This window comes from Mercurialis annua, linkage group LG3 (genome assembly GCF_937616625.2).
Source record: "Mercurialis annua linkage group LG3, ddMerAnnu1.2, whole genome shotgun sequence".
Classification (NCBI taxonomy): Eukaryota; Viridiplantae; Streptophyta; class Magnoliopsida; order Malpighiales; family Euphorbiaceae; genus Mercurialis; species Mercurialis annua.
In genome coordinates, this window is record NC_065572.1 from 62,863,424 (window position 1) to 63,005,932 (window position 142,509).

The window sequence follows — 142,509 nt, forward strand, 5'->3', positions numbered from 1 at the left end:
TCCCAAATCCCAATTTCTCGAATTGGGTTCGAATAACTGATTAACAGTTACGTTATTCAACCCGGTGCCACTTCATTTACGAACCCGCTACTCCCATCAACAAGCCAGGGATCACTCCAAACTCGTGTTTTCAAACCAGAGCCAATCCCCCTCCTCACTCCACTCCGCATCATATCCTTAGTTGCAAAAATACTCCTCCACGTATAACTCGGATTGTTTCCAATACTAGCATCCAAGAAATTTCCCGAGGGAAAATACTTCGCCGAAAGCACTTTAAAGCACAACGACTCTTGATTATTTAATAACCTCCAAGATTGACGAGCAAGCATAGCAATATTGAATTCATGTAGATTTTTGAAACCCATACCACCGAAACTCTTTGACGTACATAGATTATTCCAGTTAGTCCACGAAATACCTTTCCTGCTTGATGTATCTCGCCCCCACCAATAAGAGTTCTTCATTCGTTGAAGCTCTGCGCAAAGATCCACATGAATTAAAAAGACAGACATAATATGATTGGGCATAGCCTGAGCAACCGATTTAAGTAGAACCTCTTTGCCGCCAGAGGAAATAGTCTTGCTACGCCAACCTTGTATTCATAAAAAGAAATTAAATTATTTAGAAAAGATAAAAAGTGGCTTGTAATTTAGAACACTAAAAATAATAAAATGACTTATCAATTTAGAACGAAAGAAATATAATATAACTAAATAAAGATAAATTCAAGTATCATAATTTTTTTTCTAATTTTATATAATTTTTAAAAGTATAATTTTTTAATTTTTTAATTTGAACGACCAATTAATTAAAAATTTAATCAATCAGTGTTGATATTGTACATTTCTTTCTGATATTCAAACATATCCATATCATTCATATGTAGGATTTTCTTTTGATATATAATTCGAATTAAAAAGGAGTTAATTATAATTATTCATAAATTTATTTTTATATTACTATTTTCATAAATTTATAAATTGGTACTATTTTTCTACATATATTATATTTTTCAACTAAAACTATCTTTTATAAGGGAATTTCAGTTATATAAATATAAAAATTAAGAAAATAGTAATTTTGTAAATTTTAAAAAAAAAACAGAAATTCGGATTTAAATTTGGAGGTAATAGCAATTAATTCTTAATATTAAATTTTTGATTAAAAACATGAACTCATGGTGTTGGAATTGTAAGTGTTCAAGTTTATGCTTGCTTGATCCTGCCTCTCTTTACAAAATTGTTTTTTTTTTAAATCTAAATCAAATATTTGATTTATTTTTCCGGTGAAGAAGCTGAAATTTTATATTTTAAACCTAAAATCGTAATTTCTTCAGTCATTTTTATAGGTTGTTTTCAATGTATTATAATATTACTTTAATGTAATTTAATTCTTGGTAAAAAGAAAAAACAGAGATGAAATTATAAATTAAAATAAAACAAAGTTTTTGGAAATTAGGAATGGGGGTAACCATCCCAAGTCTTTTCTCCGTCATTGGATCAACAAAATAAAACACACAAGCAAACAAATCGTAAATAGACCCAACAAAACAAGCAATGGCTATATATTTACATCACCAAGACTTCGAACATTTAGCCAATGAATCTATATTTGTAAAAATAAAACAGAAGGTAAAAATAATCTTTTCTAGTCATATAGATCTTTGTTGTTATTTTTTCACCATTTGGATCTTTAAAAATTTTAAACATTGCAAATAAACTCTCTCATGTTTGAAAAAAAAATGACAGAAATAACTAAAAACGTGAGGGAATGAATAACAAATAAATAAATTGAAGGGCTTATATGCTCTTTTAAAAAAACTTAAAGGTGAGCTTATGTGAATAACAAATAAATTAATTAAAAGAGCTTATATGCTCTTTTTAATAGAATTAAAGGGTCTTATTGGACCTTTTAAAAATATTGGCAGTACAACAATAATAACAAGATGACAATAATATATAATAAAAAAATTAAAGAACCATTGACAAATTAAATTTTTGTCAAAAATTAATTAATAAAATCACAGCAAAAGCTGTATAATAGCCGAAGCAATGGTAGAAGATTGCTTCACCGCATTATTCAACTGAGTCATCGGCGATTTTCCATGAAAACTATTCTCACAGTCAGTGGCTTCATTAGCAGCATCATTAGCACCAGCCTGACCAAATTTTGGCTGGCCTTTCGTCAAAGCTTCAATGGCTGACGGTATACCACCGTTTAAAACTGCGTTATACGCACCAGCACACGAACTGAAACTTTTCTTCAGCTCCGGCGAACTCTTACCAATTTGCTGATGAATGAAATTTACTGACGCAGTTGCTTTAGCTTTTATTACATTCACCATAATTAGGGCTAACTTTGTTGTGTCTGCATTTAAGCTGCTCGGGTCTGATTTAAGAAAGCTGATGCAGAGACTAGGGTTTGGTGTTTGACTGCATGTTTTTGAGATGAGATTTGCATCAGATAATACAGAATTGCATTGGATTAGGATGACAATTAGGGTTACAAAGAGAACAAAAATGGAGGATTTTGTCATTGTTTTTGTTTTTTTAATTGTTTATGATTTTGTGGAAAGTTTAGGTCTTTTATAGGTAAATTTTTGTCTAATGATTTTAATTTAGTTTACTATATTTGTAATTATTGGATTAACGTTTGACTCTCATTGATCACCGTAATTAACTCGTTGCTAAATTAGGAATATGATAGAAATAGTTGGAGATTTTTCTTAAGAAACATAAAAAGATAAAACTTACATGAGTTGCGTTTTGTTAAATAACTTAATTTAGCCTTTTAAAGGTAAAATATAGTAACTAGAAATCTGAATACAATGAGTGGATAATGACCGGATAATTTAAAATGTAATGGAAATAATAGGTAGTTATTTAAAATAAATTTGATTAATATAGAAATCGCAACGGAGATGATGAAGCTAATCGTATTTGGCAATATTTTAAAACCCGAATCGGTAAGGGAATCGGAGTGACTAGCGACTTACGAACCACCGGTTCAACCTTTTAAATAAGAAGTAATTTTTTATATATATTTATATGTACATAACATGGAATTAAGAAGGTATTGTATTTTAGACTTTCAGATGGATATGGTGGGTTTATATTATGCATAAGCCCTTTTCATTTTATCAAATACAATGATAATGTTTTAGGTTTTATTGTCAATTGATAATTAATATTTTTTGTTCTTCTTATATTTTGAAAGTTAAACCTTCAAAAAATACCAAATTTTTGTAATTTTTGTCAGTTATAAACAAATCTTTTAAAATTTAAAAATATAATCTGTTTTAGCAAATTATATTTCTTTTATAACCAAATTCAAAGCAAACCGATTTTGTTGCCAACATAACAATCATGTATGTAAAATTTAATAAAAATAAAATATTAAATATTTGCGTGTTGTATCATAATAAAAGGTTTAATCATAATAAAAAAATTCAAACCGATTAAAAAATAGTTATAAAAGAAACATAATATATAAAAACGGACTATATTTGCAAATTTTAAAAAGTATAACCATAACTAATAAAAATAGTAAGGTTTGGTAACTTTTGAGTGTTTGGCCTATTTTGAAGGGTTTACTAAACATAATTTTTTTCATCATTATCATTTTGATCCCAATTTGGAGCTGCTTCAAAGCTGAAGTGTGAAACTTTACTGAACTTGGAATTGTCGGCCATCTAAAGCTTTCTTCTTTTAAATCCGATCAGGCTGTTGAAATGAGTCGAACCAAACGGTTTTTTGGCTCAACCAGTTCTACAGTTTTCTAATTTGGGTTAAATGCAAATTCATACACCAATTTTGACCTAATTTGCAATTACAACATAAACTTTGGAACTTGGCAATGTCAGTAACGAACTATACACTTTTGGCGAATCGATACACCAAACTCAAAAAACACTAACATGGACATTGTAATATACCGCCATGTGTCATTGCATAATTGGTCGGTGTACCAATTTGCCAAAAAATAAAAGTTGGTTACCGATATTGCCAAGTTTAAAAGTTTATGTTGTAATTGCAAATTAGGTCAAAGTTGGTGTATGAATTTGCATTTAACCCTTCTAATTTTTAACGGTTTTTTTCGGTTCAAATAGGTTGAACCGAATTTTCAAGTTTTAAGAGATATTCAAACCAGACTGACCTCTGGTTTCCGGTTGAACCGGCCGGGCGAATCCAAATTTTAAAATATTGGTATTTGGATGAAAAGATAAAAAGGGAAGTTATACAGAGACTAATTCCATAATTTTTGTAAGCAATAATTCTAAAAAATAAAAAGAAATATTAAAATTTTGGGGTCTCTAAATACAATAATATATCAAAAGATTCTAAGTATACATATTTATACTCTAAATAAAAGTACCTATAGGGAGGAAAATAACTACATTTATAATAATATTAGTTAGACTAAATAATATAATATTTAACTTTCTATTAACGTTCTAATATTGATTTCATAAAAAAAAAGTTCTACTATTGAAATAATTTATCTAAAATTAATATTAATTAAGATAATCGATTTGGAGTAACTTTTTTATATCTATTATTGCTTTATGTGATTTACATGTATCTCGTAATATGACATGCCAATTATAATAATTAACATAAATTATTATTGAAAAAGTAACTGTAGTTTTCTTTATTAAATAATTTAAGTAATAGTTCCAATGCAATTTTAATTAATATATAATTAATAAATGATAAATATAGAAAATAAATAAATAGTAAATTATATAATTATATAATTGTCCTTACTAAAAATAGATAAAACTTATTTTGTTTCTATTGTTTACTTGGCTAAACTTGCATTAGCTTAATTTTGGCAAAAAAATAGTTCATTTGGTTATTGATAGATCCAGTAACCTATTTATTTGATATTTACTTTTACAAAAGAATATTTACATAGCTTATTTATATATACATATATTTAAATTTCATCCAATAATAAATATTATTTATTTATTTAATCGAGTATTGAATTCATTAATTATTAAAATAATTAGTATAATTTAATTTAATATTTCAAATAAAGTATAAATGTGATCAAAAAGATAGAAATATTTAGAGAAAAAAAGTATAAATTGACGATAAAAATACATATAATCTAATAACAGTATAAAAATCTTAATCCTTTTTTTCTTAATTGATAATTGTCTGAATTTTTAATGAAAAACACACATGAATTAAGATCAAATAGCATAAGCACTGGACAGCTGTTAGATTGTGAGTTCAATTTTTTCCACAAACGCTTTTCTCTCTCCAATTTCAATATAAAAAAATCTTTGGTGACTATGTCTCCTCATCTTAGTGATAAAGCACAATTTAGGTTATTTCCTTTACGGAGTGATTCTAATTAGTAGTGTTTAACAATTGAACCGGACCGGTCGGTCAAATCAGTTACACCAGAAACCGGCTAATAGTCTGATTCAAAACTGTAAAATAGCCAAAATCTGCAATTGAACCAGGTTGGACCGAATTGAACCGATAAAAATCTGGAGGTTAAACTAGACAATAAGATTTAGTGACGAAAAAATTTGTCCATAATACCAAATATTCGTCGCCGATTCTAAATTTTTTTTAATTTTTTTTTAAATTTATTAAACTGGTTGAATCAGTTCAATAGGTTTAAACCGAAAACCGGTGGCCTCACCGGTTTGCCCACTCGTTCGATTTTTAAAATACTGATTTTAATATTCCTGCATTTTTGGGTAAGATGCCTTACGAAAAGTTTAGAATTTTAAGCTATTTTACAAAAAAAAATATCAAACTTTAATTTATTTATTTAAAATCAAGAAATTTCAGTGTTTTTAGTACAAAAAAATATAATTTTAATTAATTTATGTGGATATCTATTTTAAGATCTAGTAATACAAGGGATGCATTTGGCTCTCAAAAAATTAAGGCAGCCATCCCAATTATATTTCTTAGGAAAAGCTCTTACTTCACTTCTTGTAGGTGGAAAATCTTCATCATTCAAACTCAAATCTTCATCATCTTCATCACTCTTCCATTTCAGTTTAAAATTTGCTGCCCTACCATGCCTCAATGACCAAACCTCTTCTTTGCTAGGAACTATGAACTCCTCAGGAAACACGACTGGAATAAATAATCTTGTGCAGCAGTACAGAATCACAAACTCACACCGTTCTATATTTATTCTCCTCTGAAAGAAAATAATATTCAAATTAATAAATGTTATTATTGATTAGTTACTTAATTCATTACACTAACACATAAGTCACTTTCAGCAACACTATCGATGTTGTTGCAATAATACATAAGGCAGCAGATATAAAAAAAACCGTTGCATTAGTTTAAGAAAATGTAACAATTTGACTGAATCTGGTAACAATATTTTTAAACTAATATATTTTATTATCTCATAAAAAATTATGTTTTAACGATATTATAAGTCCTAGTAAACAATGAACTACACAATATTACAATAAACTTTTAGAATCATGTTGTCCATGCATTAGCAAAATGAGGTGTTTTTATCGGTAGTGAACGAATAATTGACAGTGAATTTTCTTTTCCGGTCAACAAACTTGTTGATTTTTCAGTTTAATTAATAAAGTTCATACTTTCCTCTAAAAAAACTTTTAAAATCAGTGAATAACTTGCAGGTTATTAATTCTTATTTGAACTATGAAAGTGAATGGGTCAAAAGTTTAGTAAATGGGCTAAAAATTTCTCTTTATTATGTTTATCAATTTCATTTTCATTTTTTAAGTTTGTTTTCAATTTCTGTTCGTTTATGGTCGCATTTTTTAAAAAAAATATATTTCAATTTTCACTTTCAATTACGCGATTTATCCAAATTGGAGTGGAAAAAATTTAAATATGTTGTTTATATTACTACATATTATTTCAATTTTGCATTTTATTCATAATAAATTTTAAAAATGAAGTAATATGAGAGGTATATTTGAACTTTTTCAACGCTCCAATTTGGACAATTGGCTATAATTGAAAGTAAAAATTGAGAAATGCATTAAAATTGATGATTTTGAAAGATGTGGCCATAAACGAAAAAATCAAAAAGATAGAATACGTTTAAGTGATTACGCCAATTTTATTTGGCAATCTTTTGATTAAAATATTGAAACAGTTTTAAGTAGAAAAACCTGAAATTGAAATAAATTTAATTAAGGTTTTATATGCTCTTACCATTTGGAAATATTTGACTGTAAACATTTCCATGCATTCATTATACTTTTCAATAGAGACCGCTTTGATGTTCAAAACAATAGCTGATGCTGCTATAATTGAAGGCTTGAAAATTGTAGATGTTTGCACTGCAATAATCAATTATAATCATCAATTCGAGAAATCGATATTTGTTCTCAACTTATAATAATAGGAAAAAAAATTAGATAAACCTAGTTTGTCATACTTATAATGTGACATAGCGCTAAGTTGCATAGACTTATTTAAGTTTTTGACATGTTTTAAAATCTTTGAAATTTTACATTTATAATCAATTATTATAAAAACAAATATTATTTTTCCGTTTTCTAGCGTTTTGTCATTTTAACGTCTTTTTCGATGCAATATTGATATGACTTAATTGGGTTAAAAGTGTCCGATCACTTGAGGCCACATCAATCGATAATTGATTTGTTTTTAGGCAAAATGATTTTTATATATCCACATCTTTAATCAAAATAGTAAATTTATTTTTAAAATAAATTGTGATAATATGATTTGTCAATTTTGTAATTTGTGATAAATATATTCAACTCTAATGTTAAACCTATTTATAGATATAAGACCGTCATTTTAACTCACAAAATGCTTTCTATACTGAAATTAAAAGATCAATTGTGTAAATTAATCATTCATAAAATTTAAAACTAATCATCAATTATGAAATTATATCCCCAAAATAGGTTTGAAATGAGAATTGGATATATATGTCTCAAAATATAAAATTGATGATCAGATTGTCACAAAAATTGTTGGGTCAATGTCAACTATATATACGTTTTTTCAATTTAATCATGATTTATAAAACGTCTCCATATATACACCAACTTTTATTTTGTGTCACATTGATACAGTGGCTCATAATCCGATATGATTTGCTGAGATGGAAGTCAATTTTTAGTTGTCGCCTCAGCAAATTACACTGGATTATGAACCGGTGTCTATTGACACAAAAGAGAGTGTATATATTTAAGATGTTTTATAAATCATGATTAAATTGAAATAACGTGTGTAGTTGATGAATTTATATGATATTATTCGATATATTTATCATTTTGATCAAAGATGTTGAATATATCAAAAAATTACTCGAATTTTAATGTAATTAGTAATTACATCATGCACTATTAAACAAACAATTATAACTATAATTAATGAATTGAGTTCGTCTAAGAACTTCTTACGATATTAGTATATTATAAATTTGTTACCTCCTTGTGATTGAATTATGAGTCGGATGACATTTATTTTGAAGCTCGTTTCCGGTATTTTTGCTAGCCACAAGAAGATTGATACGTAAGATAGCGGATTGTCGTAATCCTTAGGCTTACCAATTCTTTTAAGAATCAGTCTCTTAACCTTGTAAATGTCTCTTTTACAGATCTTCTTATCTATATTTTGATCCTGTAATTTAACAAATAAAATAAAATTTATTGATTAAGAGATGTCAAATTAGACTACTGGTACCCACCATGAGTTGACTCAATTGGTCACAAGTGTGGACAATAAGCATGAGACTTAAAAAAACAAAGGTTCGAATCTCATATCCCACAATTGGGGCTTATTGGAAGAATTTATGAATGAGTCGTTAAAAGGCCCATATTAAGTGGGAGGTCCGGGCGGTGGGATGCCGAGGCTAGCCTCCCCGAAAGTTTACTCAGGTGGTCGGGCTCCGCCCTAAAGGATGGTCGGGCTCCGCCGGAGGTTCCCTCGTCACCAAAACAAATAAATTAAACTACTGGGATTGTAAAGTAACAAAATTGAAAATTAAGGTACCATACTCATTTTCTTGCGGCAAGAATTATATTTCTCCGCCTTGAACGCAATAGACATGCAACTAATTGCTAGGGCACGAACACGATAAGAAACATCTTTCTTTTCCGAAATCTAAACAAAATAATTCCAAGTTAGTACAATAAGCACCAACACTTTTAGGGTTAAAATTTTGAATGATACTAAATTTTTTATCATATTTTTAATTTGACACTAGAACTATAATATACATTAACAATAATCGTTCCAGATCAAAATATATTGATCTCAATATTGCTGACAAAAGACGTCGTAGAAGTATATTTCAAAAATATAATCATTTAGTCGTCATATCCTATCGGAAGGTGACGAACTGACAATGTACCATTGCTACGTATAAAATTTAAATTCTTTAATGCAATTAAAATGTTAATAATAACATAGTGGTGTGTATGACAAAAATTTGGCATCATCCGGTGACAATTATAGCAAGTAATGGTAAGATGAGTTTCTCATACCCGCAATCTATTTCCTCTTGATATGAATCGATCAAACACATTCATGGCCAAATATCGAACATATGCATCAAATTTATCATTCTTTGAATTCTGCATCATTTGTAGAGGTTTCCGTCACATAAAATAGTATTAATAACTAAAGAATTTAAAAGAGAACTTACTTGAGCGATCAATGCTGCAGTATTTTTTCTTAATTTCGGACAAATATCATCATAAATATATGAGTGATCAGCGCGAGATTCATTCTCTAACCAATTCTTCAGCTGTGTCCTAATAATCAAGAGATAAATAGAGTAATTTGTAAGGCTATGGTGTTCGATATTATGTTCAGAAACATTAAATTGTTTTTTTTTATAAACGGGTGCTAGCCAACGCTTATATCATTTGAGTTATAAAGCTCATTGATATAAACACTAAAATTAACAATAGAAAAGTAGAATTTACGGAAGCTCTTTATCGCATCGGAGAAGAATTTCGGCATCGTTTGTTATCATAAAATCCCACTCTTTGCAAATGCTTCTGCAGCGCATCAAAGAGTCGAGAGGTAATCGCAAAAATATTTCCACGACCAATTCATGAGGAAGTGACATATTTCGCTTTCGACCAAGAAGCTTTTGCATTTTGGCTTTGATCAAACAAACCCTAATTAATTGCTTTAACTATCTTACGAAGTCGCAGGATAATCAAATTGATAACATGTTTTAATTACTTGAAGAGACAGTATTCTAACCCAAAACAAATATCTTCTAGTTGATATTGACTTAACCACTTCTTTTTTTCTCAAGAAAATCAATTCATATTTAGTTGGCTTAATTGTCAAATTAATTCAAAACTTTCACAGGCCTTTCAATTTTAGCATCAATTTTATAATTTACCATAAATAATTATGAACTTTTGCATATCTTTCAATTTTAGCACAAACTTTTGAATTTAACAAAATATACACTAAACATCAATTGTATTTTTAAATATGACACTCTCCTAAAATTTAAGCAAAAAATTCATAATATAGCATCAAATATTTTGTTATAAAAAAAGACGGATAGGTCAATAAATAAATAATAACTCACTTATTCAATTAAAATTTATACTTCTCTTATTTTTTTAACTTTGTTGCATCATATCAGTTTTACATAATCTATTCTTAATATCTAATACGACCTTTGAACCATTGATACTATAGAAAAGATTTTAAAATTAAAATTACCCAGTTTATTAAAATGCTGTTGATATTGTGTTGATTTTAAAACCGATGAAAAACGTCAAAAAGTCAAAAAAAGTCAAAATCTAAAATAAATAAAAAAGTCAAAAAAATTAAAAAATAAATATATATATCAAATATCAAGTGCAAGATTATAATGGTGAAAAAATTTAAAAATAAAAAAAAATATTAAACAATTAAAGTCAGTATAGAAAGTAAAGTTTTAAAAATATTAGCCTAAAAAGGAAAAGAACAAAGGGTCAACGCGCTCCCTAAACTTGTAACACGGGGTCATTAAACCCAATTTATACTTTTTTGAACAACTAACCTCAAATCTCTTCATTTTAGGTTAAATTACCTCATAATTGTTTTTTTTAACGCGTAAAATACAAATCGGAGGTAAGGAATGGGAAAAAAAATTAGAAAATTCTCTAATTGTTACTATAAAATTATCCTAATCTTCATCTTCATCACTCTTCCATTTCACTTTAAAATTTGCTTCCCTACCATGCCTCATTAATGACCATACCTCTTCTTTGCTAGGAACTATCAACTCCTCAGGGATCACAATAGGAACAAATAATTTTGTGCATCAAAAACTCACACCATTCTATTTGTCTGAAACAAAATAATATTCCAACTAATCAATTTCAATATAATAAGTAGGGGTGAGCTCGGTTCGGTTCGGTTCGGTTTGGTGTACAAAAACCTGAAACCTAACCAAATCACTCCTAATAAATTAAAAACCAAACCGCACTACTTCGGTTCACGGTTATTTCAGTTCGATTAACCAAAATGTCGGTTTTTTACGGTTCGGTTAACCGAAATGTCGGTTTTTTACGGTTCGGTTCGGTCGGTTAATCGATTAAAGAAAAACATAAAATTCAATTTTTATCTAAATCAAAAAAATTAAACCAAAAAAATCTAAAGAACAAACATTAACATATTGATACAGATACGCATTCAACTAATTTATTTACATTAAATGAATTAATTTTTACATATTATTTAATATTTTCTTCAATACATCAACGAAACAAAATTGTTTCCCACTTTTCTCCAGAAATGCATTTTGTATTCTCCATCTGAAATTGTAGACCTAAAGAAAACCATAAATCAGAATTTAATTAAAATTAATAGATAAGACAAAAAATAACAAATATTCACTGATAAAACCCAAGAAATTAACCTAAAATTAATTTAAAATATTAGATCTGAAAATTAGCTTAATACGACGAGAAACTAATCCGAGATTTTTATAAATTCCAATTCAACCATAATCAAGAAAAGAAGAAAATTAGATCTATGAAAAAAATTGATAAAACTGATAAGAAGTATTTTACCTTATAAAGTTCACATTTATCTTGAGCAAATCACTAGAAATTTAATCTGATACGACGAGAAATTCTTAGGTAGACTCGGTCTACCACGTCATCTATAGTTTACGGATGACGTGGTAGATCGAGTCTACATAAGAATTTCTCCTGATACGACTGAAAACGAGTAAAGAATCAGAAGATAGAGGCTAGATTTACGGGTTTGTGAATGAAAGAGAATAAATAATGGAGAAAAAAAGAAAGGAAAAAAGAGAGGGGAAATTAAGGGTTTCAGTGTGGGTAAAGGGTGGCTGCGAAGTGAGGAAAATGAGAGAGTGAAAATTAGGGTTTTGGGCTTAAAATAGGATATATATAGCATTCTGTGTAAAAGACTAAAACGACCTTTGTTATTAATTCGGTTTTTTCGGTTCGGTTCGGTGACCGAACGCTGAAATCAAACCGAAACCGAAAACCGCAATATTTATAAATCCTAAACCAAATCAAACCGTTTAAACCACTTATTTTTCGGTTCAGTTTTTTCGGTTCGATTTGACTCAGTTTTTCGGTTTGGTTCGGTTTTTGCTCACCCCTAATAATAAGGACTAACTTCAGCTTTTTCTTTTATGTTTAGTTTCAAAAGGATCACATTAAACAGCTAAATTAATGGGTCGAATCATAAATTTTATTATTTTATCAACTGGAGTTTAAAAAATGAATTTTTAAAATTTTATTTGGTTATTTTTTGATGAAAAAAATTAAAACAATTTAAAGTAGGAAAACATGAAATTGAAATAAATTTAATTAGGCTTTATATGCTCTTACCATCTGGAAATATTTGACTGTAAATTTTTCCATGCATTCATTATACCTTTCAATAGAGACCGCTTTGATGTTCAAAATAATAGCTGATGCTGCTATAACTGAAGGCTTGTAAATCCCAGTTGCCCACACTGCAATAATCAATTTACATGATCATCAACTCAGGAAATTGAAATTAGTTCTCAACTTATTATAAATATTTTTTTTTTGAAATCTATAATAAATAAATTTAGATAAACCTAGTTTGTAATAGTTATAAGTCGTAAATGCACCAAAAATCATCAACTTTCGTGTGTTTTTAGCATTTGACACGAACTTTTAATTTTGGCATAAAAATACATGAAGTATCAAATTTTTGCACATAAGACCAAGTTTGCATTTTTTTCTAAAAAAATGATGCCGTTTTAGGGCAAAAAATGGGGTCATTTTATGCCCAAAATGGTGTCCGTATTATTATTGCAAAAATCAGATAGTTCGTGTATTTTTATGCCAAAATTAAAAATTCGCGTTAAATATCAAAAACACGAGATAGTTCGTAATTTTTGGAGCATTTAAGCCTAGTTATAATGTGACATATAACGCTGACTTGAATACACTTAATGAATTTTAAGTTTTGACGTTTTGTAAATGTTTTTTTAATTTCATCTACTATGCATGTTTTTTTTAAATGTAATCATGATTTATAAAACTTCTCGAATATATACACCAATTTTTATTTTGTGTCAATACGGTACACCGATTCACAATCTGATATAATTTGTTGACGTGGAAGTCATTTTTTAATTGTTACTTCAGAAAAATTAAACCGGATTTTGAAACGGTGTATACTGACACAAAAGAAAGTTAGTGTGTCTATATGAAATGTTTTACAAACCATGATTAAATTGAGATAACGTGTATAATTGGTAAATTTATATGATGTTATTCCAAAAAAATTAAGATATATTTATCATTTCTTGAAAATAAATTACGTAGAATTAAGTGGCTTCGATTGATGGAATTTTAATGTAGTTAGTAATTACATCATGCAATATTAAAGAAAGAATTCTAATTATAATTAATGAATTGAGTTCATCTATGAACTTTTTTCTTACAATATAAGTATAATATAAATTTGTTACGTCCTTGTGATTGAATTATGAGTCGGATGACATTTATTCTGAAGCTCGTTTCTGGTATTTTTACATAGCCACAAGAAGATCGATACATAAGATAGCGGATTGTCGTAATCCTTAGACTTACCAATTCTTTTAAGAATTCGTCTCTTAACCTTGTAAAGGTCTCTTTTACGGATTCTGGTCTATATTTTGATCCTGTAATTTAACAAATAAAAAAAGTTGTTGATTAAGAGATATCAAATTAAATTATTGGGACTGTAATGTAACAAAATTGGAAGTTGAGGTACCGTAGTTATTAGTTTGCTGAAAGAATTACATTTCAATTTCATCATCGCCTTGAACGCAATAGACATGCAACTGATTGCTAGGACACGAATATGATAAGCAATATCTTTCTTTCCCGAAGTCTAAAGAAAATAATTTCAGGTTAGTACAATAAGCACTCACAATTTTGAATGATGCTAAATTTTTATCATATTTTTAATTTGACAGTACTACAACTAATTGTTTCAGATAAAATATATTGATCATCTGGCAATTGCTGAAAATATATTGTAAAAATATATCATCATATAATAACTGACATAAAAAAACATCCTAGAAGTATATATATTTTAAAAATACAATCATTTAATCGCCATATTCTATCGGACGGTAATGATCAGTGACGAAGCTAGGGTAGGACCTGGCCCTACCTCAATTTTTTTTGTTTTTAAAATTACCTTTGCAATTATTAAATTAATTTATTTATTTTATAAAAAAGGCCTTACCATAATTTTCTTAAAAAAAATAACTATATTTTCAGCGTATAATTTTTGTAGTTAAATACTTTAATTTTTTTAAAATTGATTTGTGTCCTATCTCGGATTAGGGTCTGTACCATTGATGCATATAAAATTTAATTATTTAATGCAATTAAAATTTTAATAACAAATTATGGGAAGAGGAGTTTAAGAATACTGGTATTTTATTTCTTGTGGAGATGAATCGATCAGCCAAATTCATTGCCAAATATCGAACATATGCATCAAATTGATCATTCTTTGAATTCTGCATCATTTGTAGAGGTTTCAGTCACGTAAATTAAACAAAGATATTAAAAAGACGGACTTACTTGAGCGATGGATACTGCAATATTTTTTCTTAATTTCGCACGAGATTTTAAATCTGTTACAACGGAGGATTCCTTCTCTGACCAATTCTTCACCTGTATCCTAATGAACAAGAGATAAATAGATTAATTTGTAAGGCTATGGTGTTCAATATTATGTTCATAAACAATAAAATTAATAGTAGATCAAATTTACGGAAGCCCTTTATCGCATTGGAGAAGAATTTCGGACTCGTTTGTTATCATAAAGTCCCACGCTTTGCAAACGCTTCTGCATCGCATCAAAGAGTCGAGAGGTAATCTCACAAATATATCCACGACCAATTCAGGAATTGACATTTTGGCTTTCATCATACAAACCCTAATTAATTGCTTTAACTGTCTTAAGAAGACGCACAATAATCAACATGTTTTAATTGCGTGGTATTCTAACTTAAACCAAATATCTTCTACTTAATATTGAGTTAACCACTTCTTCTATTTTTTCTCAAGAAAATCAATTCATTTTTAGGTGGCTTAATTGTCAAATTAATCCTAAACTTTTTCAATTTTGCATCAATTTTGAAATTTATCAAAATAACTATGAACTTTTGCATATCTTTCTTTTTTTTTTTGAGATTCAAAGTTGTACTTTATTAATTAAGAACCATGATTAACAAGTTCGCTAACCGGAAAAGGAATATTTCCGTCAAAAGTACAATCTTTACCAAAAAACACGCCCCACTTCGCTAGAGAATGAGCCACTTGATTTCCCGCTCTAGGAGTATGCTTGAAATTAATATCCCGACCATTACAATCGGCGAGGCAGTCTTCGATTATAAGCTGGACGTTATCCATAACGTCATTATCAACCCCTTTCAAGAGCCGACCGATAACAGTAGCCGCATCAGACTCGATAATGTGTTTGGAGAAGCCAAGGGGAGCAGCAAGCCAAATGCCAAATCTGATAGCATAAGATTCAGCAATTTCTGCACTCAGAACACCATGCAGAATAGAGACTCCACAACGCAGAACGGCTCCGGTTGAGTCACGACAAACCGCCGACGCCACCGAAAGTTGACGAGACACTGAAACAGCTGCATCTGAGTTTGTTTTAAGGACCTGGTCTGGGGGAGGAACCCAAGTTGCTGTCGATTGATTCCCTCTAACATCACCATGCTGCATCAGGGAAGCATCTGCCACACTCATATTCTGGATGCCTTTAAACAGTTGAGTTGGATGAAGTCTTTTGTTCCCAAAAACCAAGCTGTTTCTATCATTCCAAATGGTCCAAAGACACAACACAAACATCTGCATTTCATCCGTCTTCAGCGAGTTAAACATCAGCCGAATCCATTCCTCAGCTGTTTGACAATCAAACCTGTCCACACGCAAGCTTAAGGGGGAGATGAGCCAGAGACCTCTAACCTCTTGTCAGTCTTTTAGACAGTGAAGGATAGATTCCTCACCACCATTGCACCGCGGGCAATCACTTGAGATCGGAACACGTCTTCTCACAAGATTCACATTACACGGGATAACATTATGACAGATTTTCCACATGAAATGTTTAACCTTTGGGGGAACGTTACAATGCCAAATCTTGGACCAAACACCATTCTCACCCTCATTACTAGACGTGCTAGCTTGGGGTTGACGAGCTAACTCCATAGCTTTATAGTACCCTGAACGAACAGTATACAGGCCATGCTTGCTTAACGGCCAAAAAAGCTTGTCTGGTGGTAACCGGTTGCTCACAGGGATTTGGAGAATGTTCATAGCATCATGAGGAGAGAAATGTAGCTTTACCTTCTCTGTGTTCCAACAAGCAGGACTCCTAGTAATAAAAGAATCAACAGTACACTCTTCCGAAACATCACGAACTGCCACTGGTTTCATGTTGTGGGAAGAAGTGATCCAATTGTCTTTTTTAACATTCACCGAAGCTCCATTCCCAATCCTCCAAGCGAGACCCGACAGTAAAACACCTCGACCCTCCATCAAACTCCTCCACACATAACTAGAATTGCGCTTTAAAGTAGCAGTAATAAGATCACCCGAGCGATAATATTTTGCCTTGAACACTTTACTACAAAGCGAGTTCGGACACTGAATAAGGCGCCATGATTGTTTAGCTAGCATAGCTAAATTAAAGGCACGAAGGTTTCGAAATCCCAAACCGCCATTCTTTTTAGATTTGCAAATATTATCCCAGCTTACCCACACAATTTTACGTTTATCATCAACCCCATTCCACCAATAATGCGCTATAGACCTCTGCATCTCAGAACAAAACGACAACGGGATAGCAAAACAACTCATGATATACGAGGGAATCGATTGGGCGATAGATTTGATTAAAACTTCCTTACCCGCCTTCGAAAGAAATCTTTCTTTCCACCCCGAGATGCGTTTATGCAGCCTATCTCTGAGAAAAGAGAAAATAGGTTTCTTTGACTTCCCAACCATCGTCGGCATCCCCAAGTATTTCCTGAAATGGTCCACACATCGAACCCCGGAGCTAGTATGGATTGCTTCCCTATTTCTGACTGAAACCCCAGTGCTAAACATCAATTCAGACTTGTCAAAATTCACCATCTGACCCGAAGCAGCCTCATAAACTCCAATGATCTCCATGAGCGAATTACATTCTTGGGGTGTCGCTTTAGCAAACAGTATACTGTCGTCTGCAAAGAATAAGTGGTTGATTCGAGGCCCACCTCTACACACAGAGCTACCCGATAATCTACCTTCCCGAGTCCCTTTTCGGAGCAGCGCCGAAAAACCTTCCATGCAAATTAGAAATAAATAAGGAGATATGGGATCTCCTTGACGGAGACCTCGCTGCGGAGTCAGGAGACCACACGGCTCGCCATTGATTAAGAAGGAGAAGGTAACCGACTTCAGGCAAACCATGATGAGGGCGATAAAGTGTTCTGGAAACCCCATCTTCCTCATTGAACATTCTATGAAGCTCCACTCAACTCGGTCATACGCTTTACTCATGTCGAGCTTAAGCGCAAAGGTGCCTGGTTTACCCACTAATCTTTTCCTCATGGAGTGAAACATTTCGAAAGCCACTAACGCGTTATCCGTAATAAGTCTCCCAGGCACAAACGCACTCTGAGATTCATGGATTACTGAATTTAGAACCCGCTTCAATCGGTTTGCGAGGACTTTAGAAATCAATTTGTAAATCACGTTGCACAGACTGATTGGTCTCAAATCTTTCATTGATTCTGGGGCTGCCACCTTGGGGATAAGTGTAACAAAGGTGTGGTTCATCCTCTCAGGCATAACTCCATCTTCAAAAAACTTCAGAACACATCGAGTCACTTCCTCCCCAACAGTCTTCCAAAAAGACTTGTAAAAAACTGCAGGTAAGCCATCCGGGCCTGGCGCCTTAGAGGGACCCATTTGTTTGAGCGCAAACTGAACTTCCTCTTTCGAAAAAGGGGACTGTAGCTCATGAATCTGATCAGCCGAAAGTACAGCATCCATCGCATTTGTAACATCATCCTGCTGCGTTGGGTTAGAAGTAGTGAACAGATCATGAAAATAGTTGAGAACAACCTCCTTTACAGCAGAGCCACTTTGCCACGCACCCACTTCATCTCGCAGCCTGTGAATGTGATTATTTTTCCTTCGGTTAGAAGCTTTTTGATGGAAAAATTTTGTATTGCGATCTCCTGCCTGAAGCCAATCTGCTCTTGACCTTTGTTTCCATAATGTCTCTTCTTTGAGAAGAAGTTCGTCAATCTCAAGCTGAAGATCAGCTATAGCCACAAAATTAGCCTCTCCTGAACTGTTTTGAAGCGTTTTGAGCAGCTCCATTTTCTTCTTCAGATTACGTTTCACGCTGCCAATATGAGAAAAAGCCCAGTCCTTTAAATCCGTACTCATCCCTTCTAACCTGTCCATAACCCCAAGCTCGCAACTCCAATTTCTGCCCCACGCTGACTTAACTGCTTCTGGGAATTCATCGTGCCTCATCCACATCTGCTCAAAGCGAAACGGCTTTGCAACTCTAACTTCCTCACTGACTTTAGTCGAAAGAACAATAGGACAATGGTCGGATTTGTATCTAGCGAGGTGGGAGACCTGCCAAGTACATATTTTATCCTGCCACTGCGCATTTGCCATAAACCTATCCAACCGGGCTTGAATGTTACCATCAGTCCTCATATTCGACCAAGTAAACGCTGCACCTGAAAAACCCAGATCCGCCAACTCACAATCATCCACAGTACTTCGAAACATCTCAAGTTCTCTTTGGTCTCTCATCGGGCCTCCTTGTTTCTCCGAATTGAACAAGAACATATTAAAGTCGCCAAAGAGAATAGTTGGTCCAAACAGCTCTGAACTCAGCCGTCTCATCAACTCGCAGGTGCGATGCTTGTTCCCTGTTTCAGGCCATCCATACAGTCCCACTCCATGGAATTCTAAATCAAACGCTGAATCAAAAGCAGTAAAAACAATATGGTTATGAGAGGAGCTGCCAATTTGGACTTTGAGATTCTTTTTCCAAAAAATAGCCAAGCCCCCACGACGACCCTCAGCATCCACCACAAAGGAATCAAAAAAATTAAATAATCTACGAATAGCTAAAAATTCACTATTAACTAATTTAGTCTCCATAACAAAGAAAATATCTGGGGAATTATTCGAAACAACGAATTGAAGTGCTCTAACCGTCCAAGGATTCCCCAATCCTTGGAGGTTCCAACTTAGTATTTTCATGACGTCCGGCGAGACTGTCCCGCAGTCTCCGCCGATATCTCGATGTTTTCAAATTGATCGGATAGCCCATCTCTAGATTTCTTTGAGAAAAGGATATCAAATTCAGAATTGTTTGGATTCACAATCCTAGGTCTTTTAGTAGCACTCGTTTTTTGCTTCCCATTTTCAGAACTAGTTCCCCCACTACGCTGCACTTTGCTTCGGGTCCAGGTAGATTTCTTACCCTTCATTGTTCCCTTATCTGCTTGTTCGCTATCACTTTCATGAGCCTCAGGTAAGCATCCAATCTGGGATGCATCCTGAACAATGCCTACCGTGACATCAACAAAACCATCTAGAGCTGGACTCACACCTTCGACCACATTTAATAGGCCTAGAGATTCATCATTCGCCCTTTCTCGCTCCTCCGACATATCCAGAACACGTCTAGCTGGAGTAAAATGTTCAGTCCCTTCTGGGGACAAATTGATTCCATCCCTAGCATTCACCTTATAGTTGCTTCTCTGACCCATCATAACTCGTTTACGCGGTGTAGCTCTGAGTATAGGTCCATAAGGCCAGTCTGATACTTCAATCTCATCTGGTTTGTCTTCACAATCTATCACCATATGATCGAGCATCCCGCACCAATAGCAAAAATTCTGGATCCGTTCATACTTGAAAGATATCCAACACTGCTCACCAACCGAATTGACAATCTTTGACCCTCTGATAAGAGGTTTAGAAACGTCAATATCAACACGAACCCTTCCATACCGACCCCAATTGTTGCCCGCATAATCATCCCATTCCCGTACTTTCCCAACCTTTGCTCCTATCTTAGAGACGGCAGCTCTACCCCTACAGTTCATCGGTAGATCGTAGATACGGACCCAAACAGGACAGGTATTCAATACCAAATTGTTTGGCTGCATATTACCAGACATGGGCTCGAATAGAATCATTTGTTTATCAAAGTGCCATGGGGATTCACGAAGAATCCTACTCCTGTCATTCTTAGAATAAAACTCGCAAACGAACAAGTTATCCCCAATATCCGTCATGATGAAACCCTTCGCTAAACGCCATGCGCTCGTTAATGCGTTTTTCATGTGGGTAAGATTATAGGGTTTCCTCGTTAGGAGTTTCCCTACTAGGCTCAGACCTGCTTTATCATCAACTTCATCATCAACAACATCCTCAAGAGTAAGCGCCGACTGCTCATGATCAGTTAGGCTTAACCGAGCGTATATGTCAGTTAATTCACCCTCCATAATCCACAAAATAAAACCAACACTCCCAGTAGCACAGTAAACAGACAGGACAGGAAAAAATAGAAACAAACGTAAATAAATCGGATGAAACCGAAGTAATCTTCAGCAAGGAAGAGGTATAAAACCCTAACCCTAGAGAAACTAGGATAGAGGACAAAGACTCCACGAAGACGGGAGAGTTGAATAGATTTCTAAGATGGATAGGTCAATCAATATTTAATAACTCACTCATTTTACATTTAATTAAAATTTATACTATTTTTTTTGTTTTTTTTAAGTAATTTGTACCATCATATCAGTTTTTCATAATCTATTAATTTCTAATACGACATTTGAATCGTTGATAATGTCTATTAATTTCTAATACGACATTTGAATCGTTAATAGATTATGAAAAACTGATATGATGGTACAAATTACATTTAATTAAATAGGTATATTTTTTTTTTATAAATAGGTATAATCATATTTTTTTTAATTGTTCTAAGAATGACTCATATACATATAACTGATCGAAGAACTAAAATTCTCTTAAGTTTTAATAAACATGAGAGGTCATATCACATAATCTACATCTTTTATATAAAAAAATAAAAAGAGTACATCAAAAGTGCATATATTAAATTAAATTAATTTGTACTGTTCATTTTTAATGAAGGGTTTTGATTAAGTGAACATGACCTTTTATGTTCATAAAAATTTAAAAAGATCCTCATCCAATTATTAATTATCCGACATAGAAAGAGTTGGTTTTTTATTATTTTATTGTTATTAAACTATTGATTTATAGAATAATAAATTTAAAAGAGTCATACTATATTAAAAAAAGGTAAAAAAGTGTAAATATATTCTTAAATTTTTAATAAAAAATCTAACTCATTACCATTTGACCTGGTCAAAATCATCCCTTTTTCTATTGAAAATGTTGGAATATGCGGAAATTAATTAGGATCGTTCTTGACATACCTTTTGTCGATTTCACAAATTTGATTGAACTTTATGCACTAAGTCTCAAGTATTTTCACAATAGAAAATACATATGTTTCACCGCTTAATGTACCTATTAATTGTGTATATTTTGGTAGAGAATTGATTTATGATTCATTATTTAATTAGGTATTTTCAATACATGTATATATAAGCAACTAAAAGGTTCTATGAACAAGTGTAACTTTTCATGAAGTTACCACTTTTCATAGAGTTGCAACCTCTTATGTAAGGTATTGCACCCTTCTCTTGCATATCTATATAGTCAATTGGATTTGGGTCAATCCGTCATGAGCGACCCGATCCAAATACCAACAGAAAAAGTAAACAAGAGTTAGTATGCATAAATTATGTACACCAATTTTATAGATAAGGGTCAAGTTGCACCAAATTTAGAATTAAAAATACGAGAATGCTTTTATGAAGGAGAGATGTGCTTTTATTTGGTATTATCAAATTCAACGGCGAAATCTATAAAAACATGTATAAATTGGCATCCAATAACCGCCGCCAGATATGGTTATTATCTTATTTTTCCTGTATTATTGCTTGATTTGGGTTCGAAAAATTGATTTACAGGAGTTTAAAGTGTTGTACAATATTTTTTTATTGGTCAGTTACAGTTTCAAAAAAAATGGTACATTTGTTCTTCTTTGGTTTTTTTAGTTAATCTAAGGGTTAATTCCAATAGAATACCAAACGTTTGAGAATTTTGTTAGTTATAACCAAACCTTTCAAAATTGTCTAGTTTAGCCAATTTTGGGATATTTAGAACCTTTTTTAACCATTTGCGAAAAAAAATCAAAATTTTTATCATCCGTGAATGGACTAAACTAGCCGATTTTGATTGATATGGAATATTTGAAACATTTTTTAGCATAATCAATCAAAATCAGATAGTTTAGCCCATTAACGAATGACAATTTTTTTGACTTTTTTCGCGAATGGCTAGAAAAAGTTCTAAATATCCCAAAAATGGCTAAACTAGACAATTTTGAAAGATTTGGTTATAACTGACAAAACTCGCAAACGTTTGGTATTTTATTGAAATTAACCCTTAATCTAACTGCCTAAAGTGGTGTATGCTTTGACAATGACGGCGATTTGCTTCTGATGCGCCACCGATCTTCGGCAAGTATGTTTTTTTTATATTTTTTGTTAAAAGTGATGACGAGATTGACGCAGATGGAAAGTTCATCATCCAAGTTTGACATATTAACCTCTATAGTTTTCTCTATAGTTTTGCCATAACTCTTTTAGGGAGTGGCTCCCCTCTTCTAATTACTCCATTTTTCTCTATTTCACCGGTGGATGATTGACACCACATTAAAATTTATCCAACGGTTCAGATCTTATTTTATGACTAAAAATAAAAAACAAAATTAATAATTAGTAAAAAGTTAAAAAACAATATCCAAAATAAATCTCCATATATTAATTCAGCACTATATATGGAAATTAAAATTCAAATTAACCCTTTTTCATTAAATTGATCTTTTTAAAAGAATTTATTGAATTTTTTTCCAAATAAAAAAAATCAATATAATACTTAAGGGTACAATTGAAACGAAAAAATTTAAAATAGAATAAAATTGACCAGTTTTCAACGTCTGGGTGGGAATTGAAAAGGGGTTAAAATTTATAAATTAGCTTTTTGTTACATAAATTAATGGTTTACAAAAATTAAAATCAGTATACAAACATTATAACTATAAAATTAATGTTGATATGATAAACTCTAGACGAAATTTTCTAAAACACCACTTTTTGAACATAATTATCTCAGCGCGTATTATATTTAACTAATTTGCATGTCATATCTTTTTTTACCTGAGGTACTTGTTTTAGAGTTTTAATTTGTCTTTTTTATTTTGTTTTTACGTTATATGTCTTTTTTATAGATTTTTTTTATTTTTTTTATTTTCTAATGTTGTTTTTATAGTGTTTTATGGTGTTTTGCCTATGGTGTTCTTATAGTGTTTTTCTATAATATATTTATGGTGTATTTGTATGGTTGTTTTAGTGTAAATACACTGTAAAAACACCATAAAAATATAAATCAATTCATTGTGTATGAAATCAGTAGCAAAAACACCAAAAACACCATTAAAATATAAATTAGTTTGTTGTGTACGAAATCAGTAGCAAAAACACCACAAAATGCTATAAAATATAAATCAATTCGATGTGCACGAAATCAATAGCATCAAAAACAAGATAATGAATAAGAGAATATAAATAATAGAACAATTCTATTAACAGGAGATCAATAGATCTATAATAATATGTATAAAAAAAATCTAAAAAACTATAAAAATCCTGAAAAAATCTAAAAAGAATCTAAAAACGACGTTGAGAAATCTATCGGAAGAAATACGACGACGAAAAAATCAGCGGAAAAAAACGACGACGAGAAATTCATCGAAAAAAAGCGACGACGAGAAACTCAGTGGAAGACACGTGACAGCAAGACGGATGAAACACGACGACCAAAAAAAAGAGAAAAGAAGAAAATTTGAGAAGAAAGAAGTAAAGAGGAAGAGAGAAATTATGAGAGGAGAGAGAATAGTGTGACAGATATGATGATAAAATTACCTCAAATGAATTGAAGTCCTAATATATAGTAGGCATTTTTGAAATTAAGTTTCTAATTTAGTTAAAGAGAGAAATTATGAAAACATGTCTCAAAAACGTGAAGAAAGGGTGAGAAAAAAAAGTAAAGTATGAATTTTTAAAGTAAAATAAAGTAAATGAAGGAATTATAAAAAAATAAAAAAATAAAATAAGGGTTTATAGAAAAATTAGTTCAAAATAATCCAACTCTCCAATTCAGTGGGTTGGCATATGAGGGTTGAGGAGGGTTGAGAAACATTTTTCACCCTCCAACACCCTTAAAAAAAATTCAAACATGGACTGGAATTTTTCTACCCTTATCAACATTTACTAACTCCCGCTCAACCTTAACCCAAACACAGTGTAAGAGTATTTTAATAATTTTATAGTTAACTAACACTACTGTTTACACCAGCCCAAAAATAAACTTTAAGACAATGGGCTGCCAGTTAGAATGGAGCATAGCGGGCTGAATTGGGATTCGGCCCATAATAGCCATTTTTATTATTGTTTTTTTTATTAGCCGAGTCAAAGACTTTTAGTCTTATCAGGTTAGAATTTAGTTAAGTCATTAAGTTTTAGTTGTTTTCTTTTTCCTATTATTAGGGGATTTGTCCCTATAAATAGTTATTTTTTCAGATTAATAAAGGTCTACACAATTCATCAAAAAACACAAATCAAAGCTCAGGCTTTTCTATCTTAATCTCCGGATTAAACCCTTAACTTAGGAGTAGTTGGAAATCAATCCCGCTTAGGTTTCTGAACCTCCGGAGCGATACTAGTAATTTTAGTTTAATTGGTTACTATTATTCTTTTGTGTGACTTGATTGAAATTCGAGTTTCCGATTAAAGCATCAAACCGAAACAGTTCCCATTATCAAATTCAAAGATTTGAGTTTGGAAGTTTTTCCAGCGAACATCTTTTGGCGACTCCACTGGGGACACGTTTATGGTTAGCACAAAAATCGGAACACTGAAAGACGATCAGAGATACACTAGATCGGTTACCCGAGAGTTACAAGAGAGAAAACGGTTGATCGGCAATTACGATTCAGATATTGAAGAAATAATGGCCAAAGATAAAACGACCGCGATCACTCAAAAGACTACGATCTCGCCAGAGACCGTATCTGAAAATTCGGCCAAAGATCCTTCTTCGAGACAAGAAGATGATTCGGCCGATTATTCACGAGACCTACCACCAAGTCGTCCGTCTCTCACACATGCCGATTTTACCTCTATGCGAAATGAAATTGCTGGAGAAAATTGGCTCATGTTCGACGGAGTTATGAATCAAATGGCGTCGGTGATCAAGACAATGATGACCGATCATGCAGTCTTGCAGCGAGAGATCAGAGCAGATGTCAAATCCATGTCAAACGCAATAGAAAGTATGGCCAAAATCATGACTGGACAACACATTGCGGAGACGACCAACCGAAGGGTCGATCTCATTCAACCGCCGATCCGAGCCAATTCACAAAATCCACAGGCTGATCCAACCCAGTCGTCGGCTAGATCGGGAATGCATTATGGATCGGTGAAGATCTTGTCACGAGACGATATTGAAACAAGTCTCGCAAGTGAACACGTTTCACAGAGACCTGGTAAAGAAGCGGCAAGCGAGCCTCTGATAAATTTGCAGAACCCCGTGAAGGAAAATTCTTCCTACATATCAGCAAAGGGGGAGGATGGAGTATATGATCGAGCCCAACTTTTAGATGAACTGGAAAGATTGGGCGTTGATTGCAGGCCGATACCTCGACCATCATATGTTAAGCCATACCCTGATTGGATCGACAAATTATATCCCTTCCCAAGAGGATATATGGTCCCAGAATTTAGTCTTTTTTCTGGAGAGGAAAAAGGGCAATCGACAGTCGAACACATTGCCAGGTTTTCCGCGCAATGTGGAGAAGCGGGAGCACATGATTTTTGGAAGTTGAGACTATTCGCTAGCTCACTGACAAAAATGGCGTTCACTTGGTATTCACATCTAACGCCAGGTTCGATCGGCACATGGAAAGATCTCGAGGAGAAATTCCATGAAGAGTTTTATCGAGCCCCACCCGATGTCACGTTGGCCGATCTAGCTCGCATTTCTCAACTGCCAAACGAATCCATGGAAAAATACATATCAAGGTTCCGCAATTTGAGAACCCGCTGCCAAACCAGCATTGCCGAGTCGGATTGCGTTCCCATGGTGATCAAAGGAATGGACTTCGCAATGAGGGAACATGTCGAGGGACATCGTTTCAGAGATTTGTTTGAGCTCACTAATCGAGTGACCAGCTATGAAAGACTCTTGGTGGAGAAAGAACAGAGGAGAGGTTCGTCAAAAGGAACTTATTATAGAGATCAACTCGATGTGGCCGTCGTCACAGACGATAGCGATTGCGAGTCTGATGAAGATGTTTGCATGGCTGAATTCCTAGCGAAAAAACCACAAGAGTGCTCGGCTTTGAGAAAGCCAGGATTTCAGAAGAAGAATAAAAGCGCCGCCATTCAAAAAGATTATTCCTTCGATCTAACAAAGGCGGATGAAATATTTGATGCTTTGCTCAAAGACGATCAGATAATTCTGGGAGAAGGTCACGTAATTCCTCCAGCAGACCAAAGGGTTGGAAAAGAGTATTGCAAATATCACAACTCTTGGAGACATAGCACAAATAACTGTGTTATCTTCCGAAATGTGATTCAAAAAGCAATAACCGAAGGCAAACTTTTATTTCCAACCAAAAAGGAGGCCGAAGCGAAATGTATTACCATTAATACGATTCGGCCAAATTTCGAGCGAGCATTGGGGAGCGGACGTGTGTTGGAAAAATGGGACCCGAAGAAACCAAAGTTTCGGGTAGAAGAGAAACAGGTGTGGAAACCGCGCCTCAAGAATGAGATGTCCAATAAGAGCGTGTTTGAGCGAATATCTGAAGTCCAATGCCCTTCATGCAAGACCTGTTTCAAAGCGGAACACAATGTGTGTCGAGCCAATCCTAAGACATTTAAACCAAAGGCTCCAACGAGAGAATGGAAGAAGCATGAACCCAAAAGGGAAGAAGGAGTCACGGTGTTCAGAAGAATGTTTCGGCCAACAGAGGAACAACCTCATTTGAGCAAGACTCAAAAACGGCGTATGCAAAGGATGAGGCAAGATTCCCGAAAGTTAGCCGGTTCAAAAGTGAAGCAAGGATCGCCGACAGCTGGAGACTTCTTACCGGTTAAAAGGCGACTGACGTTCCCAAACGAATCAGCTGGTCGCATGAGCGATCACGACACGCTTAATCGCGAAGATAGTACCATAGATCATTGCGAGCCAGCTATTAATGTTCCTATGTCTCCAGTGAAAAAGATCAGAAAGATCTGGGTAGAGAAAAAGACTACACAAATCAATCAACAAAAACACAATCTCAAAGCCCTGTGCTTTTCTATCCACAACCCCTGCGGTTGGTTAATTTAGGAGTAGATGGACATCAATCCCGCTTAGGTTTCTTAACCTCCGGATCGATACTGTTAGATTTAGTTTAGCTGGTTACTTTTGTTTCGTTCGCGGAACACGTTCGCCTCGCGGAACACGTTCGTTTGCGAGACACGTTCGTTTGCGAGACACGTTCGTTTGCGAGACACGTTCGTTTGCGAGACACGTTCGTTTGCGAGACACGTTCGTTTGCGAGACACGTTCGTTTGCGAGACACGTTTGTTTGCGAGACACGTTCGTTTGCGAGACATATTTGTTTGCGAGACAAGTTTGCAAACACCGGAGGAGATCAGCTCATCGAGCCATTTGGCCGATCGGCGGATCATGACAAGTTTGCAAGACCTATTTTGCGAGACTTGACCGACTTGACCGATTAAAGCATCAAACCGAAACAGATCCCAATCCTAAATTCAAAGATTTGAGTGGCGGATTATTTCCACGCGAACATCTTTTGGCGACTCCACTGGGGACATGTTTATGGTTAGCACAAAAATCGGTACTAAAGAGCTAAAAGATATACACGCTCAATGAGTCGATCAAGCTTATTCGAAGGAAGCGAGACGTCATGAGATTTAGACTCTGATTTGGAAGCAATCATGACCAAGAGAGACAAGAACCAACTGTCGCACGAGGGAACTACTATACCTCCCACAGAAGGGAAATCGGTCGATCTCAGAGTCAAAAATTTCAACCAATTCGAAGATGACGATTCGAGTGACGATAATCGTTTCCTATCCCCAAATCCTTCAACATTATCAATGGCCGATTCCATAACCATGAGGAATAAAAGCACGCATGAAAATCGGCCAAGATATTATGAAGGAGACAAATTAGCGAGAGCCATGAAGACCGTACTTGACGAAAAAAATGACTGTTCAAAGAGAGATCAGGTCGGACATAGGAAGAAGCCTATTAAGCATAAACGATATTATGTCAAAAGTCATGGCTCGACAAAACATCGCCGAGACTACCATCAAGATGGTTGATCTTGGCTACACACCAGCACGGATCGGCTCGCAAAGAGGGACTGCCGATCAGACGCAACCGATCAATCGATCTGGTATGAAGTACGGTGATGCAGATCACAGAAATAATGTGAGACACATGGAGTACTGTGTGGCCAATCACAATAATGCTTCAAGCCATATACATAATGGTGCAGTTGATCACAATAATGCTTCAAAACACATGAAGTATGGTGTGTCCGATCATTTGGTGGATCAAATCCAGACGCCGAAAGAGATCAGCTCATCGAGCCATTTGGCCGATCTGATCAAAACACTGGAGATCACCTCGTTGAGGTATTTGGCCGATCTGATCCAAATGTCGGAGGAGATCACCTCGCCGAATCATTCGGTCGATCTGATAAAAAAGCCGGAGGAAATCATCTCTCTGAATCATTTGGTCGATGTGATCAAAACACTGGAGATCACCTCGTCGAGGTATTTGGCCGATCTAATCCAAAACGAAGAAGGAGATCAGCATTCGAGTTCATTGGCGGGACGACTGCTTGAAGATCGGTCTGATATAATGGTGATCATCTTTACAAAGGAGATCAGATTATCAAGTATATTTTGTCGCGCCTTTATGTGAGATCAGATTGTCAAAAAGGCGATAAGGCATATGACTCATTTTTAAGAACGAATCAAGACGCTGGGGGGCAAGGCCGACTTGGTGTATATGGATGTCAAGGAACAAGTAATTTGATATCGCCGATCGAAAAGATGAAGAATGGAGTAAGCTCATTCGGCGTTCTGCTAGTGAGACATGATCATTTTAGTTCGCTAGTGAGACCTGATCACTTTGTTCCGCTAGTAAGGTATTTGATTATTTCGGAAACATAGTGTTCAAGATTATGGTTTTTCACAAAATCATAATATGACGATATTCTTGTCGATCATATACTTTTTGCCGAGTCCAATCCGAAGTAGTCGAGTCCAATCCGAAGTAGGCTGCACATCGTCACGCGATTCAAACACAGACTTGGAATAGATCATGACAAAAGGCGACAAGTCAGGGTTACAACCGCAAAAGGGGACCGACGTACCCTCCGTTGTAACAACGACCGTCGAGTTTCAGCTGCAAAAGGGGATCAACGCACCCCCGCTGGGACGACGACCGCATAGTCAAGCATCCGAACCAAGTGCATGGAAGGAGAAAAATGATTATGTCTGCAACCTACCTCCCACTCGCCTCACACTATCACGTGTTGATTTCCTAACTGTACATGATTTGGCCTAAGAAAACTCCGGTTGAAGATCAGCCTAAGAAAGCTCTGGTTCTCAGAAAAAACACACCTGCCATGGTCGCACACAAGGTTACACCTACTGTGATCTTCAAAAATGGTACGACGACCATGATCGCCAACAATGGTTTACCCATCACGGATGTCAAGAACGGTAAATACAGGAGAACAGTGTTTGAGAGAATTTATGAAGTACGTTGCCCAATGTGCAAAACATGCTTCAAGACGGAGCAATATGTGTGCCGTCAACATTCGAAAACTTTCAAGCCAAAATCTGATCCGCCAGTGACAGTCACACTCGGGGGCAAGAGCCGATCATCTATAATGCAAAAATCTGATGATTAGTAAATACAAGTCGATCAGGGAGAAAGTTTGCAAACTTTCCGAAAATGGTGCGATACGATCAACGAAATGCATTTACGAGCAAGACCCTACATGAGTGTTTCGTGCAAAGATCGACATATTTACTTAAGAGTGTTGTCAGCATAATCTTGTTGATCGATCAGCGGCCGATCATTGGTTGTTCACACTTGTGATAAAACGCAATGATCGGCCAAACAAGAGTGTGTTGTGCAACGATCGACATCTTTACTTAAGATTGTTGTGAGCATAATCTTGTTGATCGATCGGCGGCCGATCATTGGTTGTTCACACTTGTGATAAAACGCAACGATCGGCCAAACAAGAGTGTGTTGTGCAACGATCGACATCTTTACTTAAGATTGTTGTGAGCATAATCTTGTTGAACGATCAGCCAAACAAGAGTGTTTTGTGCAAAGATCGACATCTTTAATTAAAATTGTTGTGAGCATAATCTTGTTGATCGATCGGCGGCCGATCATTGGTTGTTCACACTTGTGATAAAACGCAATGATCGGCCAAATAAGAGTGTTTTGTGCAAAGATCGACATCTTTAATTAAGATTATTGTGAGCATAATCTTGTTGATCGATCGGCGGCCGATCATTGGTTGTTCACACTTGTGATAAAACGCAATGATCGGCCAAACAAGAGTGTTTCGTGCAAAGATCGACATCTTTACTTAAGATTGCTGTGAGCATAATCTTGTTACTAGCTGTTTTGAACAAGAAAATTAAACAAACTTCGGCAAAACATGTCGATCAAAAAAGCAGAAATAGATGTTTATGCCGATCCACAAGCCATAAAATAAGCCCAAACATGCCGATCTCGTCGAGAAATAAAAATGTCTCACTAAAAATTACGTCTCTTCATCTTACTTGACATTCAGCTAAAAAGACGTGGGGGGCATTGTTTACACCAGCCCAAAAATAAACTTTAAGACAATGGGCTGCCAGTTAGAATGGAGCATAGCGGGCTGAATTGGGATTGGGCCCATAATAGCCATTTTTATTATTGTTTTTTTTATTAGCCGAGTCAAAGACTTTTAGTCTTATCAGGTTAGAATTTAGTTAAGTCATTAAGTCTTAGTTGTTTTCTTTTTCCTATTATTAGGGGATTTGTCCCTATAAATAGTTATTTTTTCAGATTAATAAAGGTCTACACAATTCATCAAAAAACACAAATCAAAGCTCAGGCTTTTCTATCTTAATCTCCGGATTAAACCCTTAACTTAGGAGTAGTTGGAAATCAATCCCGCTTAGGTTTCTGAACCTCCGGAGCGATACTAGTAATTTTAGTTTAATTGGTTACTATTATTCTTTTGTGTGACTTGATTGAAATTCGAGTTTCCGATTAAAGCATCAAACCGAAACAGTTCCCATTATCAAATTCAAAGATTTGAGTTTGGAAGTTTTTCCAGCGAACAACTACTTTTTTCATGGACAAAAAAATAGCTATTTTTTCTATTTTTACGGAACGGAGAGAAGTTATAACTTAAAAAAAGAGCTTTTTTAAATGAAGTTTAAAATGGAATTTTTTCTGTAAATGAAGTTAAGAATAAGGTTTTTTCTGCTTAGTCACCCAAAAATATCCCACCTTTTCGATTTTTTTCGTTTATGGCCTCACCTTTCAAAGTCTTCAATTTTTATATCATTTTTTAATTTTCACTTTCGATTGTAGATTTTCAAATTAGAGAGGGAAAAAATTCAAAAATGTCGTTTATATTATATTGTTCATATTTACATATTTATCGTAATAAATTTTAAAATGAAGTAATATAAGAGGTGTTTATGTCGCTTCAATTTAAATAAATGGATACAGTTGCAAGTGAAAATTGAAAAATCGGCTAAAATTGAAGATTTTTAAAGATAAGACCATAAACGAAAAAAATAAAAAATGTGGAGTATTTTTGGGTGATTTGGAATTTTTAACAAAGGTTTATTTTGCCCCTGAACTTGACACAAAAAATCAATTAAAGTCAAATTTACGGTTTTAAAAAAATACCTTAGACTTGACAACTTGACTCGTTTTACCCTTTTATATTCAAATTTTCCAATAAAATAGTGTCACATCAAGTCCAATTTGTAGATGATGCACCAATCATTTTTTGACAACTCATTTAAGGGGGTGAAATGAGTCACAATGTTAAAATTAATGGCTTTTTAAAAAAAAACTTAAATTTGACCTCAATTGATCTTTTATGTCAAGTTTAACGGGCGAACTAAATCTTTATTGTTATTTTTTTTGAAATAAGTCAAATATGTCCTCCATACTTGGCATGAGGATCAAGTTGGCCCTCTATGTTCGGTAAGGTGCTAAAGCATACTTAACGTTTTTAAAAAAGTCTAAGTAAACCCCTCTTTCTAACATCATTTGAAAAATCTTCAATACTTACTTAGGTGGAATATGACGTGATTTATTGAACATGAGATGGTTCAAATGTGCCATCAATGTTTGGCGTGTGTTTCAAGTATCCCTTTAATGTATAAAATGTTCAAATATGCTTTCAATGTTTGGCCTATGCTTCAAGTATGTCATTCATGTGTATAAATTATAAAATGTTCAAAGGTGTCCTTCATGAATTAAAATGCTCAAATATACCTTTTATGTATGAAAAAGTTCAAATACGCCTTTCATGTATGAATAGGTTCAAATACGTCTTTCAGATATGAATAGATTCAAATATCAAAATTAAGGGTGAACAAAGTTATCGACCGATCAAATTAACCGACAAAAGTTATGATTTTTGATTGGTTCGATTATATGTTTGGGTTTAATTGGTTCAATATTGATAAAAAAAATGTCAATTTTTAGTTTTTGGTTCGGTTTGAGATTTAAAATTAACCGAATAAGGCAAACTTTTAGTTTTTTTAAATTCTTGTATTTCTGTGTTATAAACGAACCATCTAAATTATTGTCCTATTTAGTCGGTTCGATCTTGAATTATTATTTTATTCTGTTGGTTCGGTTTCGATTTAAATTTCTTATTCGTCCGATTTTGAGCTGCCTTGAAAATTTTGTCTTCTATCATTATTATCACTTGATATAGTTATGTAATACTTTTAAGATCTTTTTGATTTAAATTTTTAAGTTTGAAAATTGATTCAAACTCGACTTAATATCATTTTAGATGCTCGAACTCAAACTCGATAAATAAATTGAAACTCAAACTCAACTCGACTTGATTATATGTATACATATTTAATAATTAAATTTTGTGTATAAATAAGGATATTATTGCATTATAGAGAATAAAGAAATTGTTAAACCTTAATTAGGCTCGTGTGCGTATTGAGCAGAGTATGTTGATGTTTAAATTCAATTTCATAATTAACTCGAGTAGTTTGAACTCGAATTTTATAAATCGAGTTGATTTTGATTACTTGTCAAACCAATTCTAAATAGCTCGCGAATTGATTGACTCGATGAAATTTCACATCAAGGGCATATCTATTTATAAGTTAAGGGTATGTTTGGACTTTTCATATATGAAAGATATTTTTGTATTTTTATACGTAAGGGTATATTTGGACCTTTTTATATATGAAGGATATATTTGTATTTTTTTATACATGAAGGATACATATGAATCTTTTCATATACGAAGGGCATATTTGAACCTTTCATATATAAAGAACAATATTTGAACCATTTCATAAATAAAGGGCATATTTGAACCACGGGGCAAACATTGAGGGCACATTTGAACCATCTCATGTTCAATAAGCCTCGTTAGATTCCAAGTAAGTAAAGATTAACGATTTTTTAAACGGTGTTAGCAAGGGTTTATTTGAGCTGTTTTTTAAACATTAAACGTGTTTTAGCATCTTTCCAAACATAAAGAGCCAACTTGAACCTTTAGCCAAACAGAGAGGGCATATTTAATCTTTTTCCCTTTTTTAATGAAGTTAAAAATGGAGTATTTTAGTCAAATTTTCATAAAATTAAGCCTGAACTGAGTTAGTTAATTCCAACACACAGAGACGGCTTGAGAAACTGTCTGAAATCTGAAGAGCCAAAAATGCAAAAAGCACCTCCCCAACTTCTATCAGAATATTGGCTAGAAATGTGCTGAAATTTGCATACACTCTTTAAACTCTTTAACAATTCAAAATATACCTTAGCTAATTCTTCCCCATAAATAAACCTCAAAATCCACAAATTTTTTATCCAAACCACCATATTCAGACTACATTAATGGCTTCTAGTTTTTGTCCCTCGTTGGTTCAACCAAACCCACATCCTCAATTCACTTTCTCAAAACGTAAAATCAAGATTCTTGGTAAAAACCATTTACCGATTATTATTACAGCTTCTGATACTGATAATTCAACAAAGTTGGTCACTTTTTTAGGCAAAGGTGGCTCCGGCAAGACCACCTCTGCTATTTTTGCTGCTCAGGTTGTTTTTTTGTTTATTGTAGTTTTGAATCTTGAATTTGTTATTACTTATTAAGAAATGCTCTAACTTTGTTTTTGCTCGATTTTAGTTGAATTGATTTTTGAACGGCTAGATTCTATATTTAAAGCTAGTTAGGTAGCACAAACACTTCATTCGATTATAAGTGCCAGAAACTTGGGGTTTCAGACATGAAATTTCATTTTTAAACCTTAAAATAGCAGCCGTTATGCCGTATCTGTATCCGTGTCGGACATAAACTTCATGGCCATACCGATGACTCCAAGAGCGCTTATCCATAAACCGTGCATTGCTGTAGATAGTCAGACCTTATAATATGTAAATTTGAGATGCATTTTATTTAAGATTCTCTAATGGAGTCTAACTGAGCTTTTTATTTCAGCATTATGCATTGGCTGGATTTAACACATGCTTGGTAATACAAACTCAAGATCGTTCCGCTGATTATCTTCTCAATCGTAAGATCGGAAATTCTCCTGTTGTGTGCAATGACAACCTTTCAGCTGTTAGGTTGGAAACCACTAAAGTGTGTTCTCCTTCTGCTTTTCATTTGTGTTTTTTGTATAGACAGAACTTCAGTAGTTCTCTTCTAAAGACTCTTCATGTTGTGTTAATTACTCTTACCTTATCATTTGCAGATGCTTCTTGAGCCTCTTAATAAGCTAAAGCATGCAGATGCTCGTCTTAAGATGACCCAAGGCGTTCTCGAAGGGGTAGGTACGTAATAGCTCTCTTGATGTTATTTGTCCTGCTTTCTATCTTGTGTTAAATTGCCTTCTATATTGGGTTTTTTGAAAAATTGCCTTGTGTTAAATAGGTGGTTGGAGAAGAGCTCGGTATACTTCCTGCAATGGATTCCATTTTTTCAGCATTTGTTCTTGAAAGGCTCATCGGGTTCTTAAAAAATGCAACCAAAGGGAAAAATAAAGAGGATGAAAAATTTGACATAATAATTTATGATGGATTCAGCGCTGATGAAACCCTGCGAATGATAGGTGCAGCCAGTAAAGCAAGGTTGGCGAAGCCTCTCTCTCCAACTTCGTTTGTCTCTTTCTTTCTTTCTTTCATGTAATGTCGGTGTTCAGCAACATAATTGTGCACAGATTGTACTTGAAATACCTGAGGCACTTGGCTGAGAAGACTGATCTCGGGAGACTGGCTGGTCCTTCACTCCTGAGGCTGGTTGATGAAGCAATAGGTATAAGTGACAAGAGGTCGCCGTTGAATGAGAAAATGAGTGCAGAGATATGGGACACTCTGGAGAAGATGTTGGAGGTAAATTTCTTTCCCATTTCTTACTTCTCAGTTTCTATCCAAATCTGATGAAATTTTGTGTTCGTTATACTGCAGCGAGGATCGGCTGCATTCTCTGATCCATGTAAATTTGGCTGCTTTCTTGTAATGGACCCAAATAGTCCAACTTCAGTTAACTCTGCATTGCGTTATTGGGGCTGTACAATCCAAGCTGGTGCACAAGTTTCTGGTGTAATTGGAATCGATTCTCCAAATTTAAATGCCGAATCAAAGGAAGAAATTAAGGATAAATTTTCACCATTGCCTTTTGCTTTCATTCCACAATTATCAACGAGTTATCCACTGGAATGGAACTCAATCATGCAAAACAGTGCTGGTCATTTTGCAAAGGCCATTTTCTCTTTGCCTACGAGTCAAAGTGACAGCAGGATGTTACCTGTGAAATTCGATGCATCTAAAAAATCAGTGACTCTTTTTATGCCAGGATTTGAGAAGACTGAGATCAAGCTATACCAAGTATGTCTAGTTGCTTCAGTTTTTCTTTTTCCATTTTTATTCCTTGAAACACTTCAGAATGTTTTTGCAATAGCAGTTCAGACAAGTTTTAGTAGTCGAGTCTTGTGTGAGTTTGTATCTATAGGAAATGCATCCAATAGTCTGCCTTAGAGTTGCACTTCCACTTCATTCAATCAATGTTTCTCATTTTGGAAATGTGTCGGGAACTTGGCGTTTCTAACACGAAACTTCATTTTTAACATAAAACCCTTATAATAACATTGTTTTATTGTGTATTTATCCAAGTGTCCCATATCCGTGTCCGTAGTATCTAGGCTGCTGGTAAAACAACAAAGAGCTAGATGGGGAACCGGGGGTATTCCCTCTGCGACCCCTTCAATGGCATGTCAGTATGGATTCGAGTATATGCGATCCAAATATAAGCGATATCATTTGAATTTGCTACATGTAGCTTTTTAACCAATACATGGGTATGAGCAACTCTGATATATAGCTGATATGCAAAGTCTCTGTTTTAATATGAAATTTCATTTAAGTTTAGTTTCTGTACAGTCATCACTTCTCATTTTCAGTTCTTTGTATTTTCTAGTTCTCTCTATGTAAATTTGAGCAAATTTTCTAATTGTGATACTTTCTATTAAATGCAGTATAGAGGAGGATCTGAGTTGTTGGTGGAAGCAGGAGACCAGCGACGCGTAATTTGCTTGCCACCAAAAATTCAAGGTAAGGTGGGAAGTGCAAAATTCATCGATAGAAGCGTTGTAATCACAATGCGATAGAACAACTTTGATATGATATAACTTGTAGTTCTATCCGTGAAATGTGAAAATTCATTGATCAGTGATAATTGTATCTGGAATGATGGCTCATTAGTTAGCCCTTGAAATAATAAGGCTCTATGTTCTTTGAATCATGACATAACCATAGCTTTGGTTTAATGGAAAAATAGATCATAAATTTTAGCATGTTTTGCAATTTAACATGAACTTTCAACTTTAATAATTTAAAACATAAAGTACCTGTTTTTTTTTTTTTTGCAGTTTAGAGCACTGAGGAATCTTTAGATAAAAAAAATATTAATATGATGGACACTGGAATATTAATACATTTGTGAAAAGATTGATAGTTCGTATTGCCAAACTCGAAAGTTCAAGCTAATATTGTAAAAATGCAGTAAAGTTCATGATGTATGTTGCAATTACCCCTGTAGTTTTGTGCAGTAGGAAAAAGTTATCAATAGGTTTTAATTTTAACTCTGTTAAAGACAACTTTATTTTCTTTTAGGCTCAATTTGAACTGATTGTAGTATATCAGATCTTCTATACACTGTTCTATGCAATGATGAAATATACAGTAGAAAATACAAAAGAAAACTATTATTATCCTTCTGGTTTATCGTCCTCTACCGTTTCCGTTTTTGCATTTACACGGTTCCTTAGTTCTTCAAAAGTCTTCATGCTCTCTGCGTCAAAACCTCCGGCAAACTGGAAATAGGTTCAGGCCAATAGCAATATTTGCAGATTTATCAGAAATTAAATATTTGTATTATATGCAATTAAAACTAATGCCATAAAGAGTCTCGTACATCTACTGTGCCTAAGAACGGACCGTGTTCAAATATAGAAATGATTCGGTAAATATACCTGATGAACTCGGAAGGCAAAACGCACGCCTTGTAGAAGTAAAAACTCTCTATTTGGTTCCTTCTCAGGTCCACTCATTGCATCAAGTTCTGACGCTACGCGGTTCATGTACTTCTTTGCTAATTGCACAGATGAGAGCTTGATCTGCAATAAAACATAGGTTAAATGAACAAATTATAGCACTGAACTTCATAAAGGTAAGTGTTTTCACGTATACTTCATCATAACTGAATAGCATATGCTAATAACAAACTAAATACTATATAACCAAGATAGAATGAATAAAACAGACAGCTAAACATTGACAGAAAGAATTTGTAACAGAAATCCAGTTTGAAAGTATACCTTGCCAACAATTCCTGAATCTGATAACCAATTAACTGGAATTCCAAACTCCTTATATCGAGAAATCGCCATGTCCCTTGTACGTAAAAGTGCATATACACTATTTTCCACCCTGCCAAAAGGTCAAAAAATACAATGAGACTGCCAAATTGAATAGACCAAAAAAAATTATGATAGATGTTTCGAACAACCATACATAAATTATGCTACCGAGTTTTCAGTCTCTCCAGATTGACATATTGTCTTGTATGAAGGATACATATAAAGAAAGAGACTTACTTTTCAAGCAATTTGTACATTTTCTTCAAAGCAGCATCACATGAGAGGTTGGGATCATCAACAAAAGAGGAGACCTGCTTCTCTAATTTCATCAGGTCCTGATATTCAAAAGCAGCCTCTCTCAATGCATCAGCTTTACTTTCAGGCCAATCAAAGTGCTTGAGAACTGCCCGTTCATCAACCTATTAATCAAGAACAGATGAGCAAAAAGTTAACATTTCATTATTGCCGACCTATGTTGTAGGGAAACGGAAATGCTCAAATGGAAAATGATAAAGAGATATTTTTTTACAAAAATAGATCATAAATTTGTAGTTTTGAAGTTTCAAAAGGGCTTTCAAAAATGGATACGAAATGCTGAAACATAACACTCGACAAGTTCCCCTGCAACATAGCTGCTGACAAATGATTTATGCATTCTAGACAGTGGGAGGTCAATGACATACCAAGAATGATAGCTCTTCATCTAGCCAATTTACAAAGGCTACCAAATCATCAATGCTGGCAAAGGAAGCAGATCGAACTTCCATTGCCAATGACTGGACAAAGTCTCCTTGAGTTTCTACATCAGCTTTCACCTGCATGCAGAACACATGATATCATATCTTTAATTTTTTTTACATGAGTAGCTAGCTAGACCTATATTTGAGAAGTATGTGGAAAAGATAATGAAAACAAAGATGAAATTTTAACTCACGGCTAAGAGGAAAGTTGATCTGTTCTCAATTTCCCCAATCATGTTGCTCCTAGCTTCTGATGTATTAGATGTTGAAGAAATTAATGGTGATGTATCCTTCTTTGCCTCACGCTTCATCAATGACTGATAAAATTCAACTAGTTCAGGAGCTCGGTGAACTTTGTCTCCGCTTGCTGCTCCTCTTGGCAAGCTTCCTGGTGGAGGAGGTGGAAGGGGCGGTGCACCAGGTGGTCGAGGCGGTGCAGGGATACCTGGTGGAGGGGGTGGTGGAGGTGGCCCTCCACTTGAAGGAGTGGTTTTTGTGTTAGCTGGAGCAGCAGCAGCAGCAGATGGATTAGGAGGTGGTCGAGGCACCCTAGGAGGCCTCTTCTCAATGTGAGCAAATTTCATCTTGCTTACTGTTTGAGATTCAGCAGCCTTATCATCATTAGATTGGTCATTTGAATCACCAGAAGGTGCAATTGGTTTCTCTTTTATGTGAGCTAGTTGTGATGGCAAACGTATTGGTGGCTCTTTTCCCCCTTTGGATATGGAATCAAACTTTGAAATATCGCCAAACCTTACTGCTCTAGCTTTATCTGCCTTTTCCTTGATATGTTTCTCCCTCTCTACAGCCAATTTATGTCGGTCTTTATAGGCAGGATATTTTTCATCATGAACTCCTTCAACTGACTTGGACATTAAATGGAAAGATGAAGCAACAGAATTTAGCGAGTCGCCAGGTGAAATTTGTGTTCTAATAGGTGGAAGATTTGAAGGAGTTTCAGGAGAGTTAGGAATATCTTGCTCACTCTTCCCAAATGTTGTGATGGTTACAGTATCACCAGCATTCCTCATCATCAAGGACTCCAATGGACCTCTTGATCGAAGGCTCACGCTTTTCCTGCCCGGAGAGTCTCCATAAAGAGATCTGGATGGGGATGAAATAGCACTTGAATCATCTTTGCTTCTTCCCCATTTCTTGAGCTTTTGGATCAAACCAGTTTTCTTACTGATACTACTGTATCTGCTAGTCGAGCTATCAATAGAAACATTGTCGAAGTCCTCGCTTCCAGGAGAAGATGGGTGAGAAAAGTTGCTTTCAAGATCCGTATCTCCTTGTCCACGTTCTGATCCTGCATATTCTAGCATTAGGTTTTTAGCCCTCTCTTGGGACCTGGGGCTCAGACTTTTGCTCAGATCACGTGCGGTAGTTTTTCCTGGAGGCGCTTGGTAGTTTCGGAGTTCAAACCTCAAGCATGCATTCACCCAACGAAGGTACACTAGTTCCTCAACTTCACTAAACCTGTTCATTTGAAGTCCTTCCACTTGCTTTTGTAAATCTTCATTTGCATGTCTTAAATTATTGACATCCTCTCTAGCATTGGCGACCCGTTCGCTCTACAGTATTAAAAGATGAGATATTGTAAGAAAAGATTTAACCAATGAAATAGTCAAGCACAAATGAAAGATACATATGCGGTGATTTCCCAATTAAAGCTAGTGAATATTCCATCAAATTCTGAAATTACATCGTAGAAACAAGTGTTTGCTACATTTCTACGAAGTCTATCATCCTAAATGTCAGTACAAAATACCAATGAAACCAGGTTGAGAAGCTACAAAACTCTAATAGTAGGAGTAAACTGGGCATATCACCCTAAAATAGTTTAAACATATCAAGGATGTTAAGCAGCCGTTAAACCCCGACAATAATTATCTATCTACTGAAATCACTCTCGAAGTGGACATGATTTGATTTACTAATCAGCTGAAAGGACATAATAACATAAGAAATAGTAAACAAACATATTTGAAACCCCGGAAAATATGGAGGCTACAGTCAGAAATAAGATGGACGCATAAACGTATATGCGAAAGACAAGTGGTCCTTACCTCTGTCATATTAGAAAGGGCAGTTACTTTAGCTTGAGCGGCATCCAGTTTAACAGTCAATTCTCTCTTTTCATGCTGAAGCTCTTTATTCTTCCTCCTAAGTTCTACAACTTCAACCTCTAAATTTTTCACAAATTTTAGCTTTTTCTCGAGCTCTGTGTCCTTCTTGATGGCTTCTTCCTCTTTTGCTTGAAGACCAGAAACTTGTTGTTTGAGCAATATTAATTGGCCCTTCGTCTGGTTGGCATCAAGCTGAATTTGCCTTTGCAGCTCCTTTAACTTATACCTTGCTACTTCCAATTCCTTCTTGGCAGATTCTCCATTTGCAACCTCTTCTTGCAGTTTCTTCCTCTCAGCCTGCAAAGAATTAATTGTGATGTTCAACATGTCAATCTCAACTGTCTTGATCTTGAGCTGCCTTTGTATTTCTACAACATCTGATTCTTGCTCCTTTAAACCATAGTACTCGAGCAATTCCCCTTCAAGTTTGACCTCTCTTTCCTCTAATTCCCTAACCAAGTTACGTAAACGTTCCAGCTCACTCGCATTGTTTGCCATCTCAGTTTCATAAATCTTATCTTTACCACCTTTATCACCAATATCACCAGGTAATGGATATTCAATCTCCCCAGAAAGAAGATCCTCAAACTCGGGAAAAATATCTTCATCTTCCGTACTAGCTGCAGTATCATGAACCCGATCAAATACACTACTTATCAGTTTGACCTCTTCTTCATCTTCCTCTTCCTCTTCTTCTTCTTCCACCCTCTGCAATGTTATTGGCATTCATTTTAGAATAAACAAAGGACACAGTATCTAGTTTATCTAGAAATACATAAGGTTTTGTGGATGAATAGATAAGCCTGTGGTAGAAAGTGAGCTCGCAACTTATTTGTGTATGTACTTACATCTTTTTCTTTGAGGATATCTTCATAATTTGTAATCTGCTCTTTGTCGCTTCCCTCGACTGGATGTTCATCAAGGATTGTTTCACCATTTTCTGAAATGCAATATTTCCAAGCCAAAAGTAAAACATAAAAGATAAGAATACAAAACAAATACGAAGTGAATCGGATATATGATAGGCCAAATACATAATCCTAGCACTTATAAAACTAGGAAAGTGGATAAACTATAATTAAAAATTTAAAACTAATAAGTCGAATTCTGGAATATATTACCTGAAGGCTTGGGTTGACTGCTTGGTGGCTTGACACTATGCTGCTTAACTGCATAAGCTGCAATAGAAGCAGCAACCAGGAAGCCGAACCTGACTATCATGTAGGAATTGTTGATAGCAGAATCTCAGCCTTGCAGTCATCTATTGAAGCAAACAAATTCAAAAACATTTCTCCACCCATTTCAACCCATAACTAGTTCTTAAGCCATCAGTGCCTTAAAAAGCACCAAGAGCTTCTAAGTCTAAGAATCTTCAGAAGCAAAGAGGAGCTATATGAAATCCTGTGCTTGTGCTATTCTATAAAAAACGAGATTACAAAAGTTAAAATCGGATGAGGTTCAATGGCTATATAGAAATAAATATTTCTGTAAAACAGGAATTATCATCTTATCAGGCGGACAGACCTTTCAAATGGAGGCTTACTAACCAACAAAACATTTCTGATAAACAGAATTCCAACACAACTATCATGTTAAGAGCTACAAGAACCACCAATGTAAGTAGTGGCCAGTTTTGCTTTAAAAATATTTTGACAATTTGCCACAAAATGCTGACAAAATACCATTTTATTTCAAGGGAATGCAGAAAACACACCTGAAAAGGACACTAGCAACAGTAAATTTTGTTTAAGGTTTATCTATGTATCACCTTTAACTGTAAAATAGGAAAATGAAATGGGAAGGTATAGCAATGACTAGTATGTTATGCCTCATATTAAATGACATCTAGTTAGCTGTTATGTGTTGGTAACCTTTTTAGGTGTCTGGTCAGCTGATAAATTTAATTTAAAGTTAATAACAGCTCAAGAAAATATTAACATAAACCATTTTACTGACCTTGTCCTTTGACTTCTTTCAGAAAAGTAAAGAAACATAGTATCCAGTTCAGATAATACCCCCCAATTGCATCTAGGTTGCACGGAAACGGAAACGTTAAAATGAAAAACAAAAAACGATATTCTTTATAAGAAGAATAAATTATAAATGTAAAGTTTCGGAGTTTTTGGAACCGTTTTCAGAAACGGAAACAAAACGCCAAAACATAGGACTTGATAAATTTCCGCGCAACATAGCCCTGCATTAATTGCCAAAGGTTTAGAGACTTAACTAAATAGTGTTAATTTTTGGCATTAAAGACTAAACATTACTATTGAGGTGGTGGGTCAGTTTATTGTTGGTTTGCAAACACAATGAAGAATGGAAAGTAAGGCAGATAAGATAGTAAAGTAAGGCTAAGAATTAATTGTAGGAAATTTACTTAATGGACTGGAGCATTTGTAAGATATAAGCCAAGCATATACAAAATAAAGCTACCTTTTTTGGCTGATTCAATGCCTTAACAAAAAAATCACACATTTTCCTTTTTGGCTTTTCTCTGAAAATTATTGACAATCTTTTACCCTTTTTTTGGGGCAAAACTAGGTGGCAATTCTAAGCCTAGATAACAAGAACATACACAAACATATTTAACAGCATTTATCTTTGCTTTCTAATCATGTCATAGAAAAGCCAAATAGTGTAAAAACAGTATTTTAAAAATCAAACAAATGGCCGAACTGGCGTGGCTACTGGTCCACGGTTTAACTGGTTCAATCGCTTGAATAAAATAAATAAATTTACAAATTTTTGCAATATTTTATATTTAAATGTTTTCTTAAAATTTATATATGTATCATATATGACTCCTATAAAAAATATTATTAGACCTATCTTATATATATGAGTATTCATATTTTAAAAATAACAATAAATGAACTATAACAAAATTTATCAAAACCGGACGATTTTTACGGTTCAACCAATTTAATAATTTTCCGGTTCATATGATTTTGGTCGTTTCAAAGCGGTTGAACCGTATATCCGATTTTAAGAGAAACATGGTTTCCTATTCATGGTCAAACCGTCCGGTCCGGTTCTTAAGTCACTGTTAAAAACCTAATGGTTGAAAATGTTAATCAAAAATTGAAGAAAAAACGAGGTGAGCTGTTAAAGATAAGAGCAGACAACAATGACAAAAATCCTCATCAATAAGCCAACGTTTGGCCGAGGAATTTGTTGTTATAAACTTTTAAAATGACGATAAAATTGAAACAAAAAAAATAAAAAATAAATCAGGGTCTTTAAATAGAGTGGTCTCCACAGGCAAGAAAGATAGTAGAAGCAGCCAAATTATTATCCAAATAGAGAAGCAATGCAGTGGCTGTGGGACTCTCAATAATTTAGTGATTCTTACTAACAGTTACAACTTACTAACATAATCTTATTCTTTTTTTTTTCTTTTTGTCCCATTTTAGAGTAAAAAACAAGAAAAACATCAAGCAACTAAGACTTAAAGATTAATGTTTATTGTTAGAATAAAAACTGAAATTAAACTCAAGTGTAGATGAGGCAAGGATGGATACCTGTGTGTAGCTGTTAGAGTTGAGGGAAGAGAGAAGCGCCAAAATGATAATTTTTTTGTTATTTTTGAATGCTATGGGTTAATAAAAACTAAACAAGAAACCACTATTAACTTACTTTAATAGCTGTGATGCTATCAACAAAAGAAAATGTTGAAATAAAAAATATATAAAAATAATAATATGAAATTTCAAAATTATTTTCAAAAATGGAAATAAAATATCAAAAATAGATTGTAAATATAAAATTAAGAATACATAATTACCTTAATTTTTAGAAAGTTAATTACTTCAGATTATCTCCAACCAATACTCAAAATATAGAATAAAAACCACACTTTTTAACTCCAACTAATACTTAATTATAAATCTATTATAACGTTTATGAATCCTAATAGTTTTAGGATAGATTTGCGCTATGCACACAAATTTATCTGTTGATTAATTATTTTTTATCTTTTATTATAGTTTATATTGTTAACTTTAAAATATTTAATTTAGTCGAATTTCTCATTGAAATCATATTTTTAATAATTTAGTCCAAAAATATTTTTAAATATCATAAATAGATATAATAACATTTAATTAATATTAAAATATATCAATAGATGAAGATGTATGTATTCAAAATTATAAATATAAATGTGAAGTGGTAAGTATTTAAATACAGTAACATCGATTGTAAAAGAAGAATATATATATATATATATATATATATATATATATATATATATATATATATGGAATAGTAATCTATTTAAATATACTATCTTTCAAAGTTAAATAGATTACTATTTTTGTTAATCACGACTAAACTAACAAAGCCTTTTATCAAAATTAACCAAAATAGATTAGTTAAACTGATCAATTCAGTTTTACTTGGTTATTGATTGGAAAGTCGTCCAATCACAATAAAGGATTGCATCTACACAATCCCATTACCCCAATGTAGTTGGTGTGAAACCCACAAGAATCATCTAGGCAGTGTCATTATCATATCACATCAGCTCTTGCTGGTTTAACCACCAAATTCTACCAAGAATATGTGAAGAGGAAGATTTGCTACACCTCAAATCTCAGAAGTTATCTATTTGCTTAATCAAGTAAAATGTAGCAACAGAATGATCTCTACTCTACAAACATTGACACCCGACCAAAATCTCCTATACCATATAACATTATCAATCACAGTTTCTTACACAATCCCCTATTAAGAGGGACATACATCAGGTGAATATTGGTTCATCTCCCCTAGCGGATTCAGCCTTGATTTTCCCATTTCCACCTTCTTCCTACCTCCTCGAGAACTTTTGCACGGGCTTGGCTTTTCTTAGCTTCATCCTCTACCCAAGATCTGCAATGTCGAACTTCAACTCATTAGAAATTAGAACTATATACAGATAACAAACAAGAAATGTTACATAAACGTTCGGTGCAAAAAGAGATATTTCCTTAGTGTTGGCAAAAACTTATCACACAACATTCCAGAACAGAACAAGTTTCAAATAATAGCTTAAAAGTTAAAACACGAGAGAAGAGAAGTCGGTGCATTACTAAAATGTAACCTATACACCCTATACCCTTAACCCTATTACTCAAATTACTGAACCTAAATCCCAAAACCCTAATACCCTAAAACCTTAACACTAAATCCTTACTACAAATGCTATTTGTTATGCAGTATACACTAAAGAAAAACTGAAGCAGATGTCTGATTTGTCAAATCCAGCAAGTACTATATCAAGCTATAAATATTGACCATGATTTCAACAAATAGATTATTTTACTTACCTAAGAATCCGAAGAGCTTCAATTTCAGCTTCCAGTACAGATTTTTTGTTAAGTATCCCTTCCTGCTTGGTCTGTAACTCATTAAGCAATTTTTGTAGATTACATTGCTCTGCTGCATAAACAGCCCTCTCAGAAGCCAGTTGTTCTGACATCTCATCGACCTCTTCCTTTAGAACAACAAGCAATTGCATCTGGCAATTCATTGCTGCTTTCTCCTTCAAACATTCTGCCAAAGCTTTCACCTGAATATCTTTCTCCAGTTCCAAATCATGTAAAACAGTCATATATAGTTTCTGAACCTCAAGTCCACGGGTTCTCTCTTCATTTATCTTCTCAATCCAAAATCTCTCTATGTCTCCTTTGTCAAGCATTTCGAACCTTATTTCCTTTAATGCAGCTTGTCTTGAAGAATTCTCAGCCTCCAGTCTTGATATTTCATTATACACTGCTTCTGACATCCGGCCACTTGTCATTGCCACTGCTGCTTGTGCCTTTGTCAAAGGCTTATTTGGTTGAAACCGCCTACTCTGTCCTGCACAAACATAAACTCGGGATCATCATCATATATGATTTACTATCATCAGAAATTATATAATATTGTGTAGCACTCGCCCTCTAAAGTGAATGCCATTATCAATGATTTTAAAAGACGCAATTGAATATCTGTCACACAGGCACTAAGCAGATTGATCATCTTCCTTGATTTATGTGTGTTTGTGCATCTATGTGATCAATTTATGCATTTACACTTAGCACAATCCACTTATATTATACTAAAAAGAAGCCGAAATTCTCATATTTCCTTACATTACCTTTGAACAAATTACAATTTATTATATGCGTACAACATGAGTGCAACCGTGCAAGTAAAACTAAGCTTACTGTGGAGAGAGCATTTACATATATATGTTTTTGAGCTTCAGGTTCTCAATTGCTCATGTCATATGCAGCAATAAGCTTTAGAAATTGCTAGCTTTAACTTTAATGCAAAAGGTTTTAAGAAGAAGGTGATAGGACTATACCAAAAACTTTTCTGATTATGCTATTGTCCCCAGCCAACAAGATAAAGAATTCAGGTGATGCCTCTGCACTGATATCCTTAACATCCATATAATCTACTTTTGTCCTTGACATCTGGACTGTATACAAGTCAGGTTTTAAAAGCTGCAAAAGGCTAGTAAATAAATCTATTTACTCTGTAAATATACTCATTTTCAATCAGTCGGTATATTCATGAGTTACATATTTAATACATAATTTACCTGTTCTGCCATTCCTGGAAAAAAATCATACTCTAACTGAGCTTTCCAGTTGATCAAATCCAGACGAGAAATAAACCTACAGTACAAAACATTGCAGCAAATTAGGGGGAAAAAGGACAGCTTACGTTCTTAAAAAGTACATAATATTGGATGGGCATTCATACTTCTCAGGGTGAAAGCAGAAATTTCCATCTCCTTCTGAATTGGTGCCCGTTATCTTGCTGGGTATTAAACCAGCCTCTGCAAGAGCTATTTTGCAAACCAAGAAATGAATATTGTAATTGCGTTACCAAAACAAATAAACAAAAAAAAAACATTAACATAGCAAGCAAAATAAGTTTACAATAAAGAAATAAATAAAACAAGATTTACCTTGGATGGCATCAAAATCAGGATCTTCAACACCCACATCATCAAATGCAGCTACTACAGAACCACGAAATGATAGATATGCAATTCTGTGTTTTGGATTCCTACACAGTACACGCCAACAATGCCGTCTGAGAGATATAGGGTGCAAAAGCATTCTAGCAATATATGCTTTAGATTCACAATATTTCCATGATATTTGTAGAGCAGTTACTACCTCTCCAATAATGAATTTAGCCGGACTAACCATCTTGCATATTCCCTTTTAGTGCATAATTCGTCAGCCCTTACATCATCTTCAATGATCTGTATACCTTAAATGAGGTTGAAATTTTCATGCTCAGAACTGGACTAAAACCTCAAATCATCTAACAAACAATTCCATATCTAGATAGTGAAGAGAACAAAAGGGACTAAGAAGTTGCAGAATTCAAAAGAAAAAAAACCATATAATTATATCAAAATCAAGTACAAGTGGAACAAAATTTCTTAAACACTTCATGATAAGTGTGTTATAACTACTATGTAACACCATGATATCAAATGCTCATTTGCATTTGAACTTTGCATTTTATTATTCTCTGATCTCTCCAATTCTTTCTTCATCCAGAGTTAGAAATTTTAGTAGTGCGTATTCACCTGTTTAGTTTCACCCATGTAATACAGAGCTTCCACAAAACCAATTAACTGGACAAAACTATGAGTGCTTGACCACTTGTTACATACGTATGCCTTATCTTTGTTGCCTTGTTGACCAGAAAGTAAGATTTTCAAATGCAGAAAATGCTCCAAAAACGAACCTTAAGTTTCTTCAAAACTGAGAGAGCTTCCAATTGCGTAGAATCCACAAGAACGGACAATTTAACTCGTTCAAGCTTCTGTATGGACACTGAAGTTCAAGGATAACCAAAACAAAAAGTTAAAGAAGCAGAATCCAGAGGTTCTGAAATGAATTAATTAACATTGAGCATTTAGAGGGTAAGAAAAAGAGCATTATCAAAACTTCAAAAGATACACAAAAAAGGGCATAAAAACAAATAACAATGCCATCAGGCATTCAATTCCCCAATGATAAACTTCCATTAACTAAACATATAAGAGGCCAATCCACCTTTACAACAATGTCTATAGAAGGATAGCATTTTAATGTCTCCAACACTTGCTAGAGATTAACTATAATTCCAAACCAAATTACTATTCCACTTAGGAATGTCTTCCTCTAACTAAGAAGGTATAGTTCCAATCTCTAGACGCCATGAAACGACAAAATAAATAAAATTCGAAAAGAAAAGGTATCAGAAGAATGAATATACCTGGTGTTGGAGCTTCTCCAGTAGGTTGTTGAGTTATAAATTCTGAACTTATATCAGAAACACCCGCATTATCACCAGACCTAGCTTCCACAGTATCAATCGAACTTGTAATTCCATGCACCGGACGGGAAAATCTCAACTTAAAACCTGTAAAATTTAAAACAAAAGAAAACACAAAAAAATATGGCTTAATTACTTAAAAAACCCTCACCTTTAACTTCTTTTTCGTTTATACCCTGACCTAGGAAAATTGTCACATATACTCATGACCTTGTCTTTATGTTTCACCTCTACCCTCGAGGTATTAAATTTACTTCTTTTTATTTGAAAAAAAGTTTAAAATAGTCCTTCATTTTTAATATATATTCTAATTACACGTCAATATTATTAATTATACAAAAACCTCTTCTTCTTTAATAAAATCAATTACTTTAGGACAAACTAAGTGTAATATAGAAAAATTAAGTGTAAAAGTTAGTTACTTTTTGAAAATATTTTGTTTATTTTATTTTATTGAAATTAAAAAAATAATTAATTTTAGGACTTATTTGAACGTTTTTAAAGATGAAGTATTTGTTTGTAATTTTTTTATTAAAAAAAGGTATTAAATAATCCTTATATTTAGTTATTTTCAATAAATCATCTTTTTTTTGAAATTTGGGGTTGAGGTGAAACATAAAGACAAGGTCATGAGTATTTGTGACAATTTTTCTAGGTCAGGATATAAACGAAAACAAAATTAAAGGTGAGGGTTTTTTAAGTAATTAAGCCAAAAAATATCAAAATAAACAATCACATTTACATCAAACGAAATAAAATCTAATTAACTGTAGAATTTACTTACCATTTCTAAAGAGCGAGAAATAAGCAACAACAGCAAGAGCAGCAACAACAGCACAAGCACCACCACCAATCAAATTCTTACTAAACCCTAACATTTCACACAATTAAACACTTTCAGTAGCTAAAAGTTTTAAAAAATGGCATTAAATTGATTATTATGAGTTTAAAGAAAGAAAAAAAACCGTTCTCGTTAGGACTAGGAGAAGGAGTTTCAATGACAGCCCATCCATTATACTCCTCGTTTTGCTCGGCGGCGGTGAAGCGAGAGAACCAAGAAGTGGTGGTGGTAGTTTCGCGGTGGTTATCGGTGAGGGAAGCGGATAATCGGAGTTGTTGAGTAGGGTTTTTGGATCTAAAAATTGAGTAGCAGAGAGGAGAAGATAGGATTGAGAGACTAAGACTGGTACGGCGTCGTATGAGGTAGCGAGAACCGGTGGCGCGTAGAAAAGGAGAAGATGGAGGTGACGTGGCAGATGACTGCATTTTTTTTATTTTCTTGAAATGATCAAGAGAGTGTGCTTACTTAGTTTTTGATGAAAGACAGCGTCATGTTCTGTTCTTGTTGACAACTAGGAAATACCTACAAAATCCAGGGCCACTATACTCAATTATCCACTAAAAATGATACCTATCGTTGTTAGAGTGAGCAAAAACCGAACCAAACCATTAAATCGAACTAAACCATACTAAAATCTATTTTAATTTAGTTAAAATGGTTCAAATTAATTGATTTTGATGTAAATTAATGAAAATATTGATTTTTAATTTTGGTTTGATTATCAGTGGTTAACTTAATCGACTGAAAAACCGAACTTTAAAACGTGTGTGTATACATATATATATATGGCTTAATATCTTAAAGAATCCTGACCTTTTAGCTTCTTTTTAATCATATCCTTATGTTTAAAAAATTGGTCAATTTTACCTTATTTCGCATTTTCTCATTTCAGTTGTACTCAATTTTTGACAATTTTTTTACGTAAAATATGAAATCATTCAATTAACTAAGCCAAAAAAATAAAATCATATTCATTTCCATTCAAAAAAATATAAATAAATTTTTTATTTTTAAAAATTAACTAAAAATCATAATTAAATTAAAACTATTTTAAAAATTAACTAAAACGTGTATGTCACCGCGTGACAATGCTAGTTTCAGCATAAAATTTTATCATCACTTGGATGACTTGAAGGAGAGTTGGAAATTATAAATACTCAACCACCACATTTATATGGTTAGATACTCTTACAGTAACTATAACTCTCCAGGAATCAATTTTCTACCGGATTTGAATTCCCTCAAGTTCAAATGAACTTGACCTTTCATTGTAAAATGAACGGTGTAAATTAATTTGATTAAAATTCTACCTTTTTGATCTACCCCGTTCATTTTATAATGAACGGTGTAAATTGTAAACATGACCCCCTCAAGTTCATTTTGAATTTGAGAGAATTCCAATCCTTGTATACCTCTTTAATTTATTGTGCATCAAACCAATTGATTGCTTTTTTTGTTGTTGATTATCATTTTTTATTAATCATTTAGTGTTTGTGATTAGCCTTTTAAAATCACTTTGTGAGTTTGTGTTTAACTCTAAAAAAATACTCATTGTAATAGTTTGTGTTAAGTTTTAAAACACACACCATTAGAGCATCTCCACTCATATACTAAATCAACATCACAATGCTAAATTTAGCATTTAAAATGAAATGTGCTTCTCCATTGCTATTGTATATGATGTGCTAAATTTAGCATATGCTAAACCTCGTGCTAAATTTGACACCTTATTTAGCATATGCCAATCCTTATCCACTTAAATTAACTATAAAAATATCATTTATAGCAATTTTATTTACTATAACTATATATAATTTTTTAAAATTTAAATTAATAAATTTTAATAATAATAAATAATTACTATTAAAAAAATAATTCAAATAATTAGCTAATAGCATATTCAATAAAAAAATTTATAATATTTTTATCATGTATATTTAAATTTAATAATAATATTGTGCTCTATTAAAATTATTTATGAAATATTTATAATATGATATGTAATTAGTGATTAGTATGAGATTTAAATATTAAAATTAAAATTAAACTTATAAATAAATATTTTATGCTTTTTATATATAAAATAAATTAATATTAAATTAACAGTTTAGCATTTAATATAGCAATATGCATTGGAAATTAAATTTAAAATTCGTGCTATATTTAGCATTTTTCCATATTTTGTGCTAAAAATAGCATACTATATAGTATATGCAATGGAGATGCTCTTAGTTGATTATAGAAAACCTCAATATGTGATTGAGTAGTGGAGTAGAATCAGTTTGTGATTCAGACCACTCTAAATTCTTGTGTTCTTTTCTCTAAACTCTTAAATCCTCTTTTAAATTTTTAAATTTCTCTTTTAAAACCAATTCACCCCCCACTCCGACGGATTTCAAAATTGCGATAAATATAAAAGAAAAAAAATCATGTTTAACAATTTTAAAGATGAACTATAAATAAAAAAATTATGAACCATGCGCATCTCACGCGCTCAACGAACTAATTATATATAAAACTCTTTTTAAACAATAAAATATAATTGAATCTTATATTGATGTTATAGTTATTAAAAAAATCAATTGGTTCATATGGTTGAAAAGAATAGCGCATGTGTTGTAGCAGCTCAATTTTTCTCTCCGCATTAATAACGTATATACGCGCAATGTGGCAGCCAGTGATTGGATTGGAATAGTACTGACTGTAAATTGTCAGGATAATGCACTGTTAATTATGTGGTTGTTTTGATTTTTGAAAACTTTGAGCATTTTCTTTTTTACCTTATATGTCATTCTAATTGAACATATTTTCTATTTTGAGCGTCCTATTCTAATTGACAATTTCTATTTATAGAGTATTTTTCACACTACTTTTCTTCTTTTACCCTCTTCAATTAATGTGAAGATATAAAAGTAAAATTACTAAAACAATTTAAATAATGTGCAATTGGAATTAAGTGTACCGCACATGTACGGAGCTCTATTTGAAGTTTTTTCTAGAGGACAATTTGGCACACCTAAATGATTGAAGATCAACAACTCTTTTATGTTTGTAATTAGCAATTTAGCATAACTTCAAATATAACAAATTTCTAAAAATGATATTTTCATTTGTAACTTGTTTATACAATAAGCAATTGCAAATCAAAAAAAATTTAATATTAACCATACCATCATCCCGGCAAGTGAAAAATGCTGCAACTCCATTGCTATTTTATCCAAATGTTGTATCCTACTTTTGTGTCTAATGTAATGTCAACTTTCTTCAAAGCACAACCAACCGGTACAAAACTCCTCTGAACTAACCAATGCAAATCCGCATACATTTGTAAGAGTTGAAAATGTCGAGTATTCAGTTTCAGCAGATGCTATTAGCTCACAACCAAAGATTACTGATCTACAAGATTATCACCACGGATCAATCGGTTAAATAGTTGGACGTAGCATTTCATACTCTAGAGGTCTATAGGCGTCCCCTTTTCCATTTGCGGGCGTAACAAGTGCGTAAACCACAACTCCTCCGAGAATAACAGTTAGCATACCCAGGGTGTTCACCAACAATGCCTCGGTCGAGTAACGTGATATTATATTGTGGACTTGCATGAACGTGGCTTTCTCCAGAAATCCGGTAGCAGCAGTGATAATTGCGAGTGCATAAATGTATATCCCAAAGAATACATGCCATGGTAGTAAAGAAGCCCTTCCATTTACAGAACCACCAGGATACCAAAAGGTATAAAAGCCGGTAGCCAACTACACATCAGTAAACAAAAACAAATAAGCAGATGAGTTCCGAAGTCGCTATTATTCACAACAGGCAACACATTAGAAACGGAATGCATATGAGGTAGTGTAAGCATGCCATCTGGTAAACTTACATTGATGGGTCTTGCAAGACGGGAAGCAATAGCTCAGTCTACATTTTACACTTGGACCCGCTAAGTTAGGCCCTAGGGAGACTGGTGGCACTATTCAATTTAAATAAGGGTTAATTTCATAAAAAGTCACGACCTTTACACGAATTTTCATTTTAATCACGACTTTTAAAAGTTGCCACATAAAACCACGACCTTTCAATTTTTTTCAAATCTATCACCAAATCAATTTTTGGTGTATCTTTGATGACGTGGCCACCATAATCCGGTAGATTTGAAAAAAAAATGAAAGGTAAAATTCACCGAAAAATAGTCGGTGATAGATTTGACAAAAAATGAAAGGTCATAGTTTTATATGACAATTTTTAAAAGTCGTGATTAAAATGAAAATTTGTGTAAAGGTCGTGATTTTTTATAGAATTAACCCTTTAAATAATAAAATGAAACAAACCACCTACATTCAAAAAAAATTAACCTCATTTTAGGTCGGGTTCTTCTTTCAAGTTCAAAAAAACTGAATTTCACTTATTAGATTAGATCATTAGAGTGCACAAGTCATATATTCTTTATTAATTCACAACTATTGACTAAAGGTAAGAGTCAACTTGCTTGCAAAAAATCAAAAAACAAATGCAGAAATGTCAAGAACGAAAACCTAAACAAAAATTTGGCCATTTTGTTCTATCTCCTTAAAAATATTCAGCTACTGTGTTTTTCTTGTTATTGAAACTAATACCAACCAACCAACCGATGTAGCACCCTAGAGGCCTAGACTTATTGAGCGGAAACAGTTGTGTCATTTCACATAAATAGGAGTATGATTCGAGTCATTTGAAGAGCAACGCATGTTAAGTCGGGGTTCCAGAGGAGAGAACAAAACCTGGACGCCAAACAGGAATAAACAAGAAAGACCGAGCCACGAATGCAGACTGTAGAAATCGTCAACGCCCTTCAAATTGTGGAACTTATATGCTGCATATACCCCAATCAAACTCAATAAAAAAGCAGCAGATTGGATACTCAAATGCACTGCCTTCTTAAAGTTCTTTGTTCCGGAGACTGTCCTGTATGCTAGCATGGCTGCATTAAATAAAACAGAATATCACACCACATCTAACATCCACACTACCTATAAATCTAGTAATCAATTAATTCGAGCAAAGCCATAAACATGATTAAGAAATGTCCGTTATGCAGATTTAACGGAATTGCGAAAACAAGAAAAAGTTCTGCCATTTTAACTTTGACTTAAGTGGCAATTTGTCCTGTCAATTAGCACAAATTTTAACTTTATGGTCAATTTAGTCATAAATTTAGTTTTTTTTATTAATTTACCTTATTTTAGCATAAAATTATCATCAGAGGTGAGCAACACGCAACGAATCAGGTGTAAAAATGGTTGAATACAATAAAAATTGAAGTCGTTCAATAGTTTAGACTAATTAAAATGCAAACAAACAGACAATCAATCATAAAAAAAATTATTACCTTCACCATTCAAGAGAATAAAACCGATCACCAGCAGTACAGGATGAACCTATCAAAAAAATACAAAATTAATCATTCAATTAAATCAAATCAATCATGAAAAAAACAAATCAAACACAGAGGGATTAAATTACTGACATTGAAGACAAGAGTGAGATCTTTGGTAGTAGAAGAGAGAGTGACGCCGCCTCTGAAGTGAAAAATCCATGTCAGCAGTAATATTAAGACACCCGATCCGATAATTCTAGTGTTTTGTATTGACGTTGTCATCGTCAATTATAAGTTTAATTACAGAACACAAACTCTCAGTTTTGTTTCAGGCGGAGACATGACATAGCAACCGAACTGGGACATTATGCGACTTCATTTTTAGCGGCTGTACCTAACACGTCGTCGTTTTTCTATTTTTTTGATTTTGCGTTGACTTTCTTCGGCTTTGAGCGCAGCAAAACGCATCGTTTCGTTCTCATATCAGTCTTCACTTTTTTTGGGGTTTTTTAAGATTGTTTAAAAATTTAAGGACATTTTTCGTGTATATTAGATGATTTCAACTATGAAATTTTCTTAGGCTGTTTCTCATGTCAGTCATTTTAGTGAATTAAATCTCTTAATTTTATAAAAATAGAATGGATATATTTTTATTTGTTATATAACGAATTATAATGATTTCATGGTTTTCTACATGTATTTAAAATATTCAAAATTTTAAATAAATTAAAGAAAATTGATGTTTTCATTGATTTTTAGCGTTAGAACTTAGAAGTGAATGTAGGGATCTTTTAGCTAGATAATAGAACGCTTTAATAAATAATTTATCTCATTTAAAGATGATTAGAGTTAAATAACAACAACCAATATTATGTGATGGTGACATAAAAAATATAGAGTTTAATTGCTTTTTTATTGCTATTGTATTTTTGTCTATTTTATTTATTTTACCAGTGGATGAAAATAATTATATAATATTTGGAGGAGATAAGTGAATAAAATGCTATTTAGTTTATTAAAAATAAAATGTAACCATAGAGGACATTTTTATGCCAAAATAACTTTTTATTGGCTTAGGTTTGATGTTTTGTTGCTATAGTAAAAACAATGGTGACACTGAGACTAAGTATAACGATGAGGAATATATTGTTTTCAGACCATTATCATTTAATTTTTAAAAGAGATTGTTCCGTTTTTATAAGCAGTAAATTTCTCTAATGTTAGAGTAGTTTTAGTGGATACCTTTATTCTAATTTTTCGATCTTACAAAATTTGGTTTCAAAATGCAATATATAATTTCAATTGGATGGCTAAGAAAGTTCTATTGAATGAACTATTATAATAGATTTGAAATGACTCATTTGATATTGTCGAGAAGTCATTTCGTTCTCATATTTTTCTTTACTTCACTAATTGAAGTCATAACGCAAAAATCTACAAACATCTACAATTTTATCAATGGATATAAAATTAACTCCAACATTTACATTACCTTCCCTTCAAAACAAATAAAAAGGGGGAGAAGACTATGTACAACACAAACTCATCAAAGTAGATAATGTCACAAGTGTTTGTCTTAGGAAGACAAGAACTTGGTATCTGATTCAGAGTACATTATCTTACTATGGCGCTTAGGAAAAACTGCGACAAAAGTTACAATGCCGCTAAGCAAAGCTAATCCTAATCCTAAACTATTCACAACTATAGTTTCTGTTGATCTTTTAGATACATTTCTATTTGTTTGCAAGAATGTCAATTTTTCTAGTAGTCCTGTTTCTGCTGTCGCCACTGCTAATCCGTATGTGTACAGACCAACAAATATATGCCATGGCAATACCTTCATCCTCACTGTCCGAGCCTCGCCTCTGTGCCAGAAATTCAAGAATCCCAGCAACCACTGCGTTACCAATTTCGATATTTTTTTACGATTAGATCATCAATTTTCAAGATTTGATATGCAAGTGAATACTTTTCAACTTCAACATGTGAGCTAAACATCTTTTATTTTTCATATTCGAATAATTATTCAATGCAACGGTTGTACCACAAACCAACAAGACGTTTGCAATGATAGTATATTTAATGAAAATTAAATAAACAATAATTGAATCTTCTAGTATTGCAAATATTCATTGGCTTGTTATAAAAACCGTTGCATGGAATAGTCAGATTTGAAACTAGCACTAATTTATTAACCAATTTGGCCCGGGACTACCACTAATTTTTTTTTAAATTTCCATTTGCATCTATTAATATGATTTTTTAAAAGTTAGATTTATTTAACCTTAAAAGAAAAAATGACACGACCACCACATGGTTGAATACTATTAAAAGCATCCAAGAATTACAATGTTGCTCAAATGGGCAATAATTTGTCATCACTTTGAATTGAATATAGACAAAAGTTATATCTACACTAATTAAATAATTGAAAGAAAAGTGAAACTCTCTTTTGCTTAATAATTGAAATTAAGGGAAAGTCTAATGAAAGAGTTCAAAGTGGCAGTGCCTCACACCTCATAATGATGTACCTATGTACATATCTAAAGATTCTTCCCATTAAAAAATTTGACAATATTTTCAGTTTCCTCATCAATTATGTACCCAAGTATCTGAATTTTGCACAAAGAAAATGACATGTATTCATGAGGAATTAGTCTAATAAAAGAAAAACCCAAAAGTTGAGCTAAAATTCGAATAATGGGGCTAAAATTGACGATTTTAAAAAATTATTAAAAGAAAAAAAAAACCTGAGCTCCGAACAAGGAAATGCAGACCAAACCCATCCAAGAATGCAAACTAAAGAAATTAGCGACAATCCCATCTCTGCCTTGAAACTTGGTCCATACTCCAAATATCCCACACCCCAAAGCCACTCCTTGCAGACACAAATGCACTGATTTCTTCAAGTTTCCCGAGCCAGGTAGCCATCTGTGTACCAAAATTGCTGAAATAAAAACAAACAGCAACTGAACTCAGATTAATTCCATTTCTTGAATATAAAAAGCATGAATAAATTATACCTTCTCCACTGATGAGTATAAAACCAATGACCATGAGCAAGGGATGAAGAACTGCGTAAACGAGGTCTTGTGGAGAGGAAGAGTGAGGGAGGAAGCTGGATTTGTAAAGAAGGGCCCAAGAAATGACGAGAGCAGCGACTGTGAGACCTGAAATTCTTGCCAATACGAGGAGGGGAAATAGTGATGCGGCCATGGCTGGGTTCTGTGTTTTAATGGGAGTGTGGTCTACTCTCTACCGACACTAAATTTACTCATAGTGCTTTGCTCACTCAAAGTAAGACAGGGACTTGGGAAATTCTTTAAATAATGAAAATTGCGTATTTTTTCGCATCACTTGTGCTTCCATCTCCTCCGTTAATTTTGTTGACTTTTGTTTTCTCTCTGATCGAGTTTCGAGTTCTTCAAATAATTGACTTCTAGCTCTTTTTGTCTAAGTGGCTTAATGCATTGTTTAATCCTTAAATCATACTTATCACTTTATTCTAGTTCTTTTTCAGAGTTTTGTATTCATTAAGTTCCTGGACTTTACGTATTTTATGTTAGCTAATACAGCGAATTAACAAAGAAACAGTAGCTCGAGGCGTGAGAATTTTTCACTGGCCTAAAAGTATATTTCGCCGTTAAGCTTATACCCCAGGATACATCGAGTTCTTCAACTTATATGAAGTTGGAACAGAAGTAGCAGTGAACAAAATATTTGATACGATTTTCGTATCCCACTAATCCAGCCATGATCTGATTTGTATTTTAAATTTGTAATTAACAAGTAAAAAATGAATGTAGACATAAAAGAGGTTAAGTTAAATAAAACCGAAAATGTTAGTGGAGGTTCCTTAATCAAAACGTGGTTAATTAAATGAAAACGTTTTAATTAAACTCAGATAATAAAACTTAGTCAAAGTTTGTTCCGGATTTGTAGGCTTCAACCAAAATAATTTTACATATGCTAAAATAGGCCCTTCTCATATAAGGCTTTTATTATTATTAAATAAATAATAAAACCGGGTTGCAAAAAGTTTAGTCAAGCCCACTTGACTTTCATCCCGAACCCCAACCCACAAGCCTACTCCGAAGAGGGGGGGGGGGGGGGGGGGGGGGGGGGGGGGGGGCGCGCGAGCCCATTGCTTCCCCTTCAACACAATTATTAGCCTATAATGCCTTAACCATTATAAACACAAAAGAAAGGCTCTACACTTCCCATGTGGGATTTGTGTAGTTTTGAAATAACACAAAAAGCCAAAATAAGAATAAGACAAGTTAAAACAATTTTTACAACAATCCCCCACTTATTTCAAAACATAAAAATACTAGCTGGATTAGTTTCTTTAATAAATATAAATGCATCAGTTTCGGTGTCTTTTGGACTATGAACCAAAACCTGAATAGAAGAGGTATAACTCACGGTAAGCTTGGTGAAGTTTTAAACTTCTATGAACCAAGAATTCCATTTGTAAGCTATAATTCTCAACCATCACATCATACTTTCCACAAACTGCTACTCAACGCGGTTTTGCGCTATTTAGGCCGTGCGCGTGCCTGGATATTCATGAGTGCTCTAACGACTTAGCCACGAGTCATATAGGAGCGGCCCCACTCCACACTCATATAGGTGATTTCATCAAGTTTATATAGCAACTAAATATAAACTATCCTTAAGGACTATGAAATCATTAAGAGTTACAAACTCAACCTCACAATAGTTGCTTCTAGTACAACACACACCATAGGAATGAACTAAATCAAAATTTAGTACTAGCAGGACTAACACATGACTTGTTATTACCCGTATGAACCAAATTCATGGGATCTCCAATCACAGAGGTCGGGTTACCATCACGGTTAATACTCAAATTGGCACAAGTCCCATTCCCCTCGATGTTTCAAGGATCATTTTCCTTCCCAAAGGTTTAGTCAGAGGATCGGCCAAATTCAGCTCTGACTTCACATAATCAATGGACATAATTCCATCCTTTTGCAATTGCTTTACCACATCATGTCTTAGACGTAAATGTCTATTCTTTCCATTGTAAGCCTTATTCTTAGCAATGGCTATTGCCGCTTGGCAATCACAATGCATAGACACTGAAGGAGTTGGTTTTATTCCCAAAGGAATACTGACTAAGAAGTTTTTCAACCACTCAGCCTCATTGCCAGCTAATTCCAGAGCTATAAACTCGGACTCCATAGTAGATTTGGCAATTAACGTTTGCTTAGATGATCTCCAAGCAATCGCACCTCCTCCTAGTGTAAACACATAACCACTAGTGGATTTTGTCTCATCTGAATCAGAGATCCAATTAGCATCACTGTACCCTTCTAGTACAGCGGGAAATCCACTGTATAGGATACCATAATTCATGGTTCCTCTCAAATATTTCATTAGTCTGACAATGCCATTCCAATGATCACGGTTGGGATTATGAGTATATCTACTCAATCTGCACACAGCATAAGCTATGTCAGGTCGAGAGAAATTCATCAGATGCATCAGACTCCCAATAACCTGAGCATACTCAGTTTGAGCCACTGGATCTCCTCTATTCTTCATTAACTTAGTGTTAGCATCATAAGGAGTACTCACAGGTGTGACATCAAAATGTCCAAACTTCTTAAGAAGTTTCTCAACATAATGCTCTTGTGATAGTATTATACTATCACCCTTCCTTATGATTTTAACACCCAAAATTACATTTGCTTCACCCATATCTTTCATATCAAATTGAGAAGCAAGAAAAGCCTTTGTTTCATGTACTATACTAAGACAAGTACCAAAGATAAGCATGTCATCCACATACAAACAAATAATGACAGACTCACCTTCAAGCACTTTAGTATAAACACATTTATCAGCTTCAGTAGAGGAAAACCCATCACTAATCAAAACTTGGTCAAATTTCTCATGCCATTGTTTAGGAGCTTGTTTCAAACCATATAATGATTTTAAAAGTTTACAAACTTTGTTCTTTTGATTTGAAACAACACAACCCTCGGGTTGAGTCATATAAATTTCTTCTTCTAATTCGCCATTTAAAAACGCAGTTTTAACATCCATTTGATGAATGAAAAGTTTATGAATTGAAGCTAAGGCAATTAAAACTCTAATTGAAGCAATTCTAGTTACAGGGGCAAAAGTGTCAAAATAATCAATGTTTGGTTTTTGAGAAAAACCTTTCGCAACCAATCTAGCTTTATATTTTTCAATTGAACCATCAGGATTCATTTTTCTTTTGAAAATCCATTTACAGCCAATGGGTTTTGCGCCAGGAGGCAAATCAACTAAAACCCAAGTATTATTTTGATTAATTGAATCAATTTCTGTTTTAATGGCTTCTTTCCAAGAAACAGACTCAGAAGAAGAAACAGCTTCATTAAAATTTAAAGGTTCATTATCAACCAAATACGTATAAAAATCATTTCCAAAGGAATTTTCAATTCTTTGTCTTTTGCTCCGTCTCAACTCCTCAGTAGAGTTCACTGTTATATTTTCAGTTTCATTTTCATTAACAGTGGGCATATGAGAAATTGACTCAGTTTTTAGTGGATACACATTCTCAAAGAATTCAGCATTCTTAGTTTCAACAATTGTATTACAATCAAGTACATCACTTTTCAATACAAGGAACCTATATGCAGCGCTATGTTCAGCATACCCTATAAACATGCAATCAGAGGTTTTAGAACCTATTTTCCTTTTCTTAGGGTCAGGTAACATTACTTTAGCTAGACACCCCCACACTTTTAAATATTTCAGGTTAGGTCTATAACCTTTCCATAGTTCATAAGGAGTTTTTCCAGTTTTCTTATAAGGTATTCTATTCTGTAAATGACAAGCAGACAGTATAGCTTCACCCCATAAGTTATCACTAGCAGAAGAACTAACTAGTAGTGCATTCATCATTTCTTTTAAGGTTCTATTTTTCCTTTCTGCTACGCCATTAGATTCAGGTGAATATGGAGGAGTTACTTCATGTATTATTCCTTCTTTTTCACAATATTCATTAAATGCTATATATTCACCACCTCTATCTGATCTAATTCTTTTAATCTTTCTATTAAGTTGGTTTTCTACTTCAGCCTTATAAATTAAGAACATATCAAATGCTTCATCTTTATTTCTTAATAAATAAACTCTGGCATATCTAGAGCAATCATCTATAAATGTCACATAATATTTTTTACCACCTCTAGTCATGGTTTGTTTTAGGTCTCCTAAATCTGTATGAATTAAACTAAGTAATTCAGATTCTCTAACTACAGAATGGCACGTTTTCTTAGTCGATTTAGTTTCAGCACATATTTGACATTTATCTATGTTTGTTTTATTTAGTCCAGTTATTATACCAAGTGTTTGCATTTTCTTAATATAGCTAGCATTCACATGTCCTAATCTAGCATGCCATAAATCAATAGAGTCTATCAAGTAAGCAGAAGTAGATGCATTTTTCATTATTTCAGCAACATTCAATACAAACAGACCCTGATTACAATAACCCCTGCCTACAAAGACATTATTCTTTGTCATTACAATCTGATCTGATTCAAATGACACCTTAACTCCACCCTTACCCATTAGTGCAACAGACAACAAATTAGCCCTAATATTTGGTACATGAAGTACTTCATTCAGAGCCAGTGTCTTTCCTGATGTGAGCTTGAGAAGAACCTTTCCTTTTCCAAGAACAGGAGCTGTTCGGGAATCACCAAGGAACACACATTCTTCTCCATCCCCTACTGGTGTGTAGGAGGTAAAAGCATCTCTGCTTGCACAGATATGCCTGGTAGCACCAGAGTCTACCACCCAGTTTCTCGCATCAGCAACCAAATTCACTTCAGAAATGACAGCAGCAATAATATCATCTCCTTCGACCAAATTCGCATTTGGCTTAGGAGGATTGCCATTTCTGAGTCTCTTTCTGCACTGAGATGCAAAGTGACCTGGTTTTCCACACACAAAACAGGTACTCTTTTTCTTGAAAGCAGTGGAGTTAGTTACCTTGGGTTTGTAATCAGTATTAACAATTACAGAGGGTTTCTGATCATACCTCTTGAAGTTCCCTTTGTTTTGTACCAGATTCGCCCTTGCATTCAGCGCCTTGTTTCGGGCAGCCTTGATTTCCTTTCGGTTCGTCTCCTCAATTATTATGTGTGTAATCAGTTCCTGCAATGTCAATTGTTTATGTTTATGTTTAAGATTCTGCTTGTAGTCATTCCATGATTGAGGCAGTTTCTCAATCAGGATTCCAGCAACAAATTCCTCCGGCAGTGTAATTGATTCGCCCTTAAGATCTTCGAGCAGTTTGTGGTACTCGTTAATCTGAGCGATCATGTCCTTGTCCTCAGCCATCTCCCATTTGTAAAATTTACCAATCACGAACTTCTGTTTCCCAGCATCCTCAGCAGTGTACTTACTGATCATCGAATCCCATATCTGTTTCGCTTCCTTGTACGCACAGTAAACGTCAAAAAGCTCATTAGATAAAGTACTAATTATAGTATGTCGGCAAACCTTATTGGCATAAAGCCATGTTTCGGATTCCTTGACAGCAGTTGGAAGAGGTTTCTGATCAGTAAGGGCAGAAGCCACGCCGTGCATATCAAGAACAGTAAAGATTCTTTCCTGCCAGCGCCTGAAGTTTTCACCATCAAAGACTTGAATCTTTGAGATGTCTGGGAACGGCTTTGCATAAGGTACAGCAGTCAGCATAGGTGGCGTAGGAACGCCGGTGGAAACAGCCACAGTAGGTGGCGCATCGTTTTTGTGACCATCAGCACCCTCAGTAGTTGACATAGTTAAATATACTTTTAGATTGTTAGCTAATACAGCGAATTAACAAAGAAACAGTAGCTCGAGGCGTGAGAATTTTTCACTGGCCTAAAAGTATATTTCGCCGTTAAGCTTATACCCCAGGATACATCGAGTTCTTCAACTTATATGAAGTTGGAACAGAAGTAGCAGTGAACAAAATATTTGATACGATTTTCGTATCCCACTAATCCAGCCATGATCTGATTTGTATTTTAAATTTGTAATTAACAAGTAAAAAATGAATGTAGACATAAAAGAGGTTAAGTTAAATAAAACCGAAAATGTTAGTGGAGGTTCCTTAATCAAAACGTGGTTAATTAAATGAAAACGTTTTAATTAAACTCAGATAATAAAACTTAGTCAAAGTTTGTTCCGGATTTGTAGGCTTCAACCAAAATAATTTTACATATGCTAAAATAGGCCCTTCTCATATAAGGCTTTTATTATTATTAAATAAATAATAAAACCGGGTTGCAAAAAGTTTAGTCAAGCCCACTTGACTTTCATCCCGAACCCCAACCCACAAGCCTACTCCGAAGAGGGGGGGGGGGGGGGGGGGGGGGGGGGGGGGGCGCGCGAGCCCATTGCTTCCCCTTCAACACAATTATTAGCCTATAATGCCTTAACCATTATAAACACAAAAGAAAGGCTCTACACTTCCCATGTGGGATTTGTGTAGTTTTGAAATAACACAAAAAGCCAAAATAAGAATAAGACAAGTTAAAACAATTTTTACAACATTTTATAGGAAAAACGATCATTTATACTCCTAAATTTTGTCTACATATTAAGTGAGCCCCTAACGTCTTAAAAAGTGAACAAACAAGCCCCGATTTTGACTTATAAATGAGATGTTGGGGTCTGATTGTCAGAATCGGGGGTCTGATTGTTCATATTTTAAGAAGTTAGGGGCAAATTTGAACCTAATTAGAGGTCAAGGGTTTACTTGTTTCTCGAGTCAAACTTTTAAGACATAAATGACCATTTTTCCGATTTTATATAATGAGTTATTTTTTTGACATAATTATTATGCAGTGCGTTCCGTTGCCATTACCATTACCTCATGTGAAAATAGTAAAGTGGATTTCGGTTAATGGTTTAAGTTTTTTATTTAATAAGTCCATCTGTTTTAAATTTTTTATTTATTTGGATCCTCTTCAAATTCGACCTCATGCATATTTTACGAGTGTAGTGCATACTTTTTTTTCATCTAAAAGAAACTTAAAGTTTAAAATGTAAGAATTAGATATGGACAAAGTTGTTGTTTGAATATTGGCAGCCAGAACAATTGCAATGGATTTCAAATTTTATATGCAATGACGAAGGAAATAATTCTGAATTTGTAGGTCAACATAAAATCGACATGACTTCCTAATTTGAAAATATATAGAAGACCGAGTTGAGTTTTTAATTTATAGATCAACATAAGACCGAGTTGAATTGTCAATTTATGCATTGTTTATGTTGTTGTTTTTTATTATTATTATCAGAGATAGACCTATTCTAGTGTTAGTTGTTAGCGGAGATTAGCGGGAGTTAGTATGCATTTTTTAAAGTTAAAACAGGCAAACCACGGCCTGAGCGAAAGTCGGGATTCGAACCCCCGACCTCGCAGTGCACTTATAAGGACCTGGCCATTAGGCCAAGTCCTTATGTGCATTGTTTATGTGTTTGAAGACGAAAAAATACCCTACAAATAGGACTGGCATTAACTTCTACTATGCTTCAATGAGCATGATCTTCATATATAGCATTTAATATCTCACGGTTTGTTTGGACATTTTGTTGAGCAGAGAAGTTTAGTGAGGTCTGTTAATTGTTCATATTGACCATGCATGACTTTGTTCCTTAGGGTTTGTTGGAATTGTAAACTGTTCATTGTGCTCTCTAAAAATACTTTGAAAGAACAAATGAAAACAAGCATTGCCGGTTAAACTATGGAATCCATGACTTAAAATTCAAATGATAAGACAAAACTCTGAAATGAAATGTTTGGATTATGGACTTTATTGTTATTATCCAAGAGTTGAACCAAAATGACTAGTCATTATTTTTTTATTCATAGACGTAATAAACCTAATAAAATAGACAATAAGGAGTATTTGATTTTTAGATATTCAAAATAAACTTTCACCTATATAATTGTGCTTGTATGAAGGCATAAACCCTGAGAACTCCTATTATTTGTATTATTATTATTATTATTATTAATTTCAAGTAGTTATAAATATTAAAAATATAAAATTATTCATAATAATTTGACTTTCGTTATAATTGAAGAGAGAGAATGTTTGTGAGAGAATTTAAACCCACGGCCGAGCAGTTTGATTATCGGTGCTTATATTATTTGAGATATAACTCATTAATTAGTATAATAATTTGACTTAGAACAAGCTACTTGTGTAATATAAAAAAACAATTGCTCTAATAAAATGATAATAAAATTCGACACATAAATCTTTCAATAGAAAAGGACAGAGAAAATTTTCATGGAAAACAGATAAAAAAATTTGTTATTTTTATTGTTGAAATGTGCTCTCTCTCTCTCTCTCTATACATACATACATACATACATACATACATACATATATATATGCTTCATCGATAAATGTTAACTAACTAAAACAAAAAAATGAATTATTTTACTATTTATTATATTCTTAAAAAATAAATAACATAAAAAAATTGATACTGTCAACAACAAAAATAAATAATTAAGCGCAACTAAAGAGATAAAAAAAACTTTATATGGCTAATTATATTATACCAATTCGATTTCCTCATTAATATTGATAATATTTAGATACTACTTCCGTTTTTTTACTTGTTTATTTTGGACTAACATATTTGTCTATAAATGTTTTTTTTTTAAAAAAAAGTAGATAATATTAATTAATATCTTTCAAATTTGCCTTTCCTAACAAGTGATTCCATGATTTAGTTTATAAAATATCTATAAATTAATGACTTAAATTATTTTTATTATAGTAACTAGAAATAAAAAGAAATTAGTGACTTTGACAATTTAATAATCTTAATTTTCTAATATACTATGAGTGTATAGGACAACAAATGGCGAACTTCCTTGTCCGGCGGAACACCAATAGAATAAATTAAGGGAATAAATCGATACAACTAAAGCTAACCACTTGTCTCTCAGACAAAACGATAAACTAATTGTTAAACTTTTACTACAAAACCACAAAAGAATCTCCAAAACTTCGTACTAAATATGCCAACAAGGCCGTCATTCTTTATGCTAGCGATCAATACAACTTCATATTTTCCACTATAAATACCACACAATATTCATCACCAACACAGCACAACAAATTAATTAAATCAACTAAGCAAAATGGAATATAATTGCATGGATTTTAAGGTGGGCAAATGCGAAGGAGAAAAGCTGGTCGACGGTGAGACCATACCATTGGTGCTACAGCCCCCGGGGCCTGTCAAAACCGACGTCGAATCGCTTGTGTCGGCTCTAAAAGCTAATAAGGAATGGTTCGAGGAGATGATTATTAAGAACAGTGCAGTTCTGTTACGAGGTTTTGATGTGACGAAAGCTGAGGAGTTTAATGATATTGTTGAGGCTTTTGATTGGGAGGATATTCGTTATGTTGGACCTGCTCCCAGGACTCATATTTATAAGAGAATTTGGACTGCTAATGAAGGTCCCTTGTCTGAATTTATCTATTATCACCATGAAATGGTTTTGGTAAGTCAAAAATTTACAAATTTTAGTTAAATGAAAATAATGGATTAAATTTTTTTAAAAATGCAAGCTAGCTAGCAATTGAAGCAATTGAGTTTAGTGTTGCTGATCATGGTTTTAATGTTGATTGCCAAATAATTTACAGATAAAAGAATGTCCCTTAAAAGTGATTCTTTACTGTGAGATAGCCCCACCAGAAGGAGGAGAGACTCCATTTGTTCCAAGCTTCAAGGTTGCTGAAAGGATGGTGCAAGAGTTTCCAAAAGAAGTGGAAGAAATTGAAGCAAAAGGGCTTAAATACACATTTTCAGCTCCCAGCAATAATAATACAGGATCCATGAGAGGTCGAGGTTGGGAGGATGCTTTTGGAACATCTGACCGTCTCGAAGCTGAAAGAAGGTACCTATACAGCCAACACGGTTTTTAAATTTATAATTTGGAGTCAGTTCAGTGGCCGAAATAATTCAATTTTATTCTTAATTGATCTAAAAATAAAGAGCATTGATATTAATTGATCAAAATAGATGAGAGTGAGTTATTTTTCCCGAATCACAAATTTAGAGACTAGATTGATCATTTACTCACATAGTATATTTTATCCTGTTGACATATCAAATCGTTAAAATAATGAGATATTATTCATATTTGATATAAAAATTAAATTTATAATTTGAGTAAAGTTTAATTTTTGAGATATTTATGATTTTAATTTATATAAAAAAATATCACAATTATTTTTATTTAATGAAGTCGTAGTTTTGTGTCTCTAAAGTGACTTTCGTTAGATAATCAATTTTAAAAGCCACTCAACTTTCATAATATTTTATTTTGGTCAATGATGTTTTTATTTATTTCAATTTAGTGACTAAACTTTAATTTTCAATGCTCACCATTCAGCCTGCAATTAAAATTGCAAGACAAATACTAATTTAAAAAAAAATGGTGACAGGGCAAAAGCTCTAGGGATGGACATGGAGTGGATGGAAGATGGAGGGGTGAAGACAGTCCTAGTTCCAAGGCCATTAACCCGGGTTTTCGACGGACGAAAGGGAAGAAGAATGTGGTTCAACACAGTCGTAGGCATGCACGGGAAGGAGATAAGCTCCGCAACAATGGCCGACGGAACAGAATTATCAGACTATTTTGTGAAGAGATGTGAACAGATCATTGAAGAAGAAAGTATTCAGTTCAAGTGGCAGAAAGGTGACGTGTTGTTTCTTGATAACCTGGCTTTGCTTCATGGCAGAAGACCTTCTTTGCCTCCTAGAAAAGTTCTTGTTGCCACCTGCAAGTAATTTTTCTTGTTCTTCAGCCATTAATCTAATAATATGCAGTGTTTGTGTTCCAATCTAATAATATGGCTTCGTGCCTATTTAGCTGCAAATAATGTTATGTAATGTTATGTTATCAATTTGAGGAGCAACAGACTCCTATTATTATATATATCTAGTTTTAATTTGTTAGTGCAACTCTTATAAACTTATAGTGATACTGTTTTTCAGATGGCATTGTCTTACCTTCTGTTTCATTCATTCTCAAGTTTGATTGTTGTGACCGGATTGAAATATAGCGGAATCGAAATCATTCATCTGATATCTAACTATGAATTTAATCTAACAAGCAATAATCAACAAAACAATCTAACAAAGAGATTTACGTGGTTTTACAATTACAGTTACACATATATTTAGGGATAAAAGATGTGTTATCCACCAATCATCAAAAGATATACAAAATTGGTAGTCATACCCTGAAAATCATATAGCATGGGTATATACGGTGAACATCCATGTACAATTAGGAATATGAATTCTAATTGAACTATATTTTATAATTGTTCAATTACAACAAAATTCACTTAATTTCAAATACTTTAAAATATAAAATCTTAATTCTCAAAGAGAATCATCGACATCATTTCTAATAGTTATCAACAGTTCTGCTGGTATAAGTAGTTACTCATTGTATCCGATAATAGTTTTCAGTAACTTGTAATGACTTTTATTTAAAAAAATTACCCTTTAGAGCTAAATTTGTGTATAAGGAGTAAAATAAGAATTATCCTTGAAATATACACGATTATTACGATAAAGTTGAATTATTTATAATAAAATGAATTTAAGTCGAGCATTGCGGGAGATCCTCTCAGACATCAAGTTGAATGCTAACCAACTTCTGAGACCTCATTTTCCTAGGTGAATTGACATTTTTAACCCGATCATCAAATGAGCAAGTATACAACAAAAAATAAAATTAAGTTTACAGTATAAATTTATAAGTTAACACATACATGATACATAAAATGAAACATTGAAAAAGTTCCATTGTTAAACATTTTTTTACTGTTATAGATATCATTAATTATCTTATAGAATACATTTAGTTATTAAGATAAAGTACACAGTAAAAAGAAAAGAAATGTACAATAGAACTTCTAAAATAAAACATAAAAAAATGGATTCTTTTGTTGAACATTTGAATTACTATAAACTATAAAGCATGATTCAATATCAAGACAAATTCCTTTATTTTCAAAGGAATAATAACCATTATTAAAAAAAACAATTAATAGCATCTTAAGATCGAATCTTAATTTTAAAATAATCAATGTTAAATTTGGTCATCAAATATATATAAATTAAATATGAAAGATAAAATACTAATAAAAATCAAAGCTGTCGAGGGACAAAAAATTAAATGTAAAAATCACAAAAACTATAAATTTGGATGTCAAAAAGAAAAGTAGAACACTAACTGAATTGAAATTTAAAGCTAGATTAAACTTCAACATAGACATTAAAGTACGAAAAAAATATTAATCTGAAAATTTAGAAAAAGTATTGGAAGGTCCCAACTTCTCCCAGTTGGATAACCATATACATCATAATTAACAAAGACGGGCAAGCTGCAAAACAACCTAAACAGTAACCTAAGCAATTAACTGATATATCTTCTTCATTAACAACACTACCGACTCTTAAAAGCAAATCGGACAAAACGAAAAACACCTGCGCGCATCCTACCCTTTATTTTCTACACAATCAGAAAAAGAAACACACTGCAACCATAGCCCTATATTAGTCTATTTCTTAGCGGGCAACCGGGTTGTTAGTTTAACCCGGTAAATTCAAAATACCACCAAATAATGCCTAACTAAGACGAGTTATTAGGCATCCCCCTGCCTCGACCCCTCCCGCCATATCCATAGCCATAACCGTAGCCATACCCCTGGTTATTATAGCCATAGCCACCCCTTCCATGATATGATCCACCGCGGGAACGTCCACCACGAGGCGGCCCTCGGCCACCTCGACCTCCCCTGTACCTGGAGAATTCGCCAAAAGTCTGCAACATAAAACAGGCCCAATGTTTTTAAAACAGTAGGTGAGAGCCTTGAAATGGTATAAAAATACAAAATCATGTACCTCCGTGTCCAGTTTCAGTTGCTCGGAGAATCTAGGTCTTCCATTGTGAGACTCGCGATCGAGTGCATTGCATGACAGAGTATCAAAGAAGTCATCTTTGTTGTAAACATGCTACATAAACAACAAAAGCCATTTTGAGAAACGATTAAGGAAATGAAAATAGAATTAAATTTCTTGAGAATTTCATTTAGCATAAAAGTGATCCAAAAGAATTCACCATCACATTAAGACAAACCTTATTCGATTCGTCATCTTCCTCATCTTGGAAATATTCTTCATCACTGACTCTCCCGTCCTCTTTGTCCTTTTTGTTACTCTTACCTAGATGACCCCATACCTCATCCTTCTTAAATTTCTCATTCATTGCCGTAAAATCAAAATCCTCGGTAAATTTGGTCACAGGGCGTGAACTCTGCATAAGAAAACGTTCAGTTAATAATGTGAAACTACTACAATGTGTACCACTAACAATCATAAAAAATATCTGATAGAAAACCATCCAATTAATCCCATGGCTACACTTCCATATCTACAAAGTACTAAAACTGGAAATCTTTGATGATTTTAGTGAGGCCATTGGTATGACCAGAAAATTAACAGGCCTTCTGTAACAGGCCTGTTGCAATCCATCTAACTCTTTCAAGCAAATTTACAACTATCAATCAAGTTCTGTCCAGAGCAGTTGTGTACATAATTTAATAATCAATTGGTGACTTGTTAATGCATATTGTTGTTTAGAGTACTCCTCATCCATTGGCCTCGCAAAAGCAACAGCCATTTAACATTAGACGGACACCAAATAGAAAAACTCTTGAAAGCTGAAACACTATCAAAAAAATTCAAAGTGGCTTCTTCTGAGAATTTCAGGTACTCTGATTGATTGAAAATCAAATTACTAGCATTTCTAAAACAAACTGAAAATAAAGCCTTACGGTCTTACCCCAGTTCCTCTTCCTCGCCCCCTGTAACCTTGACGAGAATGGTATGGAGCTCCATTTGGCTAGAGAAGAAAGAAAAATGTGTTAGCCTTGAAAGTATAGTCAAAAGCAATCATACAGTCATTCAAACAAGGAAAAAAATTCACTGTCCACCATGCAGTCAAAACTGTGAAGTAGACTAGCTAATTAATTAGAAAAAACAAAATGAGTAGAGCACCTAAGTTGTAATTTTCTTATGAGTCCTCGACATAATCCTCATAATAAAGGTTAAATGCAAAGAATGCACAGTATAAAGCTAAAAACATTGCAAACCTGGTCATGTATGCAATTCAAAATGAAAAAATTATATAAATTTAAGCATGCAGAATAATTTTGTCAGGAAGATAAAGAGGAAGGAAAACATAAAAAATAGAATCCTTAACGCATGAGACAACAGTTTCTTTGCTTAAAACTAAAAGTCAGTATTCCCAAAACTGAGAAAAAGCTGCAAACATGAAGGCAGTCATAATTGTCTGACGACCACTAGTTTGTAAAATTCTCAATAATTCAAATAAATAATTCCCGAGTAGAGACTCAAGCTAGCGGGCTTGTGACAATATGCAAATGAAAATGTACAGCAGGAACGTAGAAACAGTGGAGAAAAGACAGAGAAAGGGTAAAAGACAACAAACTATCCACTAGTCTATAGAAAACTGTCCAAAGACTACTAGCAAAAAGAAAAAGAAAAAGTTTCTTTTTTGACTCCAAAACTCAACTCAACAATTAACCAGTGCCAGACAGACTGTAAAGAGACAACATTTATGTTCTACAGCCAATAAAATAAAACCCAGTCAGATAAGTATTGATGTGTTAAAAAAATAACATTTGAAAACTTTGCAAAACCACATTATGAACCAACTGAACTACCAAAGGCATAAAATTTACACGCACCTGCAAGTAGAAAATGGGAAATTAAAATCTACATGTCAATGGAGTATTCATGTGAAAGACGCACCTTATGATTTGCCCGAGCTTGAACAGGCAATGGGAGTATTGGTGGCTGAGCTTCCATAACAATAGGTACTGATGGTTCTGTTGAAGATGTTGCTGGTACTTTAACAATCTCCACATCTTTATGAGCTACTTGCTGAGGTTGTGACGTAGGGACTGTCACAGTTCCCAACTGCAATAGCTGGCCTGGAGTTACCAACAAGGGTGTGGGCGCTTCTGTGCGAAGAGAATTAGACGGTGCAGCCCTTGCAGTAGGTTGTGCAGCATTCTGATATGGCATTGTTGGACCAGAAATTACATTAGGTTTGTTAGAAATTGGCGGTATGGTAGTATTTAATTCTGGAACAGATGAGCTCAAGGGAGACAGTCCTGCCAAGCTGCCACTTAAATTGGCTGCAGGAAGTGCAGAACTAGGGGTCTTGTTAGAAATAAAACTTGGCAATGTTTCAGAAGCTAGAGAAGCAGAAGGCCCAGGGGGTAATGTTGTAGGCAAAGTTGATGGTACTGAAGAAGTGGAGGTTAAATTAAGCATACTAGTGCTGGCAGATAGAAAAGGAGATGGAATGCTAGGCAAGGAAGTTGGCAAGTTTGAAGCTGGTAAGTTGGAAGTTGGCAGGTTTATACCAGGCAAGTTTGAGGCTGCAGCAGGTAATGGTGCATTGTAATTGGGATACTGCATCGGTTGCTGCATGGAAGGAGGCATTGATAGACCATGAGGCGGTCGAAGCAGGGATTGCTGATGTAAATGAGGCATCCCATTTGGAGGCCCATAATAACCTTGCCAATACATTGGCATAGGAAGCCCACTGCCATTTGCATTTGGCGGAGGAGGTGAAGCCCCCCATGTTCCTATATTCCCTCCTGGTTGATACAAAGGCAGCCCACCTTGAAAATTCGAGCCAGGTAGTCCTATTTGTGCATTATGGGATCCAATATCACCCAAAGACCCACCAACAGCAGGTGGCAAGCTTACAGATGTAGAAGCTGGGTGAGGATAGTGAGACTGCATGAGACATTAGAATCTCAAAGAATGAGCTTGATAATAATAAGTTCCTTTCAAATATGAAGCGGGTAACGAGAACTCTTCTTTCGATTACCTGTATAATAGCAGGATCATTGTTTATAGGTGGTGTAGGCGTAGGCTGAACAGGGGGAGAAGACTTAACCTGTAAGTCCTGCATAAAGAGACAAAAACTGAAAATTATGATCTGGAAACGAAATTACTTGTGTTACCCAAGTTGTTCAATAAATTGACATTCTACAAAAATGAGGCACTGAAATCGTGGCACGATTGTCTATAAAGCCTCTAAGTAGATAGGTTATCAATCATGCTGCACAGTACAACTACTAGTCCCTGGTCATTAAACACATTTGCAGAAAGTATAAATTCAAGTAACTGATTGTTAGATGTGAACTTAATCACTTGGAATGCCATGTTGCTGCAAGAGTAAGGTAACCGCTGAGAGACTCTCATGTAATGCCAAACAGCAAGGTAAACCCAACAAGTCTCTAAGAAGCACATCTCTGATGGCAATTTGAGAACCATAAATTACTTGAACAAATACACACCATCAAAAAGAATCTCCACTTAGTCAAGGAAATGTCAAGATTAAGGAACTGGAATTTAAAAGGGTTTTGGTTTTTTAACTTTGGTGAGTAATTTCTAACTACCTAATTGTTTGCAAGTAGGCCAAAAATCCAAAAACTATACATAAAACTACTTGTTTCGGAGTAGAAAACAAAAGCGAACATTAACATTTCAAGGCATACTAAGACTATCTAAAAAATTGTTGAAAAGTTTCAACCTACAGAAAATGGAGAGAGGAAGAAGAGAGTTAAATCAAGGTTGTTGATAACTTGGGAAGCGAACTCCACATAAGTTTGGAATGTTAAATTTATAACATTCATTAATAATATAACATGGCAGAAAAGTCAAGCGCCTAATACTGAGCAAACAAGCAATCAAAAACTATGCAGAACAAGTGGATGTGTATTGGAAGTACACAAAATTAATTAAAACAAATTACAAGAGAAGAATAGAGCTGGAAAAAGGAGCACAAGCTGCCGCAGCTCGAAGACTCAAATTCTAGTAAAATTAGTAATAAAAATCACTCAATTTAACCATCAAAAACATTTCTAGGACAAATGATACCTTGATGTCACTTCCACGAAACAATATATACTCGTAAACTTTGTCGCTGGGAGGGATTTGCGGTCCATCCTTTTTCCGCCCTTCAGTTCCAAACGACCGGACTGCCAACATCAAAAGCAATAACAGAATTAGACATACAATGCATAACACTATAATATTAATTAACCACAGACTAATTAAATAAAAAAATTAGACAGCCTACAGCATATAAATATATATCACTGTGAATTCGCTTCCATGAAACTCGTCAAAAAATTATGTTACAAACATTAAACTGACAAAGTAAACACTTACTTCAAATGTAAAAAAAGTCAAATACCAAATGAAGCGCTCATTTCAAATGTAAAAAAAATAAAATCAAAGCACGTAACAAAATTAAGTCTAAATTTAATAAAACAAAAAAACAGAAAAAAAAAACTAGGGCAAGCACGAAACGGTACCGTTTTTCAATCCGATACTGGACTCATCGGTGTTGATATTGTAGAGAACGCCTTCGTATCTGATCTCACTCTTGGAAGTTAGGCTAATCAAGCTTCCTATGTACGAATCGGCCGTCGAATTAGATCTCGAAGTCGACGCCGTATTGCTACTATTCTCCGTCGCCATAAATCTACCTCGTTCCTTATCTGTTTTCACCTACAAATGAAAAAACCGACGAACAATTTTTCGTTGCGAAAGATTTGAGAGTGAAAATTTTCACTCAAAAAGCAAAGAGAGAGAAAATAAAAGTGTATTGCTAGGGTTTGTTTTGTTTTCGGATTTTTACATATGCAGCAGGTTTGTTTTATTTTGTGGAAAGTGACGATCTGATAAAGAAAATTATTATTATTATTATTATTAAAATAGTTTATCTGCGGTTTTATTATTTTTGGGGCTTTTTGTAATTTCATAGGGGGTTCGTTGTGTGGCCAGTGGTTGGCTGACACGTTAGTAAAAGGTTGGGACTTGGTGGTCTTGTTTCTTGTGGACTTGGCACTTCTGAGTAGGGGTAGGGATGAGCAAGAACCGAATCAAACCGAAAAACTAGAGCGAATTGAACCGAAATTAATTATTTGGTGCAGTTTTATAAAATGGTTTGGATCGGTGTTAAAAAATGAGAAAGTGGAGTTTGTTGTTTAGTTTGGTTTGTAGTTTTTATAAACCGAACTGACCAAAAAACCAAACCAACCGAAAATACTAATACTATATCGTAAAATAGAGGAATAAAGACATATATATATATATATATATACACACTTTTGTAACTCACAAACTCTAATATTTGTAATTGTTAATGAAGGTTTTTGTTTTATCATATTATAATTTTTTTGTAGTTTGAATTCATAGGCTTTACTTTAACTTTTCATTCAACATTATTTTAATTTTTTATTAATAATTATGAGCTTTACTTTATTTTTTTTATGGTTTTTAAAAACCCAAGCCAATAAAAATTATGAACCGAACCGACTAAAAAATTTCGGTTAAAAGAACTTTAGTGTTGGGTTAAATAAAAAACGTTTTGGATTAGACTTTTCCCAAATCGAAAACCGAAAAAATCAAACAAATTCCAACCGAACCAAACCGACCAATACTCATCCCTAACTAGAGGTGTGCAAAAACCGATCGAAACCAAAAAGCCGAATCAAATCAAACCGAAAATATGAATCGATTCGGGTTCGGTTTCTGTTTCAGAAAATAGTTGAAAACCGAACTGAGCCGACCAAAATGTAGGTATATGTATTAAATATTATTAATCTTGTATAAATTAATGTAATGGTGTAGTGGTAATAAGCATTTGTATCTCCATAAGAGCATTCACAATGGGCTCTTTATAAGTTTAAAATTCTTTATAATAAAGAGTATAATCAGAAAATTGTAGTGCAATACTCTTTATTTTTTAAAAATAAAAATAGAGAGTCAGTTTGGCTCTCCACATGTAAAGAGTCAAACTAACTCTTTATTTTTAAAAAAGAACGTGTCTTTTTATCATCTATCATTTCTCTCCACTTTTTCCTTAATTTTAGAAAAAGAAATCTCTGCTATTTTTATTGTCCACATCAGAAACAGTTCTAATTGAACTAGTTATGCCAATTTATTATTGTGCCTAATGTTTCATCACTTCAATTTATTTTCATTTTTAACATGAATTTGCAAGGTTCCAAAGATGAAAACGGGAACATTAATTTCAATTTAAATTCTAGATGTAATGCAAACTATGGAGCTATCAAAGGTATTTGCGATCCGTTGAGAAAAGCTGCAGAAACTTTTTGGGGTTATTCTATTTTTTTTCTTTCGGCAAAGGTGTTATTATGATGATTGTAAGAAAGTTAGTCTTGTTTCCTGGGATAAAATTAAGCTTCCTAAAAGCTACGGGGGGCTAGGCATTACGAGTATGAATATGATGAACCAGGCTTACTTTTAAAACTCTGAAGAAACATTGTGACTAATAAAAATTTGCTTTGGGTCCAAGTTATCAGAGCTAAATATAGATTAAGTGACAATACTTTTGATGGTGTGAGCAAAAGCAAGAGGGCTTGTCATCTCTGGCGGGCTATAGCTGGGGTCTGGGATAAAGTGAGAGATGGAGCTCGGTGGGCTCTCTGTAATAGGCAGAAAATTAGATTCTGGACGTATCATTAGATGTGGATGAAAATATTTCTTTAGTCTATGTTGCACTTCTTGAGATTGCAGATTGTGAGTTATCGCGAACGATGGACTGGTATATTGATGACAGAGGCGAGTGGTGCATGAACAATTCGATCGTCTAATTCCGAATTATTGGCTCATGAAAATTGCAAATACGATACCTCCAGATAGAAAACATGGCAATAATTTTTAGAAAAAATCTTATATCAAATTAATGTATATTTGTTTTTTTAATTAGGTAATTCATTTTTCTATGAAAATGGTATTCTGGGTGTGTCAAGTAAATGAAGGAGAAATGAAATTAGAAATCACGAATAACAAATGAGAGGGAAAAAAAGGAAAGTTGAATAATTATGAAAAGGTTATAATTTAGAGAGTTCATTGCATTCAGCTAAATATTTTGCTCTTTATTTTTAAAGATGCCCTTTAATTTTTTTAAAGATGCTCTTTGTTTTTTTAAAGATGTTCTTTATTTTTTTAAAGATGCTCTTTATTTTTTAAAATATGCTCTTTAAAATAAAGAGTATCATTGGAGTTGCTCTAAAAACACAGGTTCAACTCTTTCCTTTCACATTTTTTGTTTTTCTTGTTTAATAAAAAAATATAATGAGTTTGAAAGAGTGGAGTTGGGTGTTGATTGCTTTAAATGAGTATGAACACGCTCCTCCACAATTCTACTTGAGATTTTAATATATATTTTTTACCGGATTAATAATATATCAATTACCGACCGAGTGGTTTTTAAATGGCTAAATAACCGATCGGTTTTGGGTCGGTTCAAAAACTAAGTCGACCGGTGTACAGTTCTGGTTCGGACCTATTTGAGTAACGAGATGGAGTAGTGGATGATTGGAGATGATGTTTTGATGGGTAAAAATAAATAGAATGACTTGCACCTCCTCCAATAAAAACAAATAAAATAAAATTTTCATAAAAATTACATTGAATAATATTCATTAATTCATTATTATTATGCTTTAACTTGTTGATGTAAAAAAGAAAATTATAAATAAAAATGGCCCACTAACTCATTAAATGTGATGTGACTCTGCTCAACTGGGTACAACCACCAAATTATTAAATATATTACTGCATTGCAAAACTTAACGGTTGACGGTTTCTCTCCCAGTATGCATTTTTTGAATTAAACAGTATCAACATACAATGATTAGAACACATATAAACAACATATATACATGTTTTTGATGTAAATTTCATGACAATCATGTTAAGAGCTTCAAAGCATGGAAATCATGAAAAAAGGCACAATTTATGTCAAGAACATGGTTTGAGGCAACTTTACAACAAAACAACCTAACATGCAATCTAACACATTGATTCTAGCATTTCTAAATTACATATGACAAAAGTGATAAACTAAGTAGCACGGGCACGGACACGGAAACGGGAAACGGACACGACACGGACACGGGAAAACGCCGATTTTAAAAAATGAAGGACACGAAACGTGGGGGAAACGCGTAATTATTAAAAATATAGGGGTATTTATATAATTAATAAATTATAATACATTTATATATAACTATATTTATATAAGCTAAATTATAAGAAAATTATTTTATGATGAATATTTTTCGGAACTTTCTTACAAATAATACATCATTAAAGTACTAAAATATGAATTAAATACTCATATAAAAAAATTTGTCCTCATAAAATATTCCATAAATTAATAATAAAATTAAATGTAATATCAAATTTAAAAAATAAATATAGCAATTCTACCAAAAAACAAAATAGATGTATCTAAATTATACATCTTCAACATCATTGTTATTTCTCTTCTCTTTATTGTTGTAATTTGGATCGCTATTAAATAACACTCCTTCTAATTCCGGCTCATCTAAGGAGAGATTAGCAAATTGAAGTACACTAATATCTTCCATACTTCCAAATTCATCACCACCAACATCCCACATTTTTGTCCGCTCATCAAGGTACTGGGCAGAATTTCTTGACAAAAGACGAAGATTGTTGTGAATAAACACTAAATCTTCAGCATGCTTTGGATCTAATTTATTTCTTCTAACTGAATGAATAAAAGAATAGGTACTCCAATTTCTTTCAGAACAAGAAGAAGAAGTCGGTTGTGCAAGAACTTTAAAAGCCAATCTTTGAAGAAGTGGAGCATTAGAACCATAACAAGCCCACCACTTTCTAGGTTCCATATTATATCTGCTACCAATAGAATCTGAATCTCCAAAAGGTCCACTCTTAAGCGAAAAATTAGCAAATTCATCAATTGCCTTGGCACGAACTTCTTCGCTTGAAAATATTCTTCTAAAGCCCTTAATCCTTTCATCAGAGACTTCCGCATCCATATGGGGAGACATTCTATTTTCTCCTTCTTCAATCTATTTGTCACTATAATATCTATTGAACAGTAATTTGAAAAAATTAATAACAAAAAAAAAAACAAAAAAAATAAAATAAAGTAAAAAATTTAGATAACTAACTTTGGATTCAAAGAATGAGCCAAACAGTGAAGTGGAGTATTGTTCTTCGCCCAACGATCAACAAGAATTTGATGGACAACTTCATAGAAAGGAGAATAATCACTTGGTCGAATTTTTTCATGCTCGTAAATTGTCCGTTTTACCTTTTCGATCATTGAATCCCACATCTCATAAACCAAATGAAGACATGGTTTATCGGTGTCACATATTCGAATCATCTCATAGATTGGTCCAGTAAAAGTAAGAATGTAATCAAGTTTCTCCCACCAACTATCATCCAACACCGTATCTCGAACAAATCTTGCTTTGCCTTGATCATCATCTCGACATTCAGTCCATTGGTCACTCAAAACTATTACTTCAAGAGCGTGTCTAATAAGTTTCATTCTTTTAAGCATCACAACAATAGAAGCAAATCGAGTATCAGCAACCGAAAGCAACTTCAAAGGACTAAATTGATTGAATATAGCTAGCCTCATCGAATGAGTCATGATAAAATTCTTGATTTGTAGAGCATCTCCATGAATTACCGTGATCCAATGACACTCATCATAGGTTTCAGTATTTGTTTCCACATTCTTAGCTGCACATATATTATTCAAAGCAAGATTAAGAGTATGAACTACACAAGGAGTCCAGAAAATATGTGGATACATACTCTCAATAATTTCTCCAGCAGCTTTGCAATTTTTAGCATTGTCAGTAATAATTTGGACCACTTTTTGATGACCGATCTCATCAATTACTTCCATAAGCAAACTGGAAATAAAATGCTTGTCTTTCACTTCACCTGAGCAATCCACAGCTTTGATAAACATAGGACCAGATTCACAGACTACCATCACATTAATTAAAGGTCTTCTTTGTGGGTCGCTCCATCCATCAGTCACAATACTAACTCCTTTTTCTTTCCAAGTGCTTTTAATAGGTTCCAACAACCTTTTCACATGTGTCTTTTCTTGTTGCAGTAAAGTGGTTCTCAATTTATTATACCCAGGAGGCACATATCCTCCCAATGAATGATTAGCAGCAAATGAATAAGAGCTCATGTAATAAGGATTTCTGGCAAAAGTGAAAGGCAAACCCCCAGTATAATACATTCGTGCTATGTCGGCATCTAATTGAGCTCTATGTTGCATGTCAAAAGATTTGGCAAGTTTAGAGTCACTAACTCGTTTTCTTTTTAGAACTTCCAAATCACTTGAATGAGTAGCAAAAGAAGGACTCGTGATTGTAGCAGTGACTGGTAGAGGAACTCGCTTAGGTTGAGAATTTGAAATTTTAATTACAGCTTCTTCCTCTAATTTTTTTCATTTCGGAAAGATCATCAATTTTTACCTTTTTACAGACGACGATTCTTTTTCCACTGATTTTTAATAAGTGAGCTTTTTCTCTAGTATAAGTTCCTTGTTTTTCTTCAGTACAAAAGTTGCATATCCATTTCCAATTTCCACCTCCTTCTCCCGATTTTCAAAGTTTTGTAACAAATTTCCATAAAGGAGAATTATCTTCGTCGGTACTAGTTTTTGTGGACGATACACCATGGCTGGAGCTAGAACTTTGATTTTGAGAGGAACTCATTTCAAGTTGACAAATCCTTTAGTGAAAAAAAAATTAATTATTGTCATAAAAATTAAAAATAAATTAAAAACATATCTTGCATGACAAAAAATTAAATAAACTAAAAAATAAACTCTAATAACTAAATTCAGTTATATATATATTTGAATTTATTAATATAAACTGTAAATCATTCAAATTATAACAAATTTAATAGGTAAATTCAATTTTATTACTCTACTAATTTTATTTCTTTAGAATAATTAAAATTATTAAAATAATAGTGGTAACTTTTCAGCTGTGCTATTTGGGACAAAATCAAATGGATCTGCAATTTTGTATTCGTGATGTATAATTATTTGACAAACAAGTGGATCCAGACTTAGAATATCAATACTTATAGCCTCCCTAAACTCAAGATTGTTAAGTCCAAGCCCATTAATATTTATTAGAGTATACATGGACTGAATTCAACAACACAAGGCATTATCTTTTTCCATCTTCTTCCTAATTTCACCGTCTCTGTTTCTTATTCGTTTTTTTTCAATGGCAGTTCTTCTAAAACTAAACACCTTTAACCAATTGAAAAAATCACCATTCATCAAATCAATTAAAACCAGTTTCAATTAAAGCTAGCTTACCTTCAAAGGAATGATTTCAAGGACGAGCAATGAAGACGATGAGCGGCGACGTCCCGGCACGGTGAATTTCAGAAGATAGGAGTATTTTGAGAGAAGAAATTAATCAAGAAAATTACTTGGAATGTTATTTTTAATACATAAGATGCTTATTTATACAAATCAAATCAAAACCATATTTGATTTGGAATAGGAAACTGAAATTAGGAAATTGGGGTTGAACAGGAAACAATCACTATTTTTCATTATTGCAAAGTGACCCCAGTACGTTCTGGGCAAGTTTCCCAACGTTCCCGTTTCGGAAACGTGGGGAAACGCGGAAACGTTGGATTTCCAACGTTTCCGTGCTTCCTAGGTGATAAATAATATATTGGATTCTCAAAAGTACCATTCTGAGTTCTTGGCTTGTTTTTTAGCGATCCGGATGTGGTATCCAGTTTCTCATCGATGTGCAGCAGTGCGTTCTTTAGTTATCAAAGCGTTTCTAGATTATTTGATTGGTTGGTGTGTGTGTGTGTGTGTGAGATAGAGGAGATTCAGCCAACACTCTATATCTTGGTGTTTGATTATTGTGCTTTCGTTTCAATCTTTAGTTAGGCTGTCCGAGGGTCCTATTTATAGTGATTAGAGGTAGCTGAGAGTCTAAGTTATGTTAGGAGTCTGTTAGTCAGAGTTGTAGATGTACATGAATAGTGAAAGTGTGTGAAGTGATAGAGTTTTAAGATTAGGATTAAATTTTACATTTATCATTAGGATTAATTAATTAATTTTCGTGTTACACCTTACATGTTAAGCAAAAGAGGGTTAAAAATATGCTTTGATACCCGAAAATATCAAAAATGACTTCTGGGACCTCAAGGGTTTGTGTATGGTCAATTTTAGTTTGTTAAACTTGCAAATTGACATATAAACTTCTAAGATATTATAATTAGTCTGATTTATTAGACATAGATCACAATCAGTGTTTTAAAAATCGGACCGGCCGGCTCAACCGGCTCAACAAGAAACCGGAGGCCAGTCCGGTTCAATTCTTCTTCATAACCGGATTTTCGGTTCAACCACTTTAAACTGGAAATAAGGAGAACCGTTGGACCGGTTAACCTTTAAAAACCGTCCGGTTCAATAATAATGTGAAGAAAAATAGAATAAAAATTAAATTAATACATAAAATTATTGAGAAATCAAATCACAGTAACAATAGTCGAAACTCTTTGAAAATAATAATGAGTCCAACTCCCAGACATAGAAAAATTAAGAAATCAACAATGAAGGAACGGTTTGGGAAAAAGATAAGAAGGAAATAAGTTCAATAAACTATTATATGTATTATGTATAAAACTATTGAATATTCAGGTTTGCTTGTAAGTGTGAACCCATGAAACATAAAAAATAGCATAAGAAATGGAGAGGACGAAGTGTTAGACAAATACTGTTGTTGACGGCTGCTTTCAAGTTTATTTCAAAATTAGGGTTTTAAAGAAAGATATATCTTTCATTTAACTAGGATTTTATGGGCTTATTAATTTTTGGTATAGTTATGTTGACTTAGACTTGTGTGGGCTTATTAAGTTTAAAAGCCACGGTGACATATTTGCTCTTTATATTATAAATTATTTTTATTTTAAATTATTGAGCAGCTTGTGAACCGGTTCAACCGGTTAAACCGCAAACCGATGACTTTACTGGGTCAGTCACCGGTTCGGTTTTAAAACATTGATCACAATCTCTTTGGATTGTTATAGGCTACTTGCATTTAATTACGTTTCAATCCTTCAAGTGTGCAATTGTGCACGGATCTGGCCAGATTGAATCCAACTAAGCGGACCACAAGCTCGTCATCCGGATAAATTCCTCTAGAAATCATCATTAGATGCTCCAGTCCATTATCACTTATTACCTGTTTAGAAAATAGGTGTCTACATTAGTGATTACCCTATTGTAATTCCATTACAAACATATAAAATAAACTCTCTCGTTGTTTGTGGATATAGATCATGGTGATTGAACAACATAAATTCTTATGTGCTTGTTTGTTTATCTTATCTTGTTTAAATTATATTGCGTTAACAAATGATATTAGAACCTTTATTTTTAATTTGAGATTTTAAATATCTATCTACTAATTGAAGATTCACTTTATAAATTTGGCGTTGAAAAATTCAATTGTTCGAATGACTTTACTTTCTGGAAAGTTAAAATGAGGAGTGTTCTAGTTTAGCAGGGATGTGCATCAGCGTTCTAATGAGAGAAAAAAAATTATGATATATGAATTGTATGTATAACTGTCACTTAAATAATGAAAGTTAAGTTAAATCATTACTTGCTACATTGTTGTGGCGTTTAACTGCATATGTACAACATACTAAATTAGTATTCCTCTAGGTTTGGTTAGAATAATGTCTGCACCTGCTCCCTAGGCAATAGAGGCTCCATATACGTGAAGGTTACAAGTTACATCTTCTCTGCTCTTTACTCTTTCTGATTTCTCTGTCATCTCTATGACAAAGTCTGTGAGTGTCTGCGCTTTTAATGTTTTCTGCGGTTCATATCTGATGTCGTGTTCTCCTAGTTGGATAGACCAACCGGTCATCCTCCCTGGTATCTCTAGTCGATGTTGCGCTTTTCTTAAATGTTGATTAGTTCTTACTATCACCGTGTGTTCCTAAAAGTAAGGTCTCAATTTCTTTGCAGCCACAATGACATCAAAGCTAGTTTATCAATAAAGGGTAGTTGAGCTCTGCTCCTTTTAGCGTTCTACTCGTGTAGTAAATAGGTAACAGCTCCTCTGCTTCTTCTTTGACTAAAACTGATGATATGGTCTCTTTACCTATGGAGAGGTATATATACAGCTCATCATCTGTGACTGGCCGGCTGAGCAAAGGTGGGTTGGTTAAGAACTATTTCAAATCTTCAAACGCCTTCTGACATTCGTTGTTCCACTCAAACATCTTCATGTTTCAAAGTTGTTTGAAGAAAGGCAGATATCTTCTGCCCGAGGATGAAATAAAATGACCAAGTGCGGTCACTTTTCCATTCAGCTTTTGTACGTCTTTAATGCTCTGTGGTGATTTCATGTCCATGATAGCTTGTATCTTTTTCAGATTTTCATCTATGCATCTTTGGATAACTAGGTAGCAGAACACTTTTCCGGGTTTAATTTCATCCCAAACTTGTTCATAACGGCGAAGGCCTCCTCTAGGTCTCTAGCGTGCTCTTTTGGTGTGCTGCTCTTTATGATTAGGTCATCTACATACACCTTTACATTCCTCCCCAACTAATATTTAAACATGAAATTGACTAACCTTTGGTAGGTTGCCCCAGCGTTATTTAGCCCAAAAGGCATGACGTTGTAACAGAATGTCCCCAAATTTGTTGTGAAAGACGTTTTTTCTTGATCTGCTTCATTCATAGGTATCTAGTGGTAGCCTTGCTTTGCATTTGTGAAGGTATACAACCGATAACATGTCGTAAGTGCACTAGCTGATCTGCATTAGGCAAAGGATAACTATTCTTTGGGCAAACTTTGTTCAAATTAGTGAAGTTTACGCACATACGCTATCCTCCACTTGCTTTCTTTGCCAAAACTACATTAGCTACCCATTTTGGGTACATCACTTCCCTGATGAATTTGACTGTTTCCAGCTTCCATATCTCTTCTTCAATCACTTTCCTTCTATCCTCTGCGAACCTTCTCTTCTTCAGCGTCACAAGTTTAACATTGGGGTATATATTCAGCTTATGAGAGGCTACGGTGGGATCTATTTCGACCACTTATGCGGCATTTGGGACAAAAGTTGTTATGTTCTTCTTCAATACTTTCTTTATGAAAAAAATATTAAAACGAACTCTCTAAATGTTATGATGTTTTTAAGAATGGAATGAGTGGCTTCGGTTGGAATGCGTCAACGGAAATGTGGGAAGCAGAATCTGAAGTGTGGGAAAAATTAATTGAGGTAAGATTAATTTATTTAGAATTTTCAAATATTTAAGTTTCATCTTTTCTTAATATTATTATTTGCATTTGCATTTATATAAATATATATTTCATTTAGAAAATAATATTTCAATTATATAGATTAAATTTTAAATTTATTTTATGTTATACTAGTCCAAACCTGAAGCTATTGAATGGAAGAATTTAAAAATTAAAAATTATAGCAAACTAAATGCACTTTATGGAAGGGATAGAGCAACAGGAGAGCATGCTGAAACTGCTTCGAAAATGAGAAAAAGAAAAGTTGCTGCCGAAAAAGAATCGTCAAATTCCATTGATGATATTGATTATATGGTGTCTCAAATTGAGATAAATTTAGAAAATTATGATGCATGTAATGATGTGCCCTTTTTTCTACAACAAGTGTTAGACGGGGTGAATCTCAAGCTCATTTACCGGCTACAACATCTTCCAAACAAAAGAATATAAAGAAAAAAGAAGTTGATGAAGAAGTTTTAATCTTAAAGGATGGACTTTTAGTTTTTACATGATTTTGTTAAACCTACTCAACTTTCGACGACTGCTGCAAAAGTATGGGCTCTCTTAGTTGATTTGAAAGTTGAATCAGATATAATACCAGCTTCATATTTATTTTTGATTTAGAAATTAGTGATGTTTAGAGCTTTACTTGTGTTTCCATTGAAAAACTGTAAACTATTATTGGGTGATATGATAAAAAAATATTTTTTTTATGTTTTATTAGTACTACGAATTATTTTTTTGGTATTTTTTTAGTTATTTTCCTTCATTTGAATATGATAAATTTATCTTTATTATTTTTAATATATTTAATATTTTATATTGATTGGTAGAAAATTAATTATTTAAATGGCAAGCAAATTTTTTAGTCAATTTATTAATTTATTTTATTATTAAGGAAAATTACATGTATAATTTGTATTACTGATAAAACAGTCGATTTATTTAAAATAAATATATATTCAAGAAAGTAAGTTTATTATGTGAATGCTACTAACTTAGCAATCTCAGTTAGCTAATATACCCAATTTTATTTGAAGGATAATATTATAATGTTTATACTACTTTATATTTCTAACTCTTATTTTATGTTACTTTTGTTCCAAACAAGGAATGATCGAAAATAATCTAACCATTAATCTACTTTCCATTCCATTCCTTTACTTTTACTCTATTAGCCCTTAGGTGGCGTTTGATAAAATTATAAATTAAGTGCTGAAAATTAACTGCTGAATTTTAAATACTGAAAATAATAATTGTTGATTTTTTTAAGTGCTGAATTAAATAAGTATAACTACAAATCTGTAATTACTGAATATTATTGAAATTATAATATTTACATATTAAATCCTTAAAGATTAACTATTTTAAAAATAAATTACTATATATAAATTATATATTATTTAAATTTTTAAAATATAAATAAATAATATATAAATAATATTATGAATAATACATAAATCATATATCAAAAAGCGGAAATATTAAATAAATGACATATAAACTATAAAAAGAAAAGTAAAGATAGAAATAAAGTATTTTTAATGAAAAATATAGTACTTTGCAATATTAAGTGTTGCTCTAAATATAATATACTCATTGTGATATTAAAAATGATAATAAAATTAATATATATGAGATAAACTATTTTTATTTATGAGTAATAATTGAAAATATTAAAAATATAAAGTTTTTTTCTATCAAGAATGAAAATTTCATTCATAATTCGCAAAAATCATCAATACAATTCCCATAAGAAGAGAATACAAAGCACTAAATACAGGTAAAAAATTACAAATTAAGAGCAAACACTATAATTTCAAAGCCTACTTAAACAATTGATGTCGAATGAATCAGGCTCATTGTGAGATCCGAAAGAAGGATCTACTGAGGGATAGAAATTCTGAAGATTCATCGATACTAAACTGTTTGAAATTGAATGAATCTCTGATGAAGATGGTGACTTGAATTGCAGAGATCCGGCTCTCTCGAACCACAAAAATTCGCATCTCAACTCCATAAAATGAAAAAATACAAATCTTAAGCTAGATTAGAGTAGATCTAATCTAGCTAAAACGCAAAACTAGAAATAAATTCTAAACTAGATGAAAAAGATCATCGTACAAAAGTTAAAAATAAGAGAAAGTTGGTTATTTGTGTAAAAAGCTCATAATTTTTTATACCAAATCCGACCCTAATTTGAGTCTGTAAAAAATTTATTATTTTATGGACAGGCTCGAACTTTCATTTTTGTAAAATTTACACGTAAGGCCGCCCAAGTCTTATCCGAGCCTGCAGAAATATAGTGTTAGGGCCGGATTTGGATAGGAAATATAAAGCCCGATCCGGGCTCGGGCGGATTTAGACTTGTAAAAAAATTTAAATAACCCGCCGGGTCCGGTCCGAGCCCGGCCCATGAATAGGTCTAATAAAATCCAAACAACTAACTGAAAAGCTGGCTGTCGTTTATTAAGAAAAAGAAGGAAATTAGCATGTCGTTTACATTTGAAAAAGGAATTTGGATGTCGTTTGACAACTAATTTTGAAATCAAAAATCAAAATCAAAATATCGGAAGGACCCGAGTCTTCTACGCGTCACTAAAATTCACAAAAACCAAAGACAAAAAAAATCTTCCTCGTTCATTCACTCCGTCAAAAAAACAATCTCACATCTCCTGCAAAAACACTTCAGTTACCGCCACGTTTAACGGAATCTCACTGATTTAATTTAGGGTTTTCAATTTCTATTCAAATTGTGTCATGTTCACGCCACAAAGAAGGCCATCACCGGCGATCACATTAACACCGCGAAGCGATGGCCGTAAAAGCAGCGCCGCCGTTAATGTAGGGAAAGGAAAAGCGGTGGCGTTTGTTGACGGTCCCTTGCCTCCTCCGCCTACACCGCCGCCGCCTGTGGCGTCTCTGAGTGGAAATGCTGCAGTGGCAGAGTTGGAAACTGAAGACATGGACGATTGGAGGCGGTTTAAGGAGGCTGGTTTATTGGATGAATCGGCTATGGAGCTTAGACATAGGCAGGCACTTGCCGAGAGGGTTTCGAGGCTCGAAAAAGAGGTTAGTGCATTTAATTTGCTTATTTTTTGTGATTTTAGGTTACTAGTTGATATATTATAGAGTTAAATTTGTTGTTAATTGTAATTTGATTTGTTAATGATAGTTGTAATGACTATATATATTTGAGTAGAATGAAGTTTTTGAGTTTTGAAATTTGTTTTTATTGCAGCTTTATGATTATCAGTATAATATGGGACTTTTGCTAATTGAGAAAAAAAGCTGGAACATGGAATTTGAGGAATTAAGGCAAGCCTTAGAAGAGACTGAGGAGATACTCAAGCGCGAACAGTCAGCACACCTAATCGCATTTTCTGAAGTTGAGAAGCGTGAGGAAAATTTACGGAAGGGTTTGAGTGTCGAGAAACAGTGCGTGACTGAAGTATGTATGATGTTTCTCCTCTATGAAATAGTTTGATTGCTATTTATTTTATATTTGTTGCCTGTGCTCTGTTTTGTCTCTAAGAGTTGTAGTGAGTGCGGAATAAAATATAGGATATTCTGTTACCTTCAGAGTTGTTGATCTGGCTAATGAGAGATGAAGGGTGGTAGAAAGCTGTTTTTAAACCGCTTGAGCTGTTGTTGAGGATTCTTTATTGCTTCCAGTATCCATTTTAAAGTAGAGAGAACATGGATTTTTTTTCCTGTCTGTTCAATTAGATGGTCATCCATCACTGCTTTTGAGGGCACACAAACTGATTGTGTGTCGATTGCTGATCATCCTTAGCTATTACTGGCAAATATTTAAACCAATCAATTTTGTTGGCTGCTTGAATTATTTTTAACAAATGCTTTTATTGCTGTGACTATCAATGTACGGTTATAGCTTTTCTACTTGGCTATTTGTTATCTTTCCTGATTTTTCTGTCCCTTCTGAAATTCTCATTGAGTACTCTTTGCAATTGGACTACCTGGCTTGCTTTTTCATTTTTTTAATGAATACCGGTAATGCAACACGAATTGCAGCTTGAAAAGGCTCTACGTGAATTGCAAGAGGAGCGGGCAGAGATCAAGCATGCTTCTGAGTCAAAATTGGCTGATGCTAAAGCTTTATCTGTTGGGATTGGAGAGAAATCCCTAGCAGTAGAAGAAAAGATCAGGGCTGCTGATGCCAAGCTTACTGAAGTCAACAGAAAGAATGTAGAGTTGGATATTAAATTACAAGAGGTGGAAGCTCGTGAAAGTAGGCTTCAGAGAGACCGCCTCTCCTTAAATTCTGAGTAATCTCTATCAAAAAAATTTAGTTAACATATACTGTTTCCTAACAAAAGAATAATGTCCACTGTCTGTAAAAACATAGCATTTCAATCATATTTTAAATATTTCTTATTGATTGCTGTTAGGAGAGAAGCACACCATGCAACTTTCTACAAACAGAGAGAAGATCTACTTGAGTGGGAGAAGAAATTAAAGAATCAGGATGAGAAGCTAAGCGAGCTTGGGAGTGCCCTCAAGCAGAGTGAAGAAAAGGTGAATGAAAGTGACAGGATTTTTGAGCAGAAAGAAAGGGATCTAGAGGAGGCTGAAAAGAAAATTGATATTTCTTATGCAAAGTTGAGGGAGAAGGAGGATGATATGAATAATCGGCTAGCAGATTTGGCTGTTAAAGAGAAGGTGTGGCTAATGAAAATGTTTATGCTATCTTGTTATTTTGAATTGGTTTATTATAAGCTGTTGTCTTTTTTTCAGAATGCAGACTTGACAAGAAGCATTGTAGAGACGAAGGAGAGGGAGTTACTTGCATTGGAAGAAAAACTTAATGCTAGAAAAAATGTGAGTTTCAGAACCAGCTATTTTCTCCCTCCTAGGGTAACGTGATATACAATAAATAGAATGCATTTTTGTTGGAGACATTGATGCTAACTGTTGATTGTGTTATTGATCCTTCAAATACATTTTCATTACTTGAGTTTTCATAGCCTTTCTTTTTCATATGGCGGCCCGTACCTATCTGTCCAAAATATGTGTGAAGTGAACTTTGGACTATGAGAGTCTTGAGAGTCTCTTTGCATCATTTTCATTACTTGATTGTTGATTGACCCACAATTACACCCATGTACATGTAGATTCTGTAAAATTATATGTATGTATATATTGAGCAATTACTTTAATTCATACTGAACACAAATCCTTTGAACTGCAAGAACAAATCAGCTAGTTTTTCATGGTTTTCATCCATTTAGAATTATTTCATTCTGAATTTGAACTTCCTCATCACTCGTCATGCATTTTGAATAGTGGTTAAGAATTATTCTGTTAATTAGTTGCCTTGAAGTGATTTACCTAGAGCAATAACCAAAGTGGGGATCCATGGGGGAAGAGAGTGGAGATAGCTTTCACTTAGCAGTTTTGCATAAAGTGACAATTCTAAAGATTCAGATATATATCATTGCAGTTGCAGGATTGAGGCATCTGTCATGTGAAGTCTTAGATCAGGCAAACAACTTGCACCATTCTTATAATTATTCTGTCAAAGAGAAGTGCAATGAGAGAGACTTCCATTATTAGTTGGCTTCTCGATATAAACATCATCAGTTGTATGATCATTCCTGGAATTTACAGCATTTGTAGTCCATTACTTTTCCATAATCTCATATTTAGTACTCCACTGGGTATTTTCTCTCCATCCCCTTTTTGTGAGATCAAACTTTCGGTGTGTTATTGTTGTTTTTTGATGGGCAAGCAACTCATGAGGTACATGAATGCAGATCTTGATAGTTGAACCATATTGCAGTGCAAAGTCAAATCTATTGTGCTTAAAATCCCATAAAAGAAATGTGTTAATCATTGATTAGTAATCAATGAGAAATGTAGAGTTTTTGCTGCAAGAAACAAATGGAGAATGCTTTTGATACTTAGAGTATTTATGTTCTGAATACTTTCCATTTTCTGGAAATATATTTTTCTTGTATTATGTGACATTGGCGCTCAAATATGTGTCTCACTGAAAAAAATTCTTGCTGATCGTTTAGAGTAGTGACTAAATTCCAGGCAAGTTTCTTAATGTTTTTACAAAAAATTATTATAGTTAACATTGTTAATGTGGAGTACTGTCATTTTGATTTGGCCTCTGAGTTGAGTTTAGTTATATGAAAATAATCTGAAGATCATGCATTTCTTCAATCTTCTACAGGTGGAAGTCCAGCAGATCCTCGATGAGCACAAGGCTACTCTGGCTGCTAAAATGCAGGAGCTTGAGTTGGAATTGGAGGACAAGAGGAAATCTTTCGATGAAGAGTTGAGAAGCAAGGTAGAGGCATTGGGGAAGCGTGAAGCTGAGGTTCTTCATGAGGAAGAGAAGTTGAGGAAACGAGAACAAGCTTTGGATAATAAGTCAGAGAGAGTGAAAGTGAAAGAAAAGGAACTTGAATTGAATCTGAAAAATGCGAAGGAGAAAGAGAAGTCTATAAAGGCCGAGCAGAAAAGATTGGAGCTTGAACACAAAAAATTGCTTGCAGAGAGAGAGAGCTTGCTGAATCTCAAAGACGGCTGTGAGAAGATAAGAGCTGAAATTTCTAACCAGGAGCTGCAGATTGATGAAGAGAGTAAGAACCTCAAACTAACTAATGATGAGAGGTTAGAACACCTGCGGTTGCAGGCAGAACTGAGGCAGGAGCTGGAGAAGTGCAGGCGTCAGGAAGAGTTCCTTTTGAGAGAAGGTGAAGAACTGAAAGAAGAGAGGGAGAAGTTTGAAAATGAGTTAGAAGTGTTGGAAGGAAAAAAGGTCCAACTGACAAAGGAGTTGAATGATTTTACTGAAGAGAGAGAGAAATTCAAGAAGTTGCAGTGCGCTGCAGAAGAAAGACTAAGGAAAGAGGAACATGCTGTGAAGGAGGACCGTCAGAGGGTGTTAGAGAAGGTTAAAGCAGAGAAGGAATCTTTTGAAGCAATAAAAAAGCACGAGCAACTGGATATATCTAAAAATGCCAAAACTGAGCATGATTTGATGCTTCAAGACTTAGAAGTGCAAAAGAGCACGCTTGAGGCTGATCTGATTAGCAGGCGAGAGGAACTGGAGAAAGGCCTGCGAGAAAGGGAGAGGGCATTTCAGTTGCAGAGGGAAAGAGAATTGAAACAAACAAAAAATATAAAAGAAGCTGTTCAGAAAGATTTGGAAGAAGTACGGTCTGAAAGACTTACATTAGAAAAGGAAAAGCAAGAAGTTGCAAAGAACAAGGAGAAGCTAGATGAACAGCGGTTTGGAATGGAAAAAGACATTCATGAGCTTGTGAAGCTTAGCAACAAGCTTCGGGTCCAAAGGGAACATGACATCAGGGAAAGAAATCACTTCCTTGCATTTGTTGAGAAGCGTAAGAGATGCAAGAATTGTGAAGATGTCACTGGGGAGTTTATACTATCTGATCTCATGCCACTTGAAATGGAGGAGAAGGATATTCTTCTCCTCCAGGGGCCAGCTGATAAATTGAGGAATGTTCAATATGCTCCTGGTGTCACAGATGTCAATAGATCTCCGGGTGAACCTGATTCCAATTCTCAAGGACGCATGTCTTGGTTCCAGAAATGCACCTCAAAGATTTTTAGCATTTCCCCCAAAAAGATTGAACATGTTTTAGATCCAACTTTGACGGATGGAAAGACGGATGGAACCGGGTCACTTGCCAGCAAAGAAGCTAGTGGGAGTGGTGCTCCTGGAGATGCATCTCATCCAAACCGTGGGACTACAAATGGTTCCTTGAACATTCAGCAGTTCCAATTTGATGACATTAAAGTTGAGGGAGATGGTTGTACTGTGTCTGTTGACGATCATAGTAATATAGACAGTAAGGTAGAGGATTCTGGACTATCAGAGCTTAAGAGTGGTCGGTCTAAACCTGGGAGGAGAAAGAAGACTGGTTTAAGTAGAACACGGTCGGTAAAAGCAGTTGTTGAAGAAGCAAAGTCTTTTCTTGGGAAGAACTCACAAGACCCTGACTATATCAGCGATGAAAGTCGAGGCATTAGCAGTCAGATTAAGAAACCAGCAAAAAAGCGGGGACGTGGACCAATTGAAAGTGGGCGTGCTAGTGATAGCGAAGGAGTTTCTGACAGTGCTACAACTGGTGGGCGCAGTAAGAGGCGACAAGTGGTGGCTTCAGCCGTTACACCTGGGCAAAAGCGTTACAATCTGAGGCGACATAAGATGTGAGTTTTCTTATGCTATGGTTGATTCTATGTCGAGTCTTTTTTTGTTATTCTTGATATCATTAGAATGCATAATGCTACTGTTGTAACTGGCACCACTATATTGTCACCACCACCATCACCACCTATTTTTAAATTATATGTGGCTATTAACACCAACACTACCCAAAGCACTTCCAAAATTGCTGCTATCACCATCAGTAGGGGTGAGCACGGTTCGGTTCGGTTCGGTTCGGTTTTCCAAAATCCGATACCAAACCAAACCACCCCTAATAAATGAAAACCAAATATTCCATATTCGGTTGGCGGTTAATTCGGTTCGGTTAACCGAATTGTCGGTTTAATGTGGTCTGGTTCGGTCGGTTCACCAAACAAAATAAAATACAATAAAAAATTAAAAATAAAATCCAAAAAACCTATTAATACAAATTCTCATCCTAAGTGCTATAAAATTACAAATTTACAATAGCCTCAATCAAAATACACAGTTATAAGTTCTGTGTTAGTTTAGTTGTATGAATATATATACAACTAAACTTTGTATAGTAGCAAAAAAATAGAACCTGTTTGGCTATTTGCAGCCGTTTAATTACAAAAAATAAGGACCAAATATGTGCAAAAAATAATTATAAACAAACAACTACACTAGAGTTGAATTTAGTTAGCAGCCTGTCCTTTCACCTTTGCATCTACAAGCTAGACAAGCCTCAAAAATTTGGTCCAAAAAATAGTGAACAGCTGCAAACCAAAAACAAAAGAAATGTAATAAGTGTTCAATCAAGAAAAGAAAACTGTACTTGAACAAAACATAAGTTTAATTTTCATAAGTTAGGCTCAGAATTCTGAATTTTAAGCCAATGAGTAACTCAATTCTTAACATGCAACAAGAAACTAATGTCGCACAATTAAGAATGTGAGTAATTCTAGACTTAAAGGTGGAAGCTTCATCATAGCCAACAACATAAATGAAAAATTAGCATAAGACAGAGAAATCCATACAATTGCAGTAAATTATACAAGACAGATCTCATCAATGTCAATAGCTAAGTAAGGCTCAGATCTTTAAGTGTATTTCAAGTATTAGAAACCAAAGATCATAAAAAGGTGGCAACAAACAATCAAGTGCCTCTCAGTTTACAATCTAAAGCATTCTAACTTGGATGTGGAAGCATTCATCATAGCCATTTAGCATACTGAAATGAATAACTAGGCTCAGATTTTAAGTTTATATCTAGTATAAAATACCAAAGATCATAAAAAGGTGGCAACAAACAATCAAGTGCCTCTCAATTTACAATCTAAAGCACTCTAACTTAGATAGGCAAGCATCATCATAGCCATTAGCATACTAAAAGTTAGACAGAGAAATCAGGGCCAGTCAAACACAAACTACAAACCAACAAGGATCTCTACAATGTCTTAGCCTATGCTAACATTTCAGTAATACCAGAACATAAACACAGATCAAGTAAAAGACAACAGATTAGGAGCAAGATACTTCCACCAGATTAGGCAATCAAACCAGCAAATAGTCATCAAGTAAATGAAAAAAGAATAAACAGTTTTAGTCAATTAGACAAACTGTTAATCATTTGCTGGATCTTGAAACCCTGCAAAAAAAAAAAAACAAAAAACATTTAGCAAAATTACCAATTAACAAAATTAAAAATAAAAATAAAACAAACACATAATTTTTTACCTTCTTCTAACTCTTCTAACTCCTCCAAAGTCTGCTCCACAGAAACAGGCTTTGATGGGTCTCTAAGCCAATCTTGAGTGCAAATCAAGGCCTCCACAATTTTAGGAGTTAGACAACTCCTAAAGTCATCAAGAACTCTTCCACCAGTGCTAAAAGCAGACTCTGAAGCAACTGTGGAGACTGGTAAAGCTAATATATCACGGGCCATTCTTGAGAGGACAGGAAACCTCTGAGAATTGAACTTCCACCAACTCAGAATATCAAATTTTCCATCATTAGGAACTACTGCCTCACTTAAGTAGATATCTAGCTCAGATTTTCTACTTCCACACATACCACCAGTCTCCATCATTTGCTGCAAGAACCTTTCTTTTAACACAGAATTGGCTTGAGAGGATTGGCCTAGAGTTTCAACAGAAGAGCTACTATGACCAGAAGCAGCCAACTCTTTCTTATACTGAACATCATAATCATCAAACAACTCACCCAAGTCTTGTAACAAACAATCAAACAAGTATTTGCCACTATGGGTTCCATACATTTGTTTAAGGGTATACTCCATAAACATTATCCTATCCCTAGGATCCAAGATATTAGCAAAAAAAATCAGTTTGTTCATCACCAATGGATCACCCCAATATTTGTCAAATTTAGCTTTCATTTTAGCACCCATCAATCTCACAGACACATCACTAGAACTAATCCAGTCTTGCAGAATTGTAGACAAATCAGAAATTTCATTGAAGTGGTTGTTAGCAGTCACATAAAGAGAACCAGAAATTCTCAAAGTCATTTTATAGAAGCATTCTAACATACGACATAATTCCCTAACATTTTCCCAATCATTCAAATCAGGCACATTGTCACCCAAATCTTTTTTAAAACTAGACTCAACTTCCTCATACTCTTCAAAGACTTTCTGATACAACAAAGCAGTACTCAACATAAGGTATGTTGAATTCCATCTAGTAGGAACGTCTAGACACAAAGAACGCTTGCAATCAATTTCTGTGGACACTTTGCATTCCTTAAATTTACTCAACCTAAGAGGTGAGTTTTTAATGTATCTAACTGCCCCCCTAACCTTTTCAAAGGAAACACCAGACTCCTTTAGTCCATCAGAAACAACAAGATTAAGAATGTGAGCAATACACCTCATGTGTGCATACTTGCATCTTGCAGGTGTAGTACCCCAAGTAAGCATTTTTTTCATAAAAAAAGTCATGGCAGCAGTGTTATTCTCAGCATTATCTAGGGTCACAGAAAATATACTTTTAAGCCCCCACTCTTGCAAACATGTTTCTATTGCCTTAGACATATACTCACCCTTATGCTTAGAACAAGGGACAAAATTTATTATCTTTTTGTTAAGCTTCCAGTCATTATCAATGTAATGGGCAGTGATGCACATGTAATTCAATCTTTGATTCGAAGTCCATGAATCACTAGTTAGACTGACTCTTTGTATACTAGTTTTGAAAATCTTTTTCAATTTCAGTTTCTCCTCAACAAACATAGCATAACAGTCTCTATTCACAGTGAATCTAGAAGGGATTTTAAACATTGGACAAGCAGAACTCATTAACTTCCTAAACCCCTATTTCTCAACAAATTTAAAAGGCAATTCATCAACAACTATCATATAAGCAAGAGCCTGCCTAACTACATCTTGATCAAATGTCCATGCAGCAACATTAAACATATCATTACCACCACCAACATTTGAAACAGGTTGAAAAGAGAGAAGGGCTTGCCTGGTTTCAATAGAGTGAGGGTGTTTAGTGCATTTGACCAAATGACTCCTCAAGGTGGATGTGCCATTTTTTTTGGCATTGCAGTTGTATATACGGGCACAGTAGGCACATTTTGCTTGCATTATGACCCCTTTGGCATCTTTGATGGATTCAAAATGATCCCACACTACTGATCTCTGCACATATTCCTTTCTTTTTTTGGGATTTGCTTCCACATTTTCATTTTTTCCAGCAACAGAAGGGTCAGGTGCATCATCCACCACTTGAGCATTTTGCCCATCAGGAACAGGGGTCGATATAGCTTCCACACCAGCTGCTTCTTGGCCAATTTCAGGCTCAAGTTGGCTAGCTATTTCAATTAACTGCTCCATCTGTAAAATGAAATCCATAAAGGATCATCAGAAGTGCAACAATTACAAAACAGTTTCAATATCAAACACAAGTTACACCATTTGCAGAACCAGAAAAACAATGAAACAAAAATAGCCTCAACAACTCAACAAGAGACATATTACCTTTTTCAATGATCAAACAAAGCTTCCACCGAAGTATTTTCCAATAACCTTCGATTTATTGTTCATGAAAGAAAAAAAACAAACACAATACGTTTCATTAGCAAACAGAGAAAATCTGTTTAAATACCCAAAGCAGATTAGACTCGGTTATACCTCAAATTAATCGAGTCTTTTTGTTAAGAAATACCAGATCTGCAACCAAAAACACCAAAACAGAAACAAAAAGTTAGATCCAGTATATTAAAAAAAAGTTTACAAAATATAAACAAAATAACTTTAAATCGAGCCAAATTACCTTAGGGTTCAAGTATTTCTTCACAAAACTTATCGATTCACACTCTTAGAACCAGAAATATAACATGTAAAAGAAAAGAGTTCTTCGTTAGAACGTGTAAGAGAAACTGCTGGTTCTTCGTTAGAATGATCGAAGATGTGTTAAATCCATTACCAGTAGATGAATTTGTAACAGAGAGCAGACTGAGAGAGTGAGACTAGTGTTTTAATTCATTATCGAGGTGATAATAGAAGCAGATTAGGGTTTGTACATGAGAGAAACCAGAGAGAGTTGAGAGAGAGGGTGAGTTTGAGAGAGAAAATTTGAGAGTGAAATGAGGCTGCTGCAGCGAGTGAATGGGGGGTTAGGTGTTTAGGGTTTCGTTTTTAGGTCAGGAAATTTCCAAAATCACCCCTCCCCCTTATATCATAAAACGGCGTCGCATTGTTCCTCGGTTTTCGGTTCGGTTCGGTTAACCGAGCCCTAAAACCAAACCAGAACCGAAAACCGAGATTTTCAAAAAATCTAAACCAAACCAATCCATATACTCCATATTAACCACTCCATATTTAAATTCGGTCTGGATCGGTTCGGTTCATCGGTCTGGTTCGGTTTTTGCTCACCCCTAACCATCAGTTATACTTATACCTTTTTTGTGCATACATTTTAACCACTTCGTTACACCTTATTATATTGTTTAAATTAGCTTGATTACATTTAAGGGTTAATGTCAAAAAAATTCACGAACTTTACATGTTTTCTCATTTTAATCACGCAGTTTAAATTTTCTCATTTTCATGCACGAACTACCACTTTTTCTCAAATTCATGCACGGTGCTGAGGTGGCACGGCTCCATTGGTGTAATTTGCTTACGTGGAGGTCATTTTACACCAATGAATGAGTGCCACCTCAGCACCATGTATGAATTTGAGAAAAAGTGGTAGTTCGTGTATGAAAATGAGAAAATTTAAACTTCGTGATTGAAATGAGAAAACGTGTAAAGTTCATGATTTTTTTTTACATTAACCTACACTTAATCCAGTAATATGGCCTTCATTTTTTGTGAAAGGTATCTCATAGCTCTGTTTGCCTGCTTTGAAAGCTCGAAAAGCATGCGATGCTGCAGTTATTTTGTTGAGAACTTGATTGGTGCAAATGGTTCAGTAAGAAAGTTAGGACCCATAATTTCGTTTTTTTTTCTTTTTTAACTTTTTTTATCTTGTTCTCCCTCTCTCTCATGGTTTTGTTAGTCTAATTCTGTAAAACTATAAACTGCAACTTCTTTGCTGTTAGAAGTTCCTTATGCTTTTTAAATCATTCTATGAATTGGTTACTTTATGTCATGTTTGATGGTAACCATTGTGAATCCTTGCGAAAATATGATGGCATTAGCTATATACGTGTATTGGAAAGCGGTCATGATAGCGTCTGTGCATTGGTTTCTGCAAAATTATAATTATAACTGTGATCAAGTTTGGGTAGGGATGAGCTAGTGAGATACCAAGGAAGAAATGTAATTTTTGATGGATATTTTTTCTTAACTATGATCAGTGTAGGGACGGACTCTGCCAACCAAGGATTATCTGGCTTGATGAAAACAGAGGAGAAAGAAACTGATGGTGGTGGTGGTGCTGTAGAAATATTACCAAACCCGGAAACTGTTTCTGCACAGTCGCTCGAAGTTGCTAGCGAGACTGACAAATCTACAGACTTAGTGAAAGTTACAACAGTGAAGCATGTGGAATTCTCACAAGATACGGTAGTTAGGGTAACATCCTTCTCCTTTTTCATAGTTTTTTTTAAATGGCCTGAATTTGGATTGCCTTTGTAGCATATGCTCATTGTTCTTATAATTGCTCTACTACAGTTCCACAACGAAAACACAGATGACCAGGCTGATGCATTAAGGTCGGTTGAGATTACGGAATTAAGCGAGGGAGTAAATGACGATACAACAGACTACGGCGATGTAGATGAGAATGGGAGCACAATCAACGGGGAGGATGAAGAAGACGAGGACGAGGAAGATGATGAGTCAAAGCATTCTGGTGAAGTTTCAGTGGGAAAAAAGATTTGGACTTTCTTTACTACATAGTTGGGGTGCTTGCTTTTATCCTTTATCCTTCATCTTTCACATTCAAATTACTTTTACTACTGTAAGAACCATTTTTACTTTATTTACTGTAAGTTTATTTGTGTCTTGGTAATAAGTACTGTAATATGTTTTTTTCCTTCCAGATAAGTGATGCCTAATCAGATGAAGTTAGGCTCTCCATGGCATTGGAAATGTTTGGTGAAATGGGTACATGGAATAGTTTTAGGAACTGTAATTTCCAGTTTTAGAATTCTGTATAGGAGTATGACCAAACAGGAAGCCATGTGGCACCTGCTAAAGGTTATACTCTTTCTGTGCTATAAGGATGAATAGTTTTAAGAAATTAATTGATTTTAGGTGTTGTATTTTAAAATGTTTATCGTTTTGAATTCATTTTTTTTAATGCTTAATCAACAATCATTTTCTATGCCAAAAGCTCTAAAGAGCTGTTTTTATCAGTGCTGCTGCAATATGTCAATCAGCAAATTCCTCTTGGATCTCCATGTTTCCAAAGTTGAAGATATGAATTTACACAATATGCTGATTTAAAAGATTATAATTTTGAATAAAGTTCTTGTGACAATAGTGAGTCGACATCTCAATATATAATCATATCTCTTGTAGTGACAACTATCATTTTCTTTTGGGCTTCTTACTCAAATAACCAACATTCATGTTTGATTTACTTTTATACCAACACATATTTGACATTTTAAAACTACCATGTAAGGAAAAAATTATTACTTTTATACCATCCATATAAATAAAATCCTAATAACACAAATCTTCATAATTACAATTATTTTTTCTCTCCTCAATTTTCTCTCTCCTTTCTCTTTCAATTCACCTTTCACACAAATTTCATATTTGTTCTTCGCACCAATCCGCCTCCGCCGTTCCATTTTTTCCGTTTTGCCTCTGTCGTTTCGCCTCCGCCGTTCTACCATCTTTCTTTTAGGCTAATAATCACCCACGGACCCTGACTTTAGGGGTACCTTACGATAAACCCCCTGATAAAAAAAACGATCAGCAAACCCCCTATTCTTTGTGACGGCTGCACGTAAACCCCCTGAGCCCATTTCTCGCCGATATTTTGGCAAAATGATGACGTGGCACGATATATTCACTGACGGCTCTGCAAGTCACTCTGCATGCATGTCAGACATGTGTAAGAATGTGTAAGGCTGTGTAAGGTTGTGTCGGTTGACTTTTTTCAAAAAAAAAAAAAATCATTTTTACCGCTCGGTTAAAAATCACTTTCTCTCTCTAACATTTTTAACTTTTCCCTCTTCTTCTCCCTTAGTTTATTTGATTTTATTTCTGTCCCAAAAAAACGTCCTTTCTGTTCTTTTCGTGTACCTACTTCGTTTCTTCTTCGCCTTGATCGTTTCTTCGTCGCCTTCTTAGTTTCCTGTTAGGGTTTGGTTTCTTGATCGTCTTCTTGGGTTTTCTTCGTTTCTTAGCAACTGGGTATGTAACATTTTATAATTTCTTGTAAATGGAAATTTTTTTGAATTTTTGAAAATGGGTTTGTGTTTATGTTATTTGGTTCGTGTAATGTATAACTTTAACAGGCTTGTGGTTGGCAGGTGTAAAGGGAAAAAATGGGGAAAAGAAAACGAGAGCGAAGGGAGCGGGAAAGGCAAAGTGAAAGAGACAAGAGATGGGAAAAAGGGTCAAATAGTCGAGATAACCCTTTACAACTCCATGATACTGATAGTGAAAGCAGTCAAGAAGTAGTCGAAGGTACGAAACTTTTGTAAATGTTGACCTCATAACCTCTAGGACCACTTATGTTGAACTGGTGTGCTGAAAATGAAGTATGATTTTTGTGGGTCCATTTGTGATAATATTTCTTTATATGCTTGCTTTTGGTGAAAATTTGGATTTTGTGTTGGCTTTGTGAATACTTTATTGTGGTGTGTTGGTTTTATGAATAGTTTATTGTTGGTCTGTTCCTGTTTAAAATTAAATATTGTTGCTGTGTTGGTTGTTTAGGATATAGAGAATTTATTGTCGTTGTTATGTTGGTGGGTGTATCCAATTGTGCGGTTTGTTGGTTTGCTTTAGAAATGAATGCATTGGTTATTTTCTCTTTTTGCAGTTTCACCAGGAGGGGGCAAATTATAATATCCTACGACCCTCCATGTATTAGCAATAATCAATCATGGACCCTTTTGTTTTCTTATATGATCAAGCATGGACCCTAATATTTCATTATTATAACAGACCTAGCCCCTATGAAAAACAACCCAATCATCCTTGGCCCACAGTGTGGCCCATAAATATCCGCCTACAACTCATACAGCCCCACTCATCCAGTGTTTAACGCTTACAACTCAACTCAAAAATTACAACCAAAAATGGAAGGAGTAGCTGCACAAGTGGTTTGCGATTGCGGAATCCCATGTCGCCTACAGATTTCTTCAACGGATAGGAACCCCACTCGAAGATTTTACGCTTGTTCAAAGCGAACTGTAAGTAATTCATGTGCTTTACAAAAAAATTCAAACTGTAAGTAATTTACATTAATTTTTTGACCTTACTTCGCCTTTTATTTTTTCGAACTAAATTTGTCCAAAATCAGTGTAATTTTTTTGCCTGGCTAGAGAATGACATGCCTTACCAAATGTCGGTGGTCCGAAACTTGAAACTTGACCTCCATGTCATGACTGTTGAACTGGAGGAGGCCAAAAGTTTGCTTGCTGCTAAAAAGGACGAGTTCCAGGGATTGAAGGAGTCCCATGAAATGTACATAGACGAAAATCAGGGATTGAAGGAGTCCATTGAGATGTATCGCGATGAAAATGGAATCTTGTTTGAGGAAAGCGGTCTACTTTTTATGGAGATAGACATACTGAAGGGCCAGATCAAGGACATGGAGGTCAAGTGTGCAGACTTGGAGAGGTCAACCAGGAACATGAAGTTTGGTTTTTGTGCTGCTTGTGCAGTTGCAGGATGCAGTGTAGGCTTGCATTGCATGAGAAAAAATTGAATAATTATTAAATGATGTTGCTTCATTATTATTATGGGTTGTAATGCTACATATATTAATTAAATAATTTTTAATTTCAGACAGTGTTTTTTTAATTATAATAGAGCAATTAATTAAATATGCTAGAGTAATTATTAATGATGTTTTACAGCCCAATATCGCTAATTATACATACTGACTTGTCTTATCAGCATTAATGTTGTTTAAGAAACCAATATACCCTTTCATTAACCAAAATCGTCATTAATGACATCCACTCACTTGGGAAACAACACACCGCTTAAGTGAAGAATATGAAAAGACATCTATCCAACTTCTTTAAATATGTAATCATGCTTACTTACTAACACACACAAAGACTCTTAATTTTGATTCTTAAAGTGATCCACTTTCGCCTTCATCTTCAAAACAACGCAGCAATGCCTGAAAATAGAGTCCGTTCGTTTGATCTTGAACTCATGGACTGTGCCGTATGCTGTGAACCTCTACGCCCTCCCATTATTCAGGTTTGACCCCACATCATTTATATATTTATTCACTTTAGGTTATTCTTAATTTTCTAACTTTTCCTTTTCTTCAGTGTCAGAATGGACATGCAACATGCAACTCCTGCTCTGTAAAGATGGGTAAATGTCATGCTTGCACTTTGCCAATCGGACCGATGCGCTGTCGGATAATGGAAGCAGTCGTGGAGTCTTTAACGGTTTACTGCCAGAACAGAGTATATGGTTGCCAAGAAAGCTTCAATTACGACGAGAAGACAGATCACGAGAAATACTGCTCTTTTATAGAGTGTTCATGCCCGATTCCAGAGTGCAATGTGAAGGGCTCGTCCGAAACCATTTATGCTCACTGCAAAGAGTTGCATAAAGATATTCTCACACTATTTAACTTTGGACGTAAATTTGCAGTTTCTGTGGACATGCATGATAGGGGTTTGCTTCTCCAAGAAGAACAATCAGACGTTGTGTTTGTTCTGAACAACACGAAGTGCTCTTATGGGAATATTATAACAGTGTTTTGTCTCGGCCCATTGTCAAACGGAAGCTGCCCTTATGACATCGAAGTGAAGTTTGATGAATCGTCAGTGCACAGGTTTCATTCTTCTACCAAGAATTTTCAAGACACCAACAAGTATTACCGTTCATTGACAGGATTCCTTCTTGATAGTAGCGACCAAGAGTTTTTTGCTGACGGGTTGATCAAGATGGAAATTTCGGTATATCGATCGTTGGAGCTTGGTTCTGCAGATGATGTTTAACGCTGCCCTTAGTCAACATGTTTTCTGGTTTTCTGTTGTAATTTGGAATATTCTAGTATAGGTTTTATTTTTTTGCTTGATGAATATTGTAGTATCGTTGATGAATATTATAGTTGTAATTCGTAGCTGTTTTATTTTGGAAATTTTTTTATATAATGGTTGATTGATATATGTTGTATCTTTATGGTTGACTAATTTTCATTATTGATAGGGGTTAATGTTGTTTTAATAAATTTCAAAAGTGCGTATTTATTGAAGGGTCCACAGATGATCAGTAAGAATACATGAGGGTCCATGGCGGATTATAAAATAAAAGTATAGGGTCCATATGTAAATATCAGTTTCATGGAACATGTAGGTCGTTTCAAACGAACCGAACGACGATAACTACAAACTTTACTCAATTTCAATAACAATAACAACCAATATTAAAAACAAAACAGCAATAACATAAGCAAACAATACATTCCAAGTTTGTAATCAACATTCATTTTGATCTAAAATCCAAATTGTCACTAATAATATAAAATGCAACATACATATTAACCTAAAAGGTTACAAATGTTGTTTCATATGGCCCAAAAATAGGTCAATCTAGTGTCTCGGCCTTCAGTCTGACCCACCAATCTGCTGCTGCTCCTCCGAGGGTTCTTCAACTGCTTCAATTTGCAGCAAATCCAGTGGTTCACCTTCTTCTTGACCTTCAATATGCAGGACCTCCACTGGTTCACCGGGACCTTCAATCTGCGGCACCTCCACTGCTTCCACAGGACCTTCAATCTGCAGCACCCCCACCGGTTCAGCCTCACCAACACCCTGTTGCTCCAATGCATCATCCCCATCTTCAAGTTCTTTCAACTCAAATAATGTGTGTCCAAATACAGGCCTTAGGTTGCACACGTCAACACAACTTAACTTCCTAACATACACATCAACACTACCATCTTGTGTCCCAGCCAGTGCCATGTCCATGACATGGTCATCATTTTCCATGGGAATTAATTCTTCAGTATACATGCCAGCCCGCCTCCAATAATACATTAACAATCCCTCAACCTTCAATTCAAGTAACCACTTATCTAGACTATTTAATCCTATATCCTCAATATGAAATTTTCTAACAGCCAAATCCTCATTAAAATAACCAAAGTCTTCAAACTGTCCATTGTAGTTCAGAATAATTTCAAAGACCTCAAAAAGACAATCTTCAGTACAAGCTGCTCAAACCAACAAATAAACAAAGACCAATTTTTAATTAATGAACCAGTGAAAACCAAACCAAAACAGCAGGCAATGACGAACAAGAAATAAAATACCAATAAAATTCAAAAACAATCACCAACGAACCAAACACAACTCAAAAAAAATTTCTTCCGGCGAAAAAAAACACACATACCTTTTCGTTTCTTCCCTTTTCTGTCTTCTTTTCCCATTTTTTTCATTTCTGTGGATCCCATTTTCTGTTAAAGAACAGAGACCTCGAAAAATATTTAGACAAGAAAGGGCCACAAGCAAACGAAGAAAAACGAAGAACTGAATAGGGGCGAAATAACACACAAGATGGAAGAGAAGAAGATGAAGACGATGGACGGCGATAAGAGTGCAGGAGTAGTAGACCTAGGGTAAGGAACGAAAAAAAAAGGAACAAGACGAAGACAGGATGAAATATTTGAAAATATGACAATTAAAGAGAATGAGGGGGAACAGAGGGAAAAGTTAAAAATGTTAGAGAGAGAAAGTGATTTTTAACCGAGCGGTAAAAATGATTTTTTTTTTTTTTTTTTTTGAAAAAAGTCAACCGACACAACCTTACGCAGCCTTACACATTCTTACACATGTCTGACATGCATGCAGAGTGACTTGCAGAGCCGTCAGTGAATATATCGTGCCACGTCATCATTTTGCCAAAATATCGGCGAGAAATGGGCTCAGGGGGTTTACGTGCAGCCGTCACAAAGAATAGGGGGTTTACTGATCGTTTTTTTTATCAGGGGGTTTATCGTAAGGTACCCCTAAAGTCAGGGTCCGTGGGTGATTATTAGCCTTTCTTTTATCATTTTAATTTCAGATCTGAAGTTTTTAATTCTTTTTTTTTTTTATTTTCAGATCTGTAATTTGTTTATTTTTATTGTTGTTTTCACCATTAAACATGTATAAAGATTATCTTTAAAGAATCTCATACTCATTTCATGTAATGTAGAATAATTTTATGATTTTATGGAATAAAATTCTGTTATTTCTGCATTTTTCTTGTGTTTCTGCGTTTTTTTTATTCTGCAGAACGATTTGTTGATGATGATTGATTGCTGAATTATTGTAATGTTACAGTGTTGTTGATTTTATGTTGACTTTATGTTGATATCAACTGTTTTTTTTATTTTTACATTGACAACTAAGATAACATTGTCTGTGAAATAAACTAAAAAAAATAAATTAAATTAAATTGAGACTAGATAATGATATGGTAGCATCGGGGAAGAAGACATATAATGATGTTGCATTATTGTAATGTTACAATGTTGATATGGTGTTGATTTTCGGTTGATATTTTTTTGATTTTAGCATCGGTGAAGAAGACAATAATAATGTTAAATTATTGTAATGTTACAATGTTGATCTTATGTTGATATAGTGTTGACATGGTGTTGACATGGTGTTGATTTTGGTATAGGTAAAAAATATAAATAATGATTTTGAATTATTATAATATTACAAATTTGAATTTATGTTGATATTATGTTGATTTTGTGTTGGTATTTTAGATTGAAAAATAATTTATTAATCTTTGATTAATTTAATGTCGATTTTATATTGATATATATAAAAAATAAAATATATGATAAATAATAAATTTTGATTAATTATTAGCAAAAATAAAGGTAAATAAATATTAAAAATAAAAATTAGTGTTAAAAAAGATTTACAAAATTAATACTATCCAGTTTATTAAATGTTGTTGATATTATGTTGATATTGTGCTGATATTAAAACTGACAAAAATGTCAACAATAAATTATGTACACATGTTGATTTTATATTGATTTTGTGTTGATTTTGAGTTGATATTTGATTAATTTTAATGACAAATAGTATACACATGTTGATTTTATGTTGATTTTGTGTTGATCTTCAATTAATTTTAGGGATATGTGCATGTTAATTTTAGGTTGATTTTAGGTTGACATCGAGTTGATTTTGCGTTGATTTTGATTAATATAGCCTAAATAATTGTACATCAATAAAATTCAACATTGATTTTATAATAAAGTTTGTACGTAGAACATAATATAAGGAGCAAAAAAACCAACCAAATTTCAAAAATGCCGAAATGAATTTAGTACATTCTAATAAAATAACACTCTAGAAAATGAAAGTTATAAAAAAACGGTTGAATACCAATAGCATATGTTTATGTAGGGAATTTTAGAACGTTTATCGAGAAAAAAACACAAAGAGATCAATCATTCAAACAAATATGTGCACTCCACATTCCATCCTGCTGCTTTTTAAATAAACATCTATTCCGCAAACTTACAGGAGGCATTTATTTCATAGACAATATTATCTTGTTTGTCAATGTTAAAATAAAAAAAATTAGTTGATATCAACATAAAGTTAACATAAAATCAACAACACTGTAACATTACAGTAATTCAGCAATCAATCATCATCTACAAATCGTTCTGCAGGATAAAAAAACGCAGAAATACAACAAAACACAAAAAAATGCAGAGTTAACAGAATTTTATTACATAAAATCACAAAATTATTCTACATAACATGAAATAAGTATTAAATTCTTTAAAAATACTCTTTATACATGTTTAATGGTGAATAAACAGTAAAAGATAAACAAATTACAGATCTGAAAATGAAAAAATAAAGAACAAAAAATTTCAGATCTAAAATCAAAAAGAGAAAAGAAAGATGGCGCGGCGAGACAAAGGTGGAACGACGGAGGCAAAACGACGGAGATGGAACAACAAAAACAGAACGGCGGAGGCGGAATGACGGAAGCGGAACGGCGGAAGCGAAGGAATAAGAACGTGGAAAAACTCTGCTGGACTCATGGAGAAGAAGAAGGAGCCGCTAAAATTCAAGAGAAAAGAAGAAACAGTAGAAAATTAAAAATTCCAAGAAATTAGGTTACAATTTTAATTTTGAATGGTATGAGATGTAAATTTTGGCTTTGGACTGTATAAAAGTAAGCTTGGGCCAATTTTCAGTATATTGGGTAAAAAGCCCTTTTCTTTTTATATTTTAAATTACTTGGGGATGAAATGTTTTTACCGTTTGGAGGAGGAACTGATTTACAACCTTAACATATTGAGCTCACGTTCCATTTGAGTTCTATTTCATTGGTTCATTTTGTTTGTTTAAACAATCAATAAATGTTAAAAATATAATTCACATATTTATAATCATGAGACATATGTTGTATACTAACGTGTCACATTTGTTCTATGTAATATTTTTTTCCTTTTATATGCTTAAGTCTCTACATGTCTGCGATCTTTAATTTTAGTAATGAAAAATCTAAATTATTTGTTAAAAGAAACTTTGATTTACTATATTCTAGACATGATTATTTAATTAATCTTCCAAGCTAATTGAATATTTATCATATAAAATAATGTAATTTTTATTTTTATAAAATAATAAATGTACTTATTTTTTTAATTATTATGTACTGTTCAATAAATAATTACTTTACTATATAAGAATAGTATAAATCATGCTATATGTTTAATATCAATAATTTTATCTAAATCTTTCCAAAGTTATATCTGTCTTTAAAAAATTAAAATTATTACTATCAGTCTATCAGTTGTATGATATTTAAAAAGTAATCTATAATCTGACTGATTACATTATTTTATTTAACACTTAAATTGGCTATTAAAAGTTATGTTTGACATTTAACCAATTAAATCAAATACTCCATTACATTCCAATATAGATTATGAATCATAAAAATAGTAATAAACTCAACAAAAGCTCTATAAAAAATTAAAATAAGATGATGAATATTACCATAAAAACTCTATTTTTCCTAAAACTTTGGGTACATAGTACATACTAGTTCCATGTAGTATGATAATTGGGTTGGAACCACTTTCATCAAAAATAAACCCAACAAAACCAACTATATGATTATAAATATAACCCTTGCTCTATGAACCAAAGCTAAATTAAGTTATTTACATTGATTATTCACTGTTCAGTTATCTCATTCTCCCCCCTCTTCAAAAAGCAATTTAGAAAGTGACATGTCACAAAAAATAATATGTTAATATTAAGTAGGGTCTGTAGATAGTGGGCTATGCCTCAGAAACTCAAAGACCCAACTGGGGTAGTGTGGTCCATTACTTTGTACCATCATCCACCACTGTATTATAAAATTTGATATAAATTAAATAATAAATTTAAGGTGGTTTAAAACTAAAATATGAATTTTAAAATTGATAAAATTAGTATTAATTTTTATATTTTAGAAAATTGGAGTATTAAACTACTAAAAATTTATTGATGTGGACATTGAAATAAGCATTATTTCAACAGTTATATTAATATTTTTGTTTTCTGATTTATCAAACCAAAAATTAATAACTGCTTTCGCGTGATTTATATTAGTATTAAAAAACATTTTAAAATTCGTAGTTAATTTTGCAAGTAATTCTAATATATATATAACTCTAATTAATATTTGTATATAAGTTTTTATAGTTCAAAAACTAATAATAATTTATAGTTAATCAATTTTATATTTTAACCAGTTTAATGATTCATCAATTTACAAAATTTTCATTAGATTTTATGAGTTTGTTCAACACAATGTTTTGCTATATTATTCGTTGTCAATAAAATTAAAATGCTAGAATATTTAGTGATAAAATTTAAACAATAAATATTAAGAATTGCAAATATGATATTTGTTGTTGCACGAATAACGTGTCACAACTATTTTATGCGATAATCACTTGTTATATATTTGGTTTTTAATAGGAACCGAACTGGTAAATTGGTAATTTATTAGACCAAAATGTTTACTGGGACAGGCGACGAACCGGTTGCGGTCGAACCGGTTGAATGGGCCGGTCCCATCCGGTTCTTAAAGCACTGACACCTACACACCACAAAGGATTTACAGAACAAATACTAATTCACTATTGTTTTAATCCTTCTTGTTTCCTTTCTCCTTGTACTTATGCTTTTTTCTCTTTGTGGTTCTATGTAAATACCTAAACAAATAAATTTTACATTATGTGTTCCATATTTTGATTAATTTACAATTGGACCCACTAGCTTCTGACTTATCCAAACTAATTTATTTGTTGTATCATATGGGGTAGTACTCATGTCATTTTCATTGGGCTAGTATTCATGTCACTTTCATTTTTATGGTATTACTAAAGTACTATTAAATTCTTGTCCTCAATATCACCATCCTATCTTTGCCATTACAAATTTACAAGTAGTTGAGTTTACAATTTGGAGACTTATGGTACCACTACTGTGTGTATGGCTCTTACACTGTTGATTCAAAACTTTATTAATGTGCCCAATGTAATTTGTTTTAGGTGCCCAATGCATTTATTTTATGTAATCAATGTTAGTATTTAATCATCATTCTAAGAGCATCTTTAACCATTACATATTTATTTCTAATTTCTTCATTAAAAAGGATACTTAATCAACAATAATTGATCAATTTCAATTAAAACCAAACAGAAAAACAAGATCTAAAAATAATTTTTTGATGGTGCGATATTTAAAAGTACTTCTGTTTTTAAACGGTCATGTTTCAAATTTACTTTAGGAATGGACCACCATTTTAATTTGTCAATAAATTTAAAACTGAAGATCGAACAAATGCACCATAAATTAGAAAAATTAGATGATTTTATACTATAAGGATTAAATTATTTAAAACAATTAAATTTAAGGGTCATTTTATATTAACGTGGACAAATTAAAAAAAGTCTTTAACTTAAAAAAAAGTTTCTTCTAAATAAAAAAATTAATTAGATAAATATATAAAAATTAATTTTTATTAAAAAATAAATAATAAAAACCGACAAGCTGAGCTTTTCCTCCACCGCCTGCCACCGTCGCTTCCGGAGCTTAGCTCGTCTGTTCGTCTTCCATGGTGTTTTCCATGGAAGACGAGCCCAATGACGGCGGCGGGTCCAAGGAAGGCGGCGGCGGGTCCGAGGGAGACGATCACATAATTGGAGGTGTTTAAATTATTTTATTTTAATTTATTTATTTAAATTATCTAAATTACTTTTTTTAAATTTTTTTAATTTATGGGAGAAGATTTTTTTTAAATTTATAACATCAAAGAATATTTATAACTTTTGATAAACATGATTTTCTTAAAATGTTATCCATTGAAGTTTTTAATTTATAAAAAGTTCAACTGGCCTTCATATTTAAAATATAGTATATATTTTAATACTTTTAAAATATTAAAGCCTTATTTAGACTATCTGTCAAATATGAAGGATATATGTGAACTTTTTTCAAAAAACACACTTCCATTTGAAAAATGGGTACAAGAATTAAAAATAAAAAAATATTGACGATTTTAAAAGTTTAAGATATAAAAAAAAGTAAAAAGTAGACTATTTTTAAATGATTAGTTTATATAAAATAACATTAATCAACATTTAATTAGACTTGCGGAAATGTCAATAATTAAATTTAATTCGACAATTATTTAGAGAACTATCTCAATTTTAATCCCATATCAAATTAATTTTAAATTATTCGCAAGTTGATTTGACTCGGTTACAACTTAGGTTAGTCAAAATACTTAGACATAGGATCAAACTAAAAACCCATCGAACCTATTTACAATGAAATTGGCAAACCAATGGGGAAATTTCTGTGCACTTCCTAGTTAAAGAGACATGTGAAAATGAAACAATAGTATCAATTTGAGGAAACAAAATCAATACCAAAAAGCAAAACCTTTTATCTTTGTGTAAAAAGCTGGATTATGGCTTCTTGTCTTAAATTTCACATCTCAAAACAGCCAACTTTCAATTTCCAAATCTACCCAACTCCAAACCAAATTGCAAGGCAAAGAGTATATATAATTTCAATATATTTCATCATCCAAATTTATTACTATTATTTGTTTTTTCTTTGGTCCTTTTTACTGTAAAATTTTCTGACAAATGTTAATGAACAACCAACCCCAATTGCCCAGAAAGAAAGAACAGAAAAGCAACAGCCCAAACCAAAATTTGTCTTGCATGCAATTACATGCATTTCTCTAATGTACAATAAAATGGTCCCCCATTATAAACCCTAAATATCCCATTCCAAAACTAAATTTTTCATCACTTCCCCAACTATAAATCACCCAACTAACACTACCCTTTAACCCAAATTTAGTAAAATAATTAATGGAACATATAATTATTCATAGAAATAACTAAATCACTAGGGTTCATACTAAAAACTGTGTAAAACTTTAATCTTTTTCATCACCTTTCGCTTTCTAAAAACAACACATAATCTATTCTCCTCCACTTGATATTTGCTATTGCTCTGAATTTTACTGCCATTTTTGCTATATTATCATTATTACATATGACTTTTTATTTTATTTCATAGCTTTGAGAAGTGTGCTTTAGATCTTGTGTCCTTTGCTATATTATTTCACTTTCTCTTATCTTCTTTAAGCACAAGCTATCAACAATTTTAGTTTTTTAAGTTGTGGTTTATTACATTGTTAAAAAAATTTCTATATTTATATGTGTTGGTGGGTTTAAAAAGGGTCCCATTTCTGAAAATTTGTTTGCACCAATTTAGTGGTTTCAATGTTCTCTATTTTTACATCTTCTTTTGGTTCTGTTCTTATGCATAAGATCTTCTGATTTCTTTAACACTTTAGTGAATAATTTTAAAAACAAACATAATCTTCTAATTTTCTATGTTATTCCTCTGTTTTCTCCTAACTTAAAATCTGTAAAAGCCTTTGTTTTTAACACATTTTAGTACTCATGAAGAGGTTAAGTTGTAGGACAGTTAGACATGTAATTTTGGTGCTGTGTGTGTTAAGTTTGGGTGTGTTGTGCTGTGGTGAAGCAGAGAGTGATGCAGCTCCAATGGAGAAGGGAGAGCAGGAGGGTTTGTACTCTGCTATTCAAGGGTTTGTGGGGAAGTGGTGGAATGGCTCTGATCTGTATCCTGATCCTTGTGGATGGACTCCAATTCAGGTACTTTTACTCTGGTTTTTACCCTTGTTTTGTACTGTTTTATTGAAATGTTGCCTTGATATAGATAAAACACCTGCCTTATTTCATCTATTTATTGTTCTCTTTTGCCTCCTTGTTACTGTTCTTCATAGCACAATGGAGTCTTTAATTCTTATTGTTCTGTTTTCATTATAAAAAAAATCTTATTCTGGATTTATCTAGCACGGAAATGGAAATGCTGAAATAGAAAACGCTGAAAGGGGAAACGACAAACTACGTTTTTTTTAAAGAATATGTTATAACTACGTAGTTTCGTAGTTTTAGAAGTTTTTTCGTTTCCGAAAAGGGAACATAGTTCTTGACTACATCAAATTTCAGGTTAATGTTGCTTAAACTATGTTGCTTTTAGACATTAAAATGCTACTGTTTCAATTTGATTGTAAAATTTTGAACCATCTTCAACATATAATTGATGATTTTTTTAAAATTTGAATTTGCAGGGAGTAGCTTGTGATATCTTTAAAGGACTATGGTATGTGACAGACTTAAGCATTGGACCTATACATGACAACTCTCTTGATTGTGCCATAAATCCTGAGTTTAGGCCACAGTTGTTTCAGCTTAAGCACCTAAAAACACTGTCCTTCTTCAATTGCTTTATGTCACCCTTCAAACATCCAATCACTATCCCTACCAAAAACTGGGAAAAACTTGCAGCCAATTTAGAAAAACTAGAGTTCAGATCAAATCCCGGTCTTATCGGACAAATTCCCGTCAGTTTTGGTGGCCTAGTGAAGCTTCAGTCTTTAGTTTTACTAGAAAATGGCTTGACAGGAGAGTTACTGATAAATTTTGGCAAATTAGAAAACCTGAAGAGGCTAGTTCTTGCTGGAAATCAGATTAGTGGTAAAATTCCAGATAGTTTCGGCGGGTTATCTCAGCTTTTAATCATGGATTTAAGTAGAAATTCACTGTCAGGTTCTTTGCCTTACAGTTTAGGTGGCTTGTCTTCACTTCTGAAACTTGACTTGAGCAACAATCAACTCGACGGTAATTTGCCATCAGAGATTGGTTACTTAAGGAATTTGACACTTTTGGATTTGAGAAACAACAAATTCTCAGGTGGGCTGGTTAAATCACTTGAAAAGATTGAATCTTTGGAAGAAATTGCATTATCTAACAACCCAATCCATGGGAATCTCCATGTTATAGAGTGGAAAAAGCTTCAGAATTTAGTCATTTTGGACCTTGCAAACATGGGCTTGACAGGTGAAATTCCAGGGTCTATTTCAGAATTGAAAAAGCTGAGATTTTTGGGCCTTGGCAACAACAATCTTACAGGTTTTATCTCACCAAAGCTAGCAAAATTGCCTTGTGTTAGTGCTATGTACCTAAATGGAAATAATCTGACAGGAATACTTCAATTCTCTAAAGAGTTTTACAAGAGCCTTGGCAGGCGTTTTGGGGCTTGGAATAATCCTAACCTTTGTTTCCCTTTTGGGTTAATCTCAGCCACTCATGTTCCTTATGGGGTTAAGCCATGCCAACAAGGACTCACCTTGCTTGAACCCAGCTCAAATTCCAAGGTGGATAGTGATAAACTGAATCAAAGTTCCCATTTAGTGATGTCTTTGGGATTTTCAAGGAATGGTATTAATGAGTTTTGGGGGGTATTTATGGTACAAATATTAATGATGGTGCTACTCTTGAATAGCTTCCCATAGGAGAAGATATGCTAAAGCTTAGAGATAACAATAGTTTTACTTTTGCTTTGTAACTTATCTTTCTATCCATTTGGTTGTAACCTTATCATGGAGCTAATTACTAATGTATTAATTAATACAAATAGTTGCATATTCAATTGCTACTTGAAATTTATTTTGTAGTATAAATGATGGAGTCTGAATTTTAACATTAGAAAAACTAAATCGCAATATGTATTATATACGTAAAACAATTTAAAAAAAATAAAAGAGGTCAAATGGTAAAATAAAAAAAAATCATATATCAATTTTAATATTTTTAAAAGTTGGAGGGGCCATGGCCTCGTGATAACATTTTAATTATCATAGTTTCCGATTTCTATACTACTATCTTTTAATGTAATTTATTCTTTCGATAGAACCGAGCCAAACTTAAGGTGTAAGTATAGTTCGATTATTGAGGAAATATGGTTTGGTTAGGTTTGTATTCTTGCAAATGGTTTGATTTTTAGTTTGGATTGAATAATGTTAAAACTGAAATAAACGGAAAAATCAAAAAAATTACAACTATATCCCAAGTTTATACTATTGAATAACTAAATTTGGTAAATAAAATTAGAAAATGAAGGCAGCTGTCATTAGGGGTGTAAAAAGCGAACCGAATTAAACCAAAATTATAAAAATGATTTTATTATTTGATTAATATGGTTTGGTTCAGTTTGTATTTATACAATAGTTTGTTTTTGGTTTTTAATTCAATTTTGGCATTTTAAAAACCAAAAAACCGAGTAAGAGAAGTATTTATATTTTTTAGTCTTTATTCCTTAATTATACCTAGCAATTAAATCAATAAATTTTATATAATGATAAAATATACTAATAAATATATAGAAAATTATTAGACAATAATTTTGTAAAGTTAAATATTTATTTTAAAATAAAAAATAAAAAAGTTATTTCAGTTTTTAATCAATCCGAGCCGTAACAAACTGAAATTTCTCAATGCAGTTCTATATGAAAATTCAATTCGGTTCAACTCAATTTAAAACTTTATCAAATTTTAGTAAATCGTTTTCGTTCGATTTCGAACCGAACTAAGCCGACGGATGCACAAGGGCTAGTTGTGACATAAATATAGTGAAAATGAAAGTGTAGGAGTGGATTATTAGAGGTGTGGAGGGGGTAGAGTGCGTACAGTGGCTTTATAGTTAGATAGAGATATGTGATTAAAGTTGATGATGAAAGGCTAAAGATTCATTAAATATTTTTACAATTATCAAAATTTATAAATTAAAAACCTTCTTGCATTAATACCCCTCTCTGTCAATCTGTTGCTTGTTTCAAAAATTAAATTAAATTGAATGTTCTTATTCATTGGCTTTTTGTGTGATTTTATATGTAATGATTAAGATTTTGTATTGTTGTTGCCATTGTTTTAAGAGTCCGACTGCACCTGTCGGATTAACTAGTTGGATCGATCGTGAATCACAGGTTATGGTTTGTATTAAAATTTGGAAATAAAATGAACCAGTTAAATTGTATCATGAATTTGATTATACTTAATATTTGTTCTGAATTACTAAATACCACTCCTTTTTACTACCCACCGTCCCCACACTTTACCTTTTTGCTCTTTTCCCTATTTTTATACAAAATTAAAAGCTCTCAATCCATTCAAACTAAAATCATATTTTACGTGATTGTCTTCCTTCAAGGGACTGTTTCCGGCTGCGACAGAAAACATCGTAGCCGGGTTTTTTTTATTAAAAAAAACACAGAATTAATTTTTTTTTTGTAATTTTAGTTATTTTAGAAATTTAATCGATTTAATATTTACTAAATATTAGTAGTATGACTTAATATTTTGGCTTAATTACTTAAAAACCACTCACCTTGAACTTTTTTTTCGTTTATACCTTGACCTAGAAAAAATTCATTTATACCCTGACGTATGTATTTATGTTTCACCTCTACCCCAAGACACTAAATTAACCTCTTTTCATAAAGAAAAAAGTTTAAAATAGTTCTTCATTTTTAACCTAAGCTAATTAGAGTTTAATCATAAATGAATTTTTTTTCTAAGTGAAGGACTATTTTAAATTTTTTTCTAAATGAAAAGAGGTTAATTTAGTGCCTCGGGGTAGAGGTGAAACATAAACACATACATCAGGGTATAGATGAATTTTTTTTCTAGGTGAGGGTATAAACGAAAAAAAAGTTCAAGATGGGTGGTTTTTAAGTAATTAAGCCTAATATTTTTTCGTACGGCTGAATTAGAATCTGTGACCAAAAGGCCGATCGCTATAATCAATTTCGTCACCGCCCAAATTTTCTAAATGAACCTGCACAACATAAATAATTACGTTTACAATTCGTCGGATAATGATTATCGACATTCGAAAATAAATTTTTCCAGTTTTTTCAAAAAAAAATGTTTTTTTTTTTCAAATTACTCCGGGGACGTCCTTCCTCATGGAGGGACTTCCCATAAGAAGTCCCTCTAAGAGGGACGTCAAACGTCAACGTTGAACTCCAACGTCCCTCCTTATGGAGGGACGTTGGAAGTTCCTCTTGGAGGGACTTCAACGTCCCTCCAGGACGTCCCTCCTTGTGGAGGGATGTCTCTCCGGGACGTCTCTGAAATAATTTGAAAAATAAAAAAAAAACATTTCCTTTTTCGGAAAAACCGGAAAAATTTATTTCCGAACGTCGATAATTATTATCCGACAAATTGTAATCGTTGTCCGTTATTTTAGTCAAATTTTTACGTATTTGTTCGAATGAGTTGAGAGAAATTTTTGGTTTTAATTTTACTAGAAGGGCGAAAATATCTTTTGTAAGGGCAGTGTTAATAAAAAGGAGCGGTGAATAATAAAACCCTATTTGTTTGAGATTATCTATTTTCTTTTTGAAACTATAAAAGTTAACACACACATACATATAATTATTTTTATTTTTATTTTTATTCAAATAATTCACCTGATGATTAAACCAGTTGAACCATGATCATATCGGTTCAGCAACTAGTATGCTTTTTTAAAAACGATATTGTTTATTAACTTTGGGTGTTTCTTTTCTAGTTATTTTTTATTTTTTTTATTTTTAAAAATTATAAATTAGTTTAATTTCTTATAGATATAAAAAAGTCGTAAAAGATTGTTTTTTCTTGTAGTGTGTATGCAGTACATTTGTATACTAGTATCGTTTTACGTGTTTCATACATAATACAACACGTCAGTAATATAAATAATAATAATTTATTAATAAATTAAATAAATTTCTTTGACATTTATTAATAATAATCATAGATTGCACCCAAAATTTCTTTGTTTACTTAAAGTATGTCGGAAAAAATTCGGTCTGAGTCCGCATGTATAATGTATAAAAACTGAAGGGTTTTTTAGATAAATATCAAAAAAAGATAAAATATTCTCAAGAATACTACCTCAAAGTTTTTTTTTTTGAGAAATACAATCTGTATTTTATTTTTTTGCAAAAATGACTTTTGTTATTCTCATAAATATTTTTTTTAATCTCAGGAATACGATTTTGGTTACCCAGTTGTATACCAACACTGTTGGTTAACCAAAAAAAAAAATATTTCAAATTCAAACTTACATTTTTATTAATCTAGTTGAAAATTCTATTACAAACCCCTCCCCTTCATCACCGTAACATCAACCGTCAAATAAAACCTAAATCGTCTTTTTTAAAATTTAAAATTATTGATTAACCATTTGTTAACTAACATGGTACTAAAAATAAGGTCATTGGTGTACCATTAGTACACCATTGGTTAACTAGCAATAAATATAAAATTCAGCAACTGTTTGCTAATGATTTTATTAATGATATATTAAAAATAAAAATACAGGTTACCTAACGGTTTATCCAATGTTAACCATTGGTTATCTAACATTCAAAAATATTACAATTCTCACAAACATTTCTTCAAGCACCTATAGTGCAACATGCTGTGCAACACAAAAAAATCGAACCACAAACATAAAATTCAGTAACTGTTTACTAACGATTTTATTAATGATTTATTCAAAATAAAAATTACAGGTTAACTAACGGTGTACCCAATGTTAACTATTGGTTACCCCAACACCCAAAAATATTACAATTCTCACAAGCATTTCTTCAAATACCTAGAGTGTAACATGCTGTGCAATACAAAAAAATCGAACCACAATTATATCAACATCATCGTTCAGAAAACAAAAATAAGAAATGGATTAAAACAATACACAAAATATTGATTCGATTTAGAGTGCAACATGCTGTACAACACAAAAAAATCGAACCACAAACATAAAATTCAGTAACAGTTTATTAACGATTTCATTAATGATATATTCAAAATAAAATTTATTGCAAGTTAACCAACGGTTTACCGAATGTTAACCATTGGTTACCCAACACCCAAAACATTACATACATTAACTCATAAGCATTTCTTCAAACACTAAGAGTGCAGGCTGTGCAACACCAAAAAATCGCGTCTGCTCATTTCTAAATTTTAAAATTAAAGTAATTTGCTAAAAGATCAAAACAAAAATCTTAAAAAACCCTAAAAGTTATACAAACAGAAGAATTATATAATGTTTGCCTGCCTAAATCTAATTGCAGCAGCTCCTAACTTACAAGTTAACCAACGGTTTATCCAAAGTTAACCATTGGTTACCCAACACCCAAAAAATTACATACATCAAGAGATATTCTCATAAGCATTTCTTCAAACACTAAGAGTGCAGGCTGTGCAACACTAAAAAAAATAGCATCTGCTCATTTCTAAATTTCAAAATCAAAGTAAATTGCTAAAATATCAAAACAAAAATCTCAAAAAAACTCCAAAAATTATACAAAAAGCCCCACAATTCCCTCTAACAAAAAAATTAAATACAGGTGTATGTGGCTTTTCACTCTCTTACTCGCCCCATCCATAGTCCATCAACAGTTCTCCATCCTCGTCGTGGTACCTGCAAAATTATTATCGGGCTTGTGTCGGAGGCGGGCTTACAACGACGGCAGCGGTAGGCTTGGGATTTTCTGAAAACAGCGAGAAGGCGATCTTGAAGGTGGCTTCTTTAGTGGTTGTCGCTTGGCAGTGATGGCAGAGAGATTGCGTCGGAGATTGCAGTTTGGGTGATTATGTTAGGGTTATAGTGGATGTTTCTATTTTTATTTGAAGAATAAAAGACAAGATGGCATTTATCAAAAACAGAAAGTATAAAAATCAAAAAAAGAAGAAGGAAAATGTAAATAGCTAAATAGAAACTTGGCAGCGTACTATTCTAATTATTTTGGGTAATGAACATATTTTGTCTAATTAACTCAAAACTGAATTTGGATAGTAAAGGTGAAGCCCGAACCTGGTTCGGGCCGGGTTTGGTCTCACATAAAAATTAGCAAAGCCCGTCAAGTCCAGCTAGAATCCCGCCCATAAACAGATCTAAGATAGAGTATGTCTAATGATGAAAGGCGAAATATTCATATAATATTATTGACACAATTCTAAATTCAAGCCTCTAGTTATTTTATTAATTATGAGCAAACATTTTAACTTTTTATAATTATATTTAATTTGAAAGACTTTATAGTAATATTCAAAATAACTAATTTTATATTTAAATTCAAACCTCTAATTTTTTTATCAATTACAATAAAAATTTAAAATATTATTTGATTTCTAAAAATAATTATTATAAAAATTGATCCTAATTGATAAAAGGTGTAAAAGTTTTGATTTAAAAAACCGAAATTCTAGCTTTTAAACATAATTGTAAAAAGACCCTTTTAAATTGAATATAATTATAAAAATTAAATGTTTTAGTCATAATTAATAAAAGACATATTTTTTTAAATTTTAAAAGTAGTTTTGCCAAGAAGATTTACATAAATAATTATGAAAATTGAAAAAAAAAAGAGCTTCTGGCCTCTGCCAACCACCTGATCTAAGGCTAGGTTTTGGTTCTATTTATGTCCTTACGCCATTAATATGCCTTTTCTGTCGATCTGTTGCTGGCTTCAAATTTAATTCAATGTTCTTATTCATTGGCTTTTTGTGTGATTTTATATGTAATGATTAAGATTTATCAGCGTTTTAAGAGCTGCCCTGGATTGGCCGGACCAACAGGTTCAACTAGAGGTGACAAATGGGTGGGTTTGAATGGGTATGGATTGTGTTTAAATGGGTAGAGTTATAAATGAGTAATCTACTCATTTATGACCCGTTTTAATTTTATATGGGTGCCCATATCCTTATAACCTTATATGACCCTAACCCACTTTATATGCATAATGTTAAAATTGACTTTTTAAAATTTAAATTATATATTATTTTAATTGTACATCTTGTGAGAATAATAAATTTTAGAGAGAATATGTTCCGGAAAAACAAATTTCTGGAAAAAATATTTAATGGGAAAAAAATATTTTCTGGAAAAAAAATTATTTCAAAAGAAAAATATTTTGATTTATTATGACTTTTGAGTATTGATTTTGAAATTTAAAATTTATTTGATATTCTAAAAAAACTCAAATACTCTTAAATTGACATGTGTCATTCAACCAATTTTGTTTATTGAATTATTATGGGTAGAGTGTGGATACCTATGTCAAACCCAGTGGCGGAACTAGAAAAAATTTTCAGCCCGGGCTAAATAACATGTAACTAAATAAATAAATAAATATCACTTGCATAAAATCTATACTATAAAAAACAGCAAATAACTTAGAGAAAATCGCACTTTCCTTTTTTTTTTTTTAAATATATATAAAAGTTTGTGTTGATTGTTTTTTATTTTTGTAAAATAAATTCTTTTGACGATTGTCAATCTTATCCAATAATCTATTAAAAATCTACTAATAATCTACAAAAAGCGTATTTTTGTAAAAAAAATGTATTTTTATAAAAAAAAACAATCAGAACGTACAAACAATAGGCCGAAAATAGATATTTGCGTAGTAATAATAATTATAAATATAAAAAGGAAAAAAGAACTTGTTCAAATTGGAGGGGATTAATTTTGAAAGAATAAGATTAAAAAATTACTGAAATTAATACTTTTTGGTTGAAGATATTGTAAATGTTAAGTTAAAGAGATTGAGGATTATGTTATGAAATAGGTTGGAGAATTTGGTTTAAAAAATTGGAAAATTAATTAAAAGTTGATGGAGAATTAATAGAAAATTAATTGTTACGTCAGAGAATTATTTGTTGAGTATTAATTTGAGAATTGAAATGTGGGTAATGTATGTCAAATTGTCAATTAATAGCATAGTCATTGGTTAGAAAACTCGGCAAAGTAGAATCAGGACCGACTAAAGCCCTTTAAAATTTTAAAAGAAAGGGACTAAACGATATGTCGTTTGGTCCCTCAAAAGTTAAAACATAAAAGAATCTTCTTTCCCTCGTTTTCCATATCTTCTTCCTTAACACACACAGTCCAGCGCCGTCAGCCATGGCTGCTGCTCAGCAACTTCACGCCGGCTTTCAACGCTCACACCTCCGACTCTCAATTTTCCGACGGCAGCCTGGGCTCAAGCCTACCCTAGCCTGAACGTGGTTCCGCCCCTGGTCAAACCCTTTGTTACCCTTATTTTAATGGGTTGGAAGATTTTTACCCATTTAATACCCATTTAACATATAACTACCCTTTTATAATCCATACCCTTTATACAATGGGTGGGTATGGGTGAAAATTGCCACCTCCAAGTTCAACCGTTAATTATAGAAAGAGAGTGAAATATTCTCATTATAAACTAAGTGGGGCTAGTTCTTTTTACAAGAAATCTCTAGCCAACCTTTCTGTAAAATATCTTTTCTTAACATCAAGCATGTTGATACTCGATAAGAATATAATATTATAATATTATAATATTAAGTTAACTCCAACAATTTCTTGGTCCTCAATCTTCCTTAATTTCTAGGAATTAGTCACTCCAACAGTCTTCGACGATTCTACGGTTATCCAAAGTACGAACGAGATGGATGTTTGTTGTAGAACCTGTCTCGTTTCACTTAAAAATTGAAATAAAACCCAATGTCTCAACCGCTTTAAACTGAAAAATCCTATGGATTGGCGAATATTAACCTAAATCATATTATTAAACAGCATCTTAAAATCAATTGGAGTTAAGTATAAATATCCAACCAGTATTTAAACAGATATTCATTCATACACACAATTAATATGGAATACTCCCATTTCAATATTTCCCCTCACATAGAGGTGGCAATGAGCTGGGTTGAACCGTAAACCAATCCGGTCAAATCTCAAATTGTGTCTAAACCGGTTCGAAACCTGTAGGAGATCGAATTCGGGCCGGTTGAATATTTTTAGAATCAAAATTGTCGGTTTCGGTTCTAAACCGGCGATGCTAATTTAGAATTCTCTATTTTTATAAATACATACTCCTTAAAAGAAGAAAATTCTTCTTTTAATGGAAGAAGAGACCCAGCTGGGTCTTTTCTTCCTTAAAAGAAGAAAATTCTTCCTTTAAGGACGAAGAGACCCAGCGCTGGGTCTGTTCTTCACGAAGAGCATTGCTCCTCGTTCTTGCGAGGAGCAGATGCTCCTCGTTGTTTCTCGGAACCGAGGAGCTGCTGCTCCTCACTGGAGCAGCAGCTCCTCGTCTCAGGCGAGGAGGCTCCTCCTCCTCGCCTGAGATAAAAAAATATAAAAAAAATTGATTTTTTTAAAAAAATATAAAAACGTTGTTCAATTTTTTAATTAATATTAATTTAATATATATAATTATAAAATAAAAATAATTAAATTGTTCATTTTTTATTATTATGTGTTAAAAGAAAAAATTTAAAAAAATTTAGGATCATTTTAAACCTATTTACTATCAAAAACCACTTTGCCAACAAAGCCACTATCCAAAACCGGTGAGTGCACCTCACTCTCTGAGGTGAGAGTGGGGAGGGGAGGTTTTGACCAAAAATACACAAGTTTAGGGTATAAGTGATCCTATTTTCCAGTTTTGGACTTTTCTGATACTTTGACACAAGTTCAAGGGTCAAAGTGATCCTTTGTTCAAAAAAACAATAAGGGCTAACCCTAAACATCAAGGGCGTATCTTTAAGTATATTTTAAAAGGGTCTAAATTAATTTTATATTGAGATTAAATGGAATAATATCAAGAAAAGTATAAAAATAGCCTTCACCTTAATATTGAAAACTAAGCTATTTTAGAGAAATCAAACATTTTCTCGTTAATTGAAACAAAAAAATTTGGCCACTTTATATAGTTAGCTGACTACAATTAGTTTGTTAACTAAGCTATTAGAAGTGTCAAGCCATCATTGGTAATGAGATAGAATTATATCCACTTAATCAATTTGATGTGAGTCTGCATAAAAAAAAAATTAAATTTAAATCATAAAAATTAAAAAAATTAAAAAGCCAACGTAGAAGAAAAGTTTATCAAAATCCTAGAATGCACTTGATAAGCTCTCACAATCCTAAAATGCACTTTGCTTGTTCATAAAGAAGCTCCACGTCATCACCAGCCTCTAACAGCTTTCCAACTCCAGGGTTCCCTTTAAAATAATATCCAAAGCCAATTAGATCAACAATTCAAGAACCTAATAAAAGCAGACTCATGTTTTCATAGAAACAACTCTTCTTCTTTTGTAGAAAATGAAGACATTGTTTAAGAGTGAGGGCTGCAGTCAGTATGGCTGCTCCACCGGCCACTGAGAGTTTTTCAAGGCGGGCTTGTGGTTTCTCTGCTTTTTTGCTTGAAGAAGATGGCTTATCATCCTTCTTTAATGCTGAAATTTTTATGAGTGGTAATGATCATTGCCTTTGATAAAGTACACTAAAATTTCTTACCATTTTCTTCTTAAATGGGAATGTTGAAAGGGTTGAAGGGGAGTGTTGAAAAGGTGTCATTATGGAAGCCATTTTGTGAGAGGTTTTGAAATGGAGTGTTGAAAGGGTTAGAGAAGGTGAGATATACATATAGGAGTTTAATACCCCGAATATTTAAAATAAATTATATCGTGCCACGTGTTATAATTTTCGATAAAAGTGGATTTAATAGGAAATTTGGAATAATTTTCATTAAACAGAATTGTCGAGATTAAGAGATAATCGAGAGAAATTAATATAAAATAAAATATAAATTCCGAGTTGATAATTATTTTGCCAAAGTTCGCGAAATATTTTGAGTATCTATGGTAAAAGTTTTGAGTCAATCAGAGACTGTTTAAAATTTGGACGCGGATAAATTTTGGACTAAATTGCAACTTTTGAAAAGTTAAAGGGTCAAAGTGTAAATTAGCAAATTAAGCCTCGAGAATAGTAATTAAAAGATTATTTACGGAAAATAATTTTTGAGTTAGTATTATTTATTTGAATATAAATAATTCGTGTGCAATTGAGTTAAAGCGGATAATTAACCGTTTGGTTAAAATATAAAGTTTATAAGAGAAACGGTTAAAAGCAAAGAGATAAAGGATCAACTTAGCCAGTTAACCATATATATACACACATCAATTGAGAAAGCAAAAAGAAGTATCTAGAAGAAGGAAAATGTATCAGAGAAGAAAGAAAATAGCGATCCATTTTGATTCGCCGCGGTTTTGCCGTTTTTCGTCCGAATCGAGTGATTTTTGTTCCGTTACTTCAAGAAAATCGATCTCTACCATCTCCAAGTTTCGTATCGAGGTAAGCTTGACGTTTTAGTTTAGGGTATTGAAATATATGGATGTTTTAGGTATAATACGTTACGTTCAAGTCGAATCAATCGTAACCACGTCGTTTTTGACGTTTTTGGTGATATTTGAAATGAGAATTGTTAGAAATAGTGTTTGGATCGCGTTAGGAGCACGTCGGAATGGTCCGAGAATTGATTTTCCCGGGACAGTGTGTGCGGCCCGCCCGCAAAGCATACTCATGTTTCCACGTCATCACTAGCCTCTAACAGCTTTCCAACTCCAGGGTTCCCTTTAAAATAACATCCAAAGGCAATTAGACCAACAATACAAGAACCTAATAAAAGCAGACTCATGTTTCCATGGAAACGACTCTTCTTCTTTTGTAAAAAAATGAATACATTGTTTAAGAGTGAGGGCTGCAGTCAGTATGGCTGCTCCACCGGCCACTGCGAGTTTTTCAAGTCGGGCTTGTGTTTCTCTGCTGTTTTGCTTGAGGAAGCTGGTTTATCATCCTTAGCTGGCTTATCATCTTTCTTTGATGCTGAAATTTTCGTGAGTGGTAATGATGATTGCCTTTGATGAAGCACACCAAAATTTCTTACCATTTTCTTCTTTTGAAAAGGTGCCATTATGGAAGCCATTTTGTGAGAGGTTTTGAAATGGAGTGTTGAAAATGTTAGAGAAGGTGAGATATACATATTGGAGGGTAGGAAAACCCTTTTAACCTGGCTAACATAAAACATATATCTTTTCAAAAATAAACATAAAATATATATGTAATTGTACAAAATATTTTTGTATGGACCACCAAATTTTCCCAACATGCCAAGTGTCTTCCTCCTAACATTTTGTTCCCCAAACTGAAGTGGAGTTTCAGGTGTTCCTTTTGAAGTTAGACACACCGATCCCCAATTGTGGTTTCAATCCCCTTGTGTCAGATGGAAGAAAGTTGTGTGTGTGAAGATTTATGTCCTCTATCATGTTTTGCTTTCAATTGTTTGGAAGGGATTGTGAATGAACTTAAAAGGGTCATGTTCACGATTTACACCGTTCATTGTAAAATAAACAGTGTAGATTAATTTGATTAAAATTGTACTTAGTTAAAAATAAATTTGAGAGAATCCTAATCCGTTTTGAAGTGCTAGCTATGCCTATTTCGGCTAAAAAATATCAAATAAAAGAATTATAGTCTATTGAAACTACTAATTATATGATCAATATATGTTCTACTATATTCTGCAGAGAATAATAAAAACTCAAAATCAATCATGTTGTGATGGGAAGGAAAAAAGAAATCGAATCAAAATTTATACTTACAACCAAACATATGATGTTGATTAATGTTGTTTTATTCATTCATATAGATAGTAGAGTTGATGCAAAACATGCAATATTGTTTTCTCCATACGATAAGCAATATGATTGAAAATCCAAAATAATAAATGTGTGCGGGTCTATTTACATTTATTTTAAAAGGATTCATAATTTCTTGATTGCCTCTTTTACATTTAGGTTAATGTATATTTTTTTTGGTTTAACTTATCAATTTGCTTAGGTTTTCTCCATGTATCTACCTTTTGCTATTAATTCAAATTTATTTTCCTTTGTTGTTGATATTGTCCTGTAATGATAGTAATAAACACTACAAGTTATCGATTTATTCATAAAAAAAACACAATAAGTAATCGATTATTCATAATGAGAAGCAAATTTAATTAACTGAATTGTGTTCCCTGCATAACTAACCATCTTGATTTTAAAACTTCAATTCTTTTACTAATTAAGCATTTGAACAACCTCTTCTTCGGTAGAATTGTCCCGCATCACGAATGCTACTTTATAATTAAATTAACTTTTTTTTTAAAATTATTTATTTCTTTACGTGTTTGTACGTTTTTCGTATATGTTTTATTATATTTTTGCAAGTTTAGTCTTTCAAAATTAATTTAATGTTCCTTTTTTTATCCAATATTTATTTTTATATGTTTTTATTTGTAGATAAACAACTTAAAAAGAAAGTAAGAGTTAATCCATCTATCTATATCTTATATAATTAAGAGGATCAAATGAGTTTAATTAGTTCCCGTTTTTTTTAAAACAACCTATTTTAAAATTATTTTTTAATGAAATTTCAATTAAGAAACATATACTATGTTTAAACTACCGACTAAAAAAATTACAATACAGTTAAACTATCTTATAATTTTTATTAGGCTTAACCCATATAGAGGTCCCTATACTTTACACATTTTTTTCCGTAGGTCCTTATACTTCATTTTTGTATTATTTGGTACTTCTACTTACCTATTTTTGATTTTCAGGTCCTTTATGAGTTTTTTCCGGTTATTTTGTGTGGCTGGAGGAAACAAAAATTGTAAGTAGAGGGACTGGAGGAAACAAAAATTATAAGTATAGGGACTGCAAAAAACTCACAAAAGACCTGAAAATCAAATATAGGTAAGTAGAAGGACCAGATAATAAAAAAATGAAGTATAAGGACGTACAGAAAAAAAAGTGTAAAGTACAGGGACCTCTATTTGGTTGGATTGAATTTTTATGGGTTGAACTTACTTGAAATTTGCAATTGTTGTGAGATTAGTCGCAGCGGAATAGTAGAAAATTAATTAGAAAATCAAGCTTATGACCAAATATAGAATCGAACTAAAAGAGATACAAGATTTACGTGGTTCGTCAAGACTAATCCACGGGAAAAGAATGAGTTTTATTCACTAATAGATTAAGATTATAAAAGAATGGTAGAGATTTTTCTAATGTCCAATCACAACAATAAACTCAACTAATGCTTTGGTTGTACTAATTTGCCTTACACTCTTAAATTATATAAGCTATAGAGCTTGCCTATTTATAGAGTTCAAAATAGGTCACAAAGGGATAAGGAGTCCTAATCTTAATAAGATTAGACTTCTTTTTTCTACATAAAGACCAATAGTGACATAATTAATATGCAACACATAATAGGATAAATTAAAGTTCTAAACTAATTAGTATTCTAGGAATAACCCTAACAATCTCCTCTTGTCTAAAAGTCTCTTGCATCTTCAATAAATTAGAATAACAACCAAACTCCACCTTCTCCACTTCACTATAACCGATTACTACAGTTGAAGAATTCCAAACAAATCCAAGAACCTTTTGAACTTGTCAATGCAAAATGACACAATAGATAAATCAAATAACTTATCAACCAATTGGCACGCAACTGCGAATTTGTTGATGATCTTGACAATGTCATTAGTAGAATCTGGCGAAAGAGACGAAGTCATAACTGATCCATCAATCTCATACAAACGATCAACTCTAAGCTTTCAATAACCTGTAATAGTTAAGGCTTAGTGTTACTGCAGCCATTTAACTAATAAAAAAAATTTACAAAGACAAGTGCAATAGTTAATACTTAGCCTCTAACCATACATAAATAACAAAAAAGGAAGTGGTGGGGTAGATGTAATTCAATAATGCATCACCAACTATACAAAAGGTAGAGTTTAATATTCTCTACACAGCAACCTAAAAATGGTCGCCCCCCCAATTGTAGCAAAAAGACATAAGTAATTAAAAGTTATGGTGCCCTACACACTTCCACAAAAAACTGTCCTCACTTTGAAATCTCAGAGCTCTTTCTTTGAGGCTTGACCAGGTGGTAGCCATATCTTCCTCTTCTTGCTTGTTGATGGTTTAGCACTTGAAACTTCGGCAACAGTAGAAGTTGTGGATCCTGTTGGTGCTTTAGGTGTAAGGGGAGGTTTGGTAGTTCTTGGTTCCTTGAATGAACTTAACTTAATGGACATATCTGGAGCTTTGTTAGATTTTAAAGTTGTAGGGTCATTGCTGCTTGATGCTGCTGCCTTAGGCTGCATCTTTGGGCTAGGTGGTACTGCAAGTATGGTGTTGTACACTGCATCCAGATTTCTTTTGACAGGAAGCTTTGGAGGTCTGGGCAGCTGGACTTTGGCCACTTCAATTGCAGTGGGAGCTAAATCATGTTATTCCAAAGGTTGTCGAATCCTTTTAGCTACAGACTTGGGTGTTCCGCTTCTAACTTGGACTTCCTTAGCTTTCAGAGGTTTCCTGGTGAGTGTTGCAGCTGGAACTTTGGCCAGGTGAGTCTTAGCCTTTCTCTTCCCTTTCTCCATCCCTCTAGCTGTTGGTCCAGGAATCCCCACAAGTGTCTTTGTCTTAAGTGCAATTAAGTCATCAAGTGGTGTGCGTTTCTAAACTGCAGACTACAAAGAATAAAAAGATAACTATATAGTGTCCACATTTTTAATTCAATTGCACTTGTGTTTAATATACAAAACAATATCAAAACTATATAGCAAGGTTACCTGGGAGACACTGTCTTCAGTAGTTGCACTTTCAAGAGGGACCACAGGAAGAGGGTTATCTTCTTCAGTAGCAGCAACATGAGGCATCTCTTTTTCAGGAGGGACAAGAGGAAGAGGGTTCTCTTCTTCAGTAGCAGCAGGAGAAGGAGGGATCTCTTCTTGAGTAGCAGCATGTGGAGGCATAATCTCTTGACTTCCAAGAGGCATCTCTTCAGGGATCTCTTCTTCAGGTGCTGTCTCTCTAGGTCCCAAAGGCATTCTACTAGTGCCCTGCAAAATAGAAAGGGTTAGTGAGAATTCATAATCCTACATGTAAAAATGGAATGAGTTAGAATTTATGAAACTTACAGGTGCAGCTCCATTTTCCTTTTCATGAAATTTCTTATTGTGTCCTCTTTTACCACAGTGAGAACACTTTAAGATAGTACCTTTTTTGGCGATTTTCCCCTTCACTATACCACCATTTCTTGGCCTTTCAAGTTCATCATCTTCCTTTCTTCTCAACAACTGCTTTCTTCCTCTTTTAAAATTGACAGCCTTAGGGGGTATGACTGGTGGATCATCACTCTTGGGCCACATGTCCCTCCCATTGGTTGGATTTAGAAAATGGCTATTGGTCTTAAGGTAGGTTAAAATCTTGTAGCAGTCATCCATGAAATTCTGGGGGTTCTCATTGTTTATATTCATAGCTGCAATTGCATGGTGGCATGGGATGCCTGTCAGTTGCCACCTTCTACATGAACAAGTGTACTGCCCTTTGTCGACCACAAATTAACCATCAAAGCCAATGACCTGGTAAGTTATCCCTCCTGACTAATCAGCCTTATAAAACAAACTCTGCTGCATTCCCCTTTCTAATTTCTTCAGAGGCTTAGGGCAATACATATTGTCCAACCTCATAATTGCATCCCTCTTCTTGTGAATTCTCACCATTAAATTAGTCCTAATCATCTCATTCATGGTGATAATCCCCTATGACATGATTAAAACTCTCACATAAGTTGTTCAACAACATGTCACATTTGAAATGAGGTTCAAACTTAGATCTAGTCCACTGCCCTTTAGTTATACTATTTAGATAACTGTATGCACCTGCTGAGATTTCCTTTACATCAGCCATACACTTATCAAAACCTACTTTGTAAGGAGCCCTAGCACATGCCCATAGATGATCCTTAAGGGCCTTACCCTTGTATTTTTTTTCTTCTAAAGTTGCATAATATGTGTCTTACACAAAACCTATGCTCAGCATGAGGAAAAAAAGTAGCAATTGCAGGTATAAGTCCCTATATAGTCAATAACAGCTAAATCAATATCAAAAATAAAAAAACAACACAGCCTAAACAACACAGCCTAAACACAGAATACAAACACTGCCAAAAATAAAAAAAAAAGCATACAAAAACTGCATACTAAACAAAATAGACAAGTTTTACACAATACACACAACTACTAACTGCTTAAAAACAGCATACAATACCTGCAAACAACACAGAATACAAACACTGCATAAAAAATAATACAGAGTACACAAAAAACGGCATACTATAGAAAAAGTGCATACATGTACTATTTTGCCCAAAATACAAAACTATTGCATACAAGTTAACACAATACATGCAACACAATACAGACTACACAAAAATAACCCTTGATGATCCTTCATCATATTCTTCATCCTCTTCTGATGATCCTTCATCATTCCCATCAGCATCATTTCCATGATTGCCATCAGGATCATTTCCATCATTGCCATTAGGCCCATCTACATGATTCTCATCCACATCACTGCCCTCCATTACATTCACATCCAACTGCAAGGTTGCATGGACATCTACCATTTTGTCATCACCAACATCCAGTGCCATCTTCAGAACATCTCTATCACCTCGGAGTCAAACCAATGAGATGTGTCCTTTCTCATCAGATACGTAAAAGAACCTAAACCCATCTGCATCTACACCTAACCCCAAACTCACACCCATACACACTAACTCATGCACTGTCAAATTAATAGCAGAGCAGTAGTCTATATAACCCAAAAGTTAGCGATCATACCCAATTGCACGGCCAACTACTACTTTGTACATATTCGAATACTGAAGTATCTAGAATCAGAATCTGAGACTCAAATGAACTTAGAACACATAAATAACAAAACTAATGCAAACGTACCGTAATTTGGAGGTGGATCTCCAACCCAGTGACGTCTCCAGTCTCGGTTCATCGTTTTTTTCTTTTTGCAATCAACCGTATCACAAAATATGTAGGATTTGCGAAAAACGAGTGTTCAGAGAGCAAATATTTTGAGAACTAGGGTTTCTAACAAACAATTTCAACAATGGCAGCAGCAAACTAGGGGAAATCGTGTTTTGGGGTTTGGTTTGAATGGTAAATTGAAGAGAGTCGATTTGTGTTCTGATTTGGGGGAAATAAGGCTTAGGGATTGTGTTTAGGGATTCCAATTTTTTACCTTTTAGGATAATTTATTACCGTTCTGATAAAAATGGATTATGTGGCTTTAGTTTAGCTGACATGGAGGAGAGAGTAAATTTGCCCAATTCTGGTAAGTCAAGTAGGCACGAAACGCAGCGTTTAATGTGAAAAATGGTGCGTTTAAGTGGAGTGACATCCTGTTGTAATTATTATGTGACTTCAGTGACACTTTTGTAAGAAAAGCGACTTTAGTGATCATTCGGTAATTAGGCAATAGTTTAGTGATCCACATAGTTTAATATCCATAAATACACACACACAATCACATAATTTATATTCATTTCCGGTATCCTCTTTGTCATCTTCATTATTCCGCTGTGTTGGAAGATTATTTTTTATAAATTTAAAAATTTGTATTTTAGATTTTAAAGATGTATACTTTTTATGTTGTAAGTTTTTAAATTTGTAATTTTTATAATAATTATAATTGTATTTGGGTGATCTTTGATGGTTAGTATATCCCTATTCTATGATAATTTTTATTGCATTCGTCATATTTTTTGGAATAGTTTACTTAATGTGTTGAGAAACCGTTCATGAAAGTTTTAGTCTTTGAGAAAAAAAAAAACTAAATGCATTTTATAATACTAAAAAAGCATTCTATTATAAAATTATTTTTATAATTTAAATAAAATTAAATATAGATCAATTAATTATTTTAATATTAATGAAATATTAATTTGACCCGATCACTTTAGATTATGAAATATTAGTTTAGTATTCCACTTACGTAAATATCACTTATCTCCTATAATTTAGAGCTTCTAATCACACTTATATCCAAATTTGACAATTGAAGTGACGGTACTTAGACTTAAAGAATTTAAATTATGCAAAACAAAAATAAATATAACTATTTGAAGAGAATAATTAGACTATTTCAAAATCCAACAACTCTATGAATTCCATAATAATCACATAGTTTAGGGCTAAGTTAACGCAATCTTGCTCATAAAATGTCGGTCTAAAAATGGTCAAGTATTTATTAATTTATCTAAAATCAGTATTATAATTTATATAAAAAATGACCATCATCCCAATCACGTTGACATTTAACATTAGAATTACAAAATACACATCAACTTGCTCACAACCTGCCATATGTTCAACACGTAAATGGCTTTCTTCTTTACTTAAAAAAGTCATCACTTTCATGACGCATTGCAATTCCACTAAATTAACATATGGCTGATTTTTCATACTTTTTCACTAATTTTTTTTTAATATTAGCCAATTGATGATAATTATTTTATATATTTTATATAACTTAAATTGTTTAATTTTTTTGTTAGTATACATTATTATCACCTTTACACCGATCAATTAAGTTGATATTGGAAAAATAATTAAACTAGTTAAACAGTAGATTGTTTTCTTAATTGAGCTATACACGCAAGACATCTTATTTTACCCATTAAATAAAATAAAACTATTGAATTGCACCAATCAATTTAAAATTTGCATTTCCATAAGTTCTTTATAAATATATTAGCATTTAAGTTCAACAAATAAAACACATAAATAGCAGTTTTTTGGTGCCATAACATAACATGTGTAATTATGGAGTGTCCGAAAGGGTTACTTTATGTAAATGAGATTTGTTTTAGCTGGATTATGTGAATGAGATTTTGATTAATGATTTGTCATAAATAAAATAAAATATATAAAGGTTAATTACATATAAATCACCACCTTTACATAAAATTTCAAAAATAACTCAACTTTTAAAACGTGTCAATTCAGGACATCATCTTTCGTTTTTTGTTTCAAAAATAACATTGGCAATTTTTAGTGGCGTTTTGCTGACGTGGCGGACACGTGACAAACCCATCGGGTGTCCAAGTCAGCAAAATTTTATCTAAAAATGTGTCCATATTGTTTTTGAAAAGAAATGAAAGATGTTGCCCTGAATTGACACGTTTTAAAAGTCGAGTTATTTTTGAAAAATCATATAAAAATGGTGATTTTATATGTAATATTATCCTAAGTATAATGTATATACCCCTTCTATAAAAAATATTTCTGCCTCCATCGACGCCGAATAAATACTTCATAATTAGCTAACTAATCCTCAATAAATTTACGTAAATAATAAAGATTAAAAGAGAAAGATTGACCTTTAACGCAAAAATAAGATGTACTTAAAAAAATAAAATTTGTCTTCATGAAGAAAAATAAGTGAAGGACACAAAGTCTTTGCCGGCACCATAGGAAATAATATATTAATCTTCAAAAGAGTTGACATCTCAAAAATCAAATTCAAAACCCAAAATATACACTATATACTCATTACCGTGCGTTACACTCATCTCTTATTTTTGCCTTCTATTTTCCTTCTCCTTAACAATTACATGCCCACCTTCCTTCTCTCTCTAGATCTTTCCCCACTCTCTCTCTCTAAAATATATAAATATATACAAATACTCTCTTCAATTTTCTTCTGTAAAAAAACATAAACTAAAAAATTTCTCATTTTTCTCTAAAACCCTAAAACTGTTCTTAATTTCTATATATTTTCATGGCTTTTTCTTCGTCTTCGTCTTCGTCTTCGTTCCGATTCAAATGTATTTCTTTTAACATGTTATTAATTTTCTTCATATACTCGGTTTTATTATTAAGCTTATGTGTTGATGCTGGTAGACCTGGTATAATGGGCAAGACCGCGTTGTTGCAGTCGGAAATGAAGCTCCATGATCACCGGAAAATGTACGACACGAGTTTCTTATACCGGAAACAGATGTTCAACTTCTTGCCTAAAGGTGTTCCGATTCCACCGTCTGGTCCGTCCAAGAGGCATAATGATATCGAAAACTGATATTTTTTTGTTCTTCAAATTGTCTTGACCAGTGAAGATGAATTAGGTCAGATAATAAGGGTTACTGTATTTTCAATTATTTATTTTTATTCTAGTTTTGATTACGTATAGCAGGAATAGGATACAGATTTAATTTATTTGATTATACATATACATATAGAAATATAGTGTAATTTATTTATTTCCATTGAAGGATGTACTATTGTTATACCATTTTTTAATTTTAATACCAATGTTTGTTAATTTTGTAATGATCAGAGTTGAAGCAAATCCAATTTGATCTGGGTTTTATTGTAATTTTTTTTATTTATGGATGTATGAAAATACTTGTAATTAGATTAATTACAAATATGGTAAAATTATAAGATATGAATAATGAAACACTTAGCAGATTTTTTTATTTTTCAATATGAAATTAAAATTATTATTTTTTAAATTCACTTCAGTCTATAAATATAGAATAATCGGTTTAGATAAAAATTACTCAATGTTATATGAATTAGACTATTAAAAATATTTTAAAAAAACACTCATCTTTACGACTTTTTTCCATGTTACCTTTACTTTATAAAATCGCCAAATTTATCCAAATATACATCTTCCACATCCACTTTAAATTGTACCTAATTTTATAAATTGAACTCTTTTTCATTTTAAAAAATTTCAAATTTTTTTTTTATAAATAATTTAGTTGAATTCCTTTCCACTTAAAAGATTAAAAAATAAATGACTTATTTGAAATTATTCCAAGTGAAAAAGATGTCAATTCTGTATTTGTGGGTACAATTAAGAGTGATAGGTAGAGATTTAGGTAAAATTGACAATTTTATAATCTAAGGATATAATTGAAAAAAATCATAAATATGAGTATTGTTTACGACATTTTGCTAATTAGATTGGATGTGATATTGTTTGATGAAAATTTGACTTTGGATTTTCATCCAAGGAAAAGAATTGACTTTGTGTTTTCATCATAACAAAAGAATTGACTTTGGACGCAAAAAGCCTCAATTTGGACGACTTCCTTTGATAAGAACGAATTATTTATGCTCGAATAATTCCTACATATACAGTCTGGAATTTGATAAATACTCTGAATATTTTATTGGGGAAAAAAATATTTTATATGTATGAATACAATTCAATTTTTTTAGATGTAAGATATTCAACTAATATTACTATTGTAAGCCCTGATTAAAGAACCGAATCGGTCAGGCCAGTTAAACAAAAAACTGACCAGCTATTCGGTCAAAAACAACAATAACAATCAATAATAAGGTCAAATTGGATTGAACCAGATCAACTCGGTGGTTGAACTAGTTAAATCGGACGTGGAGAGTAATCACGAATAAATCCATCGATAAAACTTAAAATTCATTGATAATTCTCTTAATTTTAAATATGTTTGTTTAACTGAACTGGTTTAACCGTCGGTTGAGTCGGAAACCGGTGGTCACATCCACTCGATTATAAATGTAAATTATCAAACATTGATTGTAGACATACGCCGCCAAATCAAAACCATTTGGTAATTATTTAGTTTTGAATTTGATCTAACATTAAAATAAAAGTAAATGAATAATTAAATTGTATAAGATATAATATAGGTCGAATTAAATCTTATAATACTTTTTTTATTTGACCATTATAGACCACCAATGATCTCTATTTTAGGTATCAATTTTTAGACCTGTACAATTTTGAAGTAAATTTTAAAACTAAAGAGAAATTCTTATGTAGACTCGGTCTACCATGTTATCTGTAGACTAACTTATCACATTATGACACATCATTAAAATGATGGCAATTTTGTAAATTCGTTTTTTACTTATTTACACCTTTGAATAGTAATATTACAAGATTGCCATCATTTTAATGATGTGTCATAATGTGATAGGTTTGGTCTACGGATGACGTAGTAGACCGAGTCTATCTAAAAATTTCTCAAAACTAAATTGATATGTTATTAATTAGGTCTAATGGTAAAAAAAACCCAAACTTTTATGATTTGTTGTAATTATATCCAAACCTTTTAATTTTTGCAATAATATTCAAATTGTATTTTTTTGTTGTAATAATATCCAAATTGCATTTTTTTAGCAATAATAGTCAAATTGATGGCTAAACTTGTTGTTTTAAATTAAGATATTAGGATAATATTATTTTTTGATGTATAACAATATAGTACAAAGTCCCAAAAAATGGCAAAAAACTCAATAAAAAATCACATAAAAAGTGTAATTTGGATATTATTGCAACAAATGTAATTTGGATATTATTGCAAAAATTGAAAAGTTTGGATAAAATTATAACAAGTCGGAAAGGTTTGGTTTTTTTTTGCCATTAAGCCTATTAATTATTGTGACTGAATTGATATACACAACTGAATCAAAATCATTAAATAAGTAGTACTAATTAATTCCGTATGTGATAAATAAACAATTATATAGAAATAAATTAATAATGCAATTGATTTACGTAGTTTAATAATTAGCTTATCATCCATGGAAGATTGAATCAAGCCGTCTATTAATCATAAAAGAATTACAGAATTTCAAGAATGATCGTGTATAGAATATCTCTACAAAATAAACCGAGTATTTTTCATTGTCACAATGAGAAAATTAAAATTCAAACATTTGATAGGAAGTCCACAACGATGACTTCAAGTCATTCAACATGGGTGTGCTTCAGAATTAGAAACAATAGACTTACTGCCGTACCCCATAAATATGATAAATGTATAATTTCCTTTTGAATGAGGAAAAGCTTATTTTCTTCAACAAATTCTTTCTTTACTTTTAGAATAATTATTCAATTTAACGATTATGTCACGTCATTCGTATTATATATCAATAAAATATTTATAATTTTGTAATATTTTAAAATATTATTGTCATTTACGTGTTTCACACATGACTCGTAGTGTAATTCGTCAAATTATTTATTATGAATTAGAATAATTATTTTTATGTTTAATGAATAAATATTTCTATAATTATAAATTATATTTAAGTATAAATATCAACTAATGATTAAAATAGTAGTTAATTAGGAATAGTTTATTTTATTTAATATTTTAAATGACTATTTTAATAGTTTAATTCTTTTTATCGATACTCAAATTTTATAATAATAGAAAATATAAATAGAAAAGATCAAATAATAATTCAAATAGTAATTTATTAAAAGTAGTTTACCTTATTTAGAATTATAGATGATTAAAAGTAATTAAAATAGTGATTATTAAATATTATAGTCTATTTTAATTAGTACTCTAAACAATTATGTTAACATAGCAGTTTATTTTAATTACTATTATAATTTTAATAATTATTTTAAATTAATAATTGTATTTGATAAAAAAAATGACATTAACGTAAATGTATTTTTCGTCCATCCTTCCACCATCTGTGATTTTATATATAATATTGATAAAATAAATAATGATTAAAAATATAAATATCAAAGCATTTTATTGGTTTGTTACTGAATAACAAGATACAATCATTGTGTGGGACAGTTATTCTTTCCTCTATATAAACAACTTACTAATCTCTCTATTTTTTGAATATTTTTCTATACCAAAATTAAGTATTCAATTCAAATTTTAAGAATAATTTTTAAAGGTAATTGTAAATTAAATTATAATTTTTAATATAATTTGTTATTACAACAAAAACTTTAAAATTTGTCAACTTCGGATACCAGTACAGTCGACCCTCTGATAATTAATACACATGGTGGATCAAAAATTTATTAATTATTAGAATTATTAATTTATAGAATTTGTATAAAAAAAATTGTAAAAGATATTTTAAAGCATCTACATTAATAGACCTAATGGTAATATTATATTATAAAAAACTAACTAAATACACTTTACAATCACTCAATTTAAAAGAAATAATTTTATATTTAATTTAAAAAATATCAATTGATATCAAAATAAAAAATAATTATTAAAAAGTTGTATGAATAAAGTAAAATAATTTTTAATATTTTTTATACTAGAGATACTTTACTTACTTTAATTTGTTTATCTAATAACTTCTTTTAAAATTTCTCAAAAGAATAAGAAAGTCATAATCTGATGAGAAAATTACAAGGATATTATATTCACGCTGATATCTTACTGCATTAGTCACTTTTGTTTTTTCTTACATTCTCTAGCCAATTGTTCCTTACTCTTTTTGACCAAGTTTTTGAATTTATTTCTTTTTCTAACCATCTCTTACCACTCTCTTCTCTCAACCTCCATCAGTATCAATTTTATGATCAAATGGAATCATCTACTGCGGCGTTGTCTTCTACCGCTTACATGGAAATCACTCAGAACTAATAATCCTTTAATCACTTTGTTAATCTCATTTTTCAATCACCCTCATCAAATTAGATGCCTCCGGTCACCGTTGTGAAGAGAACGATTCGGTTTCTCTTTACGCCCGTAAAGTTTGGCCCCTTCATAACCCTAGGTAATTGAATTATGTAACATTTCCATTGATCTGCAATTTATTTTTACGTAATATAGAATTTAATGGGTGACTATCCAGTGGATGTTTTTATTTTATATTGTTAGCTTCTGGATTGATGTTTTTATGCAAGATTATGCAAACTTTAATTTTGTTGAAGAAATCGGATCATCATCGGAAGGAGGATGATTTATATATAGGCACACTCCATGCCAAAGCTTTTATTTTTAAGGATATAATATAATAATTTTTTTTCTTAAAGTACATGTTTTCAGTTTTTGATTAGAGAAGGATTAATAAAGATTAAAAGTATAGATTTGAAGGATCACTCATTAGTAAACAAAAGGTAAGCTGAAACT

General features: G+C 33.1%; 16 protein-coding genes and 1 long non-coding RNA gene across 21 annotated transcripts; 6 read left to right on the top strand and 11 right to left on the bottom strand.

Annotated features, from left to right (window-relative positions):
• Window positions 1-56: 56 nt before the first annotated feature.
• LOC126672831 (uncharacterized mitochondrial protein AtMg00310-like) lies at window positions 57-1,495 on the bottom strand. Its single transcript, XM_050366783.1, has 2 exons — window positions 1,441-1,495; window positions 57-592 (listed from the first exon to the last, which is right to left on the bottom strand). Exons 1-2 carry the CDS (start codon window positions 1,493-1,495, stop codon window positions 57-59), a joined length of 591 nt encoding a protein of 196 aa, XP_050222740.1.
• A 358-nt stretch (window positions 1,496-1,853) lies between these two features.
• Window positions 1,854-2,553, bottom strand: LOC126674429 (cell wall / vacuolar inhibitor of fructosidase 1-like). The gene has a single exon (XM_050368872.1). It carries the CDS (start codon window positions 2,534-2,536, stop codon window positions 2,021-2,023), a length of 516 nt encoding a protein of 171 aa, XP_050224829.1. The 5' UTR covers window positions 2,537-2,553; the 3' UTR covers window positions 1,854-2,020.
• A 2,855-nt stretch (window positions 2,554-5,408) lies between these two features.
• LOC126672832 (uncharacterized) lies at window positions 5,409-10,140 on the bottom strand. Its single transcript, XM_050366784.1, has 8 exons — window positions 9,935-10,140; window positions 9,652-9,760; window positions 9,491-9,580; window positions 8,997-9,107; window positions 8,432-8,624; window positions 7,182-7,309; window positions 5,883-6,174; window positions 5,409-5,503 (listed from the first exon to the last, which is right to left on the bottom strand). The coding sequence occupies exons 1-8, from the start codon at window positions 10,108-10,110 to the stop codon at window positions 5,409-5,411; spliced, it is 1,194 nt and encodes a 397-aa protein (XP_050222741.1). The 5' UTR covers window positions 10,111-10,140.
• A 1,497-nt stretch (window positions 10,141-11,637) lies between these two features.
• LOC126671799 (uncharacterized) lies at window positions 11,638-12,169 on the bottom strand. The gene is made up of 2 exons (XR_007639129.2): window positions 12,035-12,169; window positions 11,638-11,790 (listed from the first exon to the last, which is right to left on the bottom strand). It is a non-coding gene; the product is annotated as an uncharacterized LOC126671799 (long non-coding RNA).
• A 22,674-nt stretch (window positions 12,170-34,843) lies between these two features.
• On the top strand, window positions 34,844-37,805 carry LOC126675351 (uncharacterized protein At1g26090, chloroplastic). Its single transcript, XM_050369984.2, has 7 exons — window positions 34,844-35,107; window positions 35,508-35,651; window positions 35,764-35,838; window positions 35,943-36,139; window positions 36,229-36,400; window positions 36,476-36,895; window positions 37,543-37,805. Exons 1-7 carry the CDS (start codon window positions 34,904-34,906, stop codon window positions 37,672-37,674), a joined length of 1,344 nt encoding a protein of 447 aa, XP_050225941.1. The 5' UTR covers window positions 34,844-34,903; the 3' UTR covers window positions 37,675-37,805.
• Window positions 37,806-38,153: 348 nt separating this feature from the next.
• LOC126675350 (protein CHUP1, chloroplastic) lies at window positions 38,154-43,429 on the bottom strand. 2 transcript variants are annotated; one of them, XM_050369983.2, is made up of 10 exons: window positions 43,319-43,429; window positions 42,916-43,211; window positions 42,643-42,734; window positions 41,735-42,502; window positions 39,860-41,239; window positions 39,609-39,740; window positions 39,163-39,344; window positions 38,884-38,995; window positions 38,539-38,682; window positions 38,154-38,379 (listed from the first exon to the last, which is right to left on the bottom strand). In XM_050369983.2, exons 2-10 carry the CDS (start codon window positions 43,013-43,015, stop codon window positions 38,275-38,277), a joined length of 3,015 nt encoding a protein of 1,004 aa, XP_050225940.1. In that variant the 5' UTR covers window positions 43,016-43,211; window positions 43,319-43,429; the 3' UTR covers window positions 38,154-38,274. The 2 variants fall into 2 exon arrangements, with proteins under 2 accessions (XP_050225940.1, XP_050225939.1); XM_050369982.2 differs by having other exon boundaries at window positions 42,916-43,429.
• A 2,957-nt stretch (window positions 43,430-46,386) lies between these two features.
• On the bottom strand, window positions 46,387-51,456 carry LOC126674407 (uncharacterized). 2 transcript variants are annotated; one of them, XM_050368854.2, is made up of 11 exons: window positions 51,073-51,456; window positions 50,892-50,978; window positions 50,048-50,194; window positions 49,535-49,623; window positions 48,952-49,040; window positions 48,738-48,838; window positions 48,530-48,614; window positions 48,366-48,441; window positions 48,126-48,267; window positions 47,104-47,635; window positions 46,387-46,666 (listed from the first exon to the last, which is right to left on the bottom strand). In XM_050368854.2, exons 1-11 carry the CDS (start codon window positions 51,371-51,373, stop codon window positions 46,573-46,575), a joined length of 1,743 nt encoding a protein of 580 aa, XP_050224811.1. In that variant the 5' UTR covers window positions 51,374-51,456; the 3' UTR covers window positions 46,387-46,572. The 2 variants fall into 2 exon arrangements, with proteins under 2 accessions (XP_050224811.1, XP_050224812.1); XM_050368855.2 differs by having other exon boundaries at window positions 48,126-48,237; window positions 51,073-51,455.
• Window positions 51,457-54,029: 2,573 nt separating this feature from the next.
• On the bottom strand, window positions 54,030-56,693 carry LOC126674526 (transmembrane ascorbate ferrireductase 2-like). The gene is made up of 4 exons (XM_050368987.2): window positions 56,449-56,693; window positions 56,311-56,359; window positions 55,703-55,902; window positions 54,030-54,700 (listed from the first exon to the last, which is right to left on the bottom strand). Exons 1-4 carry the CDS (start codon window positions 56,578-56,580, stop codon window positions 54,374-54,376), a joined length of 708 nt encoding a protein of 235 aa, XP_050224944.1. The 5' UTR covers window positions 56,581-56,693; the 3' UTR covers window positions 54,030-54,373.
• Window positions 56,694-57,733: 1,040 nt separating this feature from the next.
• Window positions 57,734-59,601, bottom strand: LOC126674525 (probable transmembrane ascorbate ferrireductase 4). The gene is made up of 3 exons (XM_050368986.2): window positions 59,322-59,601; window positions 59,049-59,245; window positions 57,734-58,195 (listed from the first exon to the last, which is right to left on the bottom strand). The coding sequence occupies exons 1-3, from the start codon at window positions 59,512-59,514 to the stop codon at window positions 57,875-57,877; spliced, it is 711 nt and encodes a 236-aa protein (XP_050224943.1). The 5' UTR covers window positions 59,515-59,601; the 3' UTR covers window positions 57,734-57,874.
• Window positions 59,602-68,470: 8,869 nt separating this feature from the next.
• On the top strand, window positions 68,471-70,307 carry LOC126674663 (clavaminate synthase-like protein At3g21360). Its single transcript, XM_050369145.2, has 3 exons — window positions 68,471-68,848; window positions 68,991-69,244; window positions 69,795-70,307. Exons 1-3 carry the CDS (start codon window positions 68,483-68,485, stop codon window positions 70,138-70,140), a joined length of 966 nt encoding a protein of 321 aa, XP_050225102.1. The 5' UTR covers window positions 68,471-68,482; the 3' UTR covers window positions 70,141-70,307.
• A 1,334-nt stretch (window positions 70,308-71,641) lies between these two features.
• LOC126673086 (protein decapping 5) lies at window positions 71,642-77,153 on the bottom strand. The gene is made up of 8 exons (XM_050367057.2): window positions 76,791-77,153; window positions 76,351-76,451; window positions 75,296-75,373; window positions 74,203-75,201; window positions 73,211-73,270; window positions 72,506-72,682; window positions 72,271-72,381; window positions 71,642-72,190 (listed from the first exon to the last, which is right to left on the bottom strand). Exons 1-8 carry the CDS (start codon window positions 76,954-76,956, stop codon window positions 71,999-72,001), a joined length of 1,884 nt encoding a protein of 627 aa, XP_050223014.1. The 5' UTR covers window positions 76,957-77,153; the 3' UTR covers window positions 71,642-71,998.
• Window positions 77,154-81,350: 4,197 nt separating this feature from the next.
• Window positions 81,351-82,996, bottom strand: LOC126672833 (uncharacterized). The gene is made up of 3 exons (XM_050366785.1): window positions 82,877-82,996; window positions 81,453-82,750; window positions 81,351-81,369 (listed from the first exon to the last, which is right to left on the bottom strand). Exons 1-3 carry the CDS (start codon window positions 82,994-82,996, stop codon window positions 81,351-81,353), a joined length of 1,437 nt encoding a protein of 478 aa, XP_050222742.1.
• A 7,206-nt stretch (window positions 82,997-90,202) lies between these two features.
• LOC126671319 (nuclear matrix constituent protein 1) lies at window positions 90,203-102,599 on the top strand. 3 transcript variants are annotated; one of them, XM_050365084.2, is made up of 9 exons: window positions 90,203-90,695; window positions 90,865-91,074; window positions 91,659-91,912; window positions 92,036-92,306; window positions 92,382-92,465; window positions 93,826-95,834; window positions 101,629-101,836; window positions 101,945-102,177; window positions 102,316-102,599. In XM_050365084.2, the coding sequence occupies exons 1-8, from the start codon at window positions 90,384-90,386 to the stop codon at window positions 102,170-102,172; spliced, it is 3,576 nt and encodes a 1,191-aa protein (XP_050221041.1). In that variant the 5' UTR covers window positions 90,203-90,383; the 3' UTR covers window positions 102,173-102,177; window positions 102,316-102,599. The 3 variants fall into 3 exon arrangements, 2 of the variants coding, with proteins under 2 accessions (XP_050221041.1, XP_050221040.1); XR_007638970.2 differs by having other exon boundaries at window positions 90,204-90,695; window positions 101,629-101,845; window positions 101,945-102,233; XM_050365083.2 differs by having other exon boundaries at window positions 90,204-90,695; window positions 101,629-101,845.
• A 1,083-nt stretch (window positions 102,600-103,682) lies between these two features.
• LOC126675307 (uncharacterized) lies at window positions 103,683-105,167 on the top strand. The gene is made up of 2 exons (XM_056105072.1): window positions 103,683-103,918; window positions 104,277-105,167. Exon 2 carries the CDS (start codon window positions 104,790-104,792, stop codon window positions 105,165-105,167), a length of 378 nt encoding a protein of 125 aa, XP_055961047.1. The 5' UTR covers window positions 103,683-103,918; window positions 104,277-104,789.
• Window positions 105,168-105,586: 419 nt separating this feature from the next.
• LOC126672835 (E3 ubiquitin-protein ligase SINA-like 10) lies at window positions 105,587-106,428 on the top strand. Its single transcript, XM_050366787.1, has 2 exons — window positions 105,587-105,673; window positions 105,748-106,428. Exons 1-2 carry the CDS (start codon window positions 105,587-105,589, stop codon window positions 106,426-106,428), a joined length of 768 nt encoding a protein of 255 aa, XP_050222744.1.
• Window positions 106,429-106,874: 446 nt separating this feature from the next.
• On the bottom strand, window positions 106,875-108,456 carry LOC126674412 (uncharacterized). Its single transcript, XM_050368859.2, has 2 exons — window positions 107,825-108,456; window positions 106,875-107,645 (listed from the first exon to the last, which is right to left on the bottom strand). The coding sequence occupies exons 1-2, from the start codon at window positions 107,883-107,885 to the stop codon at window positions 107,038-107,040; spliced, it is 669 nt and encodes a 222-aa protein (XP_050224816.1). The 5' UTR covers window positions 107,886-108,456; the 3' UTR covers window positions 106,875-107,037.
• Window positions 108,457-114,827: 6,371 nt separating this feature from the next.
• Window positions 114,828-117,501, top strand: LOC126671042 (piriformospora indica-insensitive protein 2). Its single transcript, XM_050364737.2, has 2 exons — window positions 114,828-115,661; window positions 116,141-117,501. Exons 1-2 carry the CDS (start codon window positions 115,446-115,448, stop codon window positions 117,362-117,364), a joined length of 1,440 nt encoding a protein of 479 aa, XP_050220694.1. The 5' UTR covers window positions 114,828-115,445; the 3' UTR covers window positions 117,365-117,501.
• The last annotated feature ends 25,008 nt before the right edge of the window (window positions 117,502-142,509 follow it).

Bases quoted from the DNA above. Each gene is read 5' to 3' on its own strand.
- LOC126673086 (XM_050367057.2), bottom strand. From the start codon at position 76,956: ATGGCGACGGAGAATAGTAGCAATACGGCGTCGACTTCGAGATCTAAT. The intron at 76,452-76,790 runs GTACCGTTTCGT...TGATGTTGGCAG, and splicing joins CAGTATCGGATTGAAAAACG to TCCGGTCGTTTGGAACTGAA. The intron at 72,382-72,505 runs GTTTGTCTTAAT...TTGTTTATGTAG, and splicing joins AAGATGACGAATCGAATAAG to CATGTTTACAACAAAGATGA.
- LOC126674429 (XM_050368872.1), bottom strand. From the start codon at position 2,536: ATGACAAAATCCTCCATTTTTGTTCTCTTTGTAACCCTAATTGTCATC.
- LOC126675307 (XM_056105072.1), top strand. From the start codon at position 104,790: ATGCCTTACCAAATGTCGGTGGTCCGAAACTTGAAACTTGACCTCCAT.
- LOC126674663 (XM_050369145.2), top strand. From the start codon at position 68,483: ATGGAATATAATTGCATGGATTTTAAGGTGGGCAAATGCGAAGGAGAA. The intron at 68,849-68,990 runs GTAAGTCAAAAA...AATAATTTACAG, and splicing joins ATCACCATGAAATGGTTTTG to ATAAAAGAATGTCCCTTAAA. The intron at 69,245-69,794 runs GTACCTATACAG...AAATGGTGACAG, and splicing joins CGTCTCGAAGCTGAAAGAAG to GGCAAAAGCTCTAGGGATGG.
- LOC126674412 (XM_050368859.2), bottom strand. From the start codon at position 107,885: ATGGGATCCACAGAAATGAAAAAAATGGGAAAAGAAGACAGAAAAGGG. The intron at 107,646-107,824 runs GTATGTGTGTTT...TGGTTTGAGCAG, and splicing joins AAAAGGGAAGAAACGAAAAG to CTTGTACTGAAGATTGTCTT.
- LOC126672831 (XM_050366783.1), bottom strand. From the start codon at position 1,495: ATGACGGAGAAAAGACTTGGGATGGTTACCCCCATTCCTAATTTCCAA. The intron at 593-1,440 runs GTTTTATTTTAA...TATGAATACAAG, and splicing joins TCCTAATTTCCAAAAACTTT to GTTGGCGTAGCAAGACTATT.
- LOC126674526 (XM_050368987.2), bottom strand. From the start codon at position 56,580: ATGACAACGTCAATACAAAACACTAGAATTATCGGATCGGGTGTCTTA. The intron at 56,360-56,448 runs GTCAGTAATTTA...TTTTTTTGATAG, and splicing joins ATCTCACTCTTGTCTTCAAT to GTTCATCCTGTACTGCTGGT. The intron at 54,701-55,702 runs GTTTTGTTCTCT...ACTGATGTGTAG, and splicing joins TATTCCTGTTTGGCGTCCAG to TTGGCTACCGGCTTTTATAC.
- LOC126674407 (XM_050368854.2), bottom strand. From the start codon at position 51,373: ATGCAGTCATCTGCCACGTCACCTCCATCTTCTCCTTTTCTACGCGCC. The intron at 48,268-48,365 runs GTAAATTATGTA...AGCCTTTTGCAG, and splicing joins TTCCAGGAATGGCAGAACAG to CTTTTAAAACCTGACTTGTA. The intron at 46,667-47,103 runs GTAAGTAAAATA...TCGACATTGCAG, and splicing joins GAAGCTCTTCGGATTCTTAG to ATCTTGGGTAGAGGATGAAG.
- LOC126674525 (XM_050368986.2), bottom strand. From the start codon at position 59,514: ATGGCCGCATCACTATTTCCCCTCCTCGTATTGGCAAGAATTTCAGGT. The intron at 59,246-59,321 runs GTATAATTTATT...TTTTTATTTCAG, and splicing joins TATACTCATCAGTGGAGAAG to CAATTTTGGTACACAGATGG. The intron at 58,196-59,048 runs GTTTTTTTTTTC...TTGGTAACGCAG, and splicing joins TTTCCTTGTTCGGAGCTCAG to TGGTTGCTGGGATTCTTGAA.
- LOC126672833 (XM_050366785.1), bottom strand. From the start codon at position 82,996: ATGGTGTATCGTCCACAAAAACTAGTACCGACGAAGATAATTCTCCTT. The intron at 82,751-82,876 runs GTACTGAAGAAA...AAAAAATTAGAG, and splicing joins GAAATGGATATGCAACTTTT to GAAGAAGCTGTAATTAAAAT.
- LOC126671319 (XM_050365083.2), top strand. From the start codon at position 90,384: ATGTTCACGCCACAAAGAAGGCCATCACCGGCGATCACATTAACACCG. The intron at 90,696-90,864 runs GTTAGTGCATTT...TTTTTATTGCAG, and splicing joins TTTCGAGGCTCGAAAAAGAG to CTTTATGATTATCAGTATAA. The intron at 91,075-91,658 runs GTATGTATGATG...CACGAATTGCAG, and splicing joins AGAAACAGTGCGTGACTGAA to CTTGAAAAGGCTCTACGTGA.
- LOC126675350 (XM_050369983.2), bottom strand. From the start codon at position 43,015: ATGATAGTCAGGTTCGGCTTCCTGGTTGCTGCTTCTATTGCAGCTTAT. The intron at 38,683-38,883 runs GTATACTTTCAA...GTTTTATTGCAG, and splicing joins ATTCAGGAATTGTTGGCAAG to ATCAAGCTCTCATCTGTGCA. The intron at 38,380-38,538 runs GTATATTTACCG...ACCTATTTCCAG, and splicing joins TTGCCTTCCGAGTTCATCAG to TTTGCCGGAGGTTTTGACGC.
- LOC126672835 (XM_050366787.1), top strand. From the start codon at position 105,587: ATGCCTGAAAATAGAGTCCGTTCGTTTGATCTTGAACTCATGGACTGT. The intron at 105,674-105,747 runs GTTTGACCCCAC...CCTTTTCTTCAG, and splicing joins TACGCCCTCCCATTATTCAG to TGTCAGAATGGACATGCAAC.
- LOC126672832 (XM_050366784.1), bottom strand. From the start codon at position 10,110: ATGCAAAAGCTTCTTGGTCGAAAGCGAAATATGTCACTTCCTCATGAA. The intron at 9,581-9,651 runs GTAAGTTCTCTT...CAAATGATGCAG, and splicing joins CTGCAGCATTGATCGCTCAA to AATTCAAAGAATGATAAATT. The intron at 7,310-8,431 runs GTAACAAATTTA...TGATTATTGCAG, and splicing joins CATAATTCAATCACAAGGAG to TGCAAACATCTACAATTTTC.
- LOC126671042 (XM_050364737.2), top strand. From the start codon at position 115,446: ATGAAGAGGTTAAGTTGTAGGACAGTTAGACATGTAATTTTGGTGCTG. The intron at 115,662-116,140 runs GTACTTTTACTC...TTGAATTTGCAG, and splicing joins GTGGATGGACTCCAATTCAG to GGAGTAGCTTGTGATATCTT.
- LOC126675351 (XM_050369984.2), top strand. From the start codon at position 34,904: ATGGCTTCTAGTTTTTGTCCCTCGTTGGTTCAACCAAACCCACATCCT. The intron at 35,108-35,507 runs GTTGTTTTTTTG...TTTTTATTTCAG, and splicing joins CTGCTATTTTTGCTGCTCAG to CATTATGCATTGGCTGGATT. The intron at 36,896-37,542 runs GTATGTCTAGTT...TATTAAATGCAG, and splicing joins CTGAGATCAAGCTATACCAA to TATAGAGGAGGATCTGAGTT.